The 121267-nt window shown below is 54.4% G+C and overlaps 1 protein-coding gene across 1 annotated transcript; it reads right to left on the reverse strand.

The window, feature by feature from the left end:
- Positions 1-9532: 9532 nt before the first annotated feature.
- On the reverse strand, positions 9533-117167 carry PHF2 (PHD finger protein 2). Its single transcript, XM_054162076.1, has 22 exons — positions 116943-117167; positions 61103-61188; positions 54095-54209; positions 50407-50567; positions 42764-42905; positions 38499-38685; positions 37176-37338; positions 35261-35348; positions 33716-33822; positions 32491-32582; positions 31165-31254; positions 29447-29818; positions 27880-27999; positions 24559-24677; positions 22011-22189; positions 21327-21400; positions 19377-19534; positions 16284-16561; positions 14190-14285; positions 13249-13358; positions 11144-11405; positions 9533-9933 (listed from the first exon to the last, which is right to left on the reverse strand). Exons 1-22 carry the CDS (start codon positions 117038-117040, stop codon positions 9845-9847), a joined length of 3186 nt encoding a protein of 1061 aa, XP_054018051.1. The 5' UTR covers positions 117041-117167; the 3' UTR covers positions 9533-9844.
- Positions 117168-121267: the final 4100 nt, after the last annotated feature.

Consider the following 121267-nt stretch of genomic DNA (forward strand, 5'->3'; position numbering starts at 1 on the left):
CACCTCTGAGAGGAGCACAGGCTGAGAGCCCTGGGGCTGAGAGACTGGAGAAGAGCAGCCCCAGAGGGGATCTGAGCAATGCTCAGCAAAGGGCTAAAGGGTGGGGAGCAAGAGGCTGGGGCCAGACTCCTGTCAGTGGTGCCCAGGGGCAAGGGGTACAAACTGGAGCCCAGGAGGTTCCACCTGAACATAGGAAAAACTTCTTTGGTGTGAGGGTGCTGGAACCCTGAGCAGGCTGCACAGAGAGGTTGTGGAGTCTCCTTAGCTGGAGAGATTCCAACACCACCTGGATGTGATCCCGGGTGACCTGCAGAGGATCTCCAACACCCCACCCCCCTCACCCACCCCCATTCTGTGATTCTCTGATTCCACAGAGAGCAGATCCCTGGCCAGCCTGGGAGTATCTGCCTGCTTCCAGCCTGCCAGCCCGGGGCAAGCCCTGCTGTTGAGCCAGGCAGCACATGCAGGCTCCCATCCTTTGCCTTGCCTCAGGGCTCACTGGAGTCTGCCCCAGGCCGGCCAAGGAGCCCTGCAGCAGCTGCGGAGGGAAGTTGCTCCCTGGAGCTGAGCAAGAGAGGGAGGCCCTGCAAGCCTGGGCTGGCTGAGCTGGCTCAGACCTGAGCAGCTCTGCCCAGGGTTTTCTCATTCACTTCCCACAGGTGACTGCCAGGCAGCAGTCTCCTAATCCAGCTGCAACTCTTCAGGACACAACTTGCCCAAGAGAGCAAAGTCATTACAGAGCTCAGACTTGTGAACTGGAGGTACGGCAAGAAAAATGAAGCCACTATGTGTTGAGTGGTTTACCTGGGAGCTTATCAGGTGCAGTTTGAAGAAAGCCCTCCCTGGCTGCCCACAGAAAGAGAGGCACTTAATCCATCTAATGGCTCCCATGACATTGACAGAGCAGCTCTGCCACTGCCGTGTCAAGCGCCTCTCCAGCACTCTGCTCATCCATCACCAGATGACGCTGCCCCAGCCTGCTCTGCCCACCGCAACAGCCATGCCGCAGGGGATGAGGCTGGCCCAGGGCAAAACAGGTCAGGGATTGTTGGCCATTCCCCAAGGCAAAGCCCTGCAGAGACAGCCTGCTGTGAGGAGCCATGCTCTGCTTGAGAGGAGAAGGCAGAGAGGGATCCGATCAATGTCTATCAATAGCTGAGGGCTGGGGGTCAAGTGGAGGGGGCCAAGCTCTTTTGGGTGGTGCACAGCAGTAAGCCAAGGACCAATGGAGACAAACTGGAACAGGGAAGACTTCACCTCAACATGAGGAGAAATTTCTTTGGTGTGAGGGTGCTGGAGCCCTGGAGCAGGCTGCCCAGAGAGGTTGTGGAGTCTCCTGCTCTGGAGACTTCCCAAGCCCACCTGGATGCATTCCTGTGTGGCCTACCTTGGGTAACCCTGCTCTGGCAGGGGGGTTGGACTGGATGATCTCCAAAGGTCTCTTCCAGCCCCTACCACTGTGATTATTTGCCCAGCCTGCACTGTGGTCACACAAGGTGCCTCATCCTCACCTGCTGTGTGGTACTGCACCTCCTGCCTTCTGAGCTTCTGCAAGATGTTCCTTCACATCAGCACCTTGTGTGTTCAGCCTGCTAGCAAACAAGGGGCTGCTGGGGGATGGAGGTGCAGCATGGTGCTGCAAAACAAAGAGAAAAGGCAGAGAGGAAAGGCAGGAAAAGAATGGAGAAGAGAAAGCTTTGGGGAGAATGGAGAGGAGAAAGCTTTGCAGCCTTTCAGTGCCTAAGGAAGCTGGGGACAGATTTTCAGACAGGGTCTTTTGCAACATGACAAGGGGTGATGGCTTGAAACTAGAAGGGAGATTTAGACTGGAGAGGAGGGAGAAATATTTTCTGCTGAGGGTGGTGAAATGCTGGCACAGGTTGACCAGAGAGGCAGTAGATGCTCCAGCCCTGGAAGCATTCCAAGTCAGGGTTGATGGGGCTCTGAGCAACCTGATCTAGCTGAAGCTGTCCCTGCTGACTGCAGTGCTGTTGGACTAGATGACTGTTGAAGGTCCTTCCCAACACACAGCATTCCATGACTCTATGAATGTTAGGGGTTGGAGACTTTTCAGCAGGTCTGTGAGCAGCAGCACTTTAAAGAGGAACCCAGCTCTGGGAAAGGGTCATTTCTTTCCCACCACAAATGCAGAGGAACTAAATGCCCTGCAAGATCAGAGCTGCCTGTAGTGCAAAGATGTGTGGGAGAGACCATAGCAATGGCTTCGTGCTGGGAGTCCTCTGCTTGTGTTGAGGGAACCAACACACAGAGGTTGTGCTGCCTGCCTGAGCCATCCCCATGAGCAGGCCCTGCACACCTGGGTGCAGCATGAGTGCTCCATGAAGAGACAAGAGGCTTCCTGTGACCATGCAGCAACACCTGCAAAAGAACTGAGGTCTGGCCCCAGCTGGAACCCAGGGGTCTGGCCCTGTGGTGCCCACTGCCCTGTCCTAGCTAAGGGCAAGAAATGAGTGCTGAACACTCCTGTGGTACAGGCATGAGGCTCTCGTGCAGGACACTGTGAGGAGCTGAGCCAAAGCTGCCCCAAGGAGCTCAGGAAGGGTGCATTGAGTGTTCCTTGGACTGCCAAGGAGAGCTTTTAAAAGGGCAAATCATAGAATCATTAAGGTTGGAAAAGACTTCTAAGATCATCCAGTCCCACCCTCTACTCAGCACCTCCATGACCACTAGACCATGTCCCAGAGTGCCACATCTAAATGGTTTTTGAACACCTCCATGGTGTTCAAAACCTCCACCACCTCCCTGGGCAGCCTGTGCCAAAGTCTCATTAGACTTTCAGTTGTTCCTGGGATAAGAGCCCAACCCCCACCCAGCTCCAGCCTCCCCTCAGGGAGCTGTAGAGAGCAATGAGGTCTCCCCTCAGCCTTCTCTTCTCCAGACTGAACACTTCCATGTCCCTCATCTGCTCCTCTCCAGCCCTGTTCTCTAGACCCTTCCCCAGCTTCACTGCCCTTCTCTGGCCCTGCTCCAGCCCCTCAAGATCCTTCTTGGAGTGAGTGGCCCAAAAGTGACTGTGTAAACACAAAGCCTTTTAAGATGTGCCTCCTTGTCATGAAGTGGCTGCAAACACCTCCCAAACTGTTGCAGCAAGGCTGCAAGCTCTGCTGGGCGTGCTGCAGACCTCTGCTGGATGGCAATGGAAGGAGCAGTGGCTGCAGGGTGGCACCGTGCCACTGCCCTGAGGGCCAGCATCTGCCCTGCAGCCAGGGCACAGCCTGCCCCAGCCACGCAGGAAAGCTGAGTGCAAGGTCTGGGAGGTTCGTGTGGGGCTGTGCCAAATGCCCCCTGCTGAAGGATTCTTGTCAGTTGAAAGACAGAAACAGGGGGAGCCCAAATGTGTGCCCTGTGCTGTTCCTCTGGGGTCAGGAATGGGTCCAGTCTTGTTCAATATCTTCACCAATAACCTTGATGGACCCTCAGGAAGTTTGTTGGTGGTACCAGACTGGGGGGTATGGGGGTGGCTGACACCCATCAGGCTGTGCTGCCATCCAATGGGACCTGGACAGGCTGAGAGCTGGGTGAGAGGAACCTTATGAAGCTCAATCAGGACAAGGGCAGGGTCCTGCACCTGGAGAGGAACACCACCAAGCACCAGCACAGACTAGAGCTTGTCCTGCTGAACACGGAGCAGGGCATGGAGCATGGACCTTGGATGCTGGTGGGCAGCAAGTTCTGCATGGGACAGCAATGTGCCCTGGTGGCCAAGAGAGCCAATGGGATCCTGGGGTGCAGCAAGGAAAGTGTGGCCAGCAGGGCTGGGGAGATTCTGCTCCCCATCTGCTCTGCCCTGCTGAGACCACAGCTGGAGTGTTGTGTCCAGTTTGGGGCTCCCCAGTTCAGGAGAGTCAGAGACCTGCTGGAGAGAGTCCAACAGAAGCTATGGGGATGCTGAAGGGACTGCAATATCTCTGCTGTGAAGAGAGGCTGAGAGCCCTGGGGCTGTTTAGTCTGGTGAGGAGAAGGCTGAGAGGAATCTGATCAATGTCTATCAATAGCTGAGGGCTGGGGGTCAGGATGGAGGGGCCAGGCTCTGTTCGGTGTTGCCCAGTGACAGGACAAGGAACAACAGGTACAAGCTGGAACCCAGGAGGTTTCACCTCAACTTGAGGAGAAACTTGCCTGGTGTGAGGGTGCTGGAGCCTGGAACAGGCTGCCCAGAGAGGTTGTGGAGTCTCCTCCTCTGGAGACTTTCACAACCTACCTGGATGTGCTCCTGTGTGATCTGCTCTAGGTGACCCTGCTCTGGCAGGGGGTTGGACTGGATGATCTCTGGAGGTCCCTTCCAACCCATACATTCTGTGGTTCTCTGCTTCTGTGGATGTTGATAGGAGTCGACAGGCTCTCTGCACACAGAGGCACAGAACACAGCTCCCTGGCACTGGGTTCCCTGCTGCCATCACAGAGTCCTGGATAATATCTGCAGATTTATTCATTTCCAGTTGCCAGTCGCTGTAGAATACCATGTAAGGGGCACTCACTGCCCCTCCTGCAAGGAGCTCCAGCTGGGCAAAAGAAGAATGAGGAAGCATTTCAGCTGCAGGAGTGCCCTGCACAGCACCCACCCTGCATGGTGAGACTGTTCCAAGCTGTTCCTCAGGGCTTGGTGTGGAGACCACTTCTGTTTAACATCTTTGCTGCTGATCTTGGTAAGGACACAGAGTGGATCAGCACTAAGTCCTCAGATGGCACCAAGTCAGGTGGCAGTGTTGATCTGCAGGAGGGGAGGGAGGCTCTGCAGAGGGACTTGGAGAGATTGGATCCATGGCCAGCATTACCAGGATGAGCTCCAACAAGGCCAAGCGCCAGGTCCTGCACCTGGGGCACCACACCCCAAGCAAGGCTGCTGGCTTGGGGCAGTGTGGCTGGAAAGCTGCTGGCAGAAAGGGACCTGGGGGTGCTCATGGACAAGCAGCTGAACAGGAGCCAGCAGTGTGCCCAGGGGGCCAAGAAAGCCAAAGGCATCCTGGCTGGGATCAGCAATGCTGTGTCCAGCAGGAGCAGGGCAGGGATTGTCCCCTGGCACTCAGCTCTGGGGAGGCCACACCTCAAGTGCTGGGTCCAGTTTGGGGCAGCTCAGTCCAGGAGAGCTGTGGAGGTGCTGGAGCCAGGGCAGAGGAGGGCAAGGAAGCTGGGAAGGGCCTGGAGAATAAACCTGGTGAGGAGTGACTGAAGGAGCTGGGGATGGTTAGTGTGAAACAGAGCAGGCTGAGGGGAGACCTCCTGGCTGTCTACAGCTCCCTGAAAGGAGGTTGTGGAGAGGTTGCTGCTGGTCTCTTCTCACAGGTAATTAGTGATAGAACAAGAGGGAATGGCCTCAAGCTACAGCAGGGCAGGGTGAGCCTGGACAGTAGGAAACATGTTTCTCATCAAGAGTGGTCAGGCACTGGCACAGGCTGCCCAGGGAGGTGGCTGAATCCTCATCCCTGGAGGTGTCTCAAAGAAGCAGAGCTGTGGTGCTGAGAGCCATGGTTTAGCCCCAGCTTTGGTGCAGTTAGAGAATGGTTGGACTGGATGATCCTAACTTTTTTTTCCAAGCAAAACAGTTCTGTGAGTCTGTGAAACACTTGGGAAGCAGCATGTGAAGGATGCCTGCAGTGCTCACTTCAAACCTTGCTACTGGATGTGGTAAGGAAGGGTCAGGAATGCTTTGGCAAGCGTAGTGACACTGTTCAGACTCACAGCCATGCTGCATGGATCGGAGGCCACACTGCCCACCAGGCACAGCTGCCTATCTCGGTGCTGTTTGGAGGTGTGCCTGGCACCCCAGGCCAGGAGGCAGGGCAGGGACCAGCATCCCTCTGCAGGCTGTGTGCCTGTGTGTCAAGAAAAGCCTCTGTGCTGAAGCCAGAGGGGACTTTGCCAGCCCAGCCCCGGGCGCTGCCAGCCCAGCCCCGGCGGTGCCCGCCGTCGCCCACCGCTCCCGGCGCGCAGGCTGCGGCTATCCCTGAGCCGGGCACGCCCCCTGCTGGTGAAGGGCTGCTACGGCCGGCCCTGCCAGGCCTCGCTGCGGGACCCGCCCCCACGCACCTCCGCGCCCGGCGCTGGCGGCAGTCGGCGGCCGCAGGGCACATCCATGACATGGGTACCTGCAGCCCCACCGGCACCTGCAGCACCATAGGTACCTGCAGCACCACCTGCACCTGCAGCACCATGGGTACCTGCAGCCCCACCGGCACCGGCAGCACCATGGGCACCTGCAGCACCATGGGTACCTGCAGTACCACCTGCACCTGCAGCACCATGGGTACCTGCAGCCCCACCGGCACCGGCAGCACCATGGGCACCTGCAGCACCATGGGTACCTGCAGCCCCACCGGCACCGGCAGCACCATGGGTACCTGCAGCCCCACCGGCACCGGCAGCACCATGGGCACCTGCAGCACCATGGGTACCTGCAGCACCACCTGCACCTGCAGCACCATGGGTACCTGCAGCCCCACCGGCACCGGCAGCACCATGGGCACCTGCAGCACCATGGGTACCTGCAGCCCCATGGGTACCTGCAGCACCACCTGCACCTGCAGCACCATGGGTACCTGCAGCACCACCTGCACCTGCAGCACTACCTGCACCTGCAGCACCATGGCACCAGCACCACTCAGACATGTGCAGTGCCACCTGAACCTGCAACCTGCAGTACCACCTGCACCTGCAGCACTCATGGGCATCTGCAGCACCATGGGCACCTGCAGCAACATGGGCTGACGTCACCCACCACAGCGTGTGCTGCATGGCTTGGCATTGGTGAGGAGGAACAAGGTGAGGCCACACCTGACATCAGTCTGGGGACTCTTGCTCCAAGGACACTGAGGAGCAGGTCCAGAGAAGGGCAACCAAGCTGGGGAAGGGTCTGGAGAGCAGGGCTGGGGAGGAGCAGCTGAGGGAGCTGGGGGTGTTTAGCCCTCAGAAGAGGAGGCTGAGGGGAGACCTCATCATCCTCTTAAAACTACCTCAAAGGAGGCTGGAGCCAGATGGGGGTTGGTCTCTTTCCACATGTGACAAGTGACAGGACAAGAGGAAGTGGCCTCAAGTTGTGCCAAGAGAGGTTCAGGCTGGAGATTAGGAAAAGTTTCTTTGCTGCAAGAGTGGTCAGAGACTGGCACAGGCTGCCCAGAGAAGTGGTGGAGTCCCCATCCCTGGAGATGTTCCAGAAACCTGCGGCCATGGCACTTGGGGACATGGCTTGGTGGCCATGGTGGGGCTGGGTTGAGGGTTGGACTGGATGATCTTGGAGGTCTCTTCCAACCAAACCAATTCTATGATTCTATGAAAAGCCTCAGGAACACTGCTCCATGGCATCACTGGGAAAGCAGCACCCAGCAAGGGAGCTGCTGCTCACCTGCCTAGCAGCATGGTGTCATTGTCACCTGGCAAGGAAGCACAGCATGACTGGAGTCTGGCGCTGCAAGATGCTTACCTCTAGGGAGAGGACTCTGCCACACTAACCTGGAGCCTGCTGGGGCTGGGCTGTCAGAAGAGGTACGAGGTAGGGCTGTGTGGTCGGCTCATGCCACTGCCAGCATGATCTGGCCGAGCGCCAGGCAGCAGCCTAGGTGTGGGAGGTGTGAACGGCCCTGTGTGGCACTGCAGGAGCAGCAGTGGCTGCATGGCTCTGCCTCTTGTGTTCAGTCTCTCTCGTGAAGACCAAGGAGTGTTTGGGAAATGGCCTTGGGGGCAGGAGGGTCAGCCTGGCTCAAGGTTAGTGTGAGACAGCAGATGCTTCCATGATGGACAAGGGGAAGGCCTGCAGCACCTGGTCACCTCCTGGGTGCAAGGGGGAAGGAGAGGGAAACGAGTGTACAGTGTGTGTGCTTGGCCGGTGCAGGCAGATGGTGGGAGCAGACAGGGATGGTGGGCAGGCATGTCTGGATGGACGGTGGGGTATCTCACAAGGACACTCAAGGGCATGCCAAATTAGCCAGGGCTTCTTGTGTCAAAGCAAGCAAGGGCTTTGGGCAGCAGATGGAGCACTGGCTGAGCCCCCTGGGGTGTGCTTGCAGTGGAGCTCCTGCTGAGGCTGACCAGGCCGTGCTGGGCTGCCTGCCCTCCTTCCCCTGCTGTGCGTCCCTGTCCTCTCCTCCTCCTCTCCACCCGGAGGGACCTTGCAGCTACCGCTGCACCCCCCCTCCCCGCCCCCCACCTCTAGCCCCTTGCCAACCCCACAAAAAGGCCAGAACCAGGCAGTTGTGTACAAAACCTGAAATAGTTTTACTTTGCTTTCTTTTTTCTCCTTTTTTTTTTCTTTTTTTTTTTTGTTTTGTTTGAACTTTGCTCTAAGTTTACTTAGATTTCGTGAACTCGATACAAGAGCATTGGATATGAATCAGTAAATAAAACACCGTCGTCGATAGATAGCCACGATAAACTTTGTTAGAAATGTACATGTCGCGGGAAATAATAATAATACTACTAATAATAATCAGAATAAAAAAAGCCGGCACGACGCCCTGGCCAGCGGCGGCCCCCCGGGACCCGGCACCCGGCCGCGGGCGGCTCTGGCTCCCCGCAGGTAGCTCTGGTTCCCCGCGGGCGGCTCTGGCTCCCCGCAGGCGGCTCTGGTGCCCCGCGGGCGGCTCTGGCTCCCCACGGGCAGCTCTGGCTCCCCGCAAGTAGCTCTGGTTCCCCGCGGGCGGCTCTGGCTCCCCGCAGGTAGCTCTGGTTCCCCGCGGGCGGCTCTGGTGCCCCGCGGGCAGCTCTGGCTCCCCGCGGGCAGCTCTGGCTCCCCACGGGCGGCTCTGGCTCCCCACGGGCGGCTCTGGTTCCCCGCGGGTGGGTCTAGTTCCCCGCGGGCGGCTCTGGCTCCCCACGGGCGCCGCGCCCCAGTAATGTGTGTATATAAACAAAGCCCATAAGAAATGTACAAATATAAAAAGCTACAAACATTAATAAATTACATCGTCACAAAACACGGAAAACACTCCACAAGGTGCTAGTAAAATAACTTGTCTTCCCTCCTCGTACAAGAAGTTACGCAAAGAGCTGGTACCGGCGGGCGGCGCCCGGAGAGACTCTTCCCCTTATAAAAAAACCGGTGGTGGTTATCCAAAAGCTATGTACAAGCTACATTCTAGCAAAAGGATGCCTCGGGAAACGCAGCTACGCGGGGCGACGCGGGGGGTTGCCTGAGAAACGCGACCACCGCCTCACAGCCCACCCCGGCGGCTCCGGCCCGCACCCGCGGCACAGCCCGGAGCGGAGCCTCCCCGCCTCGCTGCTGCTACCGCTGCTGCCGCTGCCGCTGCTGCTGCCGCTACTGCTGCTGCTGCTTTGCGCCCAGCCCGGAGCGGAGCCTCCCCGCCTCGCTGCTGCTACCGCTGCTGCCGCTGCTGCTGCCGCTGCCGCCGCTACTGCTGCTGCTGCTTTGCGCCCAGCCCGGAGCGGAGCCTCCCCGCCTCGCTGCTGCTGCCGCTGCTGCCGCTGCCGCTGCCGCTGCTGCTTTGCGCCCAGCCCGGAGCGGAGCCTCCCCGCCTCGCTGCTGCTACCGCTGCTGCCGCTGCTGCCGCTACTGCTGCTGCTGCTTTGCTGGCGGCTTCGCGCCCAGCCCGGAGCGGAGCCTCCCCGCCTCGCTGCTGCTCCAAGGGCGGCTCCGCCCGAGGCCAGGCAAGGCCGTGCCGTGCCGTGCCGTGCCGTGCGGAAGCGGCCCCCTGCTCCGCAGCCGGGGTTAGTACTAACTTTTTGCGGCTAGTCACTCTCAGCGCTCTGAGAAAGGACATCTATATTAAAAAATATTTATAGCAGGATTCTGTACATTCCGACCGCTGAAAGTCCCAAGGGGTTCCCGTGGTGGTGGCCCCAGCGCCAGGCGCCGCCGGGCTGCCCGCCGCTAGAGCAGCAGCTTCCCGTTCCGGTGGATCTTCAGGATCTTGCCGAGCCGCTGCTTGGCCGTGGCCATCCCCTTCTTCGTGCGCTTTCCTGGAAGCAGAGCGGGGCAGCGAGGTAAGGATCCCGCACCGGCTGCCCCGCACCGATGGCCCCGCACCGGCTGCTCCCGCACCGGAGCCCCTCCGGGCTGTGCCGCGGTGTCCCGCCCGGCTCCTCCTGGGTGAGTGCAGTCCGGGGCCATCAGGGAGGGGCGAGGAGCGCAGGCTCTACGAAGCAGCAGCACTGTCAGCCTGGGCACACGGCTCACCCGCGCCCAGGGACACGGCCCACTGAGCACACCCCATCCAGGGCGGAGGTTTATCCCAGCCCTTCTCTGCTGGGGTGCCTCCCTGCTTCCCTCTGCCTGGCCTCACACCAGGCCTGGCCTGCTGCCCACGGGTGACTGCCCACAAGGGGACAGCCTCAGCACAACCACAGCAGCACTGTTTTGCTTCTCAGTGCCCAGGGAAGAGGCTGCACACCCCCCACAGCTGCTCGCACCTGGCAGGCTGCACCCACACACTCCCCAGGCATCCCTGGGCACCCTCTAAAGGGAACCTCTGTCACAGGGATGCTTAACTCACATGCCAGCATGAGTCCTGTGCCAAGCACTGCCCTGAGGACACCCCCTCCCTCCACCCATCACCCCGAGACCAGCCCACACTGCTGCTTCCCTTCTCTTCCCCTAGCACTGTAGACCTGCATCCAGCCTTGCCACAGGACACTAAAACGTGCACACCCAGAGCTAGACACCCAGACAGGCACACACCCAGACAGGCACACACCCAGACACAGACGCACACCCCCAGACAGGCACAGCCAGAGATGCACACAGGTTTCCTTCCTGCAGTTCCAGGCTAGCACAAGACGCTGCAACACCCCCCAAGTGGACAGTGTTTGTTTCCTGTCCCCATACTGAGGAGCAGGCAGCACCACCCAGCGAACAGGCTGGGCTGGGACATGACCACTGCCGATGTTCCTCGGCCTGTCTGTGCTGTGCTCACTGCAGCTGCTCCTCAGCAGCCTCGGGGCAGGCTCAGGAGAGCTTCCTAGCCGGGGACGCCTCAGCCCTGCACCAAGCAGCCCAGCAGCACTGGGGCCCACAGTGCCAGGAGAGCCAGGGACAGGCACCCTACCTCCGCCCAGCTCTGACCTGCCAAAGGGCAGACACAGGCCGTGAGGGCCCTGCAGAGGGCAGGGACTGCCTGAGCAGGTCACCCTTCCCTGTTCCTACACCACCACCCCAGGTGCTTCCTGGTACCTTTGGTGGAGGCATTGTTCTGCGAGGACGCCGAGGGTCTCCTCTGCGTGAGGAACACGCCGGGTGCCATGGGCTGCGATCCCCTGGTGGGCTGGGCGGCCCCAAAGGCGCTGCCCCCCGCCGTGTACTCGTGGTCCGTGAGGCTGCTGGCCTGGCACTCCAGCTTGGGCTCCGGCGAGCTGCCCTCCTCGGCCGCCTTGTGCGTGCTGGCGCTCGACAGCTTCTTTTTGGCATTCTTTTTCTTCTTGCTCTTTTGTTCCTCCTTTAAAATGACAAACATGAAGCTCAGGTTAATCCCCAGCAGGCCCCTAGCCATGGCAAGGGCTGGCCGGTGGTGCTCAGGCTCCTGGCACAACAAGACCCCAGACAGTGTGCCACACACAGAGCGCCCAGGCTGCACTGCAGCAGCGTCCAGCTGACAGCTCTGCCTGCTGCACACAAACACAGCTGCCTTCCTGCACCCACAGGTGAGCTCTGTGCAGACCCTCCTGCCTGCCTTCCTGCACCCACAGGTGAGCTCTGTGCAGAGCCTCCTGCCTGCCTTCCTGCACCCACAGGTGAGCTCTGTGCAGAGCCTCCTGCCTGCCTTCCCGCACCCACAGATGAGCTCTGTGCAGAGCCTCCTGCCTGCCTTCCCGCACCCACAGATGAGCTCTGTGCAGAACCTCCTGCCTGCCATCCTGCACCCACAGGTGAGCTCTGTGCAGAGCCCCCTGCCTGCCTTCCTGCACCCACAGGTGAGCTCTGTGCAGAGCCTCCTGCCTGCCTTCCCGCACCCACAGATGAGCTCTGTGCAGAGCCTCCTGCCTGCCTTCCCGCACCCACAGGTGAGCTCTGTGCAGAGCCTCCTGCCTGCCTTCCTGCACCCACAGATGAGCTCTGTGCAGAGCCTCCTGCCTGCCTTCCTGCACCCACAGATGAGCTCTGTGCAGAGCCTCCTGCCTGCCTTCCCGCACCCACAGATGAGCTCTGTGCAGAGCCTCCTGCCTGCCTTCCTGCACCCACAGGTGAGCTCTGTGCAGAGCCTCCTGCCTGCCTTCCTGCACCCACAGGTGAGCTCTGTACAGAGCCTCCTGTCTGCCTTTCCTGCACCTGCACCTGAGCTTTGTGCAGAGCCTGGTTGCCTTTCCTGCACCCCCACAGGCGAGCTCTGTGCAGAACCCCCTGGTTTGGTAGCCCTGCACAGGCTGCAGCAAGTGGAAGCCAGCCAAGGAGGGGCAGAATGACCCTGCCTGAGGGGACCAGCATGGCTTTGCAGCAACAAAGCTTTCCATGTACCACAGAAGCTGGCAGCTCCTATCTTCAGGTATCTTCACACACTGTCACAGTCATGTGGGGGAACATTACAGATCCCCTGACTCACAGAGTGCTTCCTGCTGGGACACACAGGTTAGCACCTGACCTGTAACTGCACACATACCATGGCTACAGAGGGCTTTCACCAGCCTGTTTCCCTTGCCTGACTTCAGTCCTCTTCTTGATGAAACCCTCCTAGAGCTCTTCTACTAAACAGCTGGCATCACAAAACCTGTCACCAAAACCTGCGTCTCCAGCAGCTTGCCAAGGTGTTTCACCAACCTTGCTCCAGCAGATGTTGTCACTTTCATGCCCCACAGTGTCACATCTGTGGGGCCTGTGTGTGTGCTATGCACTTAGTATCTCCCTGATCTCTTTAGAGCCTGGACATTTGCCAACAGGCAGAGTACCTCCATACCTTTGCTAGCCTGCCCCACAGCTCCCCATGCTTCACCCAGTCATTGGGAGTGAATAAATCCTTCTGCCTCCCAGCAGCCAGTTTCCACAGACAAGGCACCCACACCAGCCAGCCTCTCAAGCACCCATCACCATGAGGTCCACACACGCTCCTGCTGGGCACCCTGCTTCTCTCTCCCTCACGCTCCTGCGCTCCTCCGCCGCGGGGCCTGCCCTGCGCTGCGGTGTCCTCAGGTGCGCTGCGACACCCCCAGGCTTTCCATCCCTCTGATCTCCCCCGAGGCTACCGAGCCTCGTGTCAGTGGCATCAATAAACCCTGAGGAGGACCGGCACTGCACTGCTCTCTGCTGTGGGAGAGGGTTCTCCGTGCCTGCTTCTCAGGCAGCCTCACCTGCTGGGAGAGCTTGGCGGCGGCAGCGGCCAGCCCGGTCTCGATGGAGGCGACTCTGGTGCCCTCCCGCACCGGCCTGTCCTGTCGAGGCACCGAGGGGCCCACTCGTGCTGCAAGGCAAGCAGAGGCAGGTGAGATGCAGAACGGGCCCCTGCCAGCACAGGGGGCTGCAGGGCTCTGCCCTCCTCAGCAGAGGGCCAGGGGAGCTGCATCCTCCACCCTGCCTTCCCCGGGATGTGTGCGAAGGCAGGAGGTGCTGACGGCCTGCAGAGATGGTGGCTTGGGGAGAAGCTGCCAATGAAGGTGGAACACAGCTGAGCAGCTTCTCTGGCAGCTGAAGCCAAAGCCTGCACTACAGACATGAGCATCACTTCCCAATGGACGGCATCCATTGCCTCATCAGCTGGAGGTGGGCATGCAGTGCCACCAGCTGATGAGATGTGGGCTGCCTCTCACACACAGCAAGCTGCAGAGACTTCCCTGGTAGCAGGCCACGTCAAAGGGGTCTAAGGAGCCCCTGGCCTGTCAGTGCCCCTGGAGAGCTGCAACCCAGACACCCTTCCAGAGCAGCAGCTGAGGCTGAACCTGGTGGAGACCATTTCCAAAGTCCCTCTTTACACAGTTGGCACCTAAAAGCCATGGCTACTCAGCTCTCTGGGGCTTCACTGTTACGCCACTTCTGAGGTGGCCACCAGAAGTTCCATCGCCAGGAGTGGGAAGGAATCCCTGGAGGAAAGAGCTTTTCCTGGCAGCTGGTCAACAGCAGGCGGCTGTCGCTGCTCAGCATGAGTCCCAGCATCACCTCCCACTGGGCTGGAAAGGATCCATCCCTCAGGTGCTAAAGCAACTGCTGGTGGTGGGCTCGCAGTTTCCACCCTCCTTGACAAATGTCTGGGCTTAGGGACCTGCAGGTCTGGGCAGCACAGACCAGCTGGACTTACCCGTGGGGCTGTAAGGGGCATCATCTGAGCTTTTCCTTTTCTTGGAGCGGGATTTGAACACTGGATTATCCTCATCTGATTCCAGGGAAGGGTAAACTACAGCAGGAAACAAAGGCAACAGTTTCAGTGCAGGCCACATCTCTGTCCTGCTGAGGCCACTGGCACCCTAGCTGGAGAGGCAAGGGCCCCCAGAAGCACTGCTGAGTGCTTACACAGCTGCAGCAGCTCAGGGGACTTGCTCCTGCTCTCCTCCACACTTGGCAGCTGCTGGCATTAAACTGTGCCCTGGTGCTTTTAGGACACACAGGGAAGCTTCCCAGCCAGGAGCAGTCGGTGTTGTTCCTGCCTGCAGAGCAGCAGCACAGACAGAGGAGCCAGGAACAGGCTTCCTTATCTCAGGCCAGGCTGTGCTGGGGACATCACAGGCAGCCACCACAGTCAGCACCACACCTTCTGGCCTGTCTGACCAGGAGAAAGTAAGACACAGGGAGAGAATCCAAGAGATGAACCAAGGGATGCTTCAGAGGCCTCTGGGATAAACACCAAGCTCTCTGGCTGGGCTTTGTCTCTGCCTCTGCTGTGAAGCTCCTGTAGCTTTCTTTGCAGTGCATTTGATTTCTCACCAGCTTGTTACCTCCCTCTGATGTGGGCATCACTGCAGCACCTGCCCACTGGCACTGCAGCCTGCTGAGCAGCTGTGGCACAACCAGAGCCTCTGCCAGCCAAGCCTGCTCACAACAAAGCCTCTCCATTCCCTGGCAGCACAGACACAGCAAATGCAGCCCCCAGCAGGGCACAGCCTTGGTGCTGTGTGGCATCTGTCTGCAAACCATCTCCCTGTCCCACAACTTCAGGGAGCTGCCCTTTCCCAAAGCACCTCCCAGCACTCCCACTGCATCCTACACATGCAGGGCACCCTGGAAGGCTGGGAAGCCTCCTGCAGTGTCACAGGGGCTCTGTTTTGCCTTGGCAAACGAGGTGAAAAGATGTACTGCACTTCTCCAGTCATGGCGACTGACTTCTGATGGCGCTACAGACTCTCTGTTACACAGCATAAACCTCTACCAATGTCTTGTCCTCTTTGGGCCTTCAGGCTTCCCAGTTCCTACCAGGCTTCAAATTAATACTTTTCTACCTTCCCTCACTTCTTATAGTCAAAAATGGTCCTGCAGGTTATTATGGTGGAACTGTCATATTAGAACAGGACCTGGGCAGTCTGGAAAGGTGAGCCCAAGCCAACCTCATGAAGCTCAGCAAAGCCAAGTGCAAGGTCCTGCACCTGGGTCAGGGCAATCCCAAGCACAAGTCCAGGCTGGGTGGAGAATGGACAGAGAGCAGTGCTGCTTGGGGGTGCTGGGTGAGAAGCTCAACAAGAACCATCCATGTGTACTTGTAGGCCAGACCCAACTGTCCTGGGCTGCATCCCCAGCAGTGTGGGTAGCAGCCCAAGGGAGGGGATTCTGCTCCTGTACTCCACTCTCACGAGATCCCACCTGGTGAACTCTGTCCAGCTCTAGAGCATCCAGCACAAAAAAAGGCAGGGAGGTCCAGGGAGGCCACAAAGATGACCAGAGAGCTGGAGCATGAAGACAGGCTGGGAGAGTTGGGGCTGTTCAGCCTGAAGAAGAGAAGGCTCTAGGGAGACCTTAGAGCAGCCTTCCAGTACCTGAAGGGGCTCCAGGAGAGCTGGGGAGGGACAAGGGCTGGGAGTGACAGGACAAGGAGTGATGGCTTCAAACTGTAAGAAGATGGATTTAGATGAGACATTAGGAAGAAATTCTTCCCCATGAGGGTGGTGAGGCACTGGAGCAGGTTGCCCAGAGAAGTTTTGAAAGTTCCAAGCCTGGAAATAATCAAAGCCAGGCTGTATGGGGCCTTGAGCAACCAGGGCTAGTGAGAGGTGTTCCTGCCCATGGCAGGGGGTTGGACCTTGGAGGGTCCAACCCAATGCAATCTGTGAATCTGTAGCTGAAGGATGTGGTGGGGAAGGGAGGAAGCACACCATGAGGAACATGGGGAGCACCTGCAGACATGCCCAGAGAGCTCCATGCAGGCCAGGCACACACTCAGGCAGATGGCTCTGCTCGTGCTCACCATAGTCTGAATCTTTAAAGCAGGCATCCAGGTGGTCCTGATCCTCGTCATAATCCTCCATGTCAATGCTGTTCTTTGTGCTCTTCTTCAGCACCTGCTTGCTGGCATTTTTGTTGCCACCACCCCCTGTCTTTTTAGAGTTCTGTGTGGAGATGGAGTTGTTCTTGGCCTGGTTGGTGCCCCACGACGTCTGCAGGCAGGACTCTGAGGACTGGAGGTTGGCCATGGAGAGCATGCCCTGGATGGCTTCCTGCGTGCTGGGCGAGGCAGGTGGCTGGCTGTGGGGAAAGGTGGAGACACCAGAGCTGTTAGAGCTTCCAGAAGCACACCAGCCCCTCACAGAGCTGACTCCTTTTGCCACACACTGCTACTACCAGAGGTTTCCTGGCCCCTGCCCCCTGGACAGCTGGGCAGGCCCCAGGTGACACCAGCTATGTGATGCTGACAGCACAGCAGGCTTGGGCTGCTGCCCCAGAAGCCAGGAAGCTGTGTGGTTGGGCATGCCATGGGCAGCCCCCTCGGGGCTGCTGTTGCTGGTGGGGGAGCACAGGGGTCAGGTAACTTTTCAGAGCCTGTACCAACAACACAGTGTCTCTAGGGCCAACTCGAAGGGCTTCAGGGCCAGCACTGCAGGGCCAGCACTGCAGGGCCATGTCCTGGGAAGCTTCTCCTAACTACTGCCAAGCAAGCAGAGGAAGAATTTGACCAGCTGGAAGGAAGCTCATGGGTACCAGGCACAGTTCACACCAGGGGCTGCCAAAACTCCAGAGCACCATGGCACCACAGGGAGAAACACAATACTAGAGAGTAGGCTGAGGTCACACTGACAGTCAGCCTCAGTGCTAACTGGCACACAGGCTCAGTGAGGTGGGAATTCACACACTAAGTACAGGAGAGATGAGATCTGAGCATTACCAGGATGAGCTCCAACAAGGCCAAGCACCAGGTCCTGCACCTGGGGCACCACAACCCCAGGCAAGGCTGCAGGCTTAGGGCAGTGTGGCTGGAAAGCTGCTGGCAGAAAGGGACCTAGGGGTGCTGATGGACAAGCAGCTGAACAGGAGCCAGCAGTGTGCCCAGGGGGCCAAGAAAGCCAAAGGCATCCTGGCTGGGATCAGCAATGCTGTGTCCAGCAGGAGCAGGGCAGGGATTGTCCCCTGGCACTCAGCTCTGGGGAGGCCACACCTCAAGTGCTGTGTCCAGTTTGGGGCAGCTCAGTCCAGGAGAGCTGTGGAGGTGCTGGAGCCAGGGCAGAGGAGGGCAAGGAAGCTGGGAAGGGCCTGGAGAATAAACCTGGTGAGGAATGACTGAAGGAGCTGGAGATGGTTAGTGTGAAACAGAGCAGGCTGAGGGAGACCTCCTGGCTGTCTACAGCTCCCTGAAAGGAGGTTGTGGAGAGGTTGCTGCTGGTCTCTTCTCACAGGTCCTTAGTGACAGAACAAGAGGGAATGGCCTCAAGCTGCAGCAGGGCAGGGTGAGACTGGACAGTAGGAAACATGTTTCTCATCAAGAGTGGTCAGGCACTGGCACAGACTGCCCAGGGAGGTGGTGGAGTCCCTAACCCTGGATGTGTTTAAAGGTGGTTTGGATGTGGTGCTTGGGGCTCTGGTTTAGGGGTGACCCTTGAGGAGTAGGGTCAGTGGTTGGACTTGGTGATCCTGAGGGTCTCTTCCAGCCTGAATGTTTCTGTGATTCTGTGATACACCTCTAGGGTACTGCTATGTGATACAGAAGAATGCAGCACACAACACCAGAAATACATTCTGCACAGGCAGAACACATCAGCAAGTATTTCCAGAACTTGGGAGTTTGGGCAAATAATGAAATGCCAAAAAGCCCTGGCTGTAGTAAAAATGGTTGGCAGTGCTGCAGTGGGGAGCCCCTGACACAGCACTTTCTGAGTCAGGCAGCAGCAGCACATTGCTTTCCCTTACTTCATCTTAACTTAATCCACTGGAAGCTGTTACAGGACTCCAGACAGAGCAGTGCACAAGCCAGAATGGGAGCTTCTGGGCACTAATTTCATTCATAACTAATCCTGAAAATGAGTTAAGAGTGGTGTTAGGAGATAGGGGAACACTGAACAACTCCTTTAGGGAAGAGAGATTTTCATCCCTTCATTACCATGCCTGAGCCTGCTCCCTGGCTGAGGCAAACCTTGCATCACCTCTAGGAAACTAACAGATTTTCTTTCCAGTTCCCCCCCACCCCCACCCTGCAAAGTGTTTCTGCACAGCCTGGACTCTCAAAACACTGCAAACAGACCATCAAGCACTGACCACAAATGGGCAAATCTGAGAGGAACTGCCTTAAGCAACGTGAGCCTCAGCAAATAAATTGTGGAGTGTGATCAAAACCAGTGGCTCTGAGAGTCCAACCACAGCCTGACTCCTGGGGGGGAGGGAGAAATGTCTCCAGGAGGCAGAGCTGCACTGGGGTAAAATGTTTCTCATTAGGGCATGTGCTCAGCTGTGTTTCCATGAGAAGGATTTCAGCTTTCTAAGACCAAAAAAAAACAACCAAAAGAAAGGAAAAGCCAAAATCAAGAAGAGTCAGGAAGCAATTTCCCAGCTCTGGAATGCCACATCCCCTTTCTGCAGCTCCAGCAGTGCCTTAAAATAACCATTGCTGAAAGGAAACTGTCTGAGAGCTACAGCCATCATTTGAAAGGAGCAGGAGCAAAGCATCCAAGTGCTCCTCCTGCCCCTGTGCTCCCTTTCCAATGCCTCATGGAAGGAGTGCTGCTCCTTGTGATTACTTCATTACATTATCACAGCATTAAAATCATTTCTCACGCCCTCAAGCCGTGAGCTCTCCCTTCCCTCCAAATGATTCCTCTCTCACAGCAGCGTTGCCAAAGTGGGTGTTCTGCACTTACAGGTAGGGAAGGAAATGCCTCCCTTTGTTGAAATGATAGCACCAAAACCTTTCCCACCTCAGATCCCCGGATAAAGAAAGAGTTTGCTTCCTGGAGACAAAGCAGCTCCTGGGCTGCAGGATTCCTTATGACCCCCACCCCCTCCCCCTGCACACAGGAAAGAAAGAGCCACTTTTCTTTATGGAGAAGAGGAAAAAGCATCCCTTGGTGCATACCTGTTGGTGTTATACTCTAAACCCCCAACTTCCTTGCTTGCCTGCAAAAGGTCAAGAATTCCTGCTGAGCTTCCACTCTCTTTCTTTACTTTGGAGTTGCGTCCTGGCTTGGCCTCCGTGTCGATGTGGAGCAGATCTTCATCCGAGGACTCCTCGCTCTGCAAGCACAGGGGAGAGGCTCAGCAGAGCAGCAACTGCCTGCCCCAGGCACCAGAGCAGTGCAGCTCCTCCTGCCAGGCCCCCAGCCCGAGCCATAAGGCTAGCACTGGTTTTCATCACAGACACAGAACCCAGCCCAGGCACAGGGTCACAACAGCCTCCTTGCAGCCTGCAGGTACGCTGGGGTTTGGGATTTTCTCTCCCCTTCCAGCCCCACAGAACCAGCTTTGAGGTCTGCTCCTGCACACAGGACCTGTAACAGTGATGTTTCCAGGTGGTGTGCTGCCTTCTCAGCCCTTGCTCCTCTTCTGGAGACCCAGGCAACAAAAGCAGCCAGTGTGTGGCCAAGACATGCATGAGGGCACAGATCTCTCTCTTGCAAGGCTGTTACCACATCCAGGTCAGCCACAGGGTCAGACCCACCTCTGCCATCCCTGCTGCAGAGAACAGGCAGATCTGGCACACAGCCACCTGGCTGGGGCTGGGACATCTATGCACTGCAGTCTAGAGTGTGAAAGAACCTTTTCCCCTTTCCTGCTCTACTTTCAGGCCTCCCAAGTCCCAGCCCCCATTGCTTAGGCTGCCAGGCACTGTTGTCTCCAGGAACTGACCTCCCTCCCTGGGCCAGGGAGACATCAGCACATGTTATCCTGTCCTCTGTGCACTGCTCTCCAGACACCAGCTACTGACTCAGGCAAGGAGGTCTGCACTTGCTCTGGAACATCCCTGAGCCAAGGGATTCCCTAGTTCTTAGGCCAGGCCATTTCAGTCACCTGTAGCAGTTAAGAAGCTATTTTGCTTCTCCTGACTTATCCAGAGTGTAACAGGAATTTGGATTAACCACAGCTGGGCAAAGCCTTGCATTTTGATGTCACTTCATGTTCTTTATCTCCAGCAATGAGCTGCAATTGCTGACACACAATGAACACCATCTGTGCTGGTCAGCTTCCTGAAGTGAAGGACCAGGGAGGTGATTGGCCTCCTGTACTCAGCATTGGCCACATCTTGACTTCTGGGTTCAGTTTTGGGGTCCTTCCTACAAGAAAGACACTGAGGGGCTGGAGCAGGTCCAGAGAAGGGCAATGAAGCTGCTGAAGGGTTTGGAGAACAGGGCTGGGGAGGAGCAGCTGAGGGAGCTGGGGGTGTTCAGTCTGCAGAAGAGGAGGCTGAGGGGAGACCTCATTGCTCTCTACAGCTCCCTGAAAGGAAGTTGGAGTGAGGTTGGTTGATAGGAGGAGAGGAAATGACTTCAAGTTGCACCAGGGCAGGTTTAGGTTGGACATTAGAAGAAACATATTGACAGAAAGGGTTCTCAAAGCCTGGCACAGGCTGTCCAGGGAGGTGGCTGAATCCCCATCAGCATGGCTCTGAGCTCTATCTGTCAAACACGACCATGAGAAATTGATGTCCAGTGTTCAAAGCACATGGAAACAGGAGGGCAGCCACAAGGTGGGAGGACAGCCTGGGACAGACCCCTGTGCCTGTCAGCAAGGTGAGGTGAAGGGAGGTACAACAGAAAACTCCTCCTGACCCTTCCTATTCCTTCTCAGGGCTTGCTGCTGCTGTTGTGCACTGCCAGGGCCCCACACATGCTGTCCATCAGCCCTGATCAGGTATGAGCACCTCCAGCCACAGCACCAAGTTATGCTTAGTGCTGGCAGTGCCTGATGCCACCTATCCTGGGCAGACTGGCCCTGCAGAGTGAGGGGGAGGATGTGACAGGAGCCCCTCAGGAGGCTCTGCTATCACAGTAGGGCCCCACCACCCCTTCCAGGTGCAGGAACAACCTACCTTGTATGAGACTGACTCCACCTTTGGCTTCTTAACAGGAGTGTGCTGCAGGCTGTCCTTTTTGTCTGATAAAACTGAAACCACAACAAAGGAGAACAAAGTCAGGACTCTTCTCTCCAAAACACAGCTCTCCCACTGACTTCCCTGACTGCCAGCTCAGACATGGACACAGCTCTCCCACTGACTTCCCTTGGACTGCCAGCTCAGACATGGACACAGCTCTCCCACTGACCGCCCTTGGTCTGCCAGCTCAGACATGGGCACAGCTCTCCCACTGACCGCCCTTGGTGTGCCAGCTCAGACATGGACACAGCTCTCCCACTGACTGCCCTTGGTGTGCCAGCTCAGACATGGACACAGCTCTCCCACTGACTGCCCTTGGTGTGCCAGCTCAGACATGGACACAGCTCTCCCACTGACTGCCCTTGGTGTGCCAGCTCAGACATGGGCACAGCTCTCCCACTGACTGCCCTTGGTGTGCCAGCTCAGACATGGACACAGCTCTCCCACTGACCGCCCTTGGTGTGCCAGCTCAGACATGGGCACAGCTCTCCCACTGACCACCCTTGGTGTGCCAGCTCAGACATGGCTCTCTGCATTAGCAGTCACAGATTTTGTAGCCTACTTTGGGGCAATCAGCCCCTGGGATTGTGAAGGTAGAGGGCAAGCAGGAGTTGTTCTTACAGGGCAGTTCTCTCTTTGTGGTGTTCTTCTTCCTCCTGATGGGGAACTCATCAATCTTCAGCTCTCCATCATCTGACACGTACTCGTACTCATCACGGACAGGCTTGGCTTTGTCCTCTTTGAAATTCTGCAGGGAGCCAAACACACTGCTGTGCAGCTGGGGTTTGGCCCCCTTTGACCTGAGGAGAGGCAAAAAGCACAGATCAGTAACAGCACTGACTGGAAAACAGTTTGCAGGCTGACAGAGGGGAAGACAAGAGCCAGCAGGGAGGGGATTCTGCCCCTCTGCTCCACTCTGCTGAGACCACAGCTGGAGCTCTGGGTCCAGTGCTGGAGCCTCTGTGCCAGGAAGGATCTGGAGGTGCTGGAAGGTGTCCAGAGAAGGGCCACGAGGATGAGCAGAGGGCTGGAGCTGCTCTGCTGTGAGGACAGACTGAGGGAGTTGGGGTTGCTCAGTTTGGAGAGGAGAAGGCTCTGAGGAGACCTTCTTGTGGCCTTGCAGTATCTGAAGGGGACTCCAAGAAGGCTGGGGAGGGACTTTTGAGGGTGTCAGGGAGGGATAGGACTGGGGGAGATGGAGCAGAAGTAGAAGTGGGTAGATTCAGATTGGATGTCAGGAAGAAGTTGTTCCCCAGGAGGGTGGTGAGAGACTGGCACAGGTTGCCCAGGGAGGTGGTGGAAGCCTCATCCTTGGAAGTGTTTAAGGCCAGGCTGGATGTGGCTGTGAGCAACCTGCTGTAATGTGAGGTGTCCCTGGCCATGGCAGGGGGGTTGGGACTGGATGATCCTCGAGGTCCCTTCCAGCCCTGACCATTCTGTGATTCCATGAGTCTATCTGTGTGCAGAACTCTCAGTCAGCTGCAACACTGGGGCCACAACAGTTAACAGAATCTGACACAGAATCCCAGACTGGTTTGGGTTGGAAGGCAGCTTCCAAAGTCATCCAGTCCAGCCCCTTGCAGTCAGCAGGGACACCACAGCCACAACCAACCTGACCTGCAATGGAGCATCTCCCACCTCTCTGGGCAACCTGGGCCAGGCTCTCACCACCCCCAGTGTCAAACATTTCTTCCTTCTCTCCAGTCTCAATCTGCCTCTTCTAGTTCAAACCATCATCCCTTGTCCTGTGCCAACAGGCCCTGCTCAAAAGTCTCTCCCCAGCTTTCTGATCAGCCCTTTCAGGCCCTGCTCAAAACTCCCTCCCCAGCTTTCTGATCAGCCCTTTAAGCACTGAAAGGCCACCACGAGGTCTCCCTGGAGCCTTCTCTCCTGCAGGCTGAACAGCCCCAACTCTCTCACACCCTCTGGATGTGACCATGCAGTTTCTGAACTTAAAATTCCTATCTCATGCTTGATGTTGACCTCAGCACCACTGGCTGGCTCCAAATAAGCACTTCATGAATTACAGCTGGCCCAGTGGATCATGATGTGCACAGTGCAGGTGCAGCTCAGGCTTTTGGCAGGCAGTGTTCATTGAACAGACTCTTAACAAGGATCCTTTAGTAGGATCTGCCCAAAGCCACTAAATGCAACTCAGCAAGGTCCTGCACCTGGGTCAGGGCAATCCCAAGCACAAATCCAGGCTGGGCAAGCAGTGGCTCAAGAGCAGCCTGGAGAAGGCCTTGGGGGTGTCAGTTGGTGACAAATTCCCCAAAAGCCAGCAGTGGTCCCTGGCAGCCCAGCAGGCAGCTGTGTGCTGAGCTGCATCCAGAGCTGGGAGAGCAGCAGGGAAGAGATTCTGCCCCTCTGCTCTGCTCAGACCCCACCTGCAGCACTGCCTCCAGCTCTGGGGCCCCCAGCACAAGAAGGACCTGGAGCTGCTGGAGAGGATCCAGAGGAGGCCATGAAGATGCTCAGAGAGCTGCAGAACCTCCCCTGTGGGGACAGGCTGGGAGAGTTGGGGCTGTTCAGCCTGGAGAAGAGAAGGCTCCAGGGAGACTTTAGAGCAGCCTTTCAGTACCTGAAGGGCTCCAGGAGAGCTGGGGAGGGACTTTTGGCAAGGGCTGGGAGTGACAGGATGAGGAACAATGGCTCTGAGATGGGAGAGAGGAAATTGAGACTGGAGATGAGGAAGAAATTCTTTGCAGTGAGGGTGGGGAGGCTCTGGCACAGGTTGCCCAGGGAGGCTGTGGCTACCTCCTCCCTGGAGGTGTTCAAGGCCAGGCTGGATGAGGCCTTGAGCAGCCTGGGCTGGTGGGAGGTGTCCCTGCCCATGGCAGGGGTTTGCAGCTGGATATCTAAGGTCCCTTCCACCCCAAACCATTTTCTGATTCTATGAATCTATGAACTCAAAAGTGCTAGAGCACAAACACTGCCTGAATGCTGAAGCCTCTCAAGCAAACTACCAGCCTCAACAAATCTCTGCTGCTCAGGCAAGCTCAGCCAGCTCCCAGGCCAAGTGAAGCTCTGGAGAGAACAAGTTTTTGCATAAGTCTGTTTTGTACCCTGACCAGAGGGCAGATTTTCACCTTCTTGTGTAGAACCCCATAACTAATGCCTTCTTCAGCTGCTTTTCCAGCTGCTGTGTGTTGTCACACTTTATACATACCCAAGCAACTTCTTGTTAGAGAAGGAGAAGGTGAATTTGTTGTCCTTATTTCCTGACAGAGGTGTCTTCTCTGATTTGTGTTCCTCTTCCATTTTCAGAAGGGAGTCAGGTTTGCTGTTCTGAAAGGCAGAAAGACCCAAATCAAAAAAAGTGAAATGAGTTAAACAAGTTGTTGGCATTTCAGAGTCCAGCTGAGGGAACCCTCTGACCCCTGTGCAGAGAGCAATCCCTTCCCCCACACACGGTAAGCCAGCGAGGATGACTCTCTTCCTCAGCCTCCCCTGGCTTTCAGTGGAGGGACTTGCTCCTAATTCAAGAAGCACTTCAGTGCCAGTTTAAGCAGTGCCCTCCACAAACACAAGGCCACATCTCCATCTGGCTCCCTTCAGTGGGTGCAGCCTAAAGGAAGATCCTAAGCACAGCCTCTGAGGCTCTGCTCAGCAGCACTGTGCCCAGGACACTGCCTGCCACCTCCCAAACACAGCCAGGTTCACTTCCTGGGCTCCCAGGCTGCTTTCACACCTCCAACAGAGCCTGAATTGTCAAAGTACTTCAGGGCAATGAGAAGTTTGGATTATTGTAGGCATCACCTTGATACTCTCCCCCCAGGCTGCACAGGCAGTGGGATGGAGTGGTGCTCACCGCTCCCACCACGTTAACCACGATGCTTTCAACACAGCAGATGCAGTCTGCAGCCTCAGTGATTCACGGTGCTTAGCAGTCTCCCCACATGAGAAAGCATGAACTTTTGGGGGGCTTTGGGGGATTTGTTTGCAGCTTTGCCATTACAGAACCATAGAATCACAGAATCATTTCAGTTGGAAAAGAGCTTTGAGATCAGAGTCCAACCATTCACAGAATCACAGAACGTGAGGGGTTGGAAGGGACCTCCAAAGCTCATCCAGTCCAACCCCCTGCCAGAGCAGGGCACCCAGGGCAGGGCACACAGAACACATCCAAGTGGGGTTTGAAAGTCTCCAGAGCAGGAGACTCCACAACCTCTCTGGGCAGCCTGCTCCAGGCCACCAGCACCCTCACAGGGACAAAGTTTTCCCTCCTGTTCCCCTGGCACCTCCTCTGCTCCAGCTTGCCCCCAGTGCCCCTTGTGCTGCCCTTGGCCATCCCTGAGCAGAGCCTGGCTCCAGCCCTGCACATCTTTAATGAGGGCAGCCCTCAGGCTCCTCTGCTCCAAGCTGGCCTCACAGGAGATGTTCCACTGCCTGCAGCAGCCTGAGGGCTCTGTGCTGGACTCTCTCAAGCAGTTCCCTGAGGTCCTTCTTGAACTGAGGGGCCCGGAACTGGACACAATAACTCAAACTCTACCAAGTCTGTTACTAAGCCACTTCCCTCAGCACTACATCTCTGCTTCTTTTAGACATCTGCAGGGATGAGGGTCAGAAGTTTCCAAAGCAGATCTAGACTGGGAGTGAAAAGGTGAACTGTTTGTAGCTCGATGGGCCCATGAAACATCAGGACATCTAGGGAGAGATGCTACGTACAGATGGGCTCGTGACCGAGGGGTGGACTTGACCATGGAAGCCATCACACAGGTCACACATGACTGTGAAACCTGTGCTGCAATCAAGAAGGCCACCAGAGCCAAGTCTCCCTGGAACAGAGGGCGGTGGCTGGGTTTTCGCTATGGTGAGGCCTGGCAGATTGACTATATTGGACCACTGCCACGAACACGCCAAGGCAAGCGTTACATCCTCACCATGGTAGAAGCAACTACAGGCTGGTTAGAAACATACCCTGTAAATCATGCTACTGCCCGGAACACCATCTTAGGCCTTGAAAGGCAAATCCTGTGGTGGCACGGCACTCCTGAGCGAATCGAATCTGACAATGGGACTCACTTCAGAAACAATACCGTTAGCTCCTGGGCCAAGAAACATGGCATCGAGTGGGTGTATCACATTCCCTACCACCCACAGGCCTCTGGGAAGGTTGAAAGATACAATGGACTGTTAAAGACTATGTTGAAAGCATTGGGTAATGGAGCATGGAGGCACTGGGATGTAAATTTAGCAGAAGCCACTTGGCTGGTTAATTCTCGAGGATCTGCTAACCGTCCTGGTCCTGCCCAAACAGAACCCTTGCACACTGTGGGGGGGGATAAAGTCCCTGTAGTACACATGGGGAAGTGGCTAGGAAAGGCAGTGTGGGTTGCTCCTCCCATGGGGAAAGGCAAACCCATGCGTGGGATTGTCTTTGCTCAGGGGCCTGGATGTACTTGGTGGGTAATGAAAAGAAATGGGGAGACTCAGTGTGTGCCTCAAAGGGATCTAACACTGGGGGAAAGGTGATTTGGAATGTGAATAATGTGAGTTGCATGTTGCAGAAAGTAATGAAGTAAGAAGAACCCAGACTGATGAAGGTTTGCAAAGATCAAGAGTGACACAGCGGTTGGGACCAGCTGGAGTTGGTGTCTAAGAACAGAATATCCTGCATCTCCTATCTTGAATAATCCCAAGTGACATCTGAAGGACTGAGACATTGATATAAGTCTTTATATGTTGGAGTATTGAGATAGTTTAAGTATGTAGATCGGGTTGTGAATGTAAGCAAGAAGCTTTTCCTTTTGTTGTTTTGGTGTAAGAATCAAATGAGATGGCTAAGTGCATGGAAATGTGTAGAACCTGAGCATGATGTAAATGGTATGGAATAAGGGGTGGAGATTGTATTGGGTTGAACTGAGCTGGAGTTAATTCTCCTCGCAGTATTGTTCTAGTGCTGTGGTGTTTTGTTTCTTTTTTCAGCAGTAGTTGATAACACAGCAGTGTTTTGGCTACAGCTAAACCCAGTATTCAAGCTGTGTCCTTTCAACATTTCCCTGCCCCAGGAGTACATTGAGGGGTGGGCAAAATCTTGGGAGGGGACACAGCTGAGCCAGCTGACTCAGACTGGCCAAAGAGGTATTCCATACCATATGATGTCAGCTCAGGTATAAGTAGGAAGTGAAAGAAGGAAGTGTGGGGATTCGTCTATGGCGTTTATCCTCCCGAGGAACCATCAAGCTTAGAGAGCCCTGCTTCCCGAGACCGACCACCGTCCTGCCGATGGGAAGTAGAGACTAACATCTCTCTCTCTCTGCTTTCTTTGCTTCCGCGCGGTCTATTGCTATCTGCTCATTAGTGTTATTAAATTGCTCTTATCTTATCCCCGGCTTCTGTTATATTTTCTTTCCCTTCTTCCCCTCTTCACTTAAGAGGGGGAGTGATAGAGCGGCTTGGTGGGTATCTGGCCTCCAGACCAGGGCCAAACCACCACACCTCAGCAGGCTGTGGCAGGGCAGCAGCAGGGGTCAGCAGGAGGCCTTACCTTGTACTTCCACTTGGCTTCCGTTTTGCTTTTGTTTTGCTCTCGAACTTCAAATTTCTCCACCTCATTCTGCTTCCCAGCAGCTTCCTTGTTGGGGACACTTAAAACATTCTTTGCAGCCTGGGGAAAAAGTCAGCATGTAGTGTTAATGAGGATGGAGTGCTGGCATGCTGGAGTATAGCATCATATAGCTTGGAAAGCTCTTCTGCTTCATTCATTTGGAATATCAGATCCATTAACTCTTGCTGCTGCCGCAGAGAATGCAGAAGGCTGAGCACTTTGCTCCTTGGCACACCAACACACAAGAGCACTGTGAAGACATCCTCACCTCCCTGCCTGCTGCTGCAGGGACACATCTCACAAAGTGCAAGCATTCAGACCAGACTTGTGGGCACTTCTTAACAAACCACGACTCTGGCAGTGCCTCAGGGAGCTCCTGGCCCCTACCAGGGTCAGCAGCAATATTCACCCTCAATTAAAGAACTCTACAATCAAACTTGTCCTACCTGGGCAAGTCAGTAGGACAAGTTTCAGACCACAGTTTTATCTTCAGACTAATGTTTTATCTTCACTCACTCCCTCTAGATCACAATCTCATGCAAATAAGATGCTTTAGAAATGACTTCCTGCATCTTTGGTCACTGCTATGAAAATGTTCAAGGGACCTAACAACAGCTGAAATAAAAATAGGATCATAGAAGAACAGAATGCTCTGGGCTGGAAGGCACCTCCAAAGCTCATCCAGCCCAACCCCTCTGCACTCAGCAGGGACATCCTCCACTAGATCAGGCTGCCCAGGGCTCTGTCCAGCCTCACCTTCAATATCTCCAGGCATGGAGCCTCAACCACCTCCCTGGGCAACCTGTTCCAGTGTTCCACCACCCTCCTGGTGCAGAACTTGTTCCTCACATCCAAGCTCAATCTGCTCTGCTCTGGTTTGAAGCCATTGCCCCTGGTCCTGTCCCTTCAGGCCTTTGCAAACAGTCTCTCTGCAGCCTTTCTGTAGCCCCCTTCAGGCACTGGCAGGCTGCTATTAGCTTTGCCTGGATCCTTCTCTTCTCCAGGCTGAACACCCCCAGCTCCCTCAGCCTGTCCTTATAGCAGAGCTGCTCCAGCCCTCTCATCTTTTTTGTGGCCCTCCTCTGGACCTGCTCCATCAGCTCCATGTCCTCCAGGGCTGGGGGTGGAACTCCAGGTGAGGTCTCAGCAGATCAAAGTGGCAGAATCACCTCACTCAACAGAATACTTCAAGGGGGAAAAAAGAGCCCATTGAAAAATGTCTTTTAACCTGCATCCTGCTTCAGTTTGGGCAGTAGTTTGCCAGCCTTGCTTTGACTCAGCAGGTCCTTTGGAGGATCCATAGCAAATGAATAACCAAGCAAAGAGCCCAATGGAGTCCCACAGTCAGCTAAGACAAGGGCAATAAGGGGTTGCACAACTTTGCCTTTGCTGCAGTGCAGACAGATCTTACACTCTGTTGCTTACATCATTTTATCCATGAGACCTAAGGAGTGATTTTATCCCTGTCAAGGCAGGAGAGGAGGGAGAGGTTCAACCATGACCTTACCTTCCCCTTCTTTGGCGTCTCGATCTTTGTCAGAGCCTCCTTGGTGTGTGCCTCCAGCAGGTCCAGATTGGGGATGGCCGGCGGTGGACTTTCCTTTGCCTTCTTTCCCTTCTTTTTGCCTTCTCCCTTCACTTTGGGTGTTTTGGGAGGCTTGGGGGGCTTGGGGGGCTTGGGGGGTTTGGGGGGCTTGGATGGCTTGAGCTGTTTGGGGGTTTTCACAGTTTTGGGAGGCTTTTTTTTCGGGAGCTTCTCCACGGGCGGGGGCGGAGGCGTCACCTGGGGAGGCGACGGCGGCTCCTCCTTCTTCACAGCACACACCTCCTCGGGGGCCGTGCTGGCACTCGGGTCTGCTTTGCTGGCTTTGGAAGCATTCTGCAGGGCAGCACAAGATGGGAAGGCATTCAGACCCACCTGTCTCCCAGCAGACACTCACCTGCCCCCTCCCTGCCTCGGGCACACACCCCCCCCCCCAAGAGACTGCCCTTTCCAAACAGGGGTAAGTGCACCCCCAGGCCGGGCTGCCCACACCACACCCCGGGCTGCCCACACCACACCCCGCAGCAACACTCTGCTCACCGCTCATTCCCACCCCCCCACGCAGCTCAAGCACAGGTTTGGCCTGGAGAGCCTCCAGTGGCTTCATCAGGAATGTACCATCAGCAAGCTGTGCCACCAGGCAGGACTGTTACACGGCCTGCCCCTACCAAGAGATACGTGCAATGGTTTCAAATGCTGCTCAGCCCCAGCACAAACCAGGCCCAATTAATTCAGATGGGATAAATGTAGCAGAATCCTGTTTCATGCCCTCAGGCCAAAAAAAACACCACCCCACCCAAACCACACCAAGCAGTGCAGGAGCTGCCCAATGAAAATTTCCACTGCCTGATTAATTAATGAGGAATCATTTTCTGCTTAACTTGCCATTCTGACAACCAGAAGACTTAGACAGTGCATCAAAGGGGAGGAAAAGGCAAGAGAGGTTTCGTGCTGAGCTCTTTGGTATCCTTAGGAAGGGAGTGGAATGGAAGACAGTGGCTGAGCCAGCCATGGGCACCTCGCACTGTCACACAGCTCCACTCGGAGCGCTCCGAGGATACCTCCAGGCAGCTTCCTTTTCTTTTTGGCTGGCTGGTTTTGTTGTGGTGGTTTTGGGTTTTGTTTCCTAGGGAGGGTTGTTTGGTCCTTGGTTTTTTTTCAGGAGGGGGAAGGTTGTTGTTGTTATTGCATCTGCTACGATAACTCTTCCTAGAAGCCAGCCAAGAGCAAAGCTTCCTGTTGGGACAATGTGCAGGAATATAGTCCCAGGCTCAGCCAATGCCATAGACAAGAGATGAGGAGAAGGATGAACTACCCAGGGAGCCTGATCATGGGGATGGCAGCAGTGCTCTCTGGTATTTTGGGGTAGGCAGTGACTGAAGTGAAAGACAATAAAAGGATGGAAGGGGAAGGAATGAGGCTAGTCCAGCTCAGAGGAGGTGGAGGAGAAAGGATGTAGGACAGGCAGACAGTGCAAAGCTGAGGACAAAGCAAACAGGAGTCCAGAAATGTGATGAGCCAGCCCCAGACAACAGTCCTGAGCAGTCCCCCTACTGCAAAACCTCACCTGAATTCTTTTAATGAAGAGGGCAGAGCAAAGAGGTTCCTTGATTCCCCCATTTTATAGCCTAGATTGTCAAAAGGCCCAACGACACCATGAACATCAGCAAAAGAGCACAAACCTCACTTAATCTGATTTCTTTGGCAAGGTCCTTGATAAGTTGTGCTGGTTTGAAGTTTTCTGGTAGTTCATCTTCATGTTCTGCTAAAGCCTAAAACACAACAAAGCCAGGCTGCTGTTTCTGGGCATGGTTTTGTTTGCACAGGTATCAACAAGCTGCAGGAGGTGACCCCTCTGCATTTCCCCCGGGGGACTGGAATCAACTCTGCCTGCAGCAGTCAAACAGCAAAGCAGTTCAAAATGGGCATTGTTAACCCTTCTGGGTGTTCCTGGAAACAGCAGTCCTGAGAGAAGAGCAATCTCAGGAGCCTTTTCCAGCTATTACTGCACTTTCCCAAAGGTCACATCCCTCTGCTCACCTCCTTACATGAGATTCTCCAATACCCAAAGAGGGACTGGCTGAGGCTGGTGTCTGCAGTGCCTGCAAGAGGCACACACCTGGTGAGCAGTGGTTTGGGAGCTCCCTGGCAGGACTAACCACATTTGCATTCACATCTCATGGCAGAATATTCAAAGTTCAGCTTCACTTAAATGCCAGCCCAGTCTGACTGCCTTGGAGCCTCTACTCCTCATCTGCATGGCAAGTGGAAGCATTACCAGGGTGAGACAGAACTTCCACACCAGTCAGTCCTGCTGCAGGAATCCAGCAGCAGTTCTGCAGTCAGGCTCAAGGAAGGAGCAGCCAAGTGCTCAACTACATTTAAGCCTGAGCCAGCCTCCTGTGTGACCTGTGTGCAACACACTGCACTCAGATGGCTGAAAATCCTCAGGTTGCCAGCTGCCCTCTTCACCTTCCATGACTGGATGGCTTCTCTCCTGCAGCTAATTCCCCACAGCCTTAGGAGCAACACACACAAGAGTAACCCTTCTGAAATGACTGCAGCAGGGAATTCAGGCTGCAAAGCCCTTCCAGCCTTCTCTCCCACCAAAATGTATTTCCTGGCTCAGCTGAGGTGAGGCTTTGCAGGAACGTTGTGCCCAGAGGCGCTGCTTGCAGCCTCACTGCTGTGTACCACCTCTGCCTAAAGGATTTGGCAGAGGCAAATGCTCAGAGTCAGGGAGAACATTCATTCAGTATCCTTTTGGCCCTGTGCAGAAGGGGCTTCTTTCCAACCCTGCTGGCACCCTCTTTCTGCTGCTTCCTCACGTGGCTCTATGGAATCCCAGCTCTCACCCTCCTTCCAGGCTCTCCCACTCCCTTCTTTTTGGCACCTTAGACGTAGCTGCTGAGCTGTGGAGCTCTTTGTTTGTCCTAGCACCTGCTCTCTGTTCCAGTGACTGACAAGCCCAACACACACATCATATTACAACAAGCTGCTTCTCCTACCTGTTTTTTAGTCCATGACCTGAAAGCACCATTAAGAATTTTTGCTCCTTGGAGTAAATGAGCAGGAGGTTGTTGCCCAGCTTTATGCAAACCTAAGTAGAGGGGGGGAAAAAAATCGAGGCCATTGAAACACTGACAGCTCAAGTGGTTTGACTTGAAACAGTTTCTCTGTGAGAGCTGACTCTTTGAAAGCTGGTCACCACACATGCCTCCCTGTCAGAACCTGATGGTCATAGGAGTGTATTCACTGGGTCACAAATCCAACTCAGCCTTCCTGCACGCTGCTCCTCTAAGTTATGTCTACACTGGCAATGCTTCTGGCTCCTTTCTTGGTCCCATCATTCAAGCTAGCTTCTGTGTTGATGCACCCTAGGCTGTGGGAATAAAAAGGCACTGCCAGCAGTTGGTTCCTTGGTGCTGACTGAAAAGGAAAGCACCAAAATGTGGGAGCCAAGGTGATACTGAGCAAAGCATTCCCAATCTGCAAGCTTGCCTAAGCTCCTCCCCTCATTGCAGTGTTGGGTGAGGTGGTCAGGAGAGGGGCCCTTGGCAGGGCACTCTCAGTGGGACCCCTCACCTTGTGATTGATGAGAAACATTTTTCTCATCATGAAGGGCTCTGGTGGATGCCTCCAGAGCAGGAGAAAGAGAGGCCAAGGGCAAGGCGAGCCCCAGCCTGTGAAGAACAGGCACAGGTGGCTGTCGGTGGCAGCTCTGAAGGGATCTCCTTGGGAAGGTTTTGCATTTCAAAGAAACCTTTGCTTTAATTCTCAGGGTTCCTGCAGGCCAGGTCTGATGTTCCCGTGGCCTTAAGGACATGCAGCCTGCCCGTGTACTTCAAATGGGATCAGCAGAACGAGGGCAGGAGGAAGTGCTGCTCCTCACCTCAGGCTGAGAGAATGTGCACTTCATTAGTTGAAAGCAGGGAATGCACCCAGGCCTTACAAGCAACTTGAACAATGTTCAGGTGTTATTTTCCTCTGAGACAACTTAAATACACTGCATAAAGAAGATGGAACCTTCCCTGAGGTTCTCAGTCTGAGGTGAGAGGGACACTTAAGTCAGGATATTAAGGGGAGAGCTGGACCAGAGCAGCATCTTCTGCTGGCATGCACAAAGCAGCTTTCAGACCCTAAGAGGATTCATTTTGGCCTTCTGTGGCACATAGCAGAAAGAAAGAGTAACCATGTCCAGGCCCTCTGAGAGGGCAAGCCCTGCAGCCTCACCTTTGAATGTCTCCAGCAGATGCTTCCCCATGTACCAACAGGCAGTTTCAAAGTTTGGAAACTGGGTCAGACTGACGATTTTCAATCGCCTTTCCACTTCGTATGCCCTGCAACACAAAACCACACCACCTGAAAGCACAGCAGGCCACAAGGATGCTGCTCAGCTACAAGCACTGCTCCCAGATGTCTGAGGCTGATCTTGCAGAGCTTTGTTTCTTTGTGCTGCTGCCCCGTCTCCTGGCACCAGGCCTAAGCAAAGCAGCAAAATACCACTCCTAAGAAACTGTGTGATGCAGGGGTGAGAGATTTACTGCACTGCTTGCCTGGAAGGGCTCTCCAGCTCTGGCACAGGCTGCCCAGGGAGGTGGTTGAATCCCCACCCCTGGAGGTGTTTCAAAGAAGCAGAGACATTGGGACAGCAATGTGCCCTTGTTGGGACAGCAATGTGCCCCTGTGGCCAAGAGAGCCAATGGTGTCCTGGGGTGCATCAAGAAAAGTGTGGCCAGCAGGGCTAGGGAGGTTCTCCTTCTCTCCTCTGCCCTGCTGAGACCACAGCTGCAATCCTGTGTCCAGTTTGGGGCTCCCCAGTTCAGGAGAGACAGAGACCTGCTGGAGAGAGTCCAACAGAGAGCTACAAGGATGATTTGGGGACTGGAACATTTCTCCTATGAAGAGAGACTGAGAGCCCTGGGGCTGTTTAGTCTGGGGAGGAGAAGGCTGAGAGGAGATCTTATCAATGTCTATCAATAGCTGAGGGGTGGGGGTCAAGAGGAAGGGGCCAGGCTCTTTGCAGTGGCATTTGGTAATAAGACAGGGAATAATGGAGATAAGCTGGAACCCAGGAGGTTCCACCCCAACATGAGGAGAAACTTCTTTGGTGTGAGGGTGCTGGAGGCCTGGAGCAGGCTGCCCAGAGAGGTTGTGGAGTTTCCTGCCCTGAAGGTTTTCAAAGCCACCCTGGATGTGTTCCTGTGTGCCCTGCCCTGGGTGATGCTGCTCTGGCAGGGGGTTGCACTGGATGATCTCTGGAGGTCCCTTCCAACCCCCAGCATTCTGTGACATGTGGTGCTGAGGGCCATGGTTTAGCTTCAGACCTGGCAGAGTTAGAGAATGGTTGGACTGGACGATCTTAAAGGGGTTTTCCAACAAAAACAATTCTGTGAGTCTATGATCACTTGTCCAGCATCAGTAAAGAGCTACTTGTGTTGACTGACACTGGGCAAAGAGCCCAGCTGGGGGCTTATCCAGAAAGTAATTGGGATGTTCCAGGGTAAACCTCCTGACAGCTTTTAACAGTTCTTCCTTCAGAAGGTGGCCACATCAGTGCAGGCACCTGACACATCCTTCCATGGGCTGTGCAATAGGTGTAAGGACAGCCTGGAACAGCTCAGCACAGAGGGACCAGACCTGGCTACACTTCCCCAAGCTGCCCAGTGGAGCTACATCAATGTCAGTGCAGAGGTAGGGCAGCTGATGGGAGAAGGGATGGCCAATCTGTTACACACTGAGCCTCTACCTAGCTTTGGATTTTAAGGACAGATTTACCTCATCTGCATTTCAACACTTAGACTGTGTAGAAAATGTCCTGCAAAGGCCAGGCAGTCTACAGGTGTGAGAGTTGCATAAATCCAACCTAAAAGAGAGAAAGAAGAGTCCTGAGGTTCAAAGCTGGAATGACAATAATGAGGCTTCATTAATCTGTGAGGTTTATACTTCACTTAGCAACTTCCTAGGTGCCAGTGCAGCCCTTCAGGGACTGCATTGCTTTTGAACAAAGCTGCACCTGGCCCCTTGTTTGCTTTGCATGAAAACAGCCAGCCCAGGAAGGTGCCACACTCCTCTGACTCCCAGACTGCCTTGGAGGTGGCAGGCAGTGAAAGGAAGCCTGCTGCTCTCGCTGCTGTGACAATGGCAGCTGCTCTCCCGTCAGCATGCAACCCTGGGCCAGCTCCTGCCACTGACATTACTGCAGTGTCAGGAGCACCTGCTAGCCAAACACTTCTTGCCACACAAAATCCCCCAGATGAGTGAACCTCTGTCACTTGCTGGGTGTTGATTCCACCATCTGCTCCACATATGGGCCTGAGAGAAATAGCCACTTCCCACTTTTCAGAGCCAAAGTAAAATCCAAGTGGGTAAACGTTCTGGGCAAGAACAGATTCCCCCAGGGAGAAAGGGCAGTGCTGGGTGCTGCCTCCAGAGCACAGGTACCAGTGCTGCTGCTCACTCACACTGCCTGGAAGCCTCAGCTCAGCCTACAGATCGAGTGGGCACCACATTGTTCAAGGCACACAGAGGGAGATAAAATCTCTGTCCCACAGCAGGTAACAAGGAGTGCTGGAAGCAGCAAGGAAAACAAGGAAACACTTGTTTGTGGTGACAGGAAGGTGAGGGAGAGGGGCAGGAGCAGAACTGTGTTCACTTAAAACTAGGATTAGCTCTTTGTCCTTAGAAAGATCCTCCCAGGAGCTGAGGAAAACAAAATCCCCCAGCCCTAACCTGCAAGGAAAGGCTGCCTCTGTCAAGTAACCCAGAGAGCTCTCTGACACCCAGAAAGCTTCATCCTGGTGTGAAACCCCAAATGCAGGCACCTGCAGCTCCTTAGTACCACAGGGAGTCAGTGACTATAAAAAGGACTTTGAGGGCAGTCATGGTGTGAGAGGAGCCCAAGGGGAGTCCTCTGTTGGACAGCAGAAAGCACCAGTGCTGGGTACAGCAAAAGGACTCCTGAGTTACTGCAAGCCAGCAAGAGCAGGAGTGGGAGGCTCTACCTGCTTGCTGTGCTTTGAGAAAGCTGCTGAAATATTCATAAAAAGCAGGGACATTCTGCTCCTGCTTTGTAAGCACATGGCACAGAGGGGCTGGAGCAGGCCAGAAGGGCAGCAAAGCTGCTGGAGGGGCTGGGGAAGAGGGCTGGGGAGGAGCAGCAGGGGGAACTGGAGCTGTTTAGTCTGGAGAAGAGGAGGCTGAGGGGAGACCTTCTGGCTCTCTGCAACTCCCACAATGGAGGCTGGAGCCAGGTGGAGGTTGGGCTCTCCTCCCAGGTAACAAGGGATAGGACAAAAGGCAAGGGCCCCAGACTGTACCAGGGGAGGTTTAGGTTGGACATTGGAAGAAACTTCTTCCCTGAAAGTGTTCTCAAACACTGGCCCAGGCTGCCCAGGGAGGTGGTTGAACCCACGTCCCTGGAGGTGTTTTAAAGGCACAGAGATGTGTTGCTGAGGGCCATGGTTTAGCAGCAGACCTGTTAGAGAATGGCTGGCCTGGATGAGCTTAAAGGGCTTTTCCAAGCCAAACAATTCTCTGAGCCTATGATCCAATGACATTCAACTTCTGCTGAGATTTAGACTTGATCATTTGCCAGAGAAAGTCATCACATCCCATCCCTCTGGCACTTTGAAGGGGCTGCTTGAGGAGCTCTGAAAGAAGCAGGGCCCTCAGCTGGCAGCAGGCTGCTCACCTGATGGAATGAAGAGTGTCTGTCCCTGCTTCACTGTGCATTTGTAGCATTTGTCTACTTGGTCTGCAAAGAACATCTCGCTGTGGTTGGCTGCTGACTGCCAGCGCTCGTAGAGAGAGATGTTTGCAGGGGCTGGCTTGATGAGATAAAAGATCTTTTCTCCCTGGATTAGAAAACACCAAATTAGCAACAAGCAGCCAAACCACACTGCTGCACTGGCACAGACACTCCACCCCCCAGGATTTATCCAAACATCCATTTTAACACTATTACAATCAGGTTCCTGCCCCTGTGCTCTGCTCTGCTGAGACCCCACCTCCAACACTGCCTCCAGCTCTGGTGTCCCCAGCAGGAGAAGGACACAGAGCTGCTGGAGGCCACAAAGATGATCCAAGGGCTGAGGATAGGCTGAGGGAGCTGGGGGTGTTCAGACTGGAGAGCAGAAGACTCCTGTACCTGAAGGGATCCTGCAGGAAGGCTGCAGAGGGACTGTTCCTGAGGGTGTGTGGAGACAGGCCAAGGGGGAATGGTTTGGAGCTGAGGCAGAGCAGGGTTAGACTGGAGCTGAGGAAGAAGTTCTTCAGTAGGAGGGTGGTGTGACTCTGGCACAGGCTGCCCAGGGAGGCTGTGGCTGCCTCCTCCCTGGGGGTGTTCAAGGCCAAGTTGGATGAGGCCTTGAGCAGCTGAGTCTAGTTGAGAGGTGTCTCTGCCCATGGTGGGGAGGTTGGAGCAGATGATATCTGAGGTCCCTTCCTGAGCCATTCTGTGATTGTTTGGACATTTGCCAGGCAGCTTTGCACAGAATGGCTGTAACCATTCAGTGAGTAGGTGACCACATTTGCTCAGTCTGATGGTGCAGGAGGTTTCCAGCACCAGGTTCCAGCACCCTGCTAGAGCAGGATGGAATACCTTTCAGGCCTTAGGACACATGTGTGCAGAAGGCACTAAACAAAGACTGCAATTCTAAATCACAGTATCACAGTATCACTAAGGTTGGAAGAGACCTCAAAGATCATCGAGTCCAACCTGTCACCACAGACCTCATGACTAGACCATGGCACCAAGTGCCACATCCAATCCCCTCCTGAACACCTCCAGGGATCAGTGAAGATCCACGGGCAACCTCCACACTCCCAAGTGTGGAAGTCTGCTCAGCAGGCCCTGGGGACCACTGGGAGCTCACCCACTGATAGCAGGTAAGGCTCTGGATGCAATAGGACTGTGGAGAGAGACCCAAGCCCTGAATCTTTGAGGGACTGTTAGGGTGGTCTCTGCTTCTCACGGAGTTTCTTCCTAGGCAGAGCACAGAAGCATGGCCCTCACCTTCAGCACGTGGTACCAGGCAGAAGCTCCTCCCGAGTCTATGTGGAAATCTGTGTAGCTGTCCTTCACACAGATCAGGCAGTACTTGGTCACTTTTGGTTTAGCCAGAAGAGCATCATCAGGCCAATAGTTTTCCACCCAGGACAACTTCTTAACTATATCTGGAGGCTCTACGAAGCTGGACATCCTTCAGAGAGAGCAGAAAGCAGACATGAGGGCAAGGAGCCTGCTGCAGAAACAGCAGCGTGACTCCAGCACCTGCACAGCAACCTGAGGCAGATCCTTCTGTGTCAGGGGAGCTGCTTTTCATTCACAAAACACCTGAACACTGCTTACAGACACGGCTTTAAGGCTGGTTCAAGTCTGATGACTTAACAAGGACCTCTTGACCCCTTGCAGCAGCAGCAGTGCTGATCAAGTGTACATTGTTTGCATTGTTCCAGCCCTCTTGCTCCGTGGCCTCAGTTAGCACAGCCACTTCTCCAGCCCCCTTCAGAAGAGAAGGTGAACTGTGTGTGCTCTCAGACAAATGATCTGGTAAATCTTACCAGTCTGCAAGTTAACCTTTAAATTACATTGAATATCCCTTGAATTCAACTAAATGTCCTAATAACGATAACATTCATACTTAACAACTAAGTCAGTCTTGCCTGGATGCTAAAATCACACTCAGCTTTTCTCTAGACATTAAATTACATTAAAAGCTCAGAACAAAAAAGAGAAAAGGCAGCTGAAGATGAGGCAGCAGTGCCTGGAAGGTCACCAGCAGCCTGGCCTGGATCAGCAGTGGTGTGGGCAGCAGCAGCAGGGCAGGGATCATGCCCTGTACTGGGCACTGCTGAGACCATAGCTTGAGTGTTGGGTTCAGTTCTGGGTCCCTCACTTCAAGGACATTGAGGAGCTGGAGCAGATCCAGAGAAGGGCAACAAAGCTGGGGAAGGGTCTGGAGAACAGGGCTGGGGAGGAGCAGCTGAGGGGGCTGGGGGTGTTGAGCCTGGAGAAGAGGAGGCTGAGGGGAGACCTCGTTGCTCTCTACAGCTCCATGAAAGGAGGCTGGAGCCAGGTGGATGTTGGGCCCTTCCCCCAACTAACAAGTGATAGGATGTGAGGGAATGGCCTCAAGCTGCACCAGGGGAAGTTTAGGTTGGATATTAGAAGAAACTTCTTGACTGAAAGGGTTCTCAAACACTGGCACAGGCTGCCCAGGGAGGTGGTAGAATCCCACTGAAAGGCAGAGCTGTGATGCTGAGGGACATGGTTCAGCCCCAGCCTTGGCTGGACTGGGTGAACTTAAAGGTCATTCCCAACCTATGGTTCTGCAAAGTCTAGTTTGAGCTGATAATGTGAACAGGTTTAAAACATAGCATATGAAGTGTTGCCTGGAACAGTTTGCACTGAGCATGGCTTCCTATTTGCTGGATTTCTTTCTGTATCATCTATATGGGGTTTGCATTAAACATAGAATGAGTACTATCAATCCTAGCTGAGATGATGTAGTGGCATGATAAGCAGGCAGTAAAAGCTAAATTTGATCATTTTATATTTAAATAGTCCAAAATTTGGACTAATGTTTGCAGGGGGTGGAGGTTCACTGCTGCAGGCTCTAAAATAAGGAGTCAGAAGAGTATCTGCATTGTCAAGCAGAATTAAATGCTCCCATGTGTCATTCCTGCTCACTGTCAAACAGGGATAACAATAGCTCCATTTAGAGTGGCAGGGGAAGATGGAGCAGTGCATTCAATTAAAGTGTCACTGTCTGTGGTAAGACATAAAATATTTGCTGCTTAATGTCTAAATTAGCAGCATCTGAGTGACAGCTCCAGCAGTCCTGCAGAACAAAAGGCATCCTGTTCTTCTGGGATAATGGCAGAGAGCTAAAAAAGCCTCAGCTGAAGATCCTGGTGATCTTGGAAGGCTGTAATTACTGGAGATGCTCTCTGCAGAGGTGGGTGTGCACTGCTAAAACACTAACTACAGGCCTAAAGGTAATGGCTTCACCCTAAGTGAGCTGGCAATTACTCACCAGCCTTCTCTTTTCATGCTCCTTTAAGTCTCCTCACTAAGATGGAAAGCTCCCCAAAACAATCCCTCTTCATGTTCATGCTGACACCCAGCACCTCCTGTGCTCTGTGGCTACAAAGGAATCTCTTCCTTCTCTGATTCTTCCCTTTGAGAAGAGCTCCCTGCCTAGGATCACAGAATGGTTTGGGCTGAAAAAGCTCCAGGATGATCCAGTCCAACCATCAGCCCAAGGCCACCATGGCCACTGAGCCAGGGCCCAGCATGCCAAGGCATGGGCTTCTGCTGCCATGCAGGTGAGTGCTCTGCTGACACATGAGTGCAGCAATCCCCTGGGGGGCTGATTTCTAGTTTCCTGTGGTATTTGTATATTTACAGCCCACAGGCTCAGAACTGCTTCTAGGGAAAATGAGGAGCCATGAGGCATCCTTACTCTGTGAGGTGTTCACCCTTGGCCTCTTGCCCTGGCTCCTGGATTCATCTGAATAGTTACTTGTTATTTGCTCAGAGGAGTTTGTCTGCTACTCACCCAACAAAATCTCAGCATTCTTTTGGTTGGAACAGCCCTCCAAGATCATCAAGTCAGCCTAACACCACCATGGCCATCAAACCCTGTCCCCAAGTACTATGGCCACAGGTCTCCGGAACACCTCCAGGGATGGGGACTCCACCACCTCCCTGGGCAGCCTCTGCCAATTCCCTGACCACTCTTGCATCAAAGACATTTTTACTACTCTCCAACCTAACCCTTCCCTGGAACAACCTCAGGCCATTTCCTCTCATCCTATCACTTGAGATGAAGGAGAAGAAACCAAACCCATCCCACTGCAACCTCCTTTTAGGTAGTTACAGAGAGAACCCACACGGACCGTCCACGGACATGGTCCTTTGGATGCACATTTTATGTCTCAGGGATAAGGCTAAAAGCTCCATGAGGGCTGGTGGGTGCTCTCCCTGATAGCCAGGAGGAGAGACCAACCCCCACCTCACTCCAACCTCCTCAAAAGAGGTTAAAGTTCTACCAGGACTGTGAAAACCACCTGCACAGTTGCCTGTTCAGCCATTGTTGGTGCATCTGCCTGCTGCTGGAATGGAAGCACAGCTCAGTGGTGAATGCAGCACAGAGCAGGAACTTTGAGGCATTTACCTCAGCTAATTATCCTCTAGACAAAGTCACCCAAGGAGAACAGAAGGCTTCCTGTCCTTGAGCTTTGGTGATGTGCCCCTAGCCAGCACCATTCCCTCTGGCTCACTGCAGCACTGAAGCACCACAGCCAGGCATGGTCCTGGTGGACAATCACCTCACCATGAGCCAGCAATGTGCCATTGTGGCCAAGGAGGCCAATGGTCTTCTGGAATGCATTAAGAAGAGTGTGGCCAGCAGGTCAAATGAGGTTCTCCTCCCCCTCTACTCTGCCCTGTGAGACCACATCTGGAGTACTGGGTCCAGTTCTGGGCTCCCCAGTTCAGCAAGGAACTACTGGGGAGAGTGCAGTGGAAGGCCACAAAGCTGCTGACGGGCCTGGAGCTTCCCTGTGAGGAGGAAAGGCTGAGAGCCCTGGGGCTGTTGAGCCTGGAGAGCTGAGAGAGGATTTTATCACAGGGTGGAGGTCAAAAGGATGGGGTCAGACTCTTCAGTGGTGCCCAGTGATAGGTTAAGGGGCAACAACCATAAAATGGAACCCAGGATGCTTTACTTAAATAGAAGGAAAAACCTTTTCACTGGGAGGGTGCTGGAGCCTTGGAGCAGGCTGCCCAGAGAGGTTCTGGAGTCTCTTTCTCTGGAGACTTTCAAAACCAGCCTGGGTGTGTTCCTGTGTGACCCTGCTCTAGCAGGGGGGTTGGACTGGATGATCTCTGGAGGCCCCTTCCAAGCCTTACCATTCTGTGGTTCCATGAACTCTACCTGTGCTACTGGAGTCCAAAGGAAAGTGCAGGGCTGTGCCCTGGTGTGTGAGTGCTGGTGACATGCAGGCATGGAGTGCCACGGCAGTGCTGGCCCAGGCACTCCAGCCACCCCCTCCCCCTCTCCTCACGCAGCAAACAGATGCAGCCCCCTGCTCTGCTCAGCTCTCTGTCTATGGAGGATGCCAGGGAGAGTCAGAGCAACAAGAAGCTGCTGTCCCAAGACCAAACAGCACTTCCACCAAAGGCAGCCACCAATAAGGGCAGAGGCTGTTCCAGGTGCTCCAGCTGAGCCCTGCCCATCCCCCATGCAGTGTGAGGGGCAGAGGCTGGGCCCTTACCTTGTGTCTGAGAACTCCAGGTTGGTCACATTGAGAACCCTTTTCCTGTTGGTGCTGTAGTAGTAATCCACAAACTCCTTGAGCTTCATCTTGCAGTCTTTCTGCTTGGTGACATCAGTGACATCAACACTCCTCTCTGGTCCTGCAGATTAATTCAACAAGAGAGAGAGACTGAAAGGCAGCCTGAGTTGCCTGGCTGTGTGTGCTGGGGGTGAGCTATCAGCTGGACAAACACCTCCAGATTTGCTGATCTTCTCTCTTCCCTGTTCACAGAACCACAGAATGGTGGAGAACACCTCTGGAGCTCAACCAGTCCAACTCCCTTCCAGAGCAGATTACACCCAGAGCAGGCTGCCCAGGAAGACATCCAGGTGAGCTTTGAATGACTCCAGGGATGGGAGTCCACACCTCTCAGGGCAGCCTGTTCCAGGGCTCCACCACCCTCATAGTAAAGAAGTGCCTCCTCATGTTTAGATGGAACTTCCTATGTTCAGGTTTGTGCCCTTCACCCCTTGTCCTGTCACTGGGCACCACTGAAGACAGCCTGGTCCCACTCACCTGGCACCTTTGCACTGGTAAGATGCCCCCTCCCTCTACTCCTCTCCAGGCCCCAAGTCCCTCAGCCCTTCTCCAGAAGTCAGATGTCCCAGCCCTTTCATCATCTCTGTAGCCCTTTGCTGTACCCTCTCAAGCAGTTCCCTGAGGTCCTTCTTAAACTGGGGAGTCCAGAACTGTTCACAGTTCTCCAGATGTGGCTTCACCAGGGCAGAGTAAAGGCAGAGGAGAACCTCCCTTGACCTGCTGGCCACACTCATGATGCACCTCAGGAGGCCATTGGCCTGCTTGGCCACAAGGGCACACTGCTGGCTCATGGCCATCCTGTTGTCTATCAGGACTCTGAAGGCTTTCCAGCAGGCCAGTCTCCAACCTGTCCTGGTGCAGGGGGAGTTATTCCTCCCTAGATGCTGGACCCTACACTTGCCCTGGCTGAACTTCTTGAAGTTCCTCTGTGCTGGACTCTTCAGCCTGCCCAGGTCCCAGGCTGCTGGGCTGTCACCATTCCAGCATGTGTCATCTGTCCCTTCACCCAGATCACTGATGAAGATGCTGAACAGGGCTGTGCCCAGGACTGGCCCCTGGGAACACCATTTGTGACAGACCTCCAACTAGAGTCTGTGCCACTGGCCAATCCACCCCATCTCCATTCATCTAACCTAAGCTTGCCCATAAGGATGCTGTGGGAGATGGTGTCAAAAGCCTGTCTGAAGTCGAGGCAGACAACATCCACTGCCCTCCCATCATCTACACACACAGTCATGCCCTTACAGAAGGCTGTCAGATTAGTCAGAGGCTGGAGAAACCTCCTGGACTGTACCTGCCTGGCTGTGTGGCCTTCCAAGCAGATCTCAGGGTGATTAAGGACCCCTATGAGAAGCGAGGCCTGTGACTGTGAGGCTCCTTTCAGCTGTCTGCAGAAGGGCTCATCACCTTTCCCACCCCATCAGGGGGTCTGTAGCAAACACCCCCAACAGTGTCTCTTGCCTTAGCCTGCCCCTTGTTACCCACAAGCTCTGCACTTGCTCTTCATGCACGCCAGGCAGAGCTCTGCGTTCACACTCCAGCTGCTCTCTCACGTAGAGAGCAGCTCCACCAACCTCTCCTTGCTGGCCTGGCTTCCCTAGGAAGGATAGAGCCACCCATGACAGCCTGACAGCCTCATGAGCCACCCCAGCAGGTCTCAGTGGCTGCCCTGAGCCCATGGCCCTGCAGGGGCTCTGCATTCCTCCCTGCATGCTCCCCACACCCTGTGTGGCTCTCTGAGCTCCTCAGGCAGGGACCTGAGCACACAGTTCACAGAATCACAGAAGCCTTCAGGCTGGAAGAGACCCTTGGGCCACCAAGTCCAACCACTGAGCCTGCTCTGCAAGGGTCACCCCTAAACCAGAGCCCCAAGCACCACATCCAAACCAGCATTAAACACATCCAGGGTTGGTGACTCCACCACCTCCCTGGGCAGCCTGTGCCAGTGCCTGAAAAAACTTAACTTCACTCCATCTTTATAGTCCTGATGAGAGACCTGTCCCCTCTTCCAAAGGCCAGAGACTCTCCTTCTGTTCCTGAGGTCCAGCCAAAGGTCCCTATTCAGCCAGGCTGGACTCATTTTTCATCTCCTGTGCCTTAAGACTTCCTTCTGGAAGTGTGTGCAGCCTTCCTGGACTCCTGTATCCTTCAGGGAGGGCTCCCAAGGGACTTTGTCAATCAGCTGTCACCCTTGAGGGCTGGGAGGCCTTATGCTTCTCAAACACAGCAGCAAGCTGCCCCACAGTACTGAGCTACTACCCCCAGGCACCCCTCCAGCCAGCCCAGTTCAATCCCCATTCCCCTGCACATCCAGCTGAAGGCTCCCTCAGTGAGCCCTGCTGTTCCCATGGCTCTGCATCCACATGGGTGGAGAGGCTGCTTTTGTAGTCATGGCCCTGACAGACTCCTTAAAGGATGAGTGTTGCTCTGAATCCATTCATTTCATTATTGATATTATTTACTTGATGAAAATGATCCCCTGTGAGGAGAGGCTGAGAGCCCTGGGGCTGTTTAGTCTGGAGAGAAGACTGAGAGGGATCTGATCAATGTCTATCAATAGCTGAGGGCTGAGGGTCAAGTGGAGGGGGCCAAGAGCTTTTCAGTAGTGCCCAGTAGTAAGACAAGGAACACCAGGCACAAGCTTGAACAGAGAAGGTTTCAGCTCAGGACGAGGAGAAACTTCTTTGGTGTGAAGGTGCTGGAGGCCTGGAGCAGGCTGCCCAGAGAGGTTGTGGAGCCTCCTGCTCTGGAGCCTTTCCAACTCCACCTGGCTGCACTCCTGTGCAGACTGCCCTGGGTGCTCCTGCTCTGGCAAGGGGGTTGGACTGCATGGTCTTTGGAGGTACCTTCCTTGAGATCCCTTCCAGGGCAGAAATAGTTCCTAGCATCCAGCCTGAACCTCCCCTGGGGCAGCTTGGAACCATTGCCTCTGCTCCTGTCCCTTGCCACCAAGGAGCAGAGGCTGTCCCCTCCTCACTGCAACCTCCCTGCAGGGAGCTGGAGAGAGCAAGGAGGTCTCCCTCAACCTCCTCTTCTGCAGCCTGAACACCCCCAGCTCCCTCAGCCCCTCCTCTAGCCCAGGGGCTCTAGGCCCTTCTCCAGCCTGGCTGCCCTGCTCTGGACAGGCTCCAGCCCCTCAATGTCCTTCCTGCAGTGAGGGCCCAGAGCCGAGCACAGCACTCGAGGTGTGGCCTCGAGTGGTCACCTCCTGTCCCTGCTGCCCACCATGCTGCTGACCCAAGCCAGGCTGCCATTGGCTTTCTTGGCCCCCTGGGCACTGCTGTGGTCAGTGACTGCCAACCAGCATCCCCAGGTCCCTCTCTGGGTTGCAGCTTTCCAACCACACATCCCCAAGCCTGTAGCTCCCCATGGGGTGGTTGTGACCCAGGTGCAGGACCTGGCCCTTGGCATTGTTGAACTTCATCCAGTGAGCCTTGGCCCATGGGGCACATCTGTGCAGATCCTGCTGTGAAGCTTCCCTACCCTCCAGCAGCCCCCAGGTCCCTCTCCAAGCTGCAGTTTTCCCCAGGTCTGTAGTACTTCCACAGTTCCTCTGACAGCCCTTGCTGGATACAAATCTCCACTGTTAATGCCACCAGGATCAGTCAGTTGGTGGAATTTTGGCACTGGGAAGCCAGAGCACCCATGGAGCAAGTCAGAGCCTTGTGAAGAGTGCCCTTTGCCAAGCACATTCCATTGTCTTTTCTTCAAGAGTATCTCTCCCCAGTCTTTCTGTCCCTCACTGCTCACTGGCTGCGTTTCTCCTCTGCCAGCATTTCATTCATGGCTTTTGTTTCACATTAGGAGGGGGAACAAAACAATCTCTTTGTCATGACATGCCAGAACTGTGCTGGGGTATTTGCCAGTCTTGTTCATGGTGTTTTCTCTGCTGCTTACTTTAGGTTGTTTCTGAAAGATTCTAGGTCCAATGTAAGAGAAGAGAAGGCTCCAGGGAGACTTTAGAGCAGCCTTCCAGTACCTGAAGGGGCTCCAGGAGAGCTGGAGAGGGACTATGGATAAGGGCTGGGACTGACAGGATGAGGGACAATGGCTTTGAGCTGGGAGAGGGGAGACTGAAACTGGAGATGAGGAAGAAATTCTTTGCAGTGAGGGTGGGGAGACTCTGGCACAGGTTGCCCAGGGAGGCTGTGGCTGCCTCCTCCCTGGAGGTGTTCAAGGCCTTGAGCAACCTGCTCTAATGGAAGGTGTCTCTGCCCATAGCAAGGGAGTTGGAGCTAGATGATCTTTGAGGCCCCTTCCCTCCCTGCTCAATCAATCAGTCCTGCTCAAGCAAAGCAAAGCCCTGGAGGTTAGGCTGCACTGTTTGTGTTCTTCAATTGCAGACCTGGTGCCAGCTTCACCTTAAACCACCCACGTTCTCCCCTCCAGCTTTTCACTAACAGCTCTGTGAGGTGGATTACTTCAGCTAGAGGCTGGGAGAAAGCCAGCAGATGCAGAAGGGGCACCCAGGTCACACAAGAAAATCTGCTGAGTGTAGCAGATGGGCAAGGACAATATGTTTCCTGTAGAAGCAGTGGGACAGAGAGAAGAATAAAAGCAGGGCCCTGAAATTCTCCTTTCCCCATCATTGTCTTGCTGCACACAATCACTGCAAAAGCAATAGGTGCAGTCAAGAGCAGCAGTGGCTGGTGGCAGAACCCTCCTCCAGTTTGGGGCACAGCTCCAGGGCCTGGTTAGGAGAGAGCAGGGGAAGGTGGTAAGGCGATGAAGGGACCACAAAACACAGCCATGCGCTGGAGCTGCAGTTGTGGCTGCGAAAGGACAAAGGGACAATGCCTGGGAGGGAGAGAGAGCTGGACAGACAAAGAGGAGGGACAGAGCAAGAGGGGACAAGAGGCAAGACACATGCTGAAGGAGGAAGGGTGCAGGGACAAGATCAGTGACTTCAGAGCACTCCCATGGCTCCCGGCCACGGTGTGTCTTGCAAAGATGACTTGGAGAAGATGCAGTACAGTACCATGCTCAGGCTGCAGAGAGGAGGATGCCAAAAGGAATCCAAAGGACCAGCAGCACTGGGAAGGGCTCTCCCTGACACCAGTATTGAAAATGGGCAGCCTTTCAAAGAGGCACTCTGGTAATTCCCTCAGTAAAAGCCAAACGCTTTCAATGCAAAGCAAGATGGCAGTCATCAGTTAAAAGCTGGCCTGAAGAATCTCCTTCTTAGTACTGCTATGGCTGTTTCTTCTCATGCAGGGCTGTGGAGCACAACACAGCCTGGCCCAGGCTCACTGTCAGGCTGGGACAAGAGTCAAGAGTGAATTGATTGCTAAATACAAGCCACCACTAGAGAACAAATCTCACAGTCAGGGTTGCTCAAGATGGAGACAACATTTTAAAAGAGATTTTAACCTTTTGCCCTGGGTAGAGTTGAAGCTGCTGCTGCTATCCAGACCAGGCTGCAGTCATACCGGCTTCAAACATCAAAGTGCTGGCTGCAGCAAAGTGTTGTGGGGCTTGAAGTTCAGATTGGAATCACAAAGTCACAGAATTGTCAGGGTTGGAAGAGACCTCAAGGCTCAGCCAGTTCCACCCCGCTTGCCATGGGCAGGGACACCTCACATTACAGCAGGTTGCTCACAGCCACATCCAGCCTGGCTGCAAACACCTCCAGGCAGGAGGCTTCCACCACCTCCCTGGGCAACCTGTGCCAGTCTCTCACCACCCTCATGGGGAACAACTTCTTCCCAACATCCAGTCTCAATCTCCCCTTCTCTAGCTTGGATCCATTCCCTCCCAGTCCTATCACTACCTCACACCCTAAAAAGTCTTTCCCCAGCTGACTTGGAGTCCTTTTCAGATACTGGAACACCTCAATAAAGTCCCCTCAGAGCCTTCTCCAGACTGCACAACCCCAACTCTCTCAGTCTGTCCTCACAGCAGAGCAGCTCCAGCCCTCTGCTCATCCTTGTGGCCCTTCTCTGGACACCTTCCAACACCTCCAGATCCTTCCTGGCACAGAGGCTCCAGAACTAGACCCAGAGCTCCAGCTGTGGTCTCAGCAGAGTGGAGCAGAGGGGCAGAATCCCCTCCCTGGCCCTGCTGGCCACACTTCTCTTGCTGCAGCCCAGGCTCTGCTTGGCTCTCTGGGCTGCAAGCGTTTACTGCTGGCTCCTGTTGAGCTTCTCCTCCCCCAGCACCCCCAAGGCCTTTTCTTCAGGGCTGCTCTCAAGCCAGTCCCTGACCAGTCTATAGCAGTGCCTGGGATTGCCTCAACCCAGGTGCAGGACCTTGCTCTTGGAACATGGGAGGCTTCCTATTCTGGTTGCTGCCTTTGGGTTCTGGGTTTTTGGGTGTTGTCTCTTCCGCTGGGAGGGCAGTGGGACAAGGAAGGATGGGGGAGCAGTTTTCTGGCTTGGGCTTTTGGCTTGCTTGCTTCTGCTTGCTAATGCTTTGCACCCTGCTTCTTCTGCAGACAGGCTGAGGGCATTGTGCATTTTGTGCTCTGATGAGCTGATTTTGCTCAGGAAACTCTATTCTTATCTCACTTTTTCTGTCTCCATCCCAAGGTCTTGTGTGCTACTTTGCCCTCACTTCTGTGTTGGGAAAGCAGAGAGGTTAAGCTGCTGGGTTGGTTTGATCTCTTTTGCCCTGATTTTAACCATTACAACCTGTTCTATACAGATTATATATATAAATGTATTTTATTATATTATATTACATTACATTATATTATATCATGCTGATTGACAGCCTCCTAAGCATAAGCCAGCAGTGTGCCCGGGTGGCCAAGAAGGCCAATGGCATCCTGGCCTGCATCAAGAATAGTGTGGCCAGCAGGAGCAGGGAGGTCATTGTGCCCTGTGCTCTGCACTGGTTAGGCCACACCTTGAGTCCTGTGTCCAGTTCTGGACCCCTCAGTTTAAGAAGGACATTGAGACACTTGAACATATCCAGAGAAGGGCAACAAGGCTGGGGAGAGGCCTTGAGCACAGCCCTGTGAGGAGAGGCTGAGGGAGCTGGGGTTGCTTAGCCTGGAGAAGAGGAGGCTCAGGGGAGACCTTATTGCTGTCCACAACTACCTGAAGGGAGGTTGGAGCCAGGTGGGGGTTGGTCTCTTCTCCCACGCAAGCAGCACCAGAACAAGAGGACACAGTCTCAAGCTGTGCCAGGGGAGGTTTAGGCTGGAGGTGAGGAGAAAGTTCTTCACTGAGAGAGTTGTTAGCCATTGGAATGTGCTGCCCAGGGAGGTGGTGGAGTCACTGTCCCTGGAGGTGTTCAAGAGGGAATTGGATGTGGCACTTGGTGCCATGGTCTAGTCATGAGGTCTGTGGTGACAGGTTGGACTTGATGATCTTTGAGGCCTCTTCCAAAACTTGGTGATACTGTGACACTGTTCTACTGTTCTATTATATCGCATTATATTATATTATATTATATTATATTATATTATATTATATTATATTATATTATATTATATTATATTATATTATATTATATTATATTATATTACATTATATTACAACACAGATTCTATTTCTAGTGCTCTTCTAAAGCAGCTGAGCTCCCCACAGCACCAAGCCACCTGCTTGCCAGATACTCACCAACGTAGTTTTCGACGTCGCTAACGTAGAAGGTGGGGGCAGGGACAGCCAAACCCAGGCCATCCTTCTTGGGGACCAGGATGGGCTCTGCAAAGCCATTTTCTTCCAAATACTCTGTTGTTAGCTGGCTGCCTGGCACCTTCACAACGATATCTTCAGCACTGCAAAAGCAAAGAGAGATTCCATAGCGAGGGCCTCCTGGGCACAGCTTGGCTGCGCTGCAGCGCTGGGAGCCAGGGGAAAGCTAGGAAGAGGCAAATATATGCAAATGAGGTGCATAAGGGAAAAGCCAACGTTTGCAAAGGGCACAATAAATCATCCAGAATCTATCTGCTTGAGCCTCATGCACCAACTGCTGGAAGCTTCTTAAAATAAAAGCTTTTGGTGAAAAACAGCTTCTGGTGAAAGCCAGGAGGGGACTGGTGACAAGGGCTGGGAGTGCCAGGACGAGGGACAATGGCTTCGAGCTGGGAGAGGGGAGACTGAGACTGGAGAGGAGGAAGAAATTCTTTATAGAGTTAGGTTGGGGGGACACTGGAACATGTTGTGGACACTTCATCCCTGGAAGTGTTGAAGACCAGGCTGGATGAGGCCTTGAGCAGCCTGGGCTGGTGGGAGGTGTCCCTGCCCATGGCAAGGGGCTGGAACTGGATGGTCTTTAGGGTCCCTTCCAACCCAACCCATTCTGTGAATCTATGAACTGTTTTCCTCAGCTACAGGGATGTGTCAAGCTACCAGTGACAAATACTAAAGCAATGAGTGCTAGATGTTCCATTCTAAAGAAGGCAAGATTGAAACAGAACCTCAAATAAATTGCTCAGGAAACATTCTGCAAATCATTGCCAAGTTGCTGGGCAGGTTTCAAAGGGCCTAGGGGAAGGGAAGCTGCATCTCTGGACCAGCTACTTTCAGTGACAGCTTTCAGGGAAAACTCAGGTCCAATTTCTAGATCTTTCCAAGAGTAAACCCCTTTGAATCTGGAGTGCAAGGGGAATGTACATGAAGGACCGTCAGCCCTCAAATTGCCCTGCTGCTGTGTGCTGTTTGTCAGCTGGGCTCCAAAAACCATCCAGCAAGCCAGGACCACAGCTGCCAGGAGAAGAGTGAAATTGTGTTGGCCCCAAAAAGCACTCCCTCCCCGGGCACACAAGGCTAGTACATGAGTGCCCTCTCCTGCAGCAGCTCTGAACTACAGCTCACATCTTTGTAGGGCACCAAAATCCGGTGGGGAAGGAGACAAGGCCATGAGTGATGCCAAGGTGGCTGCACGCTTGGGCATCACTGCCTTCACCACCCCATGGAACCTAACCCATGCTGAGCCCCCAGCTCCCCTAGCCTGTGGGAGCCCTTCCACACTCATGGCTGTGGGGGTTTCTCCTTCAACCCCACCACACACAGGGGAAGCCCTCATCCTGGGGCTGCTCAGGCCACCCCAGGGGGGTTTGTGTTCGAGAGAACAAGGTGGCTGAATGCAAAGAGGGACAAGCTGTAGAAACTGAGCTTATTTCTGGATCACTTCAGCCACACTGAACTGGCAAAGGCTGCTCAGAAGAGAAAAAAAAAAGTTATTAATTAACAATTTAACTAGTAATTAATTAAAAGGGGTGATCCCTATTTGTGTGAGCACTGGTGGCCAGCAATGTGCAAAGAACGAGGCTGGAGATTTTATGGAGCAAGAAGGCAACCAGGACTGTGCACTGAAGCTCTGCACTTACTTTGCAGTGCCCACAGATGTCTCCTGTACTTGTTCAAGAGGGACCTAACCCTGCATGTGCCATAGAAACTTACACTCGGCCCTAAAGAGAGAGCAGTGCCAGAGCTCCGAGTAACGACCGTGCCAAAACAGAGAGCCTGGCACCCACACTGAAACACATCAACCATCCATTGAGTTATTATTATTATCATCAGCACTACTCCTCTGAAGCTATTTTAGCACCAAACACCCATCAGGGGAATGTCAGGAATTCCACTTTCTGCGCTCTTCACTGCTCCTTTTGCCACAGGCCTCACTGTGGGGCTGACCGCAGGTTACAGTTTGCTGCAGTATGCTGCGAAGCAGCAGTCACAGTTCTGTCCCCAAGCTGAGGGCTCCTTCTCTGTTCATCACCTCCTGCCTGAGGAGTGCTGGGTCTGGTTTGATGAACACCTGCAGATGTAATTCATTTTCTTCTGAGGAGAAAGCGTCCCAAGAAGGCTTTCTCTACTAATGCTGTGAGTGCAGATGGTAGAGCCCTGAATCGTGCAGGCACTCGTTTTGGCTTTCTCAGAAACCTCAACTGGGCAGCAGGATTTTCTTCTGTGCACATTTATGTGAGAAGCAAACACATAAAATGAGAGTCCACATCTGGCTTTACAATTTGGGAGTGACTCAGAGATGCTGCATGTGTGAGTCCGATCTCAGAGGCCACCCAAAGTGACTGAAATCATTCTCCATGGGGCTTCTACCTCCTTACCAGTGCCTGAAGAAGGCTGCAGAGAGACTGTTTGCAAAGGCCTGCAGGGACAGGACCAGGGGCAATGGCTTCAAACTAGAGCAGAGCAGATTTAGGTTGGATGTTAGGAGCAATTCCCTTACTATTAGGGTGGTGGAACACTGGAACAGGTTGCCCAGAGAGGTAGCTGAGGCCACATGCCTGGAGATACTCAAGGTGAGGCTGGACAGGGCTCTGGACAACCTGATCTAGTGGAGGATGTCCCTGCTGACTGCAGGGATGTTGGGCTGGGTGACCTTTGGATGTCCCTTCCAACTCAGACCATTCTATCATTCCATGACTCTATGTTTCTGTGACTCCATGGTTCTTTATACCATTAGGTTTGCAAGCTGGCACATTGCTCTGTAGGAACAGAGAAAAAAACTACACAAGCCCAACCAAACAAATAACCCCCCCAGAAAAACCCCAAAAGAGCCATGACAAAAATCTAGCAGGCCCAAATAAAAATGGCTCAGCAAGTAAAACTATGAGCTGAGTGAAACACATCTGTAAGCACTGCAAGCACTCTGCAGGGGTATTTGCAGTCTTTTCCTTCACCAGTCTAAGACTGCACCATGCAGGCACTCTTTGGGGCTTCCTTCTCACCAACTTTAATCTGTCCAAGGCTGGTTAGTATCCAAACTGAAATGGGAAATTAAATTCTCCTTAAAAAGGAAGTTTTGTGTTTCCCAAGTACACTTCACCAGTCTCCAAAGATTCCTCTAAAATAATTGGTCATTAATAATTAAGGATTTATTTGGCCAAGGCCTACACTAGAAGAAAATCATCACTCTTACAAATGGCTGTGAAACAGCCTAATAAAGTGTGGAACATGTCACCTAACAATTAGTGCTATTCATTACCACAAATAAGAGAGCCTTTGTCACTGCAGCAACTGAGGATGTCATTGTTCTTCTTTTCAAGATGGAGACAGCCTCCAGCAGCACCAGCAGTGGTGTTGAGAGCAGGATAATTCTCTGCAATAAATTGGTTAGTTTCTCATGCAGGCACAGGAACCGGGCTCGGGCCAGAGGAGATTTGGATGTGGCTGCACAAAGGTAAGGCAGGGAAGGGGCTGGGACACCTGTAGTAAAGCAGCGCTGCCTTCAGGCTCAGCACTCGGCTGCGGCGCTCGCAGCCGGGCACAGCCCCCGCTGTGCGGGGTGCTGGCCGTGCCCGTGGTGCCTCTCCAGCCCTGCCCAGGCTGCGCCACGTACCTGGGGAAGGTGCGGCTCCGCAGCTCCTTGATGAAGACTTGGCTCCCGTTCTGCACAGGTTTGACCTCCGTGCTCTGCCCAGTGTCCTGCTTGTGCCAGTTCCGTTTCTTTTTCACTGCAAGAGAAGGAAGGGACAGCGCCGCAGTCAGGACTGGAGAGGATCGTTGCAACGCCTGGGGCAAGGACAAACCTTCACCTGGCTTGTGAGGCCAGCAGAGAAGAGGGAACTCCCGCTCAGCTGCACTGAAAAGCTTAGCGGTGCTCCCAGCTCGCTGCCAGACAGGCAGAGAGCAGCCTGGAGATCCATTACACACCCAGCAGTGCTGGGCTTGGAACATAAGGGCAAGCAGACGGATAATTACAGAGCTGCAGAGCTACTGCAGGCTCAGTGCAAGCACAGGCTCTGGACACTCCGTGCTTGCCACACCACACGCTCAGTCCTGAGCACCGAGCTCTGACACAGCCGCTTGTCTGCACCCACTCTTCTCAACATGTAGCACAGACCTTTATGAACATATCTGCTACAAATTACCTTAGTCTGAAGGGCTGGCCAGCAGCGGCAGGCTTCACATTCACTGTGAATTAGGCCCCGCACACGGGGTGCACATAAAAGGAAGGTGGCGGGGGTTGGGGGGGAAGAAAGAAAGATGCAAGGGCACCACAAACGCAGTTTGCAGAACTCTCCTCCTAGGTGTTGAAAGGCAAGACAGTCTCAGGCCTTCTGTTGGTGACAGCAGACTGAAAGCCCCTCAACTGTCCTCCCCGTGGGTGGCAGACGCATTGGCAAGCTCGGCGTGGAGAAGGGGGCAGGTGGCACGAGCACAGCTAAGGAAGGCAAACGCCAGCGTGGCTCTGCCTTGCCTGACAGCAGGCAGCACAGAGCAGGAAAAACTGGTCCAGCTTTTTCTCTTAGTCAGCACAATCTCTCCCAGCTGTTCCTACCTCCACAGGTTGTCTGGACACGCTCCTTTGGGAAGTAAAACTGTTTTCTGTCCCAAGTGCAGATTTGTCTCTTTTCAAGCCTCTCTTAGTGGAAGTTTAATATGCTACAACTTACTTTCATTTTTCAGCTTTATTTCACGTCATGAAACTCAGCATTTCACCCCCAGATCAAGACCTCTCATGCTGTTCCTGCTGTTGAAAGCAACTAAGGAAGGTACCAGATTCCTCCACACACGGACAGCACTCTTGCCTCTTTCTTTGCCCATGCACACACACACAGATCCACATCAGTCTTCACACAGATCCACATCAGTCTTCACAAGGAAGGAAGCAATCTGGAGGCCTTGGCTATAAAGACATGAGGTCCAGAAAAAGCTAACTTTGTTTTCCCATCCCCAGCCCTGGAATAACTCAAGTTATCTCCCAGTGAATCCAGCCCAGGTTTTGCACAAAGCATGCTGGTTTTATTAGTTCCATGCAGCTCTCCAGCCTAGCTGGATATATTCATTAAAGCTGCTAGTTCTTTATCTTAATGACTCTCAGGCTTAGTGTATTAATTCAATGCTTCTGGTAACAAAGGAAACAAGCCCTACATTAATGCCAAACCTTCCTCCTCTCTTTCCCTTTCCAAGGACTGCCTCCTCCCCTCTCAGCAGATCTGAAGCAACACTGGGACTCCTCACACAAGTCCCACTGAAACAGGTGGCACTTGGCAGAGTGAAAATTAAAGAGCTTATCATGTTAGCATGTTCTTTTATTGCCCTGCAGACAGCAGGGAGTGCTGGGAAGAACAGCACCAAAGCAGTGCTGAGTTAGGAAACTCACTGCAACTACTCAAAAAGCACTGGGGAGCTAATTCACTCAGCACTGAGTGCCAGGGAATATGGCAGAGGTGGATCATAGAATCCTAGAATGGTTTGGGTTGGAAGGGACCTCCAAAGCTCATCCAGTCCAACCCTTCTGCAGCCAGCAGAGACATCCTCAACTATATCAGGTCACCCAAAGCCCTGTCCAGCCTCACCTTGAATATCTGATCTGACATCATCCACCTCTTGCATCATCCTCCTCTGCCATGATCCTCTTCTGACATCACCCACTTCTGACATCATTCACCTCTGACACCATCCTCCTCTGACACCATCCTCCTCTCATGCAGAGGCAACAAAGATGCCTCCACCACCACCACATTGCTGCCCAGGTGGCACCATCTCCCAGCTGGCATCAAGCTGGCTGCTGCACTTCATTGTACTGCACCAAATCCACTCTCAGTTGTTCTCTTTGTGCTCAATCTTCCCCACGAGGAGCACAGTCAGGGCTCCAGGCCCACTAACACATGCAGCAAATTGCTTTGGCCTCGTTTTTAGTGATTCCAGATTTGGCTCTTTGCAGAACTTTGGGCTGCAGAGCTGCCCTTTGGAACAGGCAGAAAGCCCTCCAGAGGAAGCAGGGCACACACTCTATTTGTATGGAAACTGTGCCTCAGAATGAATCACTTTAGATGTCAGGGGTATGTTTCAGATGCCTTTATGAAGGAGGAACTCATAGGAGCCCCTGTTCCATACTGATTTATATTTATGTTGCAACTATTTGGTTGTAATAGTTTCAGCCTCACTTTGGCTCTTTATCCTCACCTATGCCAAGGAATTTGGTCTGATTTCCAGTGCTGCAAAGGAGGCAGCAAATCAACCCCAGCATTTCAGATTGCATTATGAAAATGAGGCAAGGCTGCCCAAACAAAGCACTTCCATTTCGCTGCAGTGATGTCAGAAGGCTTTGGATGAATGTGGACAATTTCTCCCAAACAGGAGTCCCTACAAATTTCATTAAGCAGAACTGGCATAAAATGCTGTGTGACAGGAAGCAATCTTCTGAAATAGTAGCCACTAAGCCACACTAGTGCAGGGGGAAACTGTAAGAGGAGGAAAATGGTTTCTGCATTTGCCATCTGGAAAGCATAGAGCGGGGAATGTGCATGCCAGAAATCCACCTAGGTCTGTAAATCCAGAGGAGTTGCATAACACACAATTGGTGACTGTGTTCCCCTCTGCTAAGCTTGCAATCTTTGCTAATCTGCAGCATTGCCACCAGAGCCAGAGAGGTGACTCTGCCACTCTGCTCTGCTCTGCTGAGACCTCACCTGGAGTGCTGAGTGCAGGTCTGGAGCCCTCAACACAGGAAGGACCTGGACCCGATGGAACAGGTCCAGAGGAGGCCATGGAAATGATCAGGGGGTTGGAGCAGCTCTGTTATGAGGAGAGGCTGAGGGAGCTGGGGGTGTTCAGCCTGGAGAAGAGAAGGATCCAGGCAAAGCTAATAGCAGCCTGCCAGTACCTGAAGGGGCTACAGGAATGCTGCAGAGAGACTGTTTGAAAAGGCCTGCAGGGACAGGACCAGGGGCAATGGCTTCAAACCAGAGCAGAGCAGATTGAGCTTGGATGTGATGAACAAGTTCTGCACCAGGAGGGTGGTGGAACACTGGAACAGGTTGCCCAGGGAGGTGGTTGAGGCCCCAAGCCTGGAGATAATGAAGGTGAGGCTGGACAGGGCTCTGGGCAACCTGATCCAGTGGAGGATGCCCCTGCTGAGTGCAGGGGGTTGGACTGGGTGACCTTTGGAGGTGCCTTCCAACCCAGACCATTTTGGGATTCTATGATTCTAAATCCTACCAGGGAACTCCTGGCTCTGAAAGAGCTCCTACTCCTTTATCACCAAACTGTTAGTGCTCAATAATAAGCTCAAACAGCTACTGCAACCAGTTAACAGAGAAAGGAAAGGGAGGGCCTCAGAGCAGTGCTGGGGGAGCCCAGTGCCCTGCAGCAGGATGGAATGAATGCACTAAGCCAGGGGGTTCCTGCCTTCATCTCAGCAATCTCCTAACTTCCCTGGAATACTGCACTCTGCAAGAAGGGGCTACAGGGCAACAGGCCCAGTTTTCAAGAAGATCCACCATTCTGCAAGGGAATGGGGAAGTGGCCATGCAGCCTGGGCACCTGTAGTCGCACACAGCACCGAACCTCAAGGTAAGGTTGGCAAGAGCTCATGCTTAAATGCCCCTGAAATCACTGCACTCCTCTCCCCTGATGGTTGGTTTGGTACATCCTGCAATGCATCTGAAGGCACCAAGGAAGTTATGCTGCTGTGCTGCAGAAGGAGAGAACATTCTGGATTCCTACCACACCAACAACCTCTTAGGCTGACACGACCATGACCAGTGCCAGCGCTCCAGCAGCACTTCCTGCTGTGCTGCATACCAAGGCATCTACTGCCAAGCTGGGCTTTTATCTGGATAAAAAGAACTGGGTAGCCAAAAACCTCTGAAGACTGTGGTCAATTCAACTCTCACAGGATCACAGATCAGAGGATGTTAGGGGCTGGAAGGGACCTCTAGAGAGCTTCCAGTCCAATCCCCTGCCAGAGCAGGACCACAGAATCCAGCACAGGTCACACAGGAACACAGCCAGACAGGGCTGCAAAGGCTCCACAGAAGGAGACTCCACAACCTCTCTGCTCCAGTGTTCTGGGACCCTCACAGTCAAGAAGTTCTTCCTCATGTTGAGGTGGAACCTCCTGTGTTGGCATTTCCATCCCTTGCCCCTTGTCCTATCCCAGGGCACAGTGAGCTGAGGCTGTCCCTGTCCCTTCCTTCCTGACCCCCAGCCCTCAGCTATTGATAGACATTGATCAGATCCCCTCTCAGCCTTCTCTCCAGACCAAACAGCCCCAGGGCTTTCAGTCCTTTCATCATCCTTGCAGCCCTCCTTTGGACTCTCTCCAGCAGATCCCTGTCCCTCTTGAACTGGGGAGCCCAGAACTGGAAGCAATATTCCAGATGGGGCCTCACTAAGGCAGAGTAGAGGGGAGGAGAACCTCTCTGATCTGCTGGCCACACTCTTCTGAATGCATCCCAGGATCCCATTGGCCTTCTTGGCCACCAGGGCAAATTGCTGTCCCATGCAGAACTTGTAACTCTCCTCATTCTCAGTGATGTACTAAACTTGTAACCTCCTCAGCAGAACTGCCATTTCTTGAGTTCTAACAGCATGCAACACATGCACTGGAGTTTCATTCCTGATGGCAGAACTTTGCTACTTCTGATTTTTTTCCCTCACAGAAGTAGATGCAGAATCACAGAATCATAGAATATCTTTGGCTGGAAGAGACCTCCAAGCTCACCCAGTCCAACCTGTGAGCCAGCACTGCAGGGTCAGTACTAAGCCATGTCCCTAAGCACCAGCTCCACACTGCTTGAACACCCCCAGGGATGGGGACTCCAGCACTGCCCTGGGCAGAACATTCCAAGGTTTGAGAGCCCTTCCAGGGCAGAAACATTTCCTAGCATCCAGCCTGAACCTCCCCTTGGGGAGCTTGGAACCATTGCTTCTGCTCCTGTCCCTTGCCACCAAGGAGCAGAGGCTGTCCCCTCCTCACTGCAACCTCCCTTCAGGAAGCTGGAGAGAGCAAGGAGGTCTCCCTCAGCCTCCTCTTCTGCAGCCTGAACACCCCCAGCTCCCTCAGCTGCTGCTCACAGGACCTGTGCCTTTCAGAATTCAAAGCAAAGTGAAAAAACCCAAAGCATTAGACACCCCTTAGTGCCAGACAGCCCTGAGAGGCTGAAATCCTGTGCTGCTGCTTCTAGAGTGTTTCAGGAACGGCCTGGCAGCAAACTGCTCACCTGAAGATGATTTGAGCTTCTTTGTGTGACCAATTGTCAGTGTGCTTGCCAGAAATCTCCCAACAGAGCATTAGAAAGGTTGACTCTTAGACAGATTGACCCAAACACCTTGTGGGGCCAGACTGATGTCTTTCACAAGCAGTCTCCCCAAGAGGCTTTTGCCACAGCTTCTCCTATTGTGGGTGCCCTGCTTGGGCCAAAGCTGTCAGCAGACCATCTGGGAGACAGGAACAGCTGCAGGTCATTTCAGTTTTCCAGTTCACTTCTGATTTGGAAAAAGTCCAAGTGGAAAACCATTCTTACACTCTTGCCCCTAAAATGAATGTTTCAGGCTCCTCTTCTTTCCTCCTAGAGGTTTTTTTTTTCCCCCTAAACTTTAAAACAGCACAGAACAAAAATAGAATTGCCTGGTTTGAAAATCAGAGAATGTTAACACCACAGTAGCCAAGTTTCCAGGCACCTCTTATTTTGCACTCAAAAAAAAGGAACAGCTCCTGGGACACCAGCACAGAGCTCTTCCTCTGTGTGTTGCTGTAAGGCTGCAAAGCGGAGGCAGCCTCGGCATCGTTGGTGCTTATCTACCACCAATGGCTTTCAAGTGAAACCTTCATCTTTCACAGCAATTGGTTCCTCTTCTCTCTCTTTCCCCTCCCCACTCCTCCCCCATTACATAACAGAAAGAATTTGTGAATTAATCTGACCAAAGCAAACACAATCTACAGCCCTTTCCCAGGCAAAACTCCCACTGAGCTCAACTGTCACTTTTTACTCAGAAGAACTTTTTGCTGTGGAAGCACTGCAAGAATTGGCACCCCCAGCACATCCTACAATGTTGACTGCCACTGAAATGGCTTCAGCTTCCTCTGCAGGCCAAGCACAACAGACTGTTTCTTCCTCTCCTCATCCAACAGCAAACACACCACGTTGCTTCCAAAGCCTGCTGGAGGCTCGGCAGGATTTTCCTAGCCCTCAGTGCTAAGAGCCTCATTCCCTGCAAGGAAGGAAGCATCACTTCCACTGCTGGGCCTGAGGAGAGAAGATCTCCAGGTATGAGCTCACACACACTGCCCAAGGTCAGGCAGAGAGCTGCATCCAAAGCTCCACAAGCTTGGGCCATGCCTGGAGATCTTGAAGGTGAGGCTGGACAGGGCTCTGGGCAACCTGATCCAGTGGAGGATGTCCCTGCTGAGTGCAGGGGGTTGGACTGGGTGAGCTTTGGAAGGGACCAGACCATTCTATGATTCTATGAGCCCATGGGTTTTTTAACTCCCAACATCTTTTTTCACCTGGTGTTTATGTAGCTGTGTGCTTTTGTAATGAACCCCAAAGCTTCCCTGGTTTCCAGGCTGAGGCCCTGCTGTGTGCCTGGGGAGCAGCTGCCCAAGGGTACTTACAAGTAGACTTCCCGTGGGTCTTCTCACAGTTTGGACAATGGTAGATGTCAATATCTGGTGCCTCTTCTTCTTCAACCCCCACACAGCTGCAATACATAAAGGCAAACACCACATTAGCCTGAGACACTCTCCAAACATCCAAGCATGCAAATAGTAATGGCAAAGCCCAGCCCCAATAGGCTGTGCCTAGAACAAAGCACAGCTCAGGTGCTTTGTACTCTGGGACACTCAGGCTGCGTTTTCCTGCAGCCTGCTTTCTCCATGTGCGGTCAGTCAGAAGGCCACCACCAGCTCACTGTGGATCTCCATGAAAATGTGGCAGGAAGTGCCAAAGAGTTGGTTTTTTTCCCCAGAGACACCATTTTGAATCTACACAAGAGTTCTCCAGGCACCATCCCACATAAAGCTCATTATCAGAACACATCTTCCTTACCAAGCATGTATGGACAGCTGCTAGGCACAAGAGCAAGCCTGACAGGGTACACCCATGGGCAAGCCTTCTACAGGCTCCATCTCTGTTACAGCACATGAAGGTGAGAGGGAAAGGCAGGCACACAGCTCACAGCACTGCTGTCTGCCAAGAGGATGGGCTGCACCGTGGCAGCTGCTTGGAACACCCAGCAAGAGGGTGCTGGATGGCACAACATCTGCAGTGACACAGGGCTGCTTAGTGCAGGCCCCTGGCACAACACAGCGCTGGGGAAAAGCAAAACCAAGCTGCAAGGGCAGGCAAAGGTGCTGGGTGCAGCCAGGGTGCTGAGCAGCCAGCCAGAGGAGACTGGAGACCAAGCACACAGGCTCCTGCTTCTGCCTGCTCCAGCTGAAGGCACCCAGGCTGCAAGGCACATGTGCAGAGCTTGGCTGGGTGCTGTGAGACACAGCCTGCAGGTCACAGCTCCAGGAGAGACCAGCAAGGCAAGAGGAGCCATGGGAAGCAACAGAAGCAGCTTCAGCTTAACCATCTGCACAAACAGAGTGAGGTCACACTACAGTAAGAGCAGTCCTGGAGCTTCTCTGCTTCACTGCCTGAAGTACCTTCTCAGTGCTCTTCAGGTCACACTAGCACAGAATATTAGAGGCTGGAAGGGACCCCCAGGAATCATCCAGTCCAACTCCCCTGCCAGAGCAGCATCACCCAGGGCAGGGCACACAGGAATGCATCCAGGCAGGTTTGGAAAGTCTCCAAAGCAGGAGGCTCCACAACCTCTCTGGGCAGCCTGCTCCAGGGCTCCAGCACCCTCATACCAAAGAAGTTTCTCCTCATGTTGAGCTGAAACCTTCTCTGTTCCAGTTTGTCTCCATTGTTCCTTGGCTTATTGCTGTGCACCACCCAAAAGAGCTTGGCCCCCTCCACTTGACCCCCAGCCCTCAGCTATTGATAGATCCCTCTCAGCCTTCTCCTCTTCAGACTAAACAGCCCCAGGGCTCTCAGTCTCTCTTCACAGGGGAGATGCTCAAGTCCCCTAAGCATCCTGCTGGCTCTGCCTTGGACTCTCTCCAGCAGGTCTCTGTCTCTCTTGAACTGGGGAGCCCAGAACTGGACACAACACTCCAGCTGTGGTCTCAGCAGGGCAGAGCAGAGGGGCAGCAGAACCTCCCCAGCCCTGCTGGCCACACTTTCCTTGCTGCACCCCAGGATCCCATTGTCTCTCTTGGCCACAGGGGTACATTGCTGTCCCATGCAGAACTTGCTGCCCACCAGCACCCCAAGGTCTTTCTCCATAGAGCTGCTTTCCATCAGGGCAGCCTCTAACCTGTCCTGGTACCTGTTATTATTCTCCCACAGAAGAGAAAGGGATGGGGCAAGGGTGATGGCAATGCCAGCTCTGTGCACATGGCAGCATTCAGCCCCTCACCCTGCTGGCAGTGCAAGGCAGTGCCTAGTGCACTGAATTCTGAGGGTCCATCTGCTGCTTTGGACCCCCAGGAAGCAGAGGAGAGGACATTTGCCTCTCTGGCACAGGCAAGAAACCAGGGTGGGTGTCAGTTCTGCCAGACATCTCACAGAACCTCTCAAACCACTCTCACTGCGTCCAAGCTCTTTAGGACAGCAGCGCAGTGCCCAACACCAGACCCAAGTTGAACAGGCAGGGATACTCGGGTCAGGGGGACACCCCAGCAGCTCCTCAGGGGGATGGGCTAGGTGCAGCAAGGCCCTGAGCTCCTGGCAGCCAGGAAGGGTAAGGCATGGTGCTGTAAGCCCACTCCTAGGCTTTTGGAAGCCTTTCAAGTCCCTGGGTGGCTTCGCTGGGGGTGCAGGGGTGTGCAGGCCCCGGCCGTGGCACACAGAGACACGCTTGGAGCATGACCCTCCCTGGCCACCGAGCTGGGCTGGCAACCACTCCAGAACCCAAGGCATGCACACACCATGAGTGCAAGCCACAGATCCTCCTGCTGTTGGAACACAGCATCCACAAAGCCTACCCTGAGTCTGCAGCCGGGCTAGGGAAAGGCAAACTTAGCTCTGAGACGGAAGCAAATCCTTTTCACAGTATCACAGTATCACTAAGGTTGGAAGAGACCCCAAGGATCATCAAGTCCAACCTGTCTCCACAGACCTCATGACTAGACCATGGCACCAAGTGCCACATCCAATCCCCTCTTGGACACCTCAGGGACGGTGACTCCACCACCTCCCTGGGCAGCACATCCCAATGACGAACGACTCGCTCGGTGAAGAACTTTCTCCTCACCTCCAGCCTAAACCTCCCCTGGCACAGCTTGAGACTGTGTCCCCCTGTTCTGGTGCTGGTTGCCTGGGAGAAGAGACCAACCCCTTCCTGGCTACAACCACCTTTCAGGTAGTTGTAGAGGGCAATGAGGTCTCCCCTGAGCCTCCTCTTCTCCGGGCTAAGCAACCCCAGCTCCCTCAGCCTCTCCTCACAGGGCTGTGCTCAAGGCCTCTCCCCAGCCTTGTTGCCCTTCTCTGGACACCTTCAAGTGTCTCGATGTCCTTCTTAAACTGAGGGGCCCAGAACTGGACACAGGACTCAAGGTGTGGCCTAACGAGTGCAGAGCACAGGGCACAATGACCTCCCTGCTCCTGCTGACCACACTATTCCTGATGCAGGCCAGGATGCCATTGGCCCTCTTGGCCACCTGGGCACACTGCTGGCTCATGTTTAGGCAGCTGTCGATCAGCACCCCCAGGTCCCTCTCTGTTTGGGAGCTCTCCAGCCACTCTGACCCCAGCCTGTAGCTCTGCATGGGGTTGTTGTGGCCAAAGTGCAGCACCCGGCACTTGGACTCATTGAATGCCATCCCATTGGACTCTGCCCATCTGTCCAGTCGGTCGAGGTCCCTCTTTTGACCACCACTGTCTTGTCTGCTGCCACAGACCTTTGTGGGTATTCTCATCCTGCTGCAGCTGCTGCCAGTGCGGCTATGAGGCCCAGCTCCCTTCAAACCGAAGAGCACAGGGTGAGGGCAGCTTTGCAAGCACAGCCGGAGAGCCTCTCCCGTGGGCGAGCTCAGGCTGCGAGCAGGCTGGCAAGCAGCACGCCCTCTTGGAATCGTGCAGGTTTGGCTGCTGGGGGCAGGGGCTGCTGAACACTCACTTGAGAAAACACAAAAGGATTGGGCCTCCCTGGGCAGGCAGCAGGGAAAACTGAAGAGTGAGTCTGCAGGCAGGAAAAATCATCCCAACAAACGAGTCCTCAGAGTCCAGCAGGCACAGGCAGTCCCACAGCAGATTAAGCAGCAGAGAATTTAAACAAAGCCTGGCAGATCAGAGCAGGCCTAAGAGAATGGGGAGGATTCCTCTAGCCATAAGGCTGTGTCAGCTGCTTCTGCCACGGCATTCTGCTTGTTAAGCTCCATAAAGGTATGGATTAGGCTCTCCATGAGGGCTGGAAAAGTCTGTATTTAGCTAAACTAAGGAGATGAGACCCTTGGGTGCTGCACCAATTGCTGCGGGAGGAGGTATGAGAAGGCACTGCACAGGGAGCAGGCACTGCACAGGGAGCAGGCACTGCACAGGGAGCAGGCACTGCACAGGGAGCAGGCACTGCACAGGGAGCAGGCCTCAGTGTGGTGGGAGCTATTGTTCTGGGAGCAAGTCCAAGGATTTCACTAGAACAAAAGTGACCTCAAACTCCAACCCTCCTCTATAAGACGCAGCCAACCCTCCTGGCTCCAGCCCGGGCTGCACACACGGCTCGGCCCTGGGCAGTCACTCGTGGGCAGCAGCTGCTCCCTCCTTGCATGAAAAGCTACAAGTGCAAAGTGTCCACGAGATGTCCTCACTGAAATGCCACAGGTTATCTTCAGCCAGCCCCCCTCTGTGCCCCTTCCCCAGCAACAATACCCGCTGACCAGTTGTTTCCACCAGCAGAACCCTTTGTGGGCTGCCACACAAAGGCAGGCAGACAAAACTGAATGCTGTGGTTAAAGACAGAGACAGCCGCTCAAGAACACTCCTGCCAGCAGAGCAGCAAGGATTTCTTGCTGGGTGCATTTGGTTTGGAGAATCATGGAATTGTTTCAGCTGGAAAAGCCTTCTGAGATCATCCAGTCCAATGGTCAGCCCAACACCACCGTGGCCACTAAACATTGTCCCCAGGTGCCATGGCCACAGGTTTCTGCAGCACCTCCAGGGATGGGGACTCCACCACCTCCCTGGGCAGCCTCTGCCAATCCCTGACCACTCTTGCAGCAAAGGAATTTTCCTAATCTCCAACCTAACCCTCCCCAGGCACAATTTCAGGCCATTGCCTCTCATCCTATCACCTGATACTAGGGAGCAGAGCCCAACTCCACCTCACTGCAACCTCCTCTCAGGGAGCTGCAGAGAGCAATGAGATCTCCCTCAGCCTCCTCTTCTCCATACCAACACCCCCAGCTCCCTCAGCTGCTCTTCCCCAGCCCTGTTCTCCAGACCCTTCACCAGCTTTGCTGCCCTTCTTCTGGCCCTGCTCCAGCAAGGTTTTGTCTGTGGGAGGGGCACCAGCCTTGGGCTGGTCTGCAGAGCATCTGCACCTGTGAATGGGACCCAGGATGTGACCCCCAGGCTCGGCAGGAGCCAGCGCTGAGTCCTTCCCCAGCTCTCCTGGAGCCCTTCAGGTACTGGAAGGCTGCTCTGAGGTCTCCCTGGAACCTTCTCTTCTCCAGGCTGAACAGCCCCACTTCTCTCAGCCTGTCCCCACAGGGGAGGTTCTGCACCCCTCTGAGCACCTTAGTGGCCTCCTCTGGACTCTCTCCAACAGTTCCATGTCCTCCTTTTGGTGGGGAACTGGATGCAGCATTCCAGGTGGGGTCTCATCAGAGCAGAGGGGTAGAATCCCTTCACCTGTTCTGCTGGTCACAGGATGCAGGAGCACCAGCCCCATGGCACCATCCAGGACACAGCTCTGCCAAGGTGCTCATCTACAGAATCACAGAATCAGCCAGGTTGGAAAAGACCTCAGAGATCATCAACTCCAACCTAACACCTCCTGACAACTAAACCATGGCTCCAAGTGCCACATCCAATCCCCTCTTGAACCCCTCCAATGATGGTGACTCCACCACCTCACTGGGCAGCACATCCCAATGGCCAATCTCTCTTGCTGGGAAGAACTTTCTCCTCACCTCCAGCCTGAACCTCCCCTGGCACAGCTTGAGACTGTGTCCTCTTGTTCTGCTGCTGGGTGCCTGGGAGAAGAGACCAACCCCCACCTGGCTCCAACCTCCCTTCAGGGAGTTGCAGAGAGCAAGAAGGTCTCCCCTGAGCCTCCTCTTCTCCAGGCTAAGCAACCCCAGCTCCCTCAGCCTCTCCTCACAGGGCTGTGCTCCAGACCCCTCCCCAGCTTTGTTGCCTTTCTCTGGACACCTTCAAGGGTCTCAATGTCCTTCTTAAACTGAGGAGAAAGCCCACTCCACCTTTCTGCCCAGGTGCAGTAGGGATGGCATAAGGGCACCCAGGAACAGCTGGGTGCAACAACTGACAACAACTTAATGGTTGACTTCCAAATGGTTTTTAAGTGACCTACCTCATGCTGAGGCAGTGTAACACTAACCTGATAATGAGATGAAAGTGAAATATTATCAAGTGATGCATTTCAATGTCACCAAAACTATTAAAGGGGGGGGGGGAAATTACTACTAATGAAAAGCAAAGCCTTTGACACTGCAGCTGCTCAAACTGCCATATCCCACACTGCCTTCAGTGAGCAATAGCACCCACAGAAGCATCTGCACTCCTGTGTGCACAGGGGAGAGATGCTCCCATTCCAGGCTTCTGCCAAAGCTCACCACCAGGCTTTTCATGCAGCAAGCAGGTGAATGGGTCAGGACTGGGCTTATAGCCACAAGGATGCTTAGGGGACTTGAGCATCTCCCCTGTGAAGAGAGACTGAGAGCCCTGGGGCTGTTTAGTCTGGAGAGGAGAAGGCTGAGAGGGATCTGATCAATGTCTATCAATAGCTGAGGGGTGGGGGTCAAAGGGAGGGGGCCAAGCTCTTGTGGGTGGTGCACAGCAATAAGCCAAGGAACAGTGGAGACAAACTGGAACAGAGAAGGTTTCAGCTCAACATGAGGAGAAACTTCTTTGGTGTGAGGGTGCTGGAGCCCTGGAACAGGCTGCCCAGAGAGGTTGTGGACTCTCCTGCTTTGGAGACTTTCCAAACCTGCCTGGATGCATTCCTGTGTGCCCTGCCCTGGGTGATGCTGCTCTGGCAGGGGAGTTGGACTGGATGATTCCTGGGGGTCCCTTCCAGCCTCTAATATTCTGTGCTAGTGTGACCTGAAGAGCACTGAGAAGGTACTTCAGGCAGTGAAGCAGAGAAGCTCCAGGACTGCTCTTACTACAAGGGGCTTGGACTGGATGATCTCTGCAGGTCCCTTCCAACTTCTAATATTCTGTGATTCTGTGATAGCATGAATGTGTGTGGGGACCTTGCTCTTTGCTCAACTGAGCCACACTTGGCCATTTTGTTTGCAGACTTGTTTGCAGCTGTGGCATGCAGCAGGGAAGGAGCCCTTGGGAGAAAGCATTGACCTCTATAAAGCTATTTGTAAAAGTGAGAGAAATCAGGACCTCCCTGAAAAACAAATGTCTCAGCCAGTTGGGCTGGCTGGAGAATCATTTTGTCAGCTGAAAACAGCTGAGGGACTTGAGGGATGCTCCTGGCCAGTGCAGGTGCTTGGGACCTCCTTGAAGAGATAAAGAGCTGCCCTAATTGCTGCTGTGAGGACCCTCTCTCTGCAGCACACAGGCATTGCAGTGTACAGCCCAGCCTATAGCCATCACACCTCTGCAACAGGCTCAACATACATCTCAGACCTCAGGGATGTGACATGCTGGGGAGGGACTTGTAGTGACAGAAGGAGAGGGAATGGCTTTGAGCTGGGAGAGGGGAGATCAAGACTGGAGATTAGGAGGAAATGCTTTGCAGTGAGGGTGGGGAGACTCTGGCACAGGCTGCCCAGGGAGGCTGTGGCTGCCTCCTCCCTGGAGGTGTTCAAGGCCAGGCTGGATGAGGCACTGAGCAGCCTGGGCTGGTGGGAGGTGTCCCTGCCCATGGCAGGGGGTTGGAGCTGGGTGATCTTTAAGGTCCCTTCCAACCCAAACCATCCTGTGAATCTAGGAAATGATTGACAGCTTGGGCCAGGGGCTTGCTGCTCTTGCTGAAAGTGGCAGCTCACAGCAAGGCCTCTGGAGAGCAGAACTGCCAGAGAAAGGTCTGACAGCACAGGCTGAACATTGTTCAGAAGGTGTAGCCCAGACTGCAGGGAAAGCCAAACTAAAAGCAAGCAGGCACTGAGAGCTTCAATTGCATTCAGACAGTCAGAGATTTGATGCAATCAGCAGCATCCAGATTCTTCCATCCTGAGTCACAAAACAAGTTGAAAAACACCAGAAACAAATCCCATTGAGCAGGCAGGGCCATGATTACAGGTGGTATTTCCCTAAGCTCTAATAGCTCTGTCTCCACACAGCACTCTGAATGCCAGCCCATGCCCAGTGCTGGCCCTGTGTGCAGGAAGACATCCTGCTTTCTGAAGGCTCTCCACCTCAGCCCCTGCCTGCAGCCCCCTGCCACTTCTGTCACCTCAGCACATCACAGAGCAAACAAAAGTCCAGGCCACTCTGCAGGGTTCCTGCTTTCACATGGTTGCATTGCTGGTGCTCATAGGCATAAAATGCTCAATGTAGGAACCCCACTTTCAGCCTCTACCTGCATTTAACATACCAGAGAGAAGATTCTTCTAAGTTCATGGAAAGCCAGAGAGTCATACAGCCATGGAATGGCTCAGGCTGGAAGGGACCCTCCTGCCATGGGCAGGGACACCTCTCAACCTCAGCTGCTCAAGGCCTCATCCAGCCTGGCCTTGAACACCTCCAGGGAAGAAGCAGCCACAGCCTCCCTGGGCAGCCTGTGCCAGAGTCTCACCAGCCTCACACTGAAGAACTTCTTCCTCAGCTCCACTCTAACCCTGCTCTGCCTCAGCTTCAAACCATTGCCCCTTGGCCTGGTTCCAGACACCCTCAGTAGAAGTTCCTCTGCAGCCTTCCTGCAGGATCCCTTCAGGTCCTGGCAGACAGCTCTAAGGTTCCCCCTGGAGCCTTCTCCTCTGCAGGCTGAACACCCCCAGCTCCCTCAGCCTGTGCACACAGCAGAGCTGCTCCAGCCCTTGGATCATCTTTGTGGCCTCCTCTGGACTCTCTCCAGCAGCTCTGTCTCCTTCTGCTGCTGGGGACACCAGGACTGGAGGCAGGATTGGAGGTGAGGTCTAAGCAGAGGTCAAGGGGCAGAATCCCCTAGGGCTGGGAAGGGACCTCTGGAGATCATTGAGCCCAGCCATGGGAATGAACTGTGTGAAGGAGCTCACATGGAGAGGCTGTGAGCTCAGCCAGCCAGCACTCTCCATCCCTCAGCCTTGCTCCCAACCCCTCTCAGGCTCTGCAGACCCAAGCTCTTTACAAAGCAGCACAGGTTTGGCGGCATTCTTCTTTCCTTCAATTGTGCAGCTGTATTTCGCTCTGAGCTGGATTCTGGATGCTCTGCTTGTCTTTCTTGGGGCACAAAGGATCCAAAAACTGCCCTAATTGCTCAGTCTGGAAAGCCTCCAGCAGAGGGGAATGCCTGAGTGCCACAGAACCAGCCCCTGTTACCTCATTTCCTACCAGGTAACCCAAGTGCTGGGCACCACTCAAACACCAGCCTGATTAAGTTTTCCTCTTTGTGGGTCTAACCACACAAAGCCCAGACAGATCACCCAGCTGGGGTCAGGCAGAGAACCACCAGCTGCACACACTCAACACCCAGGAAGAGGGCTGGAGCCCCACGAGCTGGTACCAGCACACCTCTATCTCCTTCATGATCATGCTTAGCTAATGTAGTTACTCAGAAGTGGTTTCCCAACCCTTGCTGTCTGTGGAGTCCTGTATGGTTTCCTGAAATCCTCCAAAGAGCAAACCTAAGCCTCCTGACCTCAGGCTGATTTTTGTTGGATCCAAAGGCTGTTACAAAGAGGCAATCACTACAGGGGGTGCCTGGAAGATGCTGCATTAGAGGACTCCTTTTTCTGACCCTTGGGGAAAGTCAAAAAGCTGTGCAAGAGTCTGAATTTGGGGCAGCCCATCTGTAAGAAAGCAGGAAGGGCTCAGGAGCTGTTTGAATCTTGGAGAGCCAGCAGTGACCATGCCCCTGTGCTCAGCACTGGGGAGGCCACACCTCGAGTGCTGTGCTCAGCTCTGGGGCCTCCCTGCAGGAAGGACATTGAGGGGCTGGAGCCTGTCCAGAGCAGGGCAGCCAGGCTGGAGAAGGGCCTGGAGCCCCTGGGCTAGAGGAGGGCTGAGGGAGCTGGGGGTGTTCAGGATGCAGAAGAGGAGACTGAGGGAGACCTCCTTGCTCTCTCCAGCTCCCTGCAGGGAGGTTGCAGTGAGGAGGGGACAGCCTCTGCTCCTTGGTGGCAAGGGACAGGAGCAGAGGCAATGGCTCCAAGCTGCCCCAGGGGAGGTTCAGGCTGGGTGCCAGGAAATATTTCTGCCCTGGAAGGGCTCTCAAACACTGGAATGTTCTGCCCAGGGCAGTGCTGGAGTCCCCATCCCTGGGGGTGCTCAAGCAGTGTGGAGCTGGTGCTTAGGGACAGGGTTTAGCATTGACCCTAAAGTGGGTGGAGGGTTGGGCTGGATGAGCTTGGAGGTCTCTTCCAACTGGATGTCTTCTGTGATTCTGTGACTCCAACCACAGCAGGACACTGGTTGAGGCACAAGCAAAGCCACACAGAGCTGTCAGCCTGAGCCAGCCTGCCCTCAGTTACTCAGCAGGGATATTCATGCTGCTGCTAACACCACCCTGCTCTGCAGGAACATTCACCTACCCAAAGGAATGCTTAGCAGCTCCCCACAAGCTGTCCTATCCACATGACAGCAGTGTGACAGGGTGATGCCCTGCACCTGCCTTTCTTGGGTGTGTTCTTGGCTGCCTGACTCAGGCTCTCCTCTCTTTGCATCCTGCTTTCCTGCTGCTCCTGCAGCCGAGGAGTGTGGTGGTGCTTCCTGGGAGGGTGCTTGCCAAGGCTGTGCTTCAGTACCTGGGGCTGCCTTTGGGAGCTTGGAGCAAGCCAAAGGGGCTTTGATCAGAGGGCTGGAGAACCTCCCCTCCAGGGACAGGCTGAGAGAGTTGGGACTGTTCAGCCTGCACAAGAGAAGGCTCCAGGGAGACCTCAGAGTAGCCTTCCAGTACCTGAAGGAGGCTATAGAAGAGCTGGGGAGGGACTTTTGACAAGGGCTGGGAGTGCCAGGATGAGGGACAATGGCTTTGAGCTGGGAGAGGGGAGACTGAGACTGGAGATGAGGAAGAAATTCTTTCCAATGAGGGTGGGGAGACTCTGGCACAGGTTGCCCAGGGAGGCTGTGGCTGCCCTGGAGGTATTTAAGGCCAGGCTGGATGAGGCCTTGAGCAACCTAGGCTGGTGGGAGGTGTCCCTGTCAGGGGGTTGGAGCTGGGTGATCTTTAAGGTTCCTTCCCACCCAGACCATTCCATGAGTCCACAATACTGTGACAGCTGTCAGCTACTTGATGGTGTCACAACCCGAGCTGGTGAGACCAGGTTCTCCCTTCACCAGCTGGACAGGTTCAAAGTTAACAACTTCCCTGTGTCAGTTTTATTGCCAAGTGTTTTCCTGGTGCACTCAAGAGTGTTTTGCTACTGCAGCAGCTGTCTGGGACTTGGACACAAGTCAACATGCAGTCCACACCTTCCTTTCTTCCCTCCGCGTGCCAAATCCCTGTGTGTGGCAGGAGCCTGCCAACACCACCACTCTCACCCAGCTATCAACAAAGCCTCCAGGAAGAGCTGAGAGAGAGCTTTACAAACATCAGCTTGCCTAAGGGCTCAACTGGCCTGGGGCTGTACCTAGCCCCCCCTGTGCTTAGGAGCCACAAACCTTTCCACGAGGTGTTCAGTGTCAGGGAAACTCCCCCAAAGCAGGTTCTAGACTCCTGTTTGAGACTCTGCCTCTGCAAGAGGCCTTTTAAAGCTGGGAACCAGAGATGTGGCAGAACCTAAATCTGCCATTCCCCTACACCTGGCAGTTGAACTTGTGCCATCACCATGCACACATACAGACTTTATGCCCTGCAGCCTATCCTCACGCTGCAGTCGCCAGGGGACGGCGCGTGGAGGTTCTGCTGACCTCCCTGGTGAGCACCGGATCCCAGGACAAAAGCCTCCCCCTCATGCTCCTCTGTGCAGGCTGGCATCCAGCCACTCTCTGGGGTCTGTTTTGAGGGCACCAGGCAGCTGGCTCACCTGCTACACCACAGCAGCCTGCTTATCTCTTGGTAGGGCTGCAGCTGCACAAGTGCCAGGTGCAGCCCTTGTGGTACCCCAGCTAGCACAGAGCCTGGCACCACGCTCAGCCCTGGCTCTTGGCAGTGCTGCCCTGCAAGCCAACACCAGCTCAGCTGCCCTCCTGCCAGCTCAGACCTGCGATGCTGCTCCCTCCAGGAACAGCCTGCAGGCAGTGGCCAAATGACCTGCTGAAGCAGGTACTGGTTGCTCCAAACCAGCCACCCTCCACGCTGACACTCATCTGTCTGTCCCCTAACTGTTCCTAGAGCAGTCTGCAAGAAGCTTTCTCTCCCTCTGTGATCTCCAAAGCCACCACGGTTCCACTCTTCACAAGGGTGTTGCAATGACTTTAAAGTTCTTTTGATCTCCAAGGCCTCAGATGGCAACACATGGCCTGAGAGAAGGGAAGGATGCTTTGAGCACACAGTGTGCCTCTTCCTGTTGGAAGGCTGCATGGGGGCATGCCAGTGTGTCCTGGGCTACTATTCCACAGCCTTCTCTGAAGGCTGAAAAATGCTGATAATCCAGTACCTGCCCCTCACTTATTCATCCAGGTATGAAAGGAGCTATTGATGAATCAGGCCTTGTGCTGCTGGCTGCTCACTGTGGTACCCCAACTGGCCAGCCCAGAAGGGCTGCTGGGGAGCTTTATGTTTGCCTCAGCCTGCACTGCAGCCTGGACTGATAGGGTGCTTGGTTGCATGGTTTAGTTAGTTGGGTGGTGTTGGATGATAGGTTGGACACAATGATCTTGAAGGTCTCTTCCAACCTGGTCTATTCTATTCTATTCTATTCTATTCTATTCTATTCTATTCTATTCTACTCTATTCTATTCACTCCAGAGGGTCCAAAAAGCTTCTACTTTGGGGGACACAATTTCCAAAGGCCAACTGATTTCCTCACCCAATAATACCCCAAATCTCCAGTACTGCATCAGAGAAGAACAGCTCTTTAGTGATGGCTGTTCAGTAAACTGCAGGTGGCAAGATGAACCCCGTGGATGTCCTAGAGAAACAGCAACCCTTCTATCACCAGCAGCTGGAAATGCTCTGTCTCTTGTCACAAGTGTCTCTGTGCTCACTTCAACATACGACAGGTCACTAATTACTGCTTCCCCTCCACAAAGGCAAGAAATCCACCAAGGACACAGTGCTGGGCAGTGCTTAGGTGTGCTACCAACAAACCACTGCACTGTGCAGCCTGCACTGACCCTGAGCCCCAGCTCAGCCTGCATCCAGCCAACTGCTTCAGTGCCGCTGCCTCTGCCATCAGGAACGTGCAGCAAGGACACAACCACGGCTGCCATCCACTGCCACACAGCACCTGAGCAGTTCCTTGGTTCTGCACCCTGTGGGAAGCTGAGAGGCAGAGCTGAGCCTTGCTGAAGCAGCAGTAAATAGGTCACAGGAGAGGCAGTGCTGGCATCTCGCTCTCACTCTCGCTTGCAGCCAAACCTGTACGTGCACACGAGGAAAGCAGCACTGAGGAGGCAGGAAGCCCATGCAGAAAACACAGTATGAACATAAAGACACTGAGTAGCATCCTCACTGTCCCACTGCTGAGCCAGGAATGTACACAGGAGGAATGTGAGCTGAGCACCTCCTGCTGCGCTCTGTCCTGCCAGCATCGTGGCACCACACAAACATCTCCCCAGCACCAGCAAGGAGTTAAGGGGAAAGGCCTTGCAAAATGTAAACACACACTCAAAACTGTGAGCATCTGAGCCCAGAGGTGCTCTTAGAGTCCACCCTCTCCTATGCATGTGGGAGCTGAATGTGCATCAATGCAGCCAGCTTCAGTCCAGGAGGTCCCTCCAGTGCACTGATAACTTCCTGATGCAAATGGTGCAGGAGCCAACTAGGAGAGGAGTGCTGCTGGACCTGATCCCCACCAGCAAGGAGGGGCTGGCTGCAGTGACCACCAGATGGTAGAGTTCAGGATCTTGTGTGGTAGGAAGGAAGTATCTAGCAGGATTACAACACTGGATCTCAGCAGGGCCAGCTTTGGCCTTCTCAAGCAATTGCTGGGGGAAATCTCGTGGGACAGGGTACTAGAAGGCAGAGAGGCCCAAGACATTTGGTTAGTATTCAAGGCCCTCATCTTCCAAGCTCAAGATCAGAGCATCCCAAAGGGCAGGAAATGGAGAAAGGGAGCCAGGAGACCTGCCTGGTTAAGCAGAGAGCTGCTAACCAAACTCCAGTGGAAGAAGAGAGTCTACAGATCATGGAAGGAGGGGCTGGTGCTTGGGAGGAGTACAGGACTGCTGTTAGAGGCTGGAGGGAGGCAACGAGGAAGGCTAAGGCCTCCTTGGAATTCAACCTTGTGAGGGAGGTCAGGACAACAGGAAGGGCTTCTTCGAGTCTGTTGCAAGAAAAGCTAACACCAGAGGCAGTGCAGGCCCAGTGCTGGATGAGATGGGTGCCTTGGTGACAGGGGACACCTTCTGTGTCTCTGTCTATTCTGCTGCAGGCTGCGCTCAGGAGCCACAAGTCCCTGAGGCCCCAGAGAGGGACAGGACAAAGGAGACATTTCCATGGTTGATGAGGACTGGGTTAGGGAACAGTTAAGCAACCTGGACATCCATAAATCCATGGGTCCTGATGGAATGCACCCAGAGGTGCTGAGGGAGCTGGCAGAGGTCATTGCCAGACCACTCTCCATCATCTTTGGTAGGTCATGGCAGACAGGAGAGGTGCCTGGGGACTGCAGGAAGGCAAATGTCATTCCAGTCTTCTAAAAGGGCAAGAGGGAGGACCCAGGTAGCTCTAGACTGGTCAGCCTCACCTCCACCCCTGGACAGGTGATGGAGCAACTTATCCTTGGTGCTGTCCATAGGCATATCAAGGACAAGAGGGTCACTAGGAGCAGTCAGCATGGCTTTACCAAAGGGAAGTCAAGTCTGACCAACCTGACAGCCTTTGATGAGAACATAAGCAGGTGGATAGATGATGGGAGAGCTGTGGATGCAGTCTATCTTGATTTCAGTAAGGCATTTGACACTGTCTGCCACAGCATCCTTGCAATTAAACTGAGGCAGTGTGGTCTGGAGGATCAAGGAGTGAGGTGGATGGGAATTGGTTGAAGGGAAGGAGTCAAAGCGTTGTGGTCAATGGGATGGAGTCTAGTTGGAGGCCTGTGTGTAGTGGAGTCCCTCAGGGGTCAGCACTGGGACCTGTACTGTTCAACACATTCATTGATGACCTGGATGAGGGCACACAGAGCACTGTCAGCAAGTTTGGTGACACAGGAAGGAGCAAGTGGCTGACACAGGAAGGTTGTGCTGCCATTCAGTGAGACTTGGACAGGCTGAGAGCTGGGCAGGGAGAAATGGAATGAAGTTCAACAAGGGCAAGGGAAGAGTCTTGAACCTGGGAAGGAACAGCTCCATGGACCAGGATAGGTTGGGGACTGAGCTGCTGGAGAGCAGTGAAGGCAAAAGGGACCTGGGGGTCCTGGTGGATGGAAGGCTGACCATGAGCCAGCAATGTGCCCTTGTGGCCAGGAGGGCCAAGGGCATCCTGGGGTGGATTAGAAGGACTGTGTCAGAGAGGTTCTCCTCCCCCTCTACTCTGCACTGGTGAGGCCACATCTGGAATACTGTGTCCAGTTCTGGGCACCTCAGGTCAAGAAAGACAGAGAGCTGCTTGAGAGAGTCGAGCACAGAGCCACAAGGATGCTGCAGGCAGTGGAACATCTTCCTTAGGAGGAGAGCCTGAGGGAGCTGAGGGCTCTGGAGCTTGGAGAGGAGGAGCCTGAGGGTGACCTCATTGCTGTTGATAAAGATGTGCAGGGTGAGTGCCCAGAGACTGGAGCCAGGCTCTGCTGGGTGATGGCCAATGCCAGCACAAGGGGCAGTGGTGGAAGCTGAGGCAGAGGAAGTGCCATGGAAACAGGAGGAAAAACTTTTTCCCTGTGAGAGCCCTGGCACAGGCTGCCTGGGGGGGTTGTGGAGTCTCCCTCTCTGGAGAGATTCAAGACCTGCCTGGATGTGTTCCTGTGTGATCTGGTGTAGGTGATCCTGCCCTGGCAGGGGGGTTGAACTGGGTGAGCTTTCAAGGTCCCTTCCAGCTCCTAAAATTCTGTGATTCTGTGATCTGCTTAGATCTTGTGAATAGAAAGAAACTTAAATATGGAAACTGAAATAAAACCTAAACATGAAAACTGAAATAAAACCTGAATAGGAAAACTGCAATGAACCTGCACATGGAAACTGCAATAAAGAAGGGGCCAAAGCTGCAGCAGTCTGAGGCAAGGCAAAAGCAGGGCAGGAGTCCAAAGGCTGTTTTGCAGACCCATGCAGATCTCCCTGCTGCTGTTTCACACCTGGATGTTTTATTCCACGTCAAATTCCTTTTCCTTGGGATTCACAGTCAGTTCTACCATAGAATCATGGAATGGTTTAGGCTGGAAGGGACCTCAGAGATCCCTAAGGAGAGGCAGGGCCACCTCAACTAGACTCAGCTGCTCAAGGCCTCATCCAGCCTCCAGGGAGGAGGCAGCCACAGCCTCCCTGGGCAGCCTGTGCCAGAGTCTCACCACTCTTGTACTGAAGAACTTCTTCCTCAGCTCCACTCTAACCCTGCTCTGCCTCAGCGCCAAACCATTGCCCCTTGCCCTGGCTCCAGACACCCTCAGCAAAAGTCTCTGCAGCCTTCCTGCAGGATCCCTTCAGGTCCTGGCAGGCAGCTCTGAGGTCCCCCTGGAGCCTTCTCCTCTGTAGGCTGAACACCCCCAGCTCCCTCAGCCTGTGCTCACAGCAGAGCTGCTCCAGCCCTTGGATCATCTTTGTGGCCTCCCCTGGACTCTCTCCAGCAGCTCTGTGTCCTTCTGCTGCTGGGGACACCAGGACTGGAGGCAATGTTTGAGGTGGGGTCTGAGCACAGCAGAGTCAGGGGGCCAAATCCCTTCTCTTGCCCTGCTGCCCACACTGCTCCTGATGTTACCTTACAGTCCCTGCTGGTACAGGAATATTCAAACCAACTTTTCCCTCCACTTTAGCTTCTGATTAAGTTAGACCTTGTTGGGGTTTGGGGGGTTTTGTGGTTTGTTCTTTGTTTTGGTTTTTTCACCAGAAGGCACTTTAATTACCAGAATAAAACTTGGATTCTCTTGGATCCTCTTCCCTGGGATGCTTGTGTCTCTGTTCCCCCCTGGAGACACAGATGCATGGAGAAACTGACAGAGACAGAGACAAGGAACACCTGAATGGAACCACAGCCTCAACCCTACACAGACTGCATGAAGCTCACCAGAGAATTACCAGTGGTTCTATCTGCTCAGAGGCTACCAGATGTGAGAGGAAGAGTCCAAGATTGACAACCATCAAACTGCTCACTGTGACCCATCCAGGGACAGGCCATGATGGTGTCCCCATCAGAAGGTCCATATAGATCTGCACTACCCCTCTGTTACCCTATGGACCCTTAGGTCTCTGGTTTGTAAAGAGCTCTCCCTGTCATCACCTGAACTCCTGCAACTGCACTGAAACACAGCTCAGGATGCCAAAGCTTTGTGAGGAGTGAGTGTGCCACTCCCCTGCCCCTGTGGACAGCATCTGCCAGCTCATGCAGCCCAGCCAGGAAAGCAGAGCTGGGCACCACCACCACTTCTCCAGATCTACCCAGAGAACAGTGATGTCTCCCTTCAGTCCTGACGCTGGTCCCTGATGAACCACTGTGGTCATTTCTAGACCTGGTTAGATAAAGTCTGCTCTTGATCACAGAAGCTCAGAATCTGTCTGGTTGGAAGAGACCTCCAAGCTCATCCAGCCCAACCCTCCACCCAGCACTGCAGGGTCAGCACTCAACCCTGTCCCTAAGCACCAGCTCCACACTGCTTGAGCACCCCCAGGGATGGGGACTCCAGCACTGCCCTGGGCAGAACATTCCAGTGTTTGAGAGCCCTTCCAGGGCAGAAATAGTTCTTAGCATCCAGCCTGAACCTCCCCTGGGGCAGCTTGGAGCCATTGCCTCTGCTCCTGTCCCTTGCCACCAAGGAGCAGAGGCTGTCCCCTCCTCACTGCAACCTCCCTCCAGGGAGCTGTACAGAGCAAGGAGATCTCCCTCAGCCTCCTCTTCTGCAGCCTGAACACCCCCAGCTCCCTCAGCCCCTCCTCTAGCCCAGGGGCTCCAGGCCCTTCTCCAGCCTGGCTGCCCTGCTCTCTCCCTCCAGCCCCTCAATGTCCTTTCTGCAGTGAGGGCCCAGAGCTGAGCACAGCACTCAAAGCAAAGCCAAGGGTCCACCTGCAAGCCTGAGACCCCAGGCTGGAAGTGCCCCCAGAGCAGCTGTGTTTCAGCAAGGCTGATGCCCACGGGCAGGCCCCTGGCAGGGAGCAGCCACCTGCTGCACAGCACCACCCTGCCCAGAGTGCCTCTGCTGAGGGCTCCCAGGCCATTCCCAAGTGGCAGGGCTGCTGCTGTGCTTTGCCTCCTTGCCAGTGGTGTCACATCTTCTTCAGAGAGCTGCTGAATTCCTTCTTCTGGGAGCCTTGTGGGGTTTCATGGCATTAATTCCTATTTGCCAACCCTGTCTGTGTAAATGAGGATGTTCATTAAATGAATGTTAAGTGATGAGCACCACAATCAGGACACATTTCAGATGCAGCACATCTAAGCCAGAGCCTATCCAAGCTGCTCTCTTTTTTTATCAAGACACAATCTGAAGGACACTCAGTGGTTAGTCTGAAAAGGAAGGATGCTTCCAGCCACCTCTGCCCACCACAGCAGTGGGGGGAAGGAGAAAACACCCCAGAGGCTGCCTGTCCCCAGCTGACACTCTGTGGTAGGCTCTGGGCTATGACACCCCTCATGTCACATCGGTGTTGTCACACTGGTATGGAGTGGAGCCTGCCAGGCTTTGCTGCAGATGGCAGTAAAGGAAGAGGAGCACAAGGAAACACCACACAGTGGGCTGCATGCAGCCTCCCCAGCTGTGCTCTTGGGAAGCACAATGCAACGTGACAGCTGTGATGAGAGGCTGCCCAGCTGACAGCACTGGCAGTTTGTTTTATTTCATAGGTTCTTAGAATGGGTTGGGTTGGAAGGGACCCTAAAGCTCACCCATTTCAGAGCTCCCTGCAGGGGCAGGGACATCTTCGACCTGAGCAGCTTGCTCAAGGCCTTGAACACCTCCAGGGAGGAGGCAGCCACAGCCTCCCTGGGCAACCTGTGCCAGAGTCTCACCACCCTCACTGGAAAGAATTTCTTCCTCATCTCCAGTCTCAGTCTCCCCTCATCCTGTCACTCCCAGCCCTGGGCAGAAGTCCCTCCCCAGCTCTCCTGGAGCCCCTTCAGGTACTGGGAGGCTGCTCTGAGGTCTCCCTGGAGCCTTCTCTTCTCCAGGCTGAACAGCCCCAACTCTCCCAGCCTGTCCCCACAGGGGAGGTTCTGCAGCCCTCTGAGCATCTTGGTGGCCTCTTCTGGAAACTCCAGCAGCTCCAGGTCCTTCTTGTGCTGGGGGCCCCAGAACTGGAGGCAGTGCTGCAGGTAGGGTCTGAGCAGAGCAGAGGGGCAGAGTCCCCTCCCTGTGCTGCTGCTCTCCCTGCTCTGGATGCAGCTCAGCACACAGCTGCCTGCTGGGCTGCCAGGGACCAGTGCTGGCTCCTGGGGAGTTTGTCACCAACTGACACCCCCAAGGCCTTCTCTTCAAGGCTGCTCTTGAGCCACTGCTTGCCTGGCCTGGATTTGTGCTTGGAATTGCCCTGACCCAGGGGCAGGACCTTGCACTTGGCCTTGTTGAGCTTCATGAGGTTGGCTTGGGCACACCTGTCCAGATCCCTCTGGATGGATCCCTTCCCTGCAGCATGTCAACCTGGTCACACAGCTTAGTGTCACCTGCACACTTGCCTAGGGTGCCTTCAATTTCTCTAGGAACAGAGGCTCAGTGGGGACACATTAGCCTGACACATCAGCTTTGAGGAGGTAACAGCTACAGCAGCACACCAGAGGTGTTACAACTTCAAGCCAAGGGCCAACTCACCCCTACAATATCCTTTGTGTTGTCCCATGGAGATGGCTCAGCAGTGCACCAGGGTGTCCATGTCTGCCATTCCAGGCCAGAACAGGCCAGATTTAGCCTGAATGCATGGCAGACTTCAGGAGCAAGTGCAAGACTCCCAACCCCTACTGCTGCAAGACAGAACTCTCTGAGGAATAAAACACCCACCAGGAAATTTAGGCTAAGACAACTTCTAAAGAGGGGCTGGGAATGCAAAGTGCCAGGTGAGGGTCCTTTCCCCCTTGCTGTTTCACATCAAGTCAAACCCCTTTCATCTCCCTGTCACCTCATTTACACTAATCACAGGCCAGGTGCTCGACCCTGCTGCCCAGTCAGGCAATTCCAGCTGCCTGCGGTGCCTGTCACCTGGGGGACACCAAACCAACACCTTGCAGAGGTCACCTTTAGCAGGGGCAACCCCTAGAGAGCAGCTTATGCAATCTTTTGCACAGCAACAGATTTCCATCTGTACCCCAAATTCAGCATCTTCCCCTCACAGAAGGCTCATCACCCCCCGGGGCTGTCCTCAGCCACGCCAGGACCATGCAATGGAAACCGAGAGACTCATCCAAGCACGGCTGGGATCAGGATTTTGCTCTTTCACAGTTTCTTCCCCAAATCTAGGCCCTTGTTGGGAGGTTCACCCTCGAGTTTCTTTGTTTGCCTCCTGGCAGTGGTAGCCTGGGTCGAGCTCTTCCTCCTCTGCCCCAGGCAGCACTTGCCCTTGGCTCAGGACCCTGGTGGAGATCACCTGTGAGCGTGCCGAGGCTCTGCCCGGCGCAGCCTGCTCGGCACAGCGGCTCTTCAGCGCCGTGTGACTGCAGCTCTTTGGGCTCTTGTCCTGCTCCTTCCCCTCCCTGGATTTCCCCAGAGCAGGTGGGAAATAAGCCAAGAGGGAAGGAACCAGAGAATGAGGCAGAGGTGAAGAGCAAGAACAAAACAAAACTCGGAGGGCAAAATTGCAAAGCCAGTTTGAATGGAACCGAAAGGTCAGGCAGCACATTACAGAACACAGAAATAACCCTGCTCTCAAAACCATGCCCTTCACTTTAGTCTGCTCCTTGGGCAACTCAATGAGGCAAGTGGCAGCAGCCCACAGAAGAATCTGGCCACATTCAGGAATAAAACACACTAGGTGTACATGAGGAAACTGCAGGGAGCCCAGAAGTGCTGCTCAAGCCCTGGCAGCTGGGGAAGGTTACAGGGCCCAAGGTGCTGGCTGGCTCCAGAAGTGCTGCTCAAGCCCTGGCAGCTGGGGAAGGTTACAGGGCCCAAGGTGCTGGCTGACTCCAGAAGTGCTGCTCAAGCCCTGGCAGCTGGGGAAGGTTACAGGGCCCAAGGTGCTGGCTGGCTCCAGAAGTGCTGCTCAAGCCCTGGCAGCTGGGGAAGGTTGCAGAGCCCAAGGTGCTGGCTGGCTCCAGAAGTGCTGCTCAAGCCCTGGCAGCTGGGGAAGGTTACAGAGCCCAAGGTGCTGGCTGGCTCCAGAAGTGCTGCTCAAGCCCTGGCAGCTGGGGAAGGTTACAGGGCCCAAGGTGCTGGCTGGCTCCAGAAGTGCTGCTCAAGCCCTGGCAGCTGGGGAAGGTTACAGAGCCCAAGGTGCTGGCTGGCTCCAGAAGTGCTGCTCAAGCCCTGGCAGCTGGGGAAGGTTACAGAGCCCAAGGTGCTGGCTGGCTCCAGAAGTGCTGCTCAAGCCCTGGCAGCTGGGGAAGGTTACAGGGCCCAAGGTGCTGGCTGGCTCCAGAAGTGCTGCTCAAGCCCTGGCAGCTGGGGAAGGTTACAGAGCCCAAGGTGCTGGCTGGCTCCAGAAGTGCTGCTCAAGCCCTGGCAGCTGGGGAAGGTTGCAGAGCCCAAGGTGCTGGCTGGCAGCCTGCACCACAAGCTTTGAAAGCACCACCTTGTACCCAAGGTCTGCAATGGAAGATGGTGAGGACACAAAGCTCCTGGCTTTCAGGCATGAGCTGATAGGCTGCAAGAGTCACCAAAGAACAGCACAGGTGGTTCTCCTCTGGTGCCTGCTTGCTTTCTCTGCTCCTCTCACCAGTTGCTTCCTCTTCTCTACATACAGTTTTCCATTTCATCTTCAGCTGCTGTGCCAGGTGTCAGCTGGTGACTGCAGAACAGACAGCAGCCAGGACTTCTGCCTGCCTGGCTGTGACAGCAGGCACAGGCCCTCTGCTACAAACCATGAAGGAGGTGCACCTGTGCAGCCCCTTTTGTCAGTCTGCAGAATTCAGAAGCAAATCAACTTGCATTCACCATCCCTACATCAGGGGGATGAGCAAGATGATGACACTCCAGAGGGGTTTGGGAGCTGATGCAGTGATGGTGAATGCAAGGATCCCTCTTCTCCACTGAAATTTGTCCCTTTTAGTCCTGACCAAGATCTTAGAGAAGAGGCCACCAAGCCTTGGAGCAAAGCAGCGAGAGACTCAATTCCCCTGTGTGTCTCTGCAGCATATTTCCATTTCTTCAGGTACAAGTGCTTGGTGCTTGCCCAGGAGCAACCCATGTGATGGAAATGTTCTCCATTGGCCTGGAATCTCTGAAAGCACCAAAGGGTTTCCACTTACTTCTGCAGGCAGCAGCTGTGTCTCCTGTGACACTGCAACTGTTCTCTCAGTAGGCTTCACCTGCTTGTTTATACACATGATTGAAACTAGGTTTTGTTGGCTCAACCTATATAAAACCAAAACATTTTTGCCTTTGTCTCCCACTCACAGCCCAAGTGGTTCTTGCTGGCAGCAGTGATGCATGTAGTCTTCCAGGAAACACTGGATCCCAGATCCCAGGATGTTAGGGGTTGGAAGGGACCTCTGGAGAGCTTCCAGTCCAAACCCCTGCCAAAGCAGGACCACAGAATCCAGCACAGGTCACACAGGAACACAGCCAGACAGGGCTGCAAAGGCTCCACAGAAGGAGACTCCACAACCTCTCTGGGCAGCCTGCTCCAGGGCTCTGGGACCCTCACGGTCAAGAAGTTCTTCCCCATGTTGAGGTGGAACTTCCTGTGCTGCAGCTTCCATCCCTTGTCCCTTGCCCTATCCCAGGGCACAGTGAGCAGAGGCTGTCCCTGTCCCTTCCTTCCTGACCCCCAGCCCTCAGCTATTGATAGACATTGATCAGATCCCTCTCAGGCTTCTCCTCTCCAGACTAAACAGCTCCAGGGCTCTCAGCCTCTCCTCCCCAGGCAGTGCTGCAGTCCCTTCAGCATCCTTGTAGCCTCCCTTGGACTCTCTCCAGCAGATCTCTGTCCCTCCTGAACTGGGGAGCCCAGAACTAGATGCAATATTCCAGGTGAGGTCTCAGCAGGGCAGAGTAGAGGGGGAGGGGAACCTCCCTTGACCTGCTGGCCACACTCCTTTGAATGCAGCCCAGGATCCCCTTGGCCTTCTTGGCCACCAGGGCACAGGGAAGAAACACTGTGGAAGAGGAAAAAATGGTCACATCCACAACAAAACAGCCACATAATCTGGAGATCTACATTCCTCTGCCTAAGTGACTGTCATAAAATGACCTTAAAATCTTCCTTTTTGGTTCAATCTTACAGATGCTAAGCACTGTTGAGGAGAGACTTTCTTCCAGTGCCAAACAACAGCTAGACCTCAACCGCAAGGTGAAGACTAGAGGCAAGACTGCAAGAAGTAAAGAGTACAGATGTCAGTAAACAGACATTTGCAGATATTTGTGACTCCTCTCATCAAGCTCTCTCTTCTCACAGCTCAGTAGAGATTTCTCATCTGCCACCTACAAGTGGCAGTCCCTTTTGGGACCTGCTGAGCCACTTGGATCCCCACAAGTCCATGGGACCGGATGGGATCCATCCTCGGGTGCTGAGAGAGCTGGCAGATGAGCTGCCAAGCCTCTCTCCACCATGTTCCACCACTCCTGGCTCATCAAAAGCCACAGCAGGAGCAAAACCTCTACCAGCAGCATGCTGCTGAGTGGCCTGCCCTGAGCTGGTGCAGCCACAAACAGGATTTCCACAGGGGAAAGTCAGGAAACCAAAAGCCAGCAGCACCACCCTGACTGCCTCCTCGAGACCCCCACAGACCAAGGGCACGCTCTCAGGCTTTAACTGAACACATCATGCACCCCTGAGGGACAAGGAGGATGGATGCACACTTCCAGCTCTCTGGCCCAGTGGAAGGTGGTGCGAGTGAAGCCTGCAACACAGCAGCTCACCACAGCAGCAGACAACAAAGGGAACAAGGCTCGATGCTGCCCTCAAACCTCCTTCCCTGTCCCAAAGGATTCAAAGATGAACCACATCTCTACCTGGCATGCTACCTCACCAGGCTCTGAGTACATACAACAGGCCACCTTCCCGGGACAGTCCCAAGGACATGAGGAAGAAGGGACACCAAAAGCTAAAATCTAGGCCTATGTAGGAGCTGTGCTGAGCTGAGCCAGTGGCATCAATTCCTTTAGCCAGTAACAGAGTCACAGAGTCACAGAATTACTGAGGCTGGAACAGCCCTCTGAGATCATCCAGCCCAGCCTGTGACCTAACACCACCACATCCACCAGACCATGGCACTGAGTGCCACATCCAATCTGGCCGTTAACACCTCCAGGGACAGCAACTCCACCACCTCCCTGGGCAGTCCATCGCAGTCTCTAAATCCCCTTTCCATGAGGAATTGCTTCCTAACATCCAACCTAACCCCTGGTGCAGCTTCAGGCCCTCTGGTCTCGTCACAAGTTGCCTGGGAGAAGAACCTGACCCCCACCTGACTACAACCTCCCTTCAGGTAGTTGTAGAGAGTGATAAGGTCCCCCCTGAGCCTCCTCTCCTCCAGGCTGAACACCCCCAGCCCCCTCAGCCTCTCCTCCTCAGCCTTTCCCTCCAGCCCCTTCCCCAGGCTGGTTGCTCTCCTCTGGATCTGCTCCACTGCAACTTCAAACAACTGTGTAAAACACATCCCTTGTTTCTTGTCCCCTGCAATGCTAGGAATTACCTTCCAGAAACCAGCAGACACACATGAGGAAAGAAACCATTCTGTGCAAGTCCTACCAAGTGGCCACAGCCTGGCTGCCCCCCGGCGTTTTGCCTCTCCTGCCAGCAGCAGCCTTTCTGCAAACCCTGCTGCAGCCATGCCCTGACCCACAGCCACAGCAGCCACAACACTTCCACAGCTTGCTAAAATCCTGTGACACTGCCCTCTCATAAGCACACAGCCACAGCCCAGCAGATCCCTCTGTCACTCTGACACCCCAGCACTCGCAGCGGTGTCATTCCCTCCTGGCACTAAACCTGGCCAGGGCAGAGCTGGCTGAGAGCAGGGACCCCACACTTGCTGCTGCTGGAGATGGCCTGTTCCACACAGCCACAGAACATTAGGGGCTGGGAGGGATCTCCAAAGCTCATCCAGTCCAACTCCCCCTGCCAGAGCAGGAGCACCCAGGGCAGGGCACACAGAACACATCCAGACAATGCCTCCAGAGCAGGAGTCTCCACAACCTCTCTGGGCAGCCTGCTCCAGGCTCCAGCACCCTCACAGGGTTTTCCCTCCTGTTCCCATGGCACCTCCTCTGCTCCATCTTGCCCCCAGTGCCCCTTGTGCTGCCCTTGGCCATCCCTGAGCAGAGCCTGGCTCCAGCCCTGCACATCTTTATCCCCAACCATGAGGGCAGCCCTCAGGCTCCTCTGCTCCAAGCTCCAAGCCCCAGCTCCCTCAGCCTGGCCTCGCAGGGAGATGTTCCACTGCCTGCAGCAGCTTGGGGGCTCTGTGCTGGACTCTCTCAAGCAGTTCCCTGAGGTCCTTCTTGACCTGAGGGGCCCAGAACTGGACACAATATTCCAGATGCAGCCTCACCAGGGCAGCATGTTTGGCTGCTCCTGAGGTGAGCACTGTCCTGCAGCCCATGCCCCAGGGGAGGCAGCCCCTAGCCCTGTGCAGGCAGGCAGGCTGGCTGGGAGCTTTCCATTGGCCTCAGAGTCACTTGCTGGCTTCAGTCAACAGCAGGAAAATGCCCAGTGGATCAGCTCTGCCCAGTGATTAAGAGACCAATGTGAATTCAGAGGAAAACACAGAGAGCTGAGGACAAAATTAGAAAACTGTCTGGAAGACAGTGGTCAGCCAGAGACAGAACCACAGCTCAGTGCTATTGATTTACCAGCACAAGGGCCCTGGTGCAAGGCATGGCCTCAGCACATGCACAAGCTCTTCTGCACTGCTGCCTTCCCAGCAGCAAGCCAGAGCCTCAGCCCCCTCCCCGGAGCACTGGCAGCCCTTCATACACCTGGTTGTGAGCAACTCATTTTGCAGCCTGGAGCCCAAGAGAACAGAAGATCAGACACAGCAACCCAGCTGCTTGCAGTGCAGAACTGGAGCTCTCTCTCTCCTCTAAGCACTGAAAGTCCCAGGGACACCCCCAGCTCCCCTCAGCTGGCATGGCCACGCTGCACTCAGCTCCAGCACCCTGCACCCATCACAAGTGGCTCTAGCTCTTTCCTGCCTCTTGGCTTCCCTTCCTATCTTCAGTCCCCTCCACATGCATACAGACCCCTCCAAGCATCCTTCCCCCTGCTGTGGAGGGGAGAGCAGAAAGGCTGCCCCTCAGCTCAGTGTCAGATATGCTTCTGGCAACACCAACTGCTGCCTCATGCATCTGGTCCCCACGGGGTGACACAACTGAACCTCTGGCAGCCTACACAAAACTCCATTACCACATTCCACCAGAATCAGAGAATGGTTTGGGTAGGAGGGGACCTTAACATCAACTAGTTTCAGCTTCCAGGGAGGAGGCAGCCACAGCCTCCCTGGGCAACCTGTGCCACTGTCTCCCCAGCCTCACTGCAACGAATTTCTTCCTCCTCTCCAGTCTCAATCTCCCCTCTCCCAGCTCAAAGCCATTGTCCCTCACCCTGGCACTCCCAGCCCTTGTCACAAGTCCCTCCCCAGCTCTCCTGCAGCCCCTTCAGGTACTGGGAGGCTGCTCTGAGGTCTCCCTGGAGCCTTCTCTTCTGCAGGCTGAACAGCCCCAACTCTCAGCCCGTGCCCAGAGGGGAGGTTCTCCAGCCCACATGCACCTTGCTCATTCAGGACTGCAGCTTGTGGGTGTGAAGAGGAGGAGAAGTCAGGAAGGAGAAGGACCTGCCCAAGTGGCTCCCAGCACATGTGCACATCACAGCTGCTCCTGGGCACAGCTAAAAATTGTCCAGCAAACCTCAGTGCATGCAAAGCTGCTGTGCTTGTCTGTGATTTCCAACAGCCACAGCTTCAGCAGTGTAAGGCTCTGCCTCAGGCTGAGCTTTCTCACTCTTGTTTTCTGTTGGGGAATGATTTGCAGCTCCTGTAGATAGCTGAAGTTCTCTCAACCTCCCAGCTGTTGGAGTGAGGAATCAGAGAAGAAAGAGGAAAGACCTCCCACTCCTGATAATCCTCCTGTGCACAGACAGCAAAAGGGGCTTGGACTTCAGCACCTGCACTTCTGCTTGCCTTGGGGAAGGTGAGCTTGGAAATGCCCAAGCTCTGAAGAGAGCCACTGTGACTGAATCTGATACTGCAAAGCTTGCTGAAATGAAACCTTTGCCTCCCTGGGCACCAGCCTGAGGACTCATTCATACAGTGCAAAGCAGGAGTGGCTGTCCTGCTCACCTTACAATCACAGAATCACAGAGTCAGCCAGGTTGGAAATGACCTCAGAGATCATCAAGTCCAACTTGCTACTTAACACCTAACACCTCCTGACAACTACACCCTGGCTCCAAGTGTTTCATCCAAGCCTTTTCTGAACACCTCCAGGGATGGTGACTCCACCACCTCCCTGGGCAGCACATCCCAAGGGCCAATCACTCTTGCTGGGAAGAACTTTCTCCTCACCTCCAGCCTAAACTTCCCCTGGCACAGCTTGAGACTGTGTCCTCTTGTTCTGCTGCTGGGTGCCTGGGAGAAGAGACCAACCCCCACCTGGCTACAGCCTCCCTTCAGGGAGTTGCAGAGAGCAAGAAGGTCTCCCCTGAGCCTCCTCTTCTCCAGGCTAAGCAACCCCAGCTCCCTCAGCCTCTCCTCACAGGGCTGTGCTCCAGACCCCTCCCCAGCTTTGTTGCCCTTCTCTGGACACCTTCCAGCAGCTCAACATCTTTCCTAAGCTGAGGAGCCCAGAACTGGGCACAGGACTCAAAGTGTGGCCTAAGCAGTGCCTAACCTTACACTGGTGCATGATCTTCTGGATTGAACATCAAGGAGGTCCACCAAGCCCAGGTTTTAGTAATTCAGTGCCTGAGGTGACAGAAGTGGTTCAAAATAAAGCAGCTGATGTCTGTCACAGTTGCTCTGAAGAAACCATTGGGGAGGCTCAGGAAACACTTCCTGCTGGGAGGAGCAGAGGCCTCTTCTCACAAGTGTTCACACACACACCTGAGCCCACAACAGGAACACTGCACTTTGCCAGCATAGCTGGGGAATGGGCTGGGGAGCAGCAGCTGAGGCAGCTGGGGGTGTTGAGCCTGGAGAAGAGGAGGCTGAGGGAGACCTCATTGACCTCTACAGCTCCATGAAAGGAGGCTGGAGAGGGGTGGGGGTTGGGCTCTGCTCCCTACTAACAACTGATGGGATGAGAAGACATGGCCTCAAGTTGCACCAGGGGAGGTTCAGGTTGGACATTAGAAGAAACTTCTTGACTGAAAAGGTTCTCAAAGCCTGGCACAGGCTGCCCAGGGAGGTGGTTGAATCCCCATCCCTGGAGGTGTTTCCAAGAGGTAGAGAGGAGGTGTGGAGGGACACAATACAGCCCCAGACCTGGCAGAGTTAGAGGATGGCTGGACTGGAGGATCTTGAAGGTCTTTTCCAGTCAAAACCATTCTATGACTCTCTACCACCCAGCCAGCCACTCTTTCAAAGAGCCATCAAGTGCTACTTTCTCCAGCAGCCCCCAGGCACTGCAACATGCAGAGAAAATGACTATTGTAGGAAGGCAGAGCTGGTCCTGCTAACAACCCATCCAGCATCAAGGGGCTGCTCACTCAGCACATCACACACAGGCACACAGAGTGCAAGATGCACAGATTCACAGAATGGTTTGGTTTGGAAGGGACCTTAAAGATCATCCAGTTCCAGCCCCCTGCCATGGACAGCCCAGGTTGCTCAAGGCCTCATCCAGCCTGGCCTTGAACACCTGCAGCCTCCCTGGGCAACCTGTGCCAGAGTCTCCTCACCCTCCAAGGAATTTCTTCCTCATCTCCAGTCTCAGTCTTTTCTGTTCCAGCTCAAAGCCATTGTCCCTCATACTGTCACTCCCAGTGCTTGTCAAAAGTCCCTCCCCAGCTCTCCTGTAGCCCCTTCAGGTACTGGAAGGCTGCTCTAAGCCCTCTCAAGAGGCTTCTCCAGGCTGACCAACCCAACTCCCCCTGCCTGTCCCCACAGGAGAGCACACTGCAGCTGTCTGATACATGTACAGGACTGAACTACAGAGAGATGCAAAGGAACACATCACAAATAAATTAAGCAGCCACAAAGCCTCAGGCAACCCCCCACAACTGCCCAACAATGCCCCCTGCACCGACACCCCAGACACAGCCTGAGTGCTGTGGGGGTTGCATTGGCTTCAGTCACGACCTCCCTTTCTCTAACTCATCTTCAGACCTCAGGTGACTTGGGACTGGCAGAGGCATTGTGCTGCCAGGATCTAGCTCCAGATGCACACCAACATTGAGCTGGTTCTCATTTTCCCTCACAGTGCCACCTCTTTTTCTTTTCAATGTATACATTTCCAAGCAGAGAGCAGAGCTGATAGCAGACTGCCATCGCCTCTTCATGCTCTGTTTTGCATGACAAACACTCTGAGCCAACTGCAGTGCTCACAGGGGAGTCTCCAGCAACGAGCCACTGGTCTAATGAGGAGGGCAGAGGGAAAGGGAATGATGTTCACTGTCATATTTATGAAGAACTTACCAGATGAACACTAACAACACCACCATTTAAGAATGATAAATTATTAACAGATCCCTCCCAAACCATCCCTGGCTCCTCCTGTTGAGTTGCATAACCTGCTCTCCTATCTTGCCTTCAGCAGCTTCCAGCACTCCCAACACACTCTTCAAATCATTAACAGCAAATTAAAGGATTGACAGCAAATTTCAAATGATCTAATTACAGCTTGATCATGTCCCACCCCTGTTTCGAGATGGTAAATCAACTACCAGGCCTACATGCACACCCGTGCACATCTCAGTGGCTGTCCTCTGCAGCTCTCTGCAGCTCTGCCCAACTGCCCCCATTCACCAGCATCACCACCTCTGCTCCTGCTGCCCACACACTCATTGCTGAGGACAGCCATGGTGGCACAGCAGGGAATGGAATGGCATGGAATGGAATGGCATGGAATGGCATGGCATGGCATGGAATGGAATGGAATGGAATGGAATGGGATGGCATGGAATGGAATGGAATGGAATGGAATGGAATGGAATGGAATAGAATAAACCAGGTTGGAAAAGACCTTCCAGATCATTAAGTCCAACCTATCATCCAACACCATCTGATCAACTAAACCATGGCACCAAGTGCCTCATCCAGGCTCTTCTTAAACACCTCCAGGGATGGTGACTCCACCACCTCCCTGGGCAGCACATCCCAAGGGCCAATCTCTCTTTCTAGGAAGAACTTCTTCCTCACTTCCAGCCTAAACCTCCCCTGGCACAGCTTGAGACTATGTCCTCTTATTCTGGTGCTGGGTGAGACCAACCCCCACCTGGCTCCAACCTCCCTTCAGGGAGTTGCAGAGAGCAAGAAGGTCTCCCCTGAGCCTCCTCTTCTCCAGGCTAAGCAACCCCAGCTCCCTCAGCCTCTCCTCACAGGGCTGTGCTCCAGACCCCTCCCCAGCTTTGTTGCCCTTCTCTGGACACCTTCCAGCAGCTCAACATCTTTCCTAACCTGAGGAGCCCAGAACTGGACACAGGACTCCAGGTGTGGCCTAAGCAGTGCTGAGCACAGGGCACAAGGACTTCCCTGCTCCTGCTGGCCACACTCTTCCTGATGCAGGTCAGGATGCCCTTGGCCTTCTTGGCCACCTGGGCACACTGCTGGCTCATCTTCAGCCTTCTATCAACCAGTACCCTGAGGTCCCACTCTGCCTGGCTGCTCTCAGCCACTCTGACCCCAGCCTGTAGCACTGCCTGGGGTTGCTGTGGCCAATGTGCAGAACCTGGCACTTGGATGTGTTCAATCTCCTGCCCTTGGACTCTGCCCATCTGTCCAGGTCCCTCTGCAGAGCTCTCCTAGCCTCTAACAGATCAACTCCTGCCCCCAGCTTGGTGTCATCTGCAAATTGACTGATGATGGACTCCATCCCCTCCTCCAGATCACCAATAAAGAGGGCATGTGTATCTGAGAAGGATGGACAATGTGTGAGGCAGAGGGGGAAGAAGCAATGGTGCTGGCCTAGAAAGCAAAGCACGGTAGTAAGGTGGTCACCAACCCCCTGCAATGCCATGGGCTTGGGGCAGAGTAGCTGGACAGCTGCCCAGCAGAGAAAGACCTGGGAGTGGTGATCAACAGCCAGCTGAAGATGAGGCAGCAGTGCCAGCTGGCCAGGAAGGCCAGCAGCAGCCTGGCCTGGATCAGCAATGGTGTGGGCAGCAGCAGCAGGGCAGGGCTCGTGTCCCTGTACTGGGCACTGCTGAGGCCACAACTTCAATGCTGGGTTCAGTTTTGGAGCCCTCTTGCCAAGGACACTGAGGGGCTGGAAGAAGTCCAGAGAAGGGCAACAAAGCTGGGGAAGAGCCTGGAGAACAGGGCTAGGGAGGAGCAGCTGAGGGAGCTGGGGGTGTTCAGCCTGGAGGAGGCTGAGGGGAGACCTTCTGGCTCTCTATAATTCCTTGAAAGGAGGTGGCAGTGAGGTGGGGGTTGGTCTCCTCTCTCTAGTATCAGGTGAGAGAAGAGGAGATGGCCTGAAATTATGCCAGGGGAGGGTTAGGTTGGAGATGAGGACAAATTTCATTGCTGCAAGAGTGGTCAGGGATTGGAACAGGCTGCTCAGGGAGGTGATGGAGTCCCCATCCCTGGAGGTGATTCAAAGAGGCAGAGAAGTGGTGCTGAGGGCCAGGGTTCAGCACCAGCCCTGGCAGAGTTAGAGAATGATTTGACTGGATGACCTTAAAGTGCCTTTCCAAGCAAAACAATTCTGTGGTTCCATGGATCTAACATTTACAGCAGCCAGAGCCATAAGGCACATGGAGCTCCTAGGCTCAGGCATTCAGAGTGCTCATCAGGCTGGTGTAAAATGAAACAGTGGCCCCTGTGTGCATGGACTCCTAGGGACTCCTCCACCTGACCATCCAGCCCTGCGTGCACACCACGCTCTGCCCAACTGCTGCTGCTCTCTCCCTTCTGGCCTGCAAGAGGATTGGTTTTGATTCTCAGCTCAGACCTGCACACCCTGCCAGCACCTCTCACTGGCAGTGCCTGGGCACAGCTCTCACAGCAGCAGCTCATCCAAAGGCCTTGCAGAGCCCAGCAGCACAGAAGGCATGCAGCTCTGCAAGCTCCCAGGCATTCCAGGAGTGACTCCTAGCAAATGAATTCACTCCACCTGAAGGTTACTCCGCACAGCAGTGCTCTGTGAGCCTTGCTCTGGGCTGGCCTGGGAGCCTGCCCAGCATTGCTTTCAGGGCAGGGAGGGGGACTGGAGCTCACTCCTGTGGGAACACAGCTCCACTGCAGCCATGACCATGGAGAGGGGCACCGCCACCTCCCCAGGAGCCAGGAGAGGGTCACACTCCTGAGCCCTGCGTGCCACCTGGTGGGATTTACAAAGCTGTTTAACACGTGGGGGCCCAACAGAGGCCAGGAGCAGCTTCTGGTCTCCAGGTACTGGTAGGGAAGCAGGGTGACAGCAGTGCTTGTGGAAGGAACACATCTCCTGGAAAGCTGAAGCCAAGGGCCAGGCTTAGACACAGACACTCTGTCCAAACTGCAGGGTGAGCCAAACCCAAGGAACAGCAGGAACCACTTCAGGGTTTGCAAAGGTCTGGGCAAGACACCTGACAGACTCAAACCTCCTCTGAACACGTGGAAGAAAGAATTCATCAACTCCCCAAGTACCAGACTTGGATTCAAGCAGGCACTGCAAACAGAACCACCTTCCCAGCTCCTGTGCTGGGAAACCCATGGCACCCTGCCCAGGATGGCAAACATGGGCCCTGGCAGCAGAAGACTTGCCTAGAAGCCAAGACCACCACTCCCACCACTGGCTGCTACCAGCACCTCCCCTTTAACATTTGTCTGTTTAGAAACAAGCCCAATAACAAATCCCAACGACTGTAATTCACCTGAACTGGACAAACACCTCCAGGTCCTTCCTGTGCTGGGAGCTCCTGAGCCGGACACAGTTCTCCAGGTGGGGTCTCAGCAGAGCAAAGAGGGAAAGCTGCTGCCCAAGCTGCTGGGGATGCAGCCCAGAACAGGGTTGGGGCTGGGCTACAAGTGCACATCCCTGGCTCTTGCTGAGCTTCTTCTCACCCAGCCCCCCCAAGACCTTCTCAGCAGCACTGCTCTCTATGCTCATTTGCTTCCAAAAGGAAACAGGCTGCAGCCTCCTGTCCTTTTAGTCTACTTTCAAATTACTCCAAACATGTTAGGAACCACTAACTTCATGCTTGTGCAACTAATTTGGTCCAGACTGACCTGGTAAACTCATAACATTTCTTAGTGACACAGGAATTTGAACTGCAGAGGAGCAATAAGAGGCCATCAAGGGTAAGAGCAGCAGCACTGGGAGCCACTGCTGGCTGCAGGGGCTGCACACTGCTGTGAGTGTGATGTTGTGCTGCTGCAAACTGCTGTTTGTTCCAGCTGATTCCCACGCCTGCAGACCCACAAACACCACACAGCTCAGAGAAGCAGAGAATTGGTTGGGTTGGAAAAGGGCTGGAGCACCTCTGCTATGAGAGAGTTGGGGTTGTTCACTTTGGAGAAGAGAAGGCTCCAAGGAGACCTAATTGTGGCCTTCCAGTATCTGAAGAGGGCTACAAGAAAGCTGGGGAGGGACTTTTGAGGGTGTCAGGGAGAGATAGGACTGGGGGAAATGAAGCCAAGGTAGAGGAGGGGAGATTTAGATCAGATATCAGGAGGAAGTTCTTCCCCATGAGGGTGGTGAGAGACTGGCACAAGGTTACCCAGGGAGGTGGTGGAAGCCTCATCCATGCAGGTTTTTTGCAACCAGGCTGGATGTGGCTGTGAGCAACCTGCTGTAGTGTGAGGTGTCCCTGCCCATGGCAGGGGGGTTGGAACTGGCTGATCCTTCAGGTCCCTTCCCAGCCTGACAGTTGTGTGATTCTGTGACAAGACCTCTGAGATCATTGAGTCCAACCATCAGGGCCTCTGATCTAGGAAGGAAAGGACCTCCAAGATTATCAGGTCCCTCATGAAGCAGATCTCCATTTGCCAAAAAGCTGTGTAAAAACCACCCTCATGTTCCCCCTGGAGATGTGCATTAGAAGTCTTCATAAGTGCAGGGAATGGCTTGGGTTACCTGCACAGCTGCAGCCCCTGTGGCTCCCAGGCTGCAGCACCGCACACACAGCTCTGGGCTGCGCTTCGGCCGAGCCTTAGCTGGAGCCTTGCTCTCATCCTGGTGTGTGCCCCAAAGCACAACTGATGGTCTGCTGATCTCTAACACTCTGGGCTGCATCAAAAGCAGCAGGACAGGAGAGGTGATTCTGCCCCTCTGATCTGGTAAGACCCCACCTGCAGCACTGCCTCCAGGTCTGGGGCACCCAGCACAAGAAGGACCTGGAGGTTCCAGAAGAGGCCACAAAGATGATCTGCAGCACCTCCTGTATGGGGACAGGCTGAGACAGTTGGGGTTGCTTAGCCTGGAGAAGGCTCCAGAGAGACCTTAGAGCAGCCTTCCAGTACCTGAAGGGGCTCCAGGACAACTGGGGAGGGACTTTTGACAAGGCCTGGGAGTGACAGGACAAGGGGCAATGGCTTTGAGCTGGGAGAGAAGAAATTGAGACTGGAGTTGAGGAAGAAATGCTTTTGCAGTGAGGCTGGGGAGACTCTGGCACAGGCTGCCCAGGGAGGCTGTGGATGTCCCCTGCCTGGGGGTGTTCAAGGCCAGGCTGGATGAGGCCTTGAGCAACCTGTGCTGGTGGGAGGTGTCCCTGCCCATGGCAGCGGGCTGGAACTGGATGATCTCTAAGGTCCCTTCCATCCCAAACCATTGCATAGCTCTTTGAGTCCTTGTGGTACCTATGAAGATGGTCCAGTTAATAAAAAGAGTAGGAAGATGCAAACTCTTCCCAGTGGCTCTAACTTCCAAAGCTGTTTCAGTTTCATTCTGGGCAGTAATTCATTTTCTCTTGCTCTGCAGTTTTGGTGCCTTTTTACAAACCTGGCACAGTGCTAATTGTGTTTCCCTGCTTGTGGCTTCTCAACACAAGGTTAGAGCTCAGCCTTAATCTCCTTGAAGCAAAAATCTTGCCCAAAAGTGAACACTTCCAGTCCACAGGGGCTGGAAGTTCCCCTCAGATACTCCAGTGCTCCCTGAAACACTGTGACACGTCCCCTTGAGGCCCTGTGGCACAAGCAGGGCTGGGATGGAGCTTGCTGCTCTTGCAGGCATTTTGCCACAGGCTTTGGTGGGAAGGCAGCAGGCTGGGGCAGCTGACCCTGCCCTGCAGCAAGCCCTGCCAGCCGTGGCTTGCATGTAAAGCAAACAGCTCTGCTTTGAGCTGAACTTTGGAGCTCCGAGAATGCAGAGAAACACAAACTCCAGACGGGACAAAAAGCAGCTGGCAGGCTTAGACTGTGACTATCAGCAGTCAGGTGGGCTCTGAACACAGAATGCATTCCTGCTCTCTGCTAAACTCCCTTCAAGCGCTGCTCAGAAACACCTCCTCGATGCCTGTTCTTCTTCACCCCATTCACCACCTCCTTCACCACGAAAAAGCAGAGCAAAATCAACCTCAGCAGCATTGGCAGCTAGAACTCTGTGAAGAACCTCTGTTACCACAGCAGAAACTGATGACTCTGCTTGTGCTGCCCGCTGGAAAAAAAACCCCAACCAACCCAAGCAAAGTGAACCACAACAAAACAAAGCAAAACTGCAAAATAGTTGAGCGTGTGTCATCCCCACCCCAGAGAAAGCCACAGGCTTCATCAATGTAGATCTTCAAGGCTTGGCTTGTCATCTCTGCAAGATAATGGCACAATGACGACTGATCATTTCTTACTGCTCTTTACTTTGGAAGCACAGGGGAGCAGCTTCAGCTATGGCTTGTTCCAGCCCTCTCAGCGATTTCCAAGCAGTACTGAAGACATTAGTTGCAGTGTTTCAAATGGAAACATCTCAGAGTATCATCACAGCAGATACAGACTGTTGGTGGCCTGGAGTAGCTGGGGAGCGGGGAGCAGCCCGGCTCTCGTCGTGCGGAGGAGTCTCACAGCCAGGCTAACAGCTCCGTTTATCTCCGCAGGCTGCTTGCTCTGCTCCACTCCCCCTCCTGCCCTCTGCAAACCACCAGCGCTTGCCTGTGTGCCACAGCTGCTTGGTGCAACGCCAGTGGTGGACCCCAGCCAGGCAACAAGAGCCTCTTGCCCCGCAGGACCGCTCCAGGGCGCCTCCTGGAAGCGCAGACAGACGCAATGCCCCAGTGCTCAGGACAGCCTCGACCCCCTGCACCAGTACGGGTTAGGGGCTGACCTGCTGGAGAGTAGCTCTGCAGAGAAGGACCCTGCAGTCCAGTAAGCTCTCCATGGGACACCAACCTGCCCTGGTGGCCCAGAAGGCCAATAGTATACTAGAGTGTATTAAGAAGAGTGTGGCCAGCAGGTTGAGGGAGGGTCTCCTCCCTCTCTACTCAGCCCTGGTGAGACCACACATGGAATACTGTGCACAGTTCTAGGCTCCCCAGTTCAAGAGGGACAGGGAACTACTGGAGAAAATCCAGTGGAGGCTATGAGGATGATGAAGGGGCTGGAACATCTCTCCTACAAGGAAACCCTGAAAGACCTGGGGCTGCTTAGTCTGGAGAAGGCTGGGGGCTCCATACCAACGTGCACAAATACCTGCAGAGTGGCTGTCAAGAGGATGGAGCCAGTTTCCTTTCAGTGATAGCCAGTGATAGGATGAGGGGCAGCACACACAAGCTAAGTCACAGCAGGTTCCATCTCAGCACAAGAAAAAACTTTGGTGTGAGGGTGCTGGAGGCCTGCAACAGGCTGCCCAGGCAGGTTGTGGAGTCTCCTGCTCTAGAGATCTTCAATCCCTCCTGAATGCATCCCTGTGCAACCTGCCCTGGATGACCCTGCTCTGGCAGGGGGCTTGGACTCGATGGTCTCTGGAGGTCCCTTCCAACCCCTAGCATCCTGTGATTGTGTGACTGGTGTGGGCAGCTGTCAAGAGCAGCCATAGTTTGGAAGTGGGTCCAGAGTATGGTGCCAGTAACAAACTGGGTGCAGGGCTGAGCTTTACACCACATCCTCTTTGCTGTTCTGCACGTTTTAACTCATGGCTTCTCTGAGTTTCTACCACAGCCACGGCACAGACACCAACTAGCCTCTCTTATTCCCTACATGACACAGCCTGCAAACATCCCAAGTAAATCTGGAACACAACCATCTGCTTTCCAGTAGCACCCACAGTACCCTGCAGGGACAAGGGACTGGCTTGAAAACAGAACTAAGCCACCCCATCACCTGAGAGCCAGTCCTCAGCTACAGGGGGCAGTGGGCACACGGGAGGGAAACACAGCTGATCAAAGCCAAAGCTCTGCGTGGCACCAGAAGGAAAAGCAGGTAACTTTTGCTGAGCTAGACTGAAAGGCAAACTGAAGCCCCAGGAAACCCCAGCAGAGCGAGCAAGCGGCGCTCCCCGCGCTGCCGGCTGCAGCATCCCAGAAGCCACAACTCGTACACAGATTTGTTGATTCAAATAGCTCCTAAAACAAGAGCTAAATATTCTGACACACACTCAGCAAAATCACAGTGGATTGTCACTTCTCTGCTGTGCCATCTCCCTGCCAAGCCACACGGCAGCGCAGCATGTTCCACACAGGCAGGCTCTGCCTCACGAGAAACTGCTCTCCTAAGTCACCAGGCGAGAGGGGCAGGCTCCAGGCGCTCGCAGCGCCGCCAGCCTCCTGCAGAACACAGGCTGCAAAGGTGGCTGAGCCACGGCCAGCCAGCAGGGAGGGCAGGGCATGCCGGCAGAGCAAAGCCCAATTCAGAGGCAACTCAAGCAGTCAGGCAGCTGTGGGATGGGGTGGGACGGGATGGGATGGGACGGGACAGGACAGGACGGGATGGGACGGGACGGGATGGGATGGGATAGGACATCCAGCAAACACAGACCAGCAAACACAAGCCCTGTGAGGAAAGGCTGAGGGAGCTGGGGTTGCTTAGCCTAGAGAAGAGGAGGCTCAGGGGTGACCTCATTGCTCTCTACAACTACCTGAAAGGTGGTTGTAGCCAGGAGGGGGTTGGTCTCTTCTCTCTAGCAACCAGCAACAGAACAAGAGGACACAGTCTCAAGCTGTGCCAGGGGAAGTTTAGGCTGGAGGTGAGGAGAAAGTTCTTCACTGAGAGAGTCATTTGTCATTGGGATGTGCTGCCCAGGGAGGTGGTGGAGTCACCATCCCTGGAGGTGTCCAAGAGGGGATTGGACGTGGCACTTGGTGCCATGGTCTAGTCATGAGGTCTGTGGTGACAGGTTGGACTTGATGATCTTTGAGGTCTCTTCCAGCCTTGGTGATACTGTGGTGATACTGTGATACCATGGCATGGTACCACAACCTCCTGGTCCTCTTGGAATCACAGAATCATTAATGTTGGAAAAAACCTTTAAGATGATCAAATCCAACCATAACCCAGCTCCTGTGACCACTAAGCTATATCCTGCAGCACCACATCTCCACACTTCTGGAACACCTCCAGGGATGGGGACTCCACCACCTCCCTGGACAGCCTGTGCCAATCCCTGACCACTCTTGCAGCAAAGAAACATTTCCTGATCTCCAACCTAACCCTCCTCAGGCACATCTTCAGCCCATTTCCCCTCATCCTATTGCTGGGTACTAGAGAGAAGAGACCAACAGCAGCCTCACTGAAACCTCCTTCCAGGGAGGTGTAGAGAGCAATGAGGTCTCCCCTCTGCCTCCTCTTCTCCAGGCTCAACACCCCCAGCTCCCTCAGCTGCTCTTCACTCCTCATAGAGCACCCTCCAAACCCTTTACCCCTGCTGCATTTTGAAGTCTTGTCTTCAAGTTTTACTCTCTCTTAAACATCCCCCTAGATGGCCTAGAGAAGGGGAACTCCTGCAGCAGTGCCAGTAAACAACTCTCCCCAGCTGCCACATGATTTTACACTGGAAAAAAGCACACAGAGGCTATGGCTTCAGCAGGTGCTACCTGCTCAGCCAGCCTGAGAGCTACCAAGCTTTGCTGCACCGTTCCCACAGACAGCAATCTTCTAGACCTGCTGAGTTGTAGAATCATCAGAGAATTTTCAAGGTTGGAAGGGACCTCAAGGATCATCTAGTTCCAACCAGTTTAGTAACCTCTCTCTGTTCTATTCCAGAAGTCCTGGCAGGCCAGAGAAGTCCCCACTGCCTGGGAAAGGGGAAACACAACCCCCATGTCCAACAAGGGAAAGAGATGACCCAGGGAACTACAGGCCAGGCAGTCTCACCTCTGTGCCCGCTAAGATCCTGCAGCAAAGCCTCCTGCAGGCACTGCTGAGGCAGAAGAACAAAGAGGTGATTTGGTACAACCAACAGGGCTGCACCAAGGGCAAGTCCTGCCTGACAAACCTGGTGGCCTTCTGTGACGAGGTCACAGCACCAACAGGCAAGGGGAGAGCAGCCAACGTCATTGTAGCTCTGCTCTGCTATGAGGATAGCGCGGCTGTGACTGCACCCAGCACCAGCCCACGGTGTGCAGTGATGTCACTTCTCTGAAACACTCCCACTTGGCCCAGCAGTGCTGGCTGGCCACGCTGGAGAGGGCTTTTCCTTCTGTCAACTCAGAGCACAGCCTTCTGCTAAGATGCATGGGGCAGAACAGCAGTTTCAGAGCAAGCCCACTTTAAAACTAACCAGTAACCTCGTACCTGGCCCCATGAAAAGTTTCATGCAGAGAGCAAACATCTGCTGGTTATGCCTCCCAAGTTACCAAAACACAGAGAGAGAGCAAGAGGAAAACAGCACTGCTGAGCCCTGTGAAAAAACAGCCCCTGAAGTACAGCCAAGAACCGAAGGGTCTCTGGAGCAAAGCAGACGAGGAAGCAGGTTTCCTGGGCTGGAGGAAACACGCGCAGCTACTTTCTCAGCAGAACTCAGATGAAGGATAATATCATCTCACAAGTAAAGAAGACTCTCTTAGCAGCAGGACATCAAAATCTGACTGAGAGGGCAGGCTCTGCAGCTCAGTTGGTACAGAAAGGATGGCTGCCAGGAGGGTGAAGACTCCCTTTGTACAGGAGTGCCATGGGAAAGACAAGAGGCGACAGGGACAAGTTACTGCTGGGGAGATACCCATGGGACTCCAGAGGAAAATGTTTCCCATAGGAACACTTGGACATTGGAATCACCTCCCAAGGGAAGCAGTGGAGTCCCCTGCATTGGACATCTTTAAGGTTCAGCTTGAGAGGCTGCTGGCCCAGCTCATTCCAACTCCACCATCACCTTAGAAGGGTTCACAGTATCACAGTATCACCAAGGTTGGAAGAGACCTCAAAGATCATCGAGTCCAACCTGTCACCACAGACCTCATGACTAGACCATGGCACCAAGTGCCACATCCAATCCCCTCTTGGACACCTCCAGGGATAGTGACTCCACCACCTCCCTGGGCAGCACATCCCAATGACGAACGACTCGCTCGGTGAAGAACTTTCTCCTTACCTCCAGCATAAACTTCCCCTGGCACAGCTTGAGACTGTGTCCTCTTGTTCTGGTGCTGGGTGCTAGAGAGAAGAGACCAACTCCCTTCTGGCTACAACCCCCCTTCAGGTAGTTGTAGAGGGCAATGAGGTCTCCCCTGAGCCTCCTCTTCTCTAGGCTAAGCAACCCCAGCTCCCTCAGCCTCTCCTCACAGGGCTGTGCTCAAGGCCTCTCCCCAGCCTTGTTGCCCTTCTCTGGACACCTTCAAGTGTCTCAATGTCCTTCTTAAACTGAGGGGCCCAGAACTGGACACAGGACTCAAGGTGTGGCCTAACCAATGCAGAGTACAGGGGCACAATGACCTCCCTGCTCCTGCTGGCCACACTATTCTTGATGAAGGCCAGGATGCCCTTGGCCTTCTTGGCCACCTGGGCACACTGCTGGCTCATGTTCAGGCAGCTGTCAATCAGCACCCCCAGGTCCCCCTCTGTTTGGCAGATGATGTTTTGGCAGATGATGTTTTCTGTTTGGCAGATGTTGGACCAGATGATCCTTGGGGTCCCTTCCAACTTGGCATTCTGGTGATTCAACTAATAAAGCAATAAGATCTAACACCTTGAGACTAAAAATAAGCAAACTTAGGATAGGAAGCACAGGACATGTTTCCATAAACCCTTGGGACAACTCTCTAGTGCAGTGTTTTAATTCTCCCAAGAGCAGAAGTCTTTGTCTTTGGCTGATAGGAAAGTGTTGGCTGATAATCTCGGTGGGAGTTCAGAACGCTGTCAGTGCTGGCATTAAAAACTGGGAACTCCCAGGCTGTGCTCAGAACAGGCCTCAAGGCTGCCATCTCAGCCATCCAAGCAAGAGTAAGCCACAGGTTTTACAAAAGGGCCATGCTTGGCTGTCAGGAAATGCATCCTTGGCTCTTTCAGACCTTCTCCAATGCCCTCTGTCATTCATAGCCTCACAGACTGGGTTGGGTTATAAGGCACCCTGAGATCCTCCAGTTCCAACCCTCCTGCCATGGGCAGAGACACCTCCCACCAGCCCAGGGTGCTCAAGGATGAGCCATCCACAGCCTCCTGGGAAACCTGTTCCAGTGTCTCCCCACCCTCGCTGGAAAGAATTCCATCCTAGGCTCCGGTCTCAGCCTCTCCTCTTCCAGCTCAAAGCCACTGTCCCTTGTCCTGTCACTCCCAGCCCTCGGCAAAAGTCCCTCTCCAGCTTTCTTGTAGGCCCCCTTCAGGTACCATCTTTCTTTACTGTGCCTTGCAACAGTAAAGCTTAATGGAGAGGCCCTTCCTCCAGAGCAGGAATTAGTCAAGTCTTTAGGCAGCAAACAAACTTGGAGTAGCAGCTTCTGGGCTTCAGACACAACGAGCAGGGATGAGCACATTGAGACTGCCAAAGAGGCTGCCTGTGGTCTTCTTTTCCAGCTAGACTGCACAGGGGGAAAGCAGCCTGAGGTGATTTGGCCACCCTGGGGGTCTTGCTGGTTGTCTTGGGTTTCTAGGGAGTGAGACAGGTGCTCTTCAGCCCTTCCCAAAGCAGTGAGGACAACACTCCACAGCACTGGTGTTGATGGCACTTCTGTGGCCGAGATTTCTGAAGTGACCACGTCAAAAATACTTAACTGCCCCTAAAAGTCGACTCTTCTTTGCTCAGTTAGTGCTCAACCAGGTATCCAGCTGGATTCCTCACCACAACAGCATTCATGAATCCCCCCCAGGAGTTCACATGCTGTAGCTGTGGCAGTCTGCAAGGAGCCAGATCTCCAAGTGCTCCTGCTCCCAATTAACTCCCACCAGTGAACTGCACATTTGAGCTCAAAACATTAAAAATACACCAGATACACTCTAATTTTACACTCCTTAGCAACTGCTGCAATTGTATTTAAGGGCATTTACTGATGACAAATGGAGAGAAAATGGAGAGCACAGTCATGCAGGAGACCCTCTCCTTGTTCAGACACAGGCCAAACAGCAACAGAAGTCTTAAGTCCTCTCACTCCTCTCTCCTGCCCCAGTCCAGACTTGGTTGGGCTGTTCAAAAGGAGGGATTAAGTCCTGCTGTGCTCTGGCTCCTGAGGAGCACAATCACACAACACAATCATCACATCCTCTTGCTCAGAAAAGACCTTCAAGATCATCAAGTCCAAGCACCACATCTCTATGTCTTTGAGACACCTCCAGGGATGGGCATTCAGCCTCCTCCCTGGGCAGCCTATGCCAGGCTTTAAGAACCCTTTCAGGGAAGAAGTTTCTTCTAAATCCAACCTCAACCTCCCCTGGTGCAACATGAGGTCATTTCCTCTCATCCTGTCACTTGTTACTAGGGAGAAGAGACCACTTCCCACCTTGCTCCAGTCTTCTTTCAGGTAGTTGTAGAGAATGGGGAGGTCTCCCCTAAGCCTCCTTTCCCCCAGGCAGAACAATCCTAGTTCCCTCAGCCACTCCTCATTTCTCCAGACCCTTCCCCAGCTCTGTTGCCCTTTCCTGGGCTGTGGTCACTAGCTGTTCCACATGCTCCCATGTCATTCTGCAACCATCCAAACACATCATGAAAGCCACTGTCAGTGCCTGTTGGATCTGGCACCAGAGGCTGCATGGTGTCTAAACATTCCATGAGATGCTGCTGTGCACCCCAGCAGCAGCAGCATGGACCTGAGCTGAAAGGGTAAATCACAACCACAAGGCACACATTTCAGGAGCACACTTTTATACACTCTCACAAGCACAAATCATCCCAGAATCATTCCTACTCCATCTGCAAATCATACAGGACCCAAAGGTAGCACTGGGCAAGGGAGATCACCCTGCTGCCCACAGGCAGTGGACCCTGTGCCAAAGGAGCGCAGGAAGATCATTTGGGTTAGACTAAGCATACATTAACAAGGGAGGGGTTTAAGTAAGGTTAGCTTGGCAATCTCAAGTGCAGCTTTAGCAGCCCAGTGAATGGCACACATAGGATCACAGATGTTAGGGGCTGGAAGGGACCTCCGGAGAGCTTCCAATCCAACCCCCTGCCAGAGCAGGGCCATAGAATCCAGCACAGGTCACACAGGAACACAGCCAGACAGGGCTGCAAAGGCTCCACAGAAGGAGACCACAACCTCTCTGGGCAGCCTGCTCCAGGCCTCTGGGACCCTCACAGTCAAGAAGCTCTTCCTCATGTTGAGGTGGAACCTCCTGTGCTGCAGTTTCCATCCCTTGCCCCTTGTCCTATCCCAGGGCACAGTGAGCAGAGGCTGTCCCTGTCCCTGTCCCTTCCCTCCTGACACGGGGCACAGGAGGAGCATTCCTGTCCATTTCCTCCTTTCCATCACCTTCCACTGAGATGCAAAAAAAGGAGGTTGAACAAAAAAAAAAAAATCACAGCTACTGACTCCTGGCACAAATATCTCACCTTGGGTGTTTTTCACTTCTTACATCCTTTCAGTCTGCCAGAATTAAAACTTCAAGGAAAAGTCCTCTCCCTTGGGCATGCATGTGCTGTATTTTGGGCTGAAAGATGGGAACACAATGAAATCCATAAGCAGTTCAAGGGAACCAGGAGGCCCCCGTGGCTCCACCTGCTCTCACCTGCTTCTAGAGGAGCAGATCAGCAATTGCAAAGAAGGGATTTCAAAACAGCTTGGGGGTGAGAATTCTGATTGTCTTTTTCCCGTCCAAACTATTGCTTAACTCGCTGCCTTTCTCACCCGCTGCCAGAACTAACAGAGCACTGACCCTTGCCGGCCGCCCCCTCGCAGGCCGGCAGCGCTCGGTCGCTGCGCAGCTCTGAGCGCAGAGCACGGCAGGGAAAGCATCCTCGCGTCTGCTCGGGGCTGCAGCACGCCGAGCCAGGCCCTCATCGGCACGGACGGCAGCCACAGCTTTGGGGGGACGTGCCTGGGAGGAAGTGAGGAGAGGAACTGCTGGCCGGGTATCACAGAACCACAGAATGTCAGGGCTTGGAAGGGACCTCCGGAAATCGCGCAGCCCAACGCCCCTGCCAGAGCAGGAGCACCCAGAGCACACAGAACACATCCAGACAAAGTCTCCAGAGCAGGAGACTCCACAACCTCTCTGGGCAGCCTGCTCCAGGCTCCAGCATCCTCACAGGGACAAAGTTTTCCCTCCTGTTCCCCTGGCACCTCCTCTGCTCCAGCTTGCCCCCAGTGCCCCTTGTGCTGCCCTTGGCCATCCCTGAGCAGAGCCTGGCTCCAGCCCTGCACATCTTTATCCCCAGCAATGAGGGCAGCCCTCAGGCTCCTCTGCTCCAAGCTCCAAGCCCCAGCTCCCTCAGCCTGGCCTCGCAGGGAGATGTTCCACTGCCTGCAGCAGCTTGGGGGCTCTGTGCTGGACTCTCTCAAGCAGTTCCCTGAGGTCCTTCTTGACCTGAGGGGCCCAGAACTGGACACAATATTCCAGATGTGGCCTCAGCAGGGCAGAGCAGAGGGAGGTATCCTTCACCCACTGTCAACCTCTTCCAGCAGTTCTACTCAAGAGCCAGGAGGCTCAACAAGCAGGGGTTTACACTCTCTGAGACCAGGAGAAAAACATCCCTTGGTGCCCTGAACACACCTTGGGCTAGGATACCAGCCCTGCAAAGCACCAAGCACCAGTGCAGAGCAGGAGATGTTGCAGCCCGGTCACATCACCTTGGTCACAGGGACACCACTGCCCCTCAGAGAGTGTTTTCAGGAGGGCTTGAGCTACTCAGGCATTCCATGGAGTGGGGGAGGAACCCCTCAGGAAAAAGCCCACGTGAAAGACTGTGAAATTTTCAAAACCCATGTTATTGCCAATCTCCTCTGGACAGAAGGTGTTCAGCTGTAGCAAGCAGACAGGTGCAACCCAAACCAGACTGAGCACAGCCTGCTTGTTTCCACATCAAGGCTCAGAAAGGAACTGCCACTCAGGCCACTCAGCAAGGCAGGAGCTCTAACACACCCACAGCACAGTGGCACAGCCACAGGTGAGGTGCATAAACCATGGCAGTTCCAGCTGATTTCGAGGAGTTAGCTCATCCACACCACAGAACTGCCTGCAGAGCTGCTACAGTGCACCTTGACATGATGCTTTTAATGCCACAAACCACAGCTTGAGGAGCTGTGAAATACTTGGGTGTGCAAATTTCTGGTGAACACGAAAAGAAGTTGTTATGGCAATAAAGTTACAGAATCCCAGCGTGGTGGAGGTTGGAATGGACCTCTGGAGATCATTCAGTCCAACCCTCCTGCCAAAGCAGGGCACCCACAGCAGCTTGCCCAGGAGCACAATGCCCAGCTAGGTTTGGATGCTCTCCAGAGCAGGAGACTCCACAACCTCTCTGAGCAGCCTGCTCCAGGTCTCCAGCATCCTCACACCAAAGCAGTTTCTCCTCCTGTTTAGATGGAACCTGCTGGGTTCCAGTTTATACTTGCTGCCCCTTATCTTGGCACCAGGCACCACTGAGAGTCTGGCCTCATCCCCTCTCAGTCTTTGCCAGGCTGAATAGCCCCAGGTCTCTCAGCCTCTCTTTGTAAGAAAGATGCTCCAGACCTCTCAGCCTTTCTGTAGCCTCTCCAGAGGTTCCCCCTCTCTCTTGAACTGGGGAGCCCAGAACTGAACACAGAACTCCAGATGTGACCTCACCTGTAGAGTGGGAGGAGAACCTCCCTTGACCTGCTGGCTACGCTCTTCTGAATGCACCCCAGGACACCACAGACCTGCTTGGCCATGAGGGCACTTTGCTGGCTCATGGGCTCAGGTCCTTCCCCACAGAGCTGCTTTCCAACGGGTCACCTGCTGTGGTGCAGAGGGTTGTTCCTCCCCAGCTGCAGGATCCTACACTTGCCCTCCACGAGGCTCCTCTCACGCAGCTCTCCAGCCTGCCCAGGCGCCAGCGGCCGGCAGCACAGCCTGAGCCTCAGCCACCCCTCCCAATTTTGTATCAACAGCAAACTGTCTGAGGGTCCGCTCCCTTCCTCCTCCCTTCAGCCCATGGGCTTTGCTCACCAGAGTAACACTGTAGTAAGAGTGTAGCAGCAGCGGGGGGGGGCGTTTTCCCCTGCGCCGTGACTCCTCGGGATACATTTCTGCAGCGCAGCACAACTTTGCTCCTAAAGCTGGCAGCCAGATCAGCTGCTTGGCAGGCAGAGGACGCTCAGCTGGGGGCCGATGGCCTCACAGAGTGCTGGGCACAGAGTGGGACACCATGCAGCCCTGCACACTCCCACGCTGCCATCCCCAAGTGTCACCCAGCCCGTGGGGGCAGAGCCAAGCTGAGGACCACACAGCCCCAGGCTCCGAGCAGCCCCTGACAGCCCCTGCGCAGCCGGCCAAGCTGGGCCCCAGCTGAAGCCCAGGCTGCCAGCACTGCAGGCTGCCAGGCAGAGCCCAGCTCCCCAGGGCAGAGAGAGCTTTGGGTACAGACAGCACACCCCACTGTACAGTGTGCCAGCAGGCAGGAAGCACAGGATATGCCAAGGGAGCACTGGAGAGGATGGGCTTTAGAGAGCCTAACAGTGACTCAAGGTTTGTTCTCCTCACCTGTTTCTCCCCACAGGCAGGCAGGCTGCTCTGGTCATTCCTGTCAAGCCACTTCCAGCCATTCCCTTCCTTAGGAAGCACTGGGTAACCAAGTCCCACTTTGCTTCCAGAACTGCTTCATTTTGCTCTGACATTGCTTGAACTTTTCTGATGAGAAGCCAGCACCTGGGAAGGACATAATCCTTCTACTACTGAACTTAACAGGTAGCTGGGTGCTCACCAAATGCTGCTGAGCTAAAGGCTCAGGCTGCTGAAGAGCTCTCATTAACCCACACACTTTTTCAAGTTTGTCTTTTTAAATTAAAGAGGAATTGTGCTTAATGTTCATAAACTGTTATCCTTCCAGAGCCAAAATCTGGGTGAAATGCTCTGAAGTTAAAAGCATCTTTATAGACAACACCCTTCTGTGATCTGTATCTGCTCTCAGATACCAGAAAACACAGTTGTAGGCCAGCTCTTCCCAGGCTCCTGCCCACACCTGGAATCACCTGGACTTGGATTGTCTAAAGCAGACTTGAATTTGAAGAATAATTCCATGACTTCTGAGCTGAAATGTCCAACCCCTCGATGCCCAGGCCAGCTGAGCACTCATAACACCCAAGTTCCCGTGTGGATAAACTGGAGTCATCAGTTCCTTTCACAGGACTCAGTGTCTCAGTGGAAGACTCTCTCAAACTGAAACCTCAGGGTTGTCTAAGGAGCAAACTGAAACACAAGACACCCAGGCACTGGAAACCTAGGGGTGTCCAACAGTGATGCTCAGTCCTACAGCAAAAAAAAAAAACTATCAAAAGAGAGACAAATCTTATCAAGAAAGAGAGACAAAACTTATCAAAAGAGAGAATCCCAGAGGGTTGGGGTTGGAAGAGACCTCTGGGGATCATCCAGTCCAACTGCCCTGCTAAAGGGCACCCACAGCAGCTTGCCCAGGATCAGAATGGCCAAGGGGGGGGGGGGGGGGGGGGGGGGTGTTTAGAATCTCTCCACAGTCCCCCTGGTGCTTAGGGACACAGTTTAGGACTGACCCTAAACTGGGTGGAAGGTTGGCCTGGATGATCTCTGAGGTCTCTTCCAAACAGATGTTCTCTGTGATTGTGTGATTTAGCCATGCTCAAGGACTATGAACACAGCACTGACTGGCAACATGCAAGCCCAATTCACTTTCCTAGCTGGGCAGACTCCTGGTGCTGTGGAAGCTGGTGTGGCACCATCGCTGTAGCACCGCGGCAGCCCTCACTGCGGGACCGCGCAGCAGCGCGGAGCCACAAAGGCAACATCAGCGCGAGCGTGCCACGTGTTCCCACCCCCCCACAGCCCTGCATGCTTACAAAGACTCTTCCAGAAGATACAAAGTGCATTTGAAATCTTAGAAGCTTCTTAGGGTCTCTGAATCCCAGAGTAAGTAACAGAGTTACTGAAGGGAAGGTTAAAATGAGAGCAGTTTCAGCCTGAAGACAAGGAGGGTTTCAACAGTTTTATCTCCAGCTCATATCTTCCTCACATTCCATACTGCCAACTCATATTGTTTCAGGAAAGTAGGTGTTTGGGGTGGTTTGGCTTGTTTTCCTTCTAAGGCATAAGTGTCATGCAAACACTTTCTCCAGAACAATGAGTGTGCTCTGTGGGCTCCATAAAACCCTTCCTAAACGAGATGGTTTTCTGTTTGCTGCTGGAGTAGAGCACCAGGGAAAGCACTCTGGTACAGGCTGCTCTGGACACTCTTCCAGCACAACTGAGGCTGCAATGTAAACTAACTCTTCAGGAAAGCTTGAAATCATCTCAAACATTCACTTAGGGGGAAAACTCACACACCTTGGTCCCATCCTTTTACCGTAAGGGTGGTGGAACACTGGCACAGGTTGCCCAGGGAGGTGGTTGGGGGCCCAGCCCTGGAGGTATTGAAGGTGAGGCTGGACAGGGCTCTGGGCAACCTGATCTAATGGAGGATGTCCCTGCTGAGTGCAGAGGGAGTTGGACTGGATGAGCTTTGGAGGTCCCTCCCAAGCCAGACCATTTCTGTGACCTGTGATCTGAGCCCAGCACACTACAGGAACTGATCCCCTGCACACTGCAGCTGACCTAGCTGACTCCCTGGGCTGTGGTGGCATGAAGGCAAACAGCACTATGCTTTTAGGAGTATGCTCACCTCAGTATTTGACTCACATGCACAAACTTGGCCCCAGCCCATGCTAAGCCTACATAAAAGAGAGGGAGTGGATGCTGCTGCACAAAACCAGCCCTGGTCTGAGCGCTCCAGTGGGAGGACAGAGTCCCCCTGCCCACAGGGTGTTCAGTTTTGCAGTTTACACTGCAAAGTGCTTTCCCCACCATGGCCAGAGTTCACCCCATGCATCAAGGCCCTCCCATCAACACCCATCACCAGTTTGTGCTGCTACAGCAACTGCAGAAACCACTTTCAGAGGACTAAACCCTTTGTAATTTCACTAAGTTGCTCGATTCAGCTATGCCTGGGGCAGCTAAGCTTCAAAGTTTAAATATACATGGGGCAGACAAATAAATAGAGCAACAGTTGCTATTTCATTTAGCCAGTGATTGTATGATCCCAGCCTGAAGCACCAGGTGCATGCTGTTAGAACCGGTAACAGAACACCCGCTGCCCAGCAGATGAATAATTCAGCTCCCTCCCCCCAGCCACAGTCAATATCCCTGTACAGATTTCTCCTCCAGCTAACCCTTACAGAGGAGGACTCACCTGGCCTTCAGTGACAGGCTCTGTAAAGCTGCTGTAAGAGATGAGATACCTGGAGACCTGACACTGAGTATGATGTCAGCAGTTCACCTCCACAACCTGTCAGCAAACCTACCCCTGCTGCTCTCGGCGGCAGCAGAGGAGCTCAGGAACAGAAGGTGACCCTGGAGTAGGCAGCCCCTAAACCACACATGGCTTCGTGGAGCACCACCAGCACCATTCCCTGGCAGCAGAGGAGAAGGCACAGCTCAGGGGTAATGTGCTTTGGCCAAACCACTCCACCAAGCTGCTAAACCATCTTGTCTATCATCCTCTAAGCTGAGCCTGCCCAGCACTCATTCCCTTCAGCCTGCAGCACTGCCTGCACAAAGCCAGGCCAGGCCTACAGATGAGGTAGCTGACTACCTGGGCACCTGCTGGTTCTCGGCTTCCTCACCCATTAGCAGGTGATGCAATGCCCTTCTCCTCCTCTCCTGGCCTTCCCCAAGTCCAAAGAGCCATCTCCCATACCAACAGGCTTTAAGCAGAGGGGTACCTGCACCCCAGCTCTTGCTACTGCCAGTGGTCCTGCTGCAGGGCAATGTGTGGAATATGGCCAGGAGCTCCTCAGCAGGAAGGGATCCAAGAGGTGAGGACACAACACAGGTGTACTATGATGGAGGAGCCAGGAGCACATGGAGCAGCAGGGTTGGCTTTTCACAGCAAAGGCCTACAGGCAGTTGTATCATAGTATCATAGTATCAGTCAGGTTGGAAGGGACCACAAGGATCATCTAGTTCCAACCCCCCTGCCATGGGCAGGGACACCCCACACTAGATCAGGCAGGCCAGAGCCTCAGCCAGCCTGGGCTTAAACACCTCCAGGGATGGGGCCTCAACCACCTCCCTGGACAACCCATTCCAGGGCTTCACCACTCTCATGGTGGAGAACTTCCTCCTCACATCCAGCCTGAATCTCCCCACCTCCAGCTTCATTCCATTCCCCCTGGTCCTATCACTACCTGAGATCCTGAGAAGTCCCTCCCCAGCCTTCTTGTAGCCCCCTTCAGATACTGGAAGGCCACAATTAGGTCACATGGGAGCCTTCTCTTCTCCAGACTGAACAGCCCCAACTCCTTCAGTCTGCCCTCACAGGAGAGGTGCTCCAGCCCTCTGCTCATCCTCATGGCCTTTCTCTGGACACCTTCCAGCACCTCCAGATCCCTCTTGTAATAAGGGCTCCAGAACTGGAGGCAGTACTGCAGGTGGGGTCTCAGAGCTGAGCAGAGGGGGAGAATCCCCTCCCTTGCCCTGCTGGCCACACTTCTCTTGCTGCAGCCCAGGATCTGATTGGCTTTCTGGGCTGCAAGTGCACACTGAGAGCTCCTGTTGAGCTTCTCATCCCCCAGCACCCCCAAGTCTCTCTCCTCAGGGCTGCTTTCCAGCCAGTTCCTGCCCAGCCTGGATTTGTGCCTGGGATTGCCTCGACCCAGATGCAGGACCCTGCCCTTGGTCTTGTTGAACCTCATGAGGCTGGCTTGTGCCCACCTCTCCAGCCTGTCCAGGTCCCTCTGGATGGCCTCCCTTCCCTCCAGCCTGTCTGCTGCACCACACAGCTTGGTGTCAGTTGAGGTGTGAGCAATTTCATGAGAGCAAACAACCACATCAGAGAACATTCAGGCTTCACAAAAGAGGAGGCAAACCACCCTGCTGCCTGCTCTAGAATTATTTTTCTTTGTCCTGTAAGATCATCTCCATCCTCTCCAGACGTAGCTTGAAGCTGCTTGTCTCAAGCTGCTCTGGCAAACAGAAAGGCAGAAATGACTGAAACTCAGTCTGGTGAGAAGTCCCCAGCAGCACTCTGTGAGCACACTGGTGCCTCCACAGCCCAACAGGCCTCAGCACCAGCATCCAAGGGGCTCCAGTGATGGGTAACATAGGACTCACAACACAGGGGCTCAGAAAGCTCACAGAAAGGAGCAGAGCTAATGATGAACAAGTGCTTTACTCATTCTTCCTGGAGGCCAGCAACACCACACAGGCAACACTACCAAAGGCAACTAACCTACAAAGTCATCATCAGTCTTTGTCTGTTAGAAGAAACCTATCAGGCTTAGGGATCAGTTTAGCTGTATGGCCCCATGAAGCAGCTTCACCATGTGCAGGCCTCAGACCACAATGATGGCAGGGGTCCAAGCAACAGCAGCAAGCACTCCCAGATGCCACCTTCCCCACCACGCATGAGCTAGATCCAGCAGTTGGGGACCACCTGGATGTTTCTCAGCTTGAAGTAATGATCTCTACAGAAAGATCTGACACCACTTCCCAAAAGAAATCCCTGGAAAAGATAATAAAACCAATCAGTGGCATCTAAGAGCACCAGAGAACTCCAACCCCATCCCTCTGGCACTTGTAGCGGGAGCCAACAGGGAGCAGCGACTCCCAGAATGTTCATCATTGCTCATCAGAAGACTGCCAGCACTTGAGGGTCTGGAGAGCTCTCACCTGGCTCCTCCTGTCTACCTTCCAAACTGCATTAAGGAAGCTTTACAGAACACATTCACCAGCAGCCAAAGGTGCCGCAGAGACGTTACCCAACCTGAGGTGCAAGGGAGACTGTGACTGCCATGGTCTAGTCATGAGGTCTGTAGCAACAGGTTGGACTTGATGATCTTTGAGGTCTCTTCCAACCTTGGTGACACTGTGACGCTGTGATACTGCTGTGTGAATAACGCCATGAGAGACATCAGCTTTAGGGATCTGGGAACTGCTGTCAGAAAGGAAGGATGAAAACACCTGAGCTGCTTCTAGAGAACCAAAGGAGAAGCGACCCTTTGCTTCCTGGGACACACAAAGAGCGACAAGCACGGTTAAACCGCTGCAGGGCTGGGCAAGCCTCCTCCGGCACGTGCAGCTTTGCACTCCTCTTTGGGCTGTGGCACAAACACCGACACTGAAAGGGCTTCGAGTGCCTGGCAGAGACACAGGAAGGTTTTATTTTTCTTTGCTGAACATTTGTTTGTTCATGTAATAGCAAGAAAAGCAAACAGGGACAGAGATAAGCTGTTTTCCACTGGCTCAGTAACTTCTCCAGGACAGTTATCTTGGGGTTTGACATAGCATCATAGACTCACAGAATGGTTTTGGTTGGCCAGGGACACCTCCCACCAGCCCAGGCTGCTCAGGGCCTCATGCACCTGACTTTGGACACTGCCAGGGAGGCAGCAACCTATCGAGCAGGGCTGTGCAAATACAAGGAGTGATAGTTTCCCATGTTTCTCTTGTACTTAAAGAATTAAACCTCCCAATGGCAGGAGAAGGAGAAGATCTGCTGTGAACAAGAGCCTGCATGGCCAGCATCCCTCCAGGTACCCAGACAGGATGCTGCCAGGCACAGGACAGGAGCTGCCTCAAGCCCTAGAAGGCACCAAGTGACAAGGTCTGGATGTAGACCAGAAGGAGCCTCATGGTATCAAACACATGGCTCCTACCATCCCTCAGCAGACATGGTGAGGAATCTCAAGTGTTCGTTACTGCAGAATCTCCCTCTGGATGCTCCTGTTCTTGCCAAGCAAGAAGGGGACAACTGTGTCCCTGCAACAAAGCTATGATTTGACTCTGTCCCTTTATACCACACAGTGAAACCTCTCTCTTTGTGTGTGCACAAGACACTGCCCCTGAGCCACCCACAAAATCATCATTTTCTTGATCAGTCACAACCTGTTTTCATCAGCTTCAACCAAAATTCACCACCTTAGGCAGGCAGCTTAATTCCTTTTACTTTAGTTCCTTTTTTCCTCCACTCTACCATCACTTTGCATGAAAATCTGGATTCTTCTTAACTTTCCCACTTTTCAAGAGCACAACACTGAAGATTTTTGCCAACCTCGTCACCTGTGGCCAAGTCTTAACCAAAACAGGGCAGTGCACATCCTTCACGCCTTGTGCCCGGAGCCGCACGTGCAGAGCACCCCGCCGCCAACAAAGGCACTACAACTATTTATTTCAGTGGTTTTGCTTCATGGTTCCAGACAGCTTCTAAAATAAACGGCAGAGCATCGGCCCTAACCCCCGCAGCAAACTTTCTGCTGCTGTGGGGTAGTTCGGGGGAAGATCTGCCGCTGACCCAGAGCCTACCAGGGTATGTGTGAGCCCCAGCAGACAGTGCCTCTGCCCTTCACCTCTTCCAGTCGCTACTTTGAGGCAGTTTCAGAGCTGGCTCAAACGCAGGAGTTACACTTTCACCTTACTGAATACCTGTCATAAAGAGCACTCACCCAGGTGATTCACCAGAATTTAATCTCACTTTTTACACTTTTATCACTCCTCGAGAAGTGCTGCAAAGCCGGTAACGCTCCATCACCCTCCCCTGTAGCACCCCACGCAGGAAAACCTGCCCGCTCTGCTGCCTCCTCGTCCACCTTCCCCACCGCCACCGTGACCGCCGGTACCGCCCGGCAGGCAGCTCGGGCCAGGGCAGCGTCTCGCAGGTGCGGGTCGCGTCCGGCCGCTCGTTCCGTGCGGCTGCTCTGCCTGACAGCTCCTCAGAACCCCCCCGCTCTCCACCACCGCCCGTTCGCGGCCTGAAGGCAGCGGCCGCCGGGCCGCCCGGGACGTGGCACCTCCCGCCCCGCAGCGCTCCGCGACCCGCCCGCAGGACGCTGCCGCAGCGGCCGCCCGGGGAACCGGCCGAACGTCCCTGCTCCCGCTGTCCCCTCGCCAACTTCCCCGTTTCTCACAGGGGCAGAAAACACTAACACACGCTTCACAAGTTGCGCCCGGCCGCCTTAACTCCAGCGCGGCCGCTCGCCCATTGTCTGCCGCACCGGCGCTCGCCGATCACGATTTGGGGAGAAACGAGACGAAAAGAGGGGTCCCCCGCCCCGGCCCGCCCTGCCCAGGCTCCGCCGCCGCCGCTTCTCCCCCACCCGGCGGCAGCCGCCGCTACAGTAGGCCCCGGCCTGGGGCGCTCGGGCGGCGGTGGGTCCCGGCAGCCGCCCTCACCCCGCCCGGAGCCCGCCGTGAGGCGCGGCAGCTCCCCGCGGGGCGGAGGTGCCCGGGCCGGGCGCAGGGGCGGGCTCTGGGCGAGCGGGGTCTTTCCCGCCCGGCCCTCTCCGCCCCCGGGCAGGCGCTCCCCCGCCCCGCCCGGCTCCCGGCGCCGGAGGGCTTCCCTGCGCCCGCCGCCCCCCCAGCAAGGGCGGACGCGGAGCTGGGCCCCGCCGCGCTCGCCTCGGCCCGCGGCCCGCCCCGCCAAGGGTTAAGCCGCAGGGCTGGCGCGGCGATGGCAGCCCTGTCAGCCGGGAAACTCCCCGGCTGCCCCCCGCACCGCTCCTCCCCGCTCCCGCCGCCCCGGGGAGCCGCGGTGGGCTCGTGGGGGGGGTGGGGGGGGAGGCGGGTGGTGAAGGCGGGGGGGTGCCCGGAATCCTCCCCGCGGCCGGGAGGCGAGGCCGGCCGGGCCCGCCGCGCCGGGAGCCAGGCGCCGGAGCCCAGTGACAGGGCGGCCGAGCCCCCCGTGCGCCGCCGCCGCGGTACCCCGCTCCCCCTGCCTGCCCCGGGCGCGCTGCCGCCAGGCCCCCGGCCGACCCGAGGCCCCGGGCGCCCGGGTGAGGGAAGGAAGCGGCGCGGAGCCGCGGGGAGGGCGGCGCGGGACACACAACATCCCGGCGTCAGAGCCGCCGCGGCGGCGCTGCCATCGCCCAGCCGGGCCGGCGGGAGCGATCCGCTCCCCGAGAGGCAAGCACAATGGCCCCCCCAGCCCCGGCGACACCGGAGCCCCGGGCGGGGGGGGGAGAGCTTCGTGTGGGGAATGCGGCGAAATTTACAAAACAAAACACACACACACACAAAAAATACAACGGGGAGAGAGCGAGCGAGAGACGGGGGCAGAGTGGCTCCTCCTCCTCCTCTCCAAAAAGGCCTGTTGGAAAACTGCACACGGCGGCGGCTCCGGCAGCGCCCGGCGCGGAAAAAGGCGGCGAAAGGCGGCAGGACCGCGGCGCAAGGGGGGGAAAGGCCCGAGCTCTTTGTGTTACCTGCCGTGAAACCAGTCCTTGCAGGCATCGCACTCGATCATGAAGCGGGTTACGTCGTAGGGCAGCCTACAGATGCAATAGACGGGCACCGTCGCCATGTTAGCTCCCTTCAAAACAAGGCTGGCCGCCCGCGGGAGCGGGGCGAGCGGGGCTGGCGGCGGCTCCTGCCGCGGGGTCGCTCCGGCTTGCTGCTCCCGACGAACCGCCCGCCAATTCCCGATGCCGAGAGCAGGGGAGGGGGGGAGAAGGGAGGAAAAAAAAAAAAGGGGGGGGGGGGAGTGGGGGGGGAGGAGGGGGGAAAGAAGGGGGGAAAAAAAAAAACAGATAATGCAATTACGGCTCCTCAAGGGCGGGCGAGCAATGTCAGGAAAATAATAAAGGGCTTCCCAAAGTTTGGCTGCATGGTGGCTCCTTCGGCTCTCCGAGCGCCGGCCGGACTGGGGCTTTTTTGTTGTTGTTGTTGTTGTTAAATGATTATTATTCAAAATGTTTGGCGAAATGCATTCTATTGCGTGCCCCCTGGTGACAGTACAGTACCGAGGCTTTTCATAAACACTCCGAAATGTAGCCCTTGCCTTCTAATGTCCTTACGTCAGCTTGCAACATCGCAATATTTCCTCTGCCGGGGCTGGGGCCGCGGCCGGGGCCGGGGCGAGCGGCGGGGCTCGGCGGAGCGGCTGGCGGGGCGGGGGGTGCGGGGTTCGCACCACCCGGCTGCCGGCAGCCACTTTTGGAAAGAAAGCTGCCCGGGCGCGGCTCCGGGCTCTGTCCCCCCGACAGGCACAGAGCCCGCGGAGGGAGCTTTGGCGGCGGGAGCGATGCGGGGGGCACCCCGCGCTGCCCCCTCGGCGCAAAGGCGGCGCGGGGCGATGCGGGATGTGCCTGCAAGAGCGGAGCACAAAAGCCCTCTTGTAGCGACGAGGCACCGCGGGGCGGGCAGCTGGAAAGTGCCGAGTCTCACGCTGCCCGAGCAGCAGAATTCACCCCGCGACGGGCCGCTGTCCAGGCGGCAATGGCGGGTGAGGGCCGGTGAAGACCCCCGGGGCTTGGTTCATGCTAAAAAAGGACAAAAATCAGTTTCTTTTTAGCTGTTAGAATTATAGAACTGCTTTCAAAGTTTCCCACCGCTGCCCGTGGCAGCCCCTTTGCCCTTTCATGTAGGGCTGCTATGGCAAAAAGGTGAAAATAGAGACCTCGTGGCTATGAATCATAGAATCATAGAATTATTTGGGTTGAAAAAGCCCTCGAAGGTCATCAAGACCAACCATCAACCCAACACCACCATGACCATTAAACCATGTTTCCAAGTGTCCAGTGTTCTTGAACACCTCCAGGGATGTTGTCTACACCACCTCCCTGGGCAGCCTGTTCCAATCCCTGACCTGCAATACTGAGTCCAGTTCTGGGCTCCCCAGCTCAAGAGAGACAGAGACCTGCTGGAGAGAGTCCAAGGGAGAGCCAGGAAGATGCTTAGGGGACTTGAGGATCTCCCCTTGTGAAGAGAGACTGAGAGCCCTGGGGCTGTTTAGTCTGGAGAAGAGAAGGCTGAGAGGGGATCTGATCAATGTCTATCAATATCTGAGGGGTGGGGGTCAAGTGGAGGGGGCCAAGCTCTTTTTGGTGGTGTGCACTAAGACAAGAAACGACAGGTTCAAGCTTGAACATAGATTTCACCTCAACATGAGGAGAAACTTTACAGTGAGGGTGCTGGAGCCCTGGAGCAGGCTGCCCAGAGAGGTTGTGGTGTCTCCTGCTCTGCACACATTCAAAACCCACCTGGATGCATTCCTGCGCAGACTACTCTGGCTGCCCCTGCTCTGGCAGGGGGGTTTGGACTGGATGACCTCTGGAGTTCCCTTCTGACCTTTAATGTACTGTGATACTGTGACCACTCTTGCAGCAAGGAAATTGTTCCTATTCTCCAACCTGACCCTCCCCTGGAACAATTTCAGGCCATTTCCTCTCTCTCAGGTTCTATCACCTGATACTAGGAAGAAGAGACCAATGCCCACCGCACTCCAACCTCTCTTCAGGGAGTTGTAGAAAGCAATGAGGTCTCCCCTATGCCTCTTCTTCAGCTAAACAGCCTCAGTTCTCTGAGGACCGGGTCAAGGTGGGAAGGTGCTGGGTATGTTCTGTACAGGCTCACCAAGACACAGACTGTCTGTGTTGCCCAGGGCTGTGCATCCCACAGACACCTTCCTCCCGGGCTGAGGTGGGTCCGTGCCAGCAGCAAAGGCAAAAGAAGAACCGTCGAGTCTGAACGAGACTGAGAGCACAGAACCTCACTTCCCCTCAATGCTGAGGCTGTGCAGGTGGTTAAGATGATAGCAGTGTGGGCATTTGGGGGGTGGAATCTGTGTCCCAAGAGCCTTTGATAGCTGCTGGCACACTTCCCTGAGAGCAGTGAGATTTTCATATGAAGGACCCACAAAGGGAATCCCAACTGAGATGTGATTTTAATTCCAGTTATGATGGATTCAGTGTCTTGAATCCATCTCATTTGAGCTAAGAAAAAGAAAAGAAGGGGGGGGGGGGGGGGGGGGGGGGGGGGGGAAGAGGAAGAATTCTGTTTCTCTTTGCCCAAGAAGAGCAAGAGGGCATTTCTCTGCCTTAGAGCATCAGCCTGGTGACCCTCCCAGGTCACCTCTGGCCGACAGGCGTATTTCCAGGGGCCAAATGACTTCAGGTCTCATTTTTTTCTACAGAGATACACATCAGTGGCAGAGGCAGAACCTGCCCAGGACAGCTGAAGAGGGACTCACACAATTCCTTGCCCTGCCCACTGAGTTTCCACACTGCAGCAATAACTTTCAGCAGGTGTCCATGCAGAGCTGGCCTGGAACTGCTGCTGGAGCTGGCATGCCCTGATCCACCACGGGTGTTACTGTGAGGGCAAGGTTCTAGGCCTGCATTTCAAATCATGACTCAGTCATTTTGAACAACCTGTCCTTAATGTCTCAGGACACACTAAGGGGCCTATTTTCTTCCTCACACTGAGTGACATACGTAAGGCCTCTAGAAATCAGACCTCTTTTAAGCTTAAATGTGTCCATCATCATGATTTTAGTTGCTTGGAGCTTCAACCAGAAAGCAGCAGAGCAAGTCTAGGGAGTAAAGCAGGCTTGGGAGCCATCAGGAGAGGCTGCTCAGTGCTCAGCAATGCCGAGTGCATCAGCCAGCACCTCTCAGCTCAGGGTCTGAACAGAGCACTCAGCTATTTGGATGCCCTTTGGCGTGGGACAGTCATGGGGAAATGGAGCTTCATGTCTTTACACACCCCAAAACACATGCAGCCACAGCCTGGAGTCCCACCTTGCCCTTGCTGAAGCAGCCTGGAGTGCCACCTGCCCTTCCTGAAACATCCTGGAGTGCACCTTGCCCTTGCTGAAATAGCCTGGAGTGCCACCTGCCCTTCCTGAAACATCCTGGAGTGCCACCTTGCCCTTGCTGAAGCAGCCTGGAGTGCCACCTGCCCTTCCTGAAACATCCTGGAGTGCCACCTTGCCCTTGCTGAAGCCGCCTGGAGTGCCACCTGCCCTTCTTCAAACAGCATTTTCATTCTACAGAGCATGGAAGCAGCTGCCAGTGTAGCAGCTCCTCACACCACGCTCTGTGCTCATCTCGCTCTCCCAGCTGTTTTATGGGCTTTGCTCACACCCAGCCCATACAACCTGCAGAAAATTATACCCTTGTTGCCTTTCCTCAAGTCCCACAAGCACCCCCCTGAGAACAGCTCTATTTCCAAAGCACCACCCTAGTTTCCAGTGTCTGCATGTCTCCAGTGCAGCCACTGGCACCCAGGGAACACCTGCAGGGTGCCTGCAGGCAGGAAGCAGTTGGACACTTGCTGGCAAAGCACCAGGAGTCCAGGGGCATGAAGAGAGCTGCTGCTGTCCTGGTGCTCTCAGGACAGGCTAGGGTATTTCAGGAGTATTTAAGTGACCCAGGAGCAGCAGTCTCATCAACATTGACATCTGGAAGTAGGCACTTTGGAAGAGCCTCCATCTGCCTCTTCAGTTTGAACTGAGCCCTCCAGCCCACTGCCCAATGCAGTGCTCAGGAAGGACTCAAGTTTGGTCATCAGCACAGAGGGAAGGGCTTGGGGCTGGGGCCAGCTCTCCTTAACATCTTGGTCAATTATTTGTTTGAGGGGATGGAGGCACCCTCAGCAAATCTGCAGCTGACACTAAACTGGGTGGGGGTGTTGATCTGCTGCAGGGGAGGAAGGCTCTGCAGAGGGACCTGGCCAGGCTGCATCCATGGGCTGGGGCCAGTGGGATGAGATTCAACAAAACCAAGTGCTGGGTCCTGCACTTTGGTCA

The sequence above is a fragment of the Dryobates pubescens genome, chromosome 1 (genome assembly GCF_014839835.1).
Source record: "Dryobates pubescens isolate bDryPub1 chromosome 1, bDryPub1.pri, whole genome shotgun sequence".
In the NCBI taxonomy this organism is placed as follows: domain Eukaryota; kingdom Metazoa; phylum Chordata; class Aves; order Piciformes; family Picidae; genus Dryobates; species Dryobates pubescens.

What these genes read in the sequence shown, in the direction of transcription:
- PHF2 (XM_054162076.1), bottom strand. Translation starts at nt 117,040, where the DNA reads ATGGCGACGGTGCCCGTCTATTGCATCTGTAGGCTGCCCTACGACGTA. An exon ending in AAGGACTGGTTTCACGGCAG is followed by an intron (nt 61,189 to 116,942) that starts GTAACACAAAGA and finishes TATGTATTGCAG; the next exon opens with CTGTGTGGGGGTTGAAGAAG. An exon ending in TTAGAGTATAACACCAACAG is followed by an intron (nt 16,562 to 19,376) that starts GTATGCACCAAG and finishes CTTTCCCCACAG; the next exon opens with CCAGCCACCTGCCTCGCCCA.